We start from the raw sequence: 144,179 nt of genomic DNA, 5'->3' as shown, positions 1-144,179 counted from the left end.
GCGTCTCGTTCACTTGCTATATACCAAAATTGGCATGGAAGTGTACGAATGTATGACTAACATGACTGATAAGGTCATGGCATCAATCACATGACATGCTCGTCAGTTACGTCACGATTAACGACAATAAAATCACGTGTGGCGCATACCCGCATTGGATATGCAGGTGTGAGCTCGGGACAAGAAAGAAAGAAATCATGTGTGGTTCATACCCACGTTCGATATGTGGGTATGAGCCGCCGAGAGCAGGAGTGGGAGAGATCTCATCGGCGTCACGCCAACGCCTCGGCAGAAGATCGAGCCCGCAATGCAGAGCGCGAGAGGCAATGTCGGGCCGATCCGGCGACTCGTGCGGCCAAGCTAAACAAAGACGTAACCAATTACTGAGAAAGACTTTAATGAACCATTGAGATTAACCCAGTGATAAACACTGGGGCCGCACATTTCAGCTTCGCTGGTTTACCATCTGTACAGGGTGCATGGGAGGTGTAATTTTTTTCCCACTTATCATCCCTACGATGGCCCCCATTTCTATGGAATATGTAAACTCGGTGTCACGTACAGTTTTCTAATGACTCTGGGAACATGGCGAATAACAGTCGCACAACGCTTTTGAGCGCTTCCTCAAGGAACTTGTTGTAAAGCCAGTAAATAATGGACGCTCTTGAAACTTTGCCCACACATCATGCATAAGATGCATCATCCATCATCCATCTGTTGCCTCGAAATGTCAACTTTGTGGCACGTTGAGATCTTTCAGGACACTGGGAGAACTACCTGCGCGGTCCCTAAAATACGCTTATTGAGCTTTGGAACGCTTGTGTAGGTAATTTTCTACAAAGTCTGTTCAACCTACAAACTTGAAACTTTCGTTGCACATCGAGCATAACATGGCCCCATTCTCTGCTAATATAGAATTGCTTTCATTTAAGGTTCTCTTAGTGCAGCCGGTAAATTTTGTAAGCGTTTCACATAACACCTCTAAACAGGTGAAAACGGAGGGTTTATCACTTTTTACTTAACCTTTAGTGAACCCGCACGCTTTAAAATTAATTCTGCACATCATCCTCTAACATGCCTCATAACCTCTACATTCCCTTTAAACAGAAACTGCGTGTTTTATTTAGTTCACACAGGATGCAGTCGAAAAAGGCATATAACGTGTTCGAGCGCTTCTATAGTCGCACTAACGACTTCGCTATGAAAGAGAAGATGCAATAATGAGTAAATCAAATGAACGTCCACTTTGCTGCCCTCACGGTTGTATAACAAACATTTTGTCACGCAATTTGCGTAACATGTGCATAACTCAGTGGGCAAATACGCTTTTTTTTTTTTACTGGAAAGCTCAGGAAGAAGGGATAAAAAGGTGAGGGGGGAAATGCACCACAATTTCGTTCAGGCATGCGTCAACACTAGTTCTCTTGTCCGGACTTCTAGCAAACCGCCAATTATTGGCAACTGACCTGCTCCGGTTCAACATTTGCGGCTTATGTTCTTGAGTATTGTTGAATTTACGATAATTAAGTGAATCCTTTAAGGCTAATTTTAACAGTTCATTTTTGTTATTTAACTAAATGTCATGTCCTGATTTCTCGTGCAAGTAGTGTCCAACTTTTTAGGCAATTCACCGAAGAGGCGAAATAAAGCTACCTCTATAGGAGACATTAAAAAAATAGTGTTCCAATTTTTTAAAAATGAAACAAATAAAACAGATGCGACATTCTTATCATAGCATATCGACGATGAAAAAGTCCATAATCCTAAAATAGCTTATCGTTATCAGCAATACATTGTTATGTTGTGCAGTATGGCGTGTGTGTTATGTGCGATTTGTTTTTATTTGCATTTTACCGACAATACGATGCTTACTTTATTAAACCAACACCTGATAGGGTTACATGGGGCATCATAAAGAGTGGTCTATAATTTGTACTGATGTGAAATTACTCTACGCACACCGAGAATTGTGTTACGCTGTCCTTGATATCTTGTGGGAAACACCAAGTTGACCTAATGTAAGCAGACGCACAAAATCTCAACTTAGCAAACTCTCCGTTTCTCATCATCCATACTCCTAGGTCCTAAATGCTCTTTTTTGTATTTCAAACTAGTGAACATCTCTCACGCCATTTCCATCAGTGTGCTAAGAGCCCATCAATATAAGCACGAGCTCACAGTGGAATCATTTCGGTAACGACTGCAATCAGGCGAATAGCTGATGCTATGCGTTTGTTCTTTTGTGCCCAAAATATTGCCCACCACTCCAGAAATGATGTTCCCTAATGTAAACGTTTCAGCCGCCATCTTTTTTCTGCCTCTTGACGGAGGTTTAGGCATAAACTTCAGGCTTCCGCAACAAAATGTTCTTCTGGCCTTTGCGGTGCCATTATTCACGGTCTAATATATATTGTTGAAATAATCGCCTTCCCATGCCCATGTAGTCTGTACCTCAGCACAGCATGCAGGGGAAGTTCCCACCATTTTAAACTGCGATGCACTGTGATTACTTGTGACTGAAAGTGCTGCAAAACAAACTTTAGCATCTTTGGCAAAGCTTTGTTTGAGATTAGTGTGGCACGAAACTGGAAGGTGCATACAACTGACGTCAGCAGTCTGGTAAGGGAGCCATCTGCTCAATATCTAGGGCATTCTCAAACGTTACAGTTCATGCATCGTAAATTGCACTCCAGTCTCACTTTATTTTCAAAATTAGCACTCCAAGGCGGTTCTCTTCATTTTTTTTAACTGAAAACCGGCTGTCTTTTCCCGACTACGAGAATAGCATCAAGCATAAAATTGCATAGCTGGATCCTACAACGTTCATAATATTTCATAGACTGTCGCTTCCTAACGATCGCAGTTTCATTTTAAAAAAATCCTTTATGAATGGGTTGCTCAGAAATGGTTTTATCCATTCGTTTCTCATTGATTAAGGGATCTTACGTAAATGGCGTCTGAATTTATAGCTTGTCTCGTTACCAAGCTGATCGCTATCATGACTGGCCAGTCAATAAACAACCTTACGCAACGTAAGTTTTGTGAGTGCGGGCCCTGGTTTTCTGAATGCAGTCATCACCTAAATTTTCTTCACGAGTGCCATTTAATCCAGCGAATAGCTCAGTGCCAGTCTGTATGATGGCCCCTACAACGCCTTTTAAACATATTAAGCTTGCGTAGTCGCTATGAAATGCGGTCATGAACAACTGTGTCAAATATTATTTCTGTACAAGCAAACTGGAAGGCCACAATTTTGCGCGAGCATCTGGCTACCCTCTCCTTCAACTTTTCGAACATTTCGCTACACACGATGGCTACTCAGCAAATCTTGTTGAATGTCACAACACTTCTGAGCACTGTAATGGCTCTTCAGCTTCACCACTGTGATGCTGAACAACAAATCACAGGAACCTTCGAGTTCTTCAAGTGAAACGATTGATACACTGTTCTCATAAGGGTCAAAAATGGCTATGCATTCGGTGTTCTCTTTGATACCCTACAGAGTTTTGTTCTTCTTTTTCCCTTGGAATACTTTTAGAACCAAGTTTCATATGAAAAGTGACATTTTATCAAATAATTTGAACCTTTTCCTTCGTGGCTACAATATTTAATAATCCCATTATAATTTCGTACAAAGGGCGTCTAGCTGGGCAGCCGCAAGAGTGTTTTTATTTTTCAATTCGAAATTTTGCCCTGCAGCGTAAATCTGCTGAAGCACCTGATATGTAGTTCCTTGAGCAAAAGTATACGGACTACAGATTCCGCGATAAATGCGATTTTCTCCTGTTACTGTGAATTTGACTAGAAATTGAGCAGTAAGTGTCCACCTAGTGGACATGTCTATTTCGTCTGCTGCGGAAGTGCTGATTGGCTGGGGGCGCCTGTTTCCTTCTCACGCGTACCCCAGCCCCACCAATCAGAACTTCTGAAGCTGACGAAATGAACATGTCCACTACCTCCCCCCCCCTCTCTCTCTCTCTCTCTCTTAGTGCCTACTTTGTGGAACTGTGGTTCGGAGTTAACTTTCAGTTTTAGTGCTTTTAAGTCATTTCTTTTTTATATCCGTGGGCTTCATTATTTGCGCATCTCCATGTCAAGAGGAGTAGCCGGCGCCAATTAAAGGCGGCAACATCTCTTAAGCAACATATAAAAAAAAAGCTGCACTCCAAACTTGGCATTGCGAACTTTCCGTGCATTCGTCAGTTTCAATTTATGAGGGTTGAATTACGAAGAAATTCGGTTTTCTTTTTTTTTTTTGGTTAGCCTGTGGTCCATGTACTTTTGCTCACGGGTGTACATACTGGGTGCTTCTGCGAAGACTTTTACCTATTTTTAAATATCACTTATGTCAGGAGGCACAATTCCAATCCCTAAGGTAAATTTCACTAGGAGGCGGGCATTATTTGCACGAGAAATTGAAATGCGGTTTGGACGTAGCCCACATTCTACAGGCAATGGCGTATTGATGAACGAAGTGCGGAACAATTGCACAGGAGGTGCGTAAGGGCAGAAGGGACAAGTCGCGCCGAAGGCTCGCTAACGGAAGAGAGCCCTACGTGGACGGTGTAGTTAAAGAACCCGAAAACTACCGCTCACACGAATAAATTTTCGCGTTCGGCTATGCGGTTCCTCGCATTCAATCTAAACTCCGCTGAGCGAGAATTTGCAGCCGCGTAGACGCTTTTCCTGTGTTCGAAAAGCACAGTAAGTTCTCTGAAGCGCTGTTATTTGCTTGTCTTTGTGCAACGTCATAGGAGAAGTAAAGGTGCAGTCGCCTCAGACGGTCTCGGAAAGCCAGCAGACACGCCACCTTCGTGCACGAAAGTTATGATTTTCGTCTCGTACGCGCCACCGCGGCGTGCGGAGGAGATTAATCTCAACGGTCAGCGGCCGCCGCATTTGGCCAGCTCGAAACACGTCGGACCACGCGCTGCACTCCGAAAACAGTTTTCACTCGCCATATTCCTGGAAGTTTACTGAGAACCGGACCACCTGTTTTGAGGCCCGGCACGCCAAGGTTCGACTTTTCCACTGGCGTGCCGCTGACTCGCAGGCTTAGTTTAGGCCGGCCGCCTCGCTATCCTCCAGAGTTCCACCAGAAAATCGAGTTCAACTCGACTGAAACTTATTTCCTCAAATTCGCGGTGACACTGATTCACGTCAGGATTCTCGTCTTGAATATGTGCGCGTGTACAGCGGACAACGTGGTTACGCGATGTAGTGCTTCCTCCTGAGCAGAATTGCCACCGACTTATCATTATATGTTTTCTGTGGGCAGCGTTTCGAAGTTCGCGCTTAGGTATAGCTAAGTTATGTATGTGCATGGAGCGACGAAATCATGATGAATTGTTCTGGGGCCGAATTCATAGATCTTGTCGTTCGTAAGACCTGTTTGCCATTGGCCAGTTGCCTTCGCTGATAATATGTCCAACACCGCCATTGGCTGACAAATGCTGATACTAGCAGTTACAGCCTAATAGATGTTTTTTGCGAATGTGGACAAAGTTGATGTGCACCATCGAATGAACACAAGAGATTCTCTTCGGGTGGGCTGTTTATACTTAAGCATCTTTCTTTCGTTTTTAATACAATGATCGCTGATACGAGCACTTTCCGGCTACATTCGCGGCGTCACCGTAATCTTAGTAGTTAGTGTTTACAACATAAACATCTTTCAATTAACTGATCACTGATCGCAGCATAAACGTGCCCATTACGAGTTACGTTTGCACTCGCGCCGTATGTGGCTATGGTCTCCTGGTCAGCTTGGCCCTACCCGACTGGCCGATTGTTCAGAACTTGATCCCAGGACTAAAGGACAGAGCCTTTCTTATCTACGAAACAGCCTCCGTTTCCAGGAAACCATATGCGTTTTCTTTGAAACGTTATGCCGTAATCGAACGCTCGTAAAAATTTCCTTTCATACATGTCTGCATCAGAAAATGAAGCGTGATAGTGAGGAAAACTGCGGAAACATTTTCATTATTTATGATATTGTTAATCTTATTAATGGAGTTTAGTGGCGCAAAAGTGACTTAGGCTATGCTGCGCCAAACACAAGATGAAGGTGGTTTTGTAGTTGTGAAAAAATAAAAAAAGGGATAAACAGTTTCTACAGAATGTTCCTGTGAAATAACGGAAAAACATGAACTGATTATTTTCTTAAAACTGCGGAATAAGCGAGAAACAGACGACATAAGAAAACCGAATAAAATATGTCCCTAAAATTGTCATACTTCTCTTGCTTTTCTTTTTTTTTTTACAAACTTCCTCTTTTTACAGTGTAGCACTTGCACCGCGTCATTGGGGACAATAGGAAATGAAGGAAATTTTTAAACTGCCGCGAGAGCAATAGACACTAGAATGCAAGCGCTGGCTGAAAGGTAGGAAAAATGAAGAAACACCATGCCAGTCTCAGTTTTCAGCTGCGTCAGCGAGGAGTACAGTTTCAGATGACCACACTAGTGCCGCAATGAAATTCGCCCGAGGTGGTGTTGCTTTGAAAACTTTTTCTTCATTGTTCGGTTCCACGTACGGAGAGCCTATACAGTATTAATCAGAAAGTTCTTCCCTGCTGACAGCTTCTGAGAGGCGGAGGAAACCGCGGAATGATTTGCGGTCTTCCTTTTATATATATATATATATATATATATATATATATATATATATATATATATATATAGTACCTCGACATGAACACCAAGATCCCATTGAAACGTTACCTTCGATCGATCCCACAAAAATCCATGGCGATTCGAACAAACTTGTCCTTATTTCTTGTTTTATTTTGTTTCTGCAGTGTATCGACAAAAATAGATATCTTGGCTTTATTGGTTAGCGGAAGACTTTACTTATTAGTTTTGGAATTAGAACAGCTCTTTATTTCAGGTGAACTCAAACGACGTTCCATAATGCTAAAATAGGTTTCTGTCTTTCTTTTTTCTCTCTCTCTCTCTCTCTCTCTCTCTCTCTCTCTCAATTTAATAGGGAAAAAAGTAACGGGGAAACAAATAAACCAGCCTGTTTTATGGTTTGGTGTGCTCCTGTCTCTTCGTAGTTATATGCCTTTTTCACCTCTCTTTGATCAGTAACAGATATTTTTAACCAACACTAGATGTCCTTCGTCCAGTCCGGCTATTTAAAAACTATGCACAATCGATTAACATTGAAGCGTGTGCATAATTTGATTATTCACGCCTTTTGCAGTTACGCTGCCACAAACGCGAACGTAGTTCTTCGATGCTCTTTTTTCACATTCTTCCGCGTTTTCTTGCGCTGTTAACGCGTGACCATAGATAACATTCAACCATAGATAACATTTCACTTTCACCTTTATCTTCACGCAGCGAGCAGCTCCAAGACATTGCGCTCATTCTAGCCAATGTGTTTACTCCCACCCCTCATTAAGGCACCTCATTGAGCCGGACTCTTCTGACGATACATTAGGGCCGGCAATCTGTGCGTATTCGTGGAGGACATCTTTAGCTTCCTGCAAATATCGCCATGGCGTATTCAGCTGTCTGGGGAGTGGACCACAATGCTGCATCGTCCGCATCGATCAGAAAACGGATAGTAGGGAATACTCTGCTCGGCAGGGAAGCGATATGAAACAGCAAACGCGCCAATGTCCCTGTGGCATCCCACGATCAGACATAGATGAGCCGATTTGTTAAACCCTCTAACCCTATACACACATTGAGGACGTTCGCCGCAGCAGAGGAATGAATGTCACTTCAGATGGCCGGCCGATGTTCCCCGTGTTACAAAGAATTGTCTCGTGGTTTACATTGTCTATATGCCTTGACTACATATGTAAGTACGTAGCAACCACTGTCTGCATTAGGTGTGGCTGAAAGTCCCACAATCCTCAGCGCCTAAGTTTTCCCTAAATCCAATTAGAGCCAAGTGAGTGAGTGAGTGAGTGAGTGAGTGAGTGAGTGAGTGAGTGAGTGAGTGAGTGAGTGAGTGAGTGAGTGAGTGAGTGAGTGAGTGAGTGAGTGAGTGAGTGAGTGAGTGAGTGAGTGAGTGAGTGAGTGAGTGAGTGAGTGAGTGAGTGAGTGAGTGAGTGAGTGAGTGAGTGAGTGAGTGAGTGAGTGAGTGAGTGAGTGAGTGAGTGAGTGAGTGAGTGAGTGAGTGAGTGAGTGAGTGAACTTTATTTCGGTCCAGAGAAGACGCAGGGGAGACCCCGCGCCTCCCGGCTATAGTCCCACGTAGGGACCGCCAAGCGGAGCTTGACAGCCCGATCGAGGGCACTCTGGCCGACCAGAGTTTGGTCGTTGAGTTCGGGGATGCCCAAGAGCGCGGTCCACCTATCCTCGCTGAAGGTGGAGCCTACGGCTTCACACTCCCACAACACATGGTCCGATGTTGCCGTTAGTCCACAGGCAGGGCAGTCCGCACTGGGATACCTTTCAGGGTATATAACATGAAGAACCGCAAGGTTAGGGTACGGACGGGAATCTAAAGTGGAAGGGTCACCGCCCGCGCCCTGCATAAGGCAGGGTGCGGGAGGAGGAATACCCGTCTAGTAGCGTTTGGTGATCTCATTGAAAGTGAGCAAGGGTTCCCCGCGGGGCAGGGGGACTGCGGAGGAGGCGCGGTCAGTGAGTCCTCGCGCGCCTTCGTGCGTGCCCTCGTTAGGGTTAGTGGGAGAGCCCTCAGTCGACCCCACGTGAGCGGAAAACCAAGTGAGAGAATGGGAGAAATAGTTTTGACGCTTTGGAGAATGCGGAGGGCCTGAGGGGAGACCATTCCGATTTGGTAGGCGTTAATGGCCGCCTTGGAATCGCTATATATATATATATATATATATATATATATATATATATATATATATATATATATATTGCCTCTCTGCGACCATTGAGCATAGCCAGCGCGATTGCAACCTATTCGGCAACCACAGGCTTCGAAGTGCGTACCGTAGCGCATCAAGTGATCCTGGAATTAGAATCTACGATGGAGACGGCAAATGCCTCTTGTTGGACATATGGCGCAGCATCCACGAAGCTTGCCTCAATGTGGTTGTTACGGACATGCTCGAGTAGAGCTCTACCCCTGTCCCGACGTCTGCCGACGTTGTGTTCGGGGTGCATATTGCGGGGAATGGGTGCGATGTGCCGTTGAGACCTGATGTCGCTGGAAATCCGCACGGAATCGTGGCACTGGTCGACAGGTGTAAGGCCCATCTCGTCGAGTATCTTTCGGCCCGCCGGGATACCGGATAGCCTGAGCAGCTGTGAGCGCTCTTGCGCCTCGATTATTTCTTCGAGCATGTTGTGCACTCCAAGCTTGAACAGGGTTTCGGCGTGAGTGCTTATACGTAAGCCGAGGGCGAGCTTGAAGACCTTTCTGATGAGGAAATTGAGCTTGTTCCTCTCTGCAACATGCCAATTATACATGGCCGCCGAGAATGAAAGGTGGCAGAGCACAAAAGCAAGTATAATGCGGATTAGATTGTCTTCCTTGATTTCCCGGTGCCTGTTGGCAATCCTCTGGATGAGGCCGAGAACACTCTCCGTCTTGGCGATGATCTGTCTGAGTGCGGTGCAATTGGCACCGTTAGACTCGATATACATCCCCAATATTCGGAGCGAGTCCACTCTGGAAATTTGGACCCGTCACCAGTGAAAAGCCGTATTTCGCTTTCGGACGCCGGTTTCCAATCACGATGGCCACCGCCTCTGGGTCTTTTCTTGTAGACTTGAATGGAGAACATCTGAACCCAGTGGGGCGAAAGAAGCGCTCGGTCGCATCGATGGCGCTCGGCATGGCGTCCTCAACTTGGCAGTCGCTCCCGCTGGCGCACCAGATGGTGATGTCATCTGAGTAGATAGTATGGTTGATTCCTTGAATCTTGGCGAGTTCCTTGGAAAGCCTGATCATTGCGATGTTGAATAATGTTGGTGAGATGACTGAGCCCTGAGGCGTGCCACGTGTACCGAGGGTGATCTCTTGCGAGAGGTATCCTTCGATGTTGAGCTTGACAGTTCACTGGCTAAGGAAGGATCGGACGAAGTCGTAGGCCTTCTTCCCAAGCCCGAGGCCGGCAACAGACTGAAGAATGAATTCGTGTGAGATATTGTCGAAGGCCTTCTCCAGGTGTAATCCAAGAATGACTCTGGTATCTCCCGTGCTCCGGACGATGATCTGATGCTTTATAAGCTTCATGACGTCCTGTGTCAAGAAGCTGGCTCTGAAACCAATAATATTGTGGGTGTATATGTCATTGGTCTCGAGGTGCACCATGAGCCGGCTGAGCAGCGCATGCTCTGCAACCTTACCGACACAGGACGTCAAGGAAATTGGTCTTCGATTGCCGATTCCTGGTGCTTTACCCGGTTTCGGGATGAGTACCGTGCAGGCGGCCTTCCACTGTGTGGGGACCTGTCCACTGCGCCAGACTTCATTAATCCTTTCGGTGAGGAAGTCGATCGACTCGTCATCGAGATTCTTGAGCCTCCTGTTAGTGACGCCATCCGGGCCAGGGGCGGATTTGCTGTTGAGGGAGAAGAGTACCTGTCGGATCTCGGCCGCAGTAAAGTCCTGGTCCAACTCCGGCACCTCACACCTCACGTAGTTCGGGAATTGGGTGAGGGCAGAGCTATCCGTGACTGGCAGGTACTTTTCTATGAGCCTGTCGACAATCAACTCGTCCAAGGTGGAGTCGGAAACGAGGTGGATGGCTCGCGCGAGGGACCGTCTCAGGCTGGACCTGGTGCTGCCCTCATCAAAAAGGTGGTTGAGCAGACCCCAGCTTTTGCCAGATCTGAGCTGGCCCTCGACGGATTTGCGGAGCTCCTCCCATTGTTGTTTACACAGGTTCTTGCAGTGCTCTTCGATCTCCCTGTTAACCTCGGAAACCTTCTTGCGGAGCCTCCTGTTATGCTTCTGTCCCTTCCATATCGTGAGGAGGGCTTCCTTGGCTTCCAGCACGTGGGCCAACATGCTATCCATCTTGTCAACGTCGAGGTCAGTGACAACCTCCTTGGTCGCCGCCGCGGCGTCATCCCTGATCCCTTTGCAACAACCTTCAAAATCTGTATCGGCCGTCGGTGCGCGCTCGGCTCTGATCTTGCGGAAAACGGCCCAGCCGATCGCCTTGAATTTCCTCGTCCTACAGGGGCAATCGCGAGGGAGGCCTCGATGACCTAGTGGTCACTTCCGATGTCTAGAGTTGTGTTGACCCTCTTGACCTCCCCAACGTTCTTGACAAAAGAGAGGTCCGGGGTAGTGTCCCGGCATGTGGAGTTGCCTCTCCTAGTGGGGAAATCCTTATCGGTGATAAGGGTCAAGTCCACTTCCATCACAGTCCGCCACCACTCGCATCTCTTAGACGGGTACCTTTAGAGCCGGGTACTTTGGATAATGTTCTATCCATCATAAAGGACAAGTGACCAACATTCACTCAAATACCTTGCAGATCATAGGCATTATAGAAAAGGCCCGGAGGGCCTGAAAACTCCTAAGAGGCTTACCAGCTTTCGGAACTACCATTGCTACGGAATGTTCCCACACATGTTGGATGGTACGTTCGCTTCATATATTTCTTTCATAGATTGCAGCAGTGCGACAACTGCGCCTCCTTTCACATTGTCGAAGAGCTCATACGTAAGGCAACTAGACGTCGTGATTTACACGCTTTTACCGCCGCGGTCCCTCTGTGCCACAGCTTACATGTGGGACGATGTTTTCCCCCGATTTGATATATACGATACCCCTAGTTGTCCCGAAATTCCTGCCCTGTAATGCCGAATCGGCTGTTCATTTTCTCGAGTGTACCCGCCATGATGGCGCAGTGAGTTTGGTGTTGTGCTGCTACGCCCGATGTTGGGGGATGGAATCCCGGTCGCGGCAGCCGCATTTCTATATGCATGGGGAGAAATGCAGCAACACCTGTGTACCGTACATTGGGTGCACGTTAAAGAACCCCACTTGGACAAAAGCAACCCGGAGTCCCTCCCCTACGGCGTGCCTCATAATCATATCGTGGTTTTGGCACGTATTACCCCAGAATTTCATTAACTTAACTTTCTAGGTTGTGATGGCGCCACATTCAAAAAGGCTCCAGAGGCAAGCGGCTAAGCGAAACACTGCCGGAAGTGAGACAGCAGCATCCGTGGTTCGATCTTATGGCTGTTCGGAAAGCGAAGCATTCGCTTGCCCTTACGTGACTGGTCAGAATGGAGTATTTGCAGACAGAAGCGCGATTTTGATCAATCCATTTTGAACACACGACCACCTACGACTCGTAATTCAAAATAACTTCTTCTTGGGCGAGTTGGTGTTTACTGAACATGATACTTAGTAGCGCAAAACTCGAAATAAAAGACAACAGTGAAAGACGAGATGAAAGGGAAGACGAGCGCTACACTCGAAATAAAAGACAACAGTGAAAGCGCTCGTCTTTCCTTTCCTCTCGTCTTTCACTGTTGTCTTTTATTTCGAGTTTTGCGCTACTGAGTATCATGTTCAGTACGACTCGTAAGTTTTCTCGATCAAGCTACAATGTACTACTAATGCGTTCGCTAACGAGCGAGCCGTAACCAAGCCAAAACACATTGTCCCCACCGTTTTCAAGTGATCTTATTTGTAACACGTGTGTTGTTGGAAGCACGTGGAATAACGGCGAAACGGAAGTGGAAATTTACTGAAGAGCTGGGGAAATATAGTTCCCCTTCCCATAAACATAACTTGGAATAAATTTTGAATGTCAATTCTATTTTGTTTTCCACCAATATTTTGTAAACGTTTGAAAAACAAACATGATGATGATGATGATCGATGACGATGACGATCTAGATAAACCAGATAAGTACGGAGAGCGGAAAGGGGCGATGTCGTCGAGCAGGGAAAAATCAACGCGCTCATCTGCACGGCTCATTGTAACCATAACACTGTGGTTGCTAATGAATGCCGTCAACTTCTCAGTGAACGATAATCGCGGTTGTAAACGGCACTCGAAATCAGCTTTTTTACATGCCATAGTTCAACGTACGTTTGGCGCCTTGCCAAGCGAATACAACGCTCTTCGAGTTGGACACAATGTGGGCGTTGGGCACATGTGCGTGCTTTTCACTTTTTTGTCCGCCCTCATCCAGCGCAAGACTCCACGCCACGTACAGATGCGTAAGAAAGATCGACGCAAGGTTCAGCACTAACCGTCGATGTTCATTGTTCAGAAGCATCAAAATCCTCATCTGCTTCTAAAAAAGCATCAAACTGAGCAAAAAGTCGAATGCTCGCTTCTTTCTTTGCTACAGACTGCTAAGTTTAGAGTTGTAATTATTTAATCAGTACAATGTGCATTCGCACTGTCTTCAACACCACAGGTATGATTCCACAGTTCGCTCACCAGCAGTGTAGTAGCTAATACTTCAAGTAAAAAGAAAATTGAGTGACTTTGCTTCTGTTCATGTAACTACTGTAACGCTGCTAACCACACCTAACGCCAACTCAGGGAATCTCACTAATTGCCTCTGTATTTGATATGTACATGAAGATTCCCCCTTATTTGTGTAATTCATTTGTAAAATACCCGTCAAAACAAAGAACACCTTCGCTTAAGGGTGCCTCAACTGCTGTATATTGTTTGATTTTTGAAAAAGTCATTGCTAAAATTTCGGAGACGGCCGCAACGCGAAAACTTTATCCAAGCGGGTCGCGTCGTTCTGAATTCGCCCAATTGTATAGAGAAAAGAAGACCCAGAACGGAACCGCGTGGCTGCCGTTCGCGTTGTCGGAATCACAACGGCCGGATTTACACTGTATCATCGAAGTCACTGCAACCTACTCTCACTCTCCCCCTTCCAACCCCCCCCCCTCCCCCACACATACACTTATACCAGCTTGACGTAAGCCAATGTATAGCTCCTGCAGCGTCGTCCTGAAGCCATCGCAGCACCGGCAACGTAAGTAGCCGCTGCTCAATCTAGACTTCCCCTCCCTGTTTCTCCTGTGCTTTTCGTTTTCCTCTTAAAACTGCGCCAACTCTTCGCGCCTCCGCGGCAGGATGCACTGCGTATGGAAGGAAAGACAGAAGAAGCCTTGCTGCGGAGCGCGAAGCATTGGAGCCATGCGTGTGGCGTATGGCAGTGTAAGCTTTCGCTTTCACCCTTGTGTCAGCAGCGTCGTGAGAAGCGACGGAGATCGACGCCGAGTTTGCTTGGTTCAGCTACGGTTACTGCTCAGCGCTCGGTCAACCCTTCCTTCCCTTCTATCATTTCTCTGCAACACGCGTGCTGTTTGAACCAATCGCCCGGCACTGTTGCTTTCATCTCCGGGTCTCGACAGTGCGCTTATACCGTACTGTGTGGCTACGCTTGCGGCAATTTGAATCATGATTGCTACACGTGTTCCCGTTCTTCGAGAACAGTGAGGTGAGCCGGACATTCAGCAGTTCATCCGGTACATCGTAGTTAGGTTGGGCATGCTACTTCAGGCTTTTTCATGCAGAATTCATGACACGTACCGACGGATCCGCGTCACCAAAGGCATCGACAGCAGCTGTGGTGATACCCGCTCAGCAGATGACTCGAGGTTTCATTCTAGGTCATTATTCTACATCACCCGCTGCATAGCTTGTGGCTATTCGGGAAGCGATTCGCCACATCTGCCTGGAACGACCTCAAGAGTGGTGATTTTCACGGACTCATAACCCCAGCTGCAAATTTTGGGATGCTTCCTGCGCCACGCCGCACATCAGGTTCTGGCACTGCAGATCGCCGAGCTACTTTCATGCGCTCAAGAAAAGCACCACCGAGTAGTGTTCCAATGAATCCCGGGACACTGTGGGCTCAATGGTAATTAGATGGCCGATGCTGAAGCAAGGCGCGCCCTCACCAATGGCCTGCGAACTGTAGTGCCGTTTTCTAGACCAGACATCACATGCCTCCTGTCGGAATTAATGAGGAGTGCAACGAGAAGATACTGGGCCCAGCCAGAAGTTCGTCACATCCGCCTTAAAAGGCTGGATCCCGATATGTAATTTCCTGTTCTGCGTGGAATTCCACGCACTCATACCTGCCTGATACGCAGACTGCGATTAGGCGTCGCTTTCACGCGCAAATACTTGCACCTCATTGAACGGGCAGACTCCCCGGACTGTTCAGTGTGTGGCGTTGTAGAGAGTATAGACCATGTGCTCGTGGTGTGCCCTGTGTATGCGCGCGAAAGATTGACACTGGCAGCTACCTTGAAGCATTTAGACAATAGACCACTGTCGGAGGACCTCTTGCTAGGTACATTGGCCACAGATTTGGCACACGATAGAAACAATGCGTGCTCTCTCACGTTTTTTAGGTGACACGGGCCTGGACTCAGGCTTGTGATAACATTAATGAAATGTGTTCTTTCACCTCGTTTCTCCCATTATCATCCCTCCTTTGTGACCATCTTTCTTCCCCTCTTCCCCTTCCCTTACGTATAGAGTAGCAGGCCAGATACTCCCTTTTCCGGCCGACCTCTCTACATTTTCCAATCAATAAACAACTTCTTCAGGTGTCATCTTATTTCGCTTAAGATGCAATCATGGCGAGTATGGCTTACAGCGTCGGCAATAAATTCGTCAAGTCCAGTGAACTGCTACTATTTCAATGGATGTTCCTTTTTTTTTTTTTTTCGTCACTTTTGGGGTCTTTTGAGATAATTTTTTTTCTAAGGTACGTCAAGCTGTGCACTCAATGATCGCGTTGCATGCTCATTATATGCTCTTTTTCTTAATTACGAATGTGTGGACATTGCGAAACATGGAAAATAAGGTGCTTAATTGTAGTTCGAGTCTAGTTTGCGTCATACTGCTTCCGAGATTGTCGCCTATCATCCCTGGTGCATGTGTTATACTGCTTTAGACTTAAAAATGTTTTTAATTATATATATTCAAGGCATTCTTTCATGCCTTGAATATACAAATTTTAATGTGCCATTTGCGAAGAAAAACCTTTATGGTAATTCGGTTGTGACCATGCAATTTTTCATTTATAAATACCAAAATACGCACGCTTATAGGTCTTATAAGGCTATTTTACACGTACTCTGTAAGAATTACGATAAACCCAAACGCGGGAAGTAAGGAACGCAAGGATGGGCTCGTCGAGGCACCACATTGCACGAGGTCTGTTAGAAAAGTATCCTACCTTTGGCCGAAGAAAAAAAAAACTGGCATAACTGGAGCGTTGGAAACCTAATCACCCTCAAAGTAGTCTCCTTGGGATTCCACACACGTCTCCCAGTGGTGCTGCCACTGTTGGAAGCATTCCGAGAAGGCCTCTTTCGGAATAGAGTTTAGCTCAGCTGTCGTTGCAGCCATAATGTCCTCTCTTGTCTGAAATCGCGCTCCTTTTGATGGCCTCTTCATTTTGGGAGACATCCAGAAGTCGCAGGGGGCCAAATCAGGAGAGTAAGGAGCCTGTTGAATTACAGAAGTCTGGTTTTTCGCCAAAAAAGTCTGAATCAAGTGCGAGGAATGTGCAGGAGCATTGTCGTGACGAATGCGCCAATTTCCTGTTGACCACAACTCCGGTCTCTTGCGCCGCACAACATCACGTAGGCGACGGAGGACATCCCTGTAGTAGTCTTTGGTGATTGTTTGACCCTGTGGTGCGTACTCGTGGTGTACCACACCAGCGGGAGTCAATGAAAGCAGTCAGCATCACTTTGACGTTGCTGCGCACTTGGCGGGCCTTCTTTGGTCTTGGTGACGTGGAATGCTTCCACTGGGACGACTGGGATTTGGTTTCCGGGTCTGCCCGTACACCCAAGTACTCGTCACCAGTGATTATAGTGTTCATGAAGTCGGGGTAACTGTTTGTGGAATCCAGCATGTGCTGTAAGACTTCAACACGAAATTGCTTTTGCTCCACCGTGAGCAGCTTCGGCACGAATTTCGCCACAACTTTCTTCATGGCCACATCTTCGGTCATAATTGAATGTGCAGATAACGTGCTGATGCCCACCTCTTCCGCAATTTCTCGGTTAGTTACACGACGGTCTCGCATACCACAGCGTTCACTTCGGCAATGACCTGGCCATTTCGGCATGTTGATGGCCGACCGGAGCGTGGCTCACTCTCCACCGATGTGCGGCCGTCTTTAAACCGGTTGTACCACTCCTTCTGTGTACTGCTCATATCATCGTCACCGAAAGCCGTCTGAATCTTCCGAATGGTTTCCACTTGGCTGTCGCCCAGTTTCTGGCAAAATTTGATGCAGTAGCGCTGCTCCAGTCGCTCCGTCATATTCCTTGCAATAAGAAAACGACGAGAGCTAGCACTGCGCCCTACCTCCCTCAAACGCTGCGTCCCAGCGATTGCTGCTATCGGCAGGCGGGAAAAAATTCGTGCATGCTCACGAAGGTTCAAGGTCAGCTGATGCAACCACGCTTGTTTCATATCCATCAGGTGTTCGCAAAAAAAAAATAATAAGATCGGATACTTTTCTAACAGACCTCGTATGCCGCATACTCTATAGCGACGCCTATGCCTATAAGATGGCTTCCTTTATATGTATGTCTGATGCAGCTGTATAACATTAAAGTTAATTTCAATAATAGATATTCATGTGAAAACATCAGTTGCTCTCTAACACTGCCAGGGAGTCCACTTCTGCCTCCTCTTGATGAAACTTGCGCATGCGCCATGCGGACAAGCCGATAACACTGCCGCATAGCATGGGACAGGATAAAATGGACTGCGCCGAACCGGTTCAGTGCCGCGAACCGGTTCGCGAACCGTTATAAATTTTAATTTTTCCAAACCGGAACTTAACCGCAACCAAATCGGAGCTCTTGAACCTGAGCCCTAATCTAAACTGTATTATCTTTTTTTCGGTTCAGCAGCCTGGTTATAACACTAATCACCTGACCGTATGTGGCCATGTGAAAGGGAGGCCTTTTTTAGGCAGAGGAAATGCTATATATCATTGACAAAAAAAATTATGTTTTAACATTGCCAGCAGATGTGACGGCCGGTATAGGAAGGCCAAGACAGATCTGTTCTCTATTCAATTTTGTGTCATGACTAATTGATAAAAGCATACGCGTATAAGGTATTGGTACTCAGTATCCCCCTTGCATGAAGGTCACTTACAACGTAAAGCGAAAACGCATGTTTTGGAAGGGGTTAGCGATGGCGCCCTAACGGTCGCACTTCGAAGACACGTTCTTCCCGCAGAATTGTGGAGTGCAAATTGCGCCACCTCGGCAGAATACATACGTGGCTGACTCTTCCGCCGCGAGTCTTTAAGCCTCGCATCAAATTTCACCGCTGTCGAATTTGTCTTTAAAATATACATCGAGAGAAAAACGAGTAAATGACTCGCTTCCAACTTCACTTGTTCTGTTTTTCTTTTTCTTTTCTCTCTCTCCCAAATGATGCGTGTCGGAAAGGCTAAAAAAGAAAATGGCAATAAAGTGCAGAAATCGAAAAGATATGGAAAGAGAGTAAAAGGGGAAAGGGCGGATTTTCTGTTTTCGCCCATGATTACATTGAGAGAGAGCGAGAGATATGCGATTGAGTCCGCGCTGCGCACGCTTCGTTGCAGTTTAGCGGGGGGAATCTGCGAGTGATTAATATCGCCGAGGGCTCTCCCATCTGGTAAACCACCCGAGCCTCGCGGAAAATTACTTGCCAGTCGCGCGGTCGCGGTCGTGGAAGTCTTCTTCCGAGGATCAAAGCAGGAACCACGACGGTAAAAGTGAGGAAACGCAACGGAAACGAAGCGACACTGGCTCTCTTTGCTTAGTCCCTGCATTTTCGTGTTATTATTTATAATCATCATTACTACCATTCGCGCTGACACAGTCGTGCAATCGCAAAGCGGGCGCACTCGCGCCCAATTACACCGCGACGTGTGATTGGTGCGTTCGAGGTGTGACTGCGCAATTACGAGATGAAGTATAAAAGCCAAAGTAGAAAAAATAATAGAGAAGGAGAAGAGTGGAGCGGATAAGAAGCCGCTTGGATTGCAAAATCAGTATCGTGACGGCGGAAGAAATCGAGACAATGCTGTTTTATGGTTTTTTCTTTTTTTTTTTGCGTTTCAAAGATGGTAAAGGGATGCTTGAAGCGAAAGGTTAGATGCCGCCGGTAAAAAATGAGAAGCAGTCGATCGAGAGCACGTGCCCGGAAATCGTTCCCTAGATTACGAAGAAATTTATAATAATGCCGCTTTCAAGTATTAATATTTTTAGTGTACGTGATAGAAGCGACCGCATCACACAGGAAACCAAATGTAAGGTGGCAAAGGCACGTGTATCCGAAAGTTTGTCCGTTACAGCCATATCTTAGACGCGATGGCACAACTAATCACTATGCCACATCATATTAAAGTAAGACATAGCATACAAAAGAAGCTTTCGTCGTGTCCATTCTACTTCCTCGAAGCTGCCCTTAGCCAGACTGGTATTGGTACGGCAAACACAATGATTAACGTGGTATACTTTTGCTATTGTTTTCTTTTTATCCACCTCTATCACTGTTAGTTTCATTTTATTTCCTTATACTTCCCGATTTCAATACTGTGGCCCCTTATATCATATTTTTATTACGTCTTTGATAGCTTAGATTGCGTTAGTCCGGTTTTGTTATGAACTGTTCTTGCTTTTTGTATTTTTTAATTCGGCGTATTCCTTTTCCTTGTCCTTAGAGTATAACCGCTATCTTGTCTTTCCTCCTGCCGTCCGATTCCTGGTTTACCCGCCATATTGGGTACATGCCATAGTTTGCGATAATGCTCGTTGTCATCATCATCGTCGTCGTCGTCGTCATCTTTTCTATTAACTACTAATCCGATTTTTTGGCACTGCTGGTATCCCTTGAGTTGAGCAACGCTCCGCAAGTTACCATCATTTCGTTCACAGAAGATCTAAAAGCAGGCTCCCTGATTGCCATGCGCGGAAGATGGTGCGCTTCCTTCGAACCACTGCTTCCGAGAAAGGATAAGGAGGACAGGCTTCAAGCCGCGGCGGACATCGTTAACAACTACGCAAACGGGCGCGGGCTGGCCTGTGCCCCTCAGAAGTCGGAACTGCTAGTGGCCATTCCCGGCAAAAAGCCCAAACCAGATTCAACAACCATACGCATCCACCTGAAAGGACACGTAATCTCCCCCTCCCCTAGCATCAAGGTGCTCGGGATGCACTTACAGCAAAAGAGAACCAACACCATCGTTATAAACAGACTAAAGTATGTTTAAACGGTCGAGTAGGTCACGCACTTGCTCCGAAGAATAATATCGAAAACAAAGGGCACGGGGAAGAGGACGCGCTGCGCGTCGTACAAGCCTTCGATGTCTCCAGAGTCACTCCGTACCGCACGCACTCTTGACTTCCACCGACATGAATAAAATCGACACACTCTTGCGCAAAGCCTACAAGCGGGCTCTGGGCTTACCAATCAGTACGTCTACCGACAAGCTGCTGAAGCTGTAGGGGCTCCACAACACCACCGTAGAACTCGTAGAGGCTCACCTGACCAATCAACGGGTACGACTTTCCACCACGACAACGGGATGAACTACTCTCATCAGACTGGCCGAACTAAGGCGCTGCAGCATCAACCCCAAGCGACGCCCTTACCACTCAAGTGCGTACGGAGCCAGATCCTGGTTCAGCCGCTACCAAGAAACATGCGACCTATCCACAACGCAGGAAGAAGGGATTCAAGGGCTAAAGCCATCACCAAACAGTACGGCAACCATCCACTACTCGCTTACACCGACGCGGCCCTGTACCCCGGCAGGAGAGACTCCACATCCACCGCCATCGTAGGCCAAGCGCGCCTGACAAGTGTCTCCATCCGCAATGACAACCCCATCGTCGCCGAGGAAGTGGCCATCGCCTTGGCGATCGCACAGACGACCGCAGACACCGTCATAACAGACTCCCAACAAGCATGCCGCAATTTCTCTTTCGGCAGAATTCTCCGAACCTCCTGGCAAATACTCCAGAGGGTCCATGGTCTAGTGTTTAGAGCAAGTCGCTGCTGTGATGCTCTTTTCTCTCAACGTTTAGCCTAAATTATATCACTCCATCGCTCGTTCTTTTTGCGCGGTTTCTTGCTCCTTCCCAAGGCTCCTCTGTTATCATCAAAGTTTCTTCTTCTTCTTCTTTCTGTGGTTTTACGTGCCAAAACGAGTTCTGATTATGAGGCACGCCGTAGTGGAGGGCTCTGGATAAATTTTGACCACCTGGGGTTCTTTAACGTGCATTACAACACAAGCACACGGGCGTTTTTGCATTTGGTCTCTATCTAATTGCGGCCGCCGCGGCCGGGATTCGATCCCGCGACCTCGTGCTCAGCAGCGCAACGCCTTAGCTAACTGACCGGCCAATATGACCAGTACCTTTTCCCTGGTGAAAAAAAAAACGAAGGCACAGAATGAAGCTATATATATATATATATATATATATATATATATAGCTTCATTCATTCATATATATATATATATCATTCATATATTCATATATATATATATATATATATATATATATATATATATATATATATGTCAGATTCGTCCATCTGTATGGCGACTAGACCTCGCTCTTTTTAGTGGACCCGGACTGGGATCTGTTTTAAATCAAGTTGTTCTCTCTCTCTCTCTATCTATCTATCTATCTATCTATCTATCTATCTATCTATCTATCTATCTATCTATCTATCTGTCCATCTGCGCACTGGTCCTGTTTCATCCGCCTTGCCATCGCGGCCCGCTCAGCTCAGATCTATCGACATGGAAAGAGCTCTCCAAATACCGAGTCCCAAGATGTGCGCTTCCGCCTTACGATGCGCTTAAATTTTAACCCACTCAAGTTCGTCACTGACGAAAAAGAACAACCGCGTTTCATTTCGACGATATAGCTGCGCATCACACGCGAACCGTTCAGTGCATACGCGAGCCTATTAACGGCGCGGGCGCTGGTGTCAAGAAAATGCACAATGCCTGCAGGGGCATCTTTATCAGTTGATGAGAAGGAAGTAGCGGGAAGGAAGGGAGTGCGGCACGTTAAAACACTCGTTAGCAAGTGTCGCTTGCCGTGGTGGGCTCCCTGATCGCGGGCTCGGATAGCGCGCTAGCAAACGGTAGTAATTAGCAGGCGAGCGGCAGCACTCGGCCGCGGTGTATAAGCGCCTGTCGAGGACTGATTTTTCTCGGCGACGCTACCTGAGCCGGTTAATGCTGATGGCTAAACGCGTTGCGCGGCGCGCCTAACGACTCGCCGCCGCAACCGCTAGCGCCTCTAGTCGTTGGGCGCAGGCGCTTTAATCGGCACCAACGGTGGCTGCACCTGATCGCGCTTTGCGCATGCGTCGTCGCCGGCCAGCAGCAGCGCGCAACAGGTCGCACGCACACAAACACACGCGTATACACAACAGCGGCGGAACCAATTTTAGCGGACGAGCCTGTTGCTGAAGCGCTGCCGGCTCTTCCTTCATCCATGCATGCCGTGTTCGGCGGTGGGCTAATGGGGTGAAACTGAAGCCTCCTCTCCGGCATCACACACCCCAACCACTCCTTGATTGTGCTTTTAGCACGTGGCAAGGCAGCGTCGTCTGTGCATGCAGCCTATCCCTGTATACCCCTGATTTCAAGGCTGCTTAGTTTGTGCGCGTCAGAGGATATATTAGTAAAACCAAAGGATGCCTTGGTGCGCGAGTGCGTTCGGCGTGTGCGCCTGGCGAGGGATCACTCGGAGTTTCACGCGCCTTCCGTGATTACAGTGCCGTATGCGCGGCTGCGAAACGAACTTTGAGGGGAAAACGCAGTCCTAACGGGTTATAGTTCACAGGCAGACGGCAACGCGTTACGATCGTGATTGCAGGAGATTAAAATAGGAAACGCTGCTCGTTTGAACTTCCGACCTGCGATTACTGTTTTTCATAAGCGAAAGCTAACTGCACTTTCTCTTACGATTTAGCCCCCTCTTCTTCATTTAACACTCTCTTTGATTTAATACCTATAACCGTGGGATATTTCGGGCCCCCGTGGTGCTGCGCGAGGCTGTTACACGAAGCGCTCGAACCGTTGGTTCTACATCCCGAAGTCATAATCTCGATACTAGAGACGCCGTAGGAGAGTCTGCGGTTTCATTTTGACCACGCGGGTTTGTTTTTCTTTTACCTGCACCTAAAGCTCAGCATACAAGCATTTTTTTTTTTCTATCGGAATGCGGCGGCCACAGGCTGAACTTGCACCCGCTAACCTCACCCTAAAAGACCGCCAGCCACTGAGTCACAGTGCATGGATCAAGTTTCCATTGTAGTTTCGTGCTCTACTTGAGGCGAAAGACAGCTCTGCCTTTTATGAAGCCTTGCACATGGCGGGTTTCCGAGAAGAGACCTTCTGCATACGTGCCTGCAACAATGGTGTTTCTAAAGTGAAGGTAACCCGCCGTGGTGGCGTAGTGGCTTCGGCGTCGCACATGCTAAGCTCGAGGGCGCGGGATCGAATCCCGGCCACGGTGGCCGCATTTCCATACAGTCGAAATGCAAGAACGTCCGTGCACCGTGCATTGGGTGCGCGTTAGAGAACCTCAGGTGGTCAAAATTAATCCGGAGTCCCCTACTATACGGCGTGCCTCATAATGATATCGTCGTTTTGGCACGTAAAACCCAACAATTTAATTTAAGTCTTTTTTTTTTACAGAGGGATCCGATTAGGCCCGCAAGGGAGCTTCGTGTATTTTTATTGCCTCCATAAGAGACACTGGTTTGTTGGACATGTGGAAACATACCCCAGTGGCATTGCAAGAGGCGCTCAGGTGGAGCAGTTATTGACGGCTTCAATCGCCTGCCTGTCGTGCAATCCACCGCCGCCATCACCACAGAAATTTATTTCATAACGCATTCGCTTTAATACGTTTGTATTAAATGTGATTGTATGTCACAGTGAGTTACACACTCACGTGACGTAACTCTCAGCCAAGAAACTAGATTGCGCGACGATAGAGTATCCTGTTCCCTAAATTTGGCTGAAATAATGAAAGACGGCTAAAACGTGAGCGAAAACCCGAGGTCCATCCGGCAAGCGAACGCTGCCAATATATGCGGCCGCAATTACCAAGCCGCGAAAGACTTGCCCAGGGTAATTCGTGGGGCCGCGCGCGGACGGGAAGACCTAGCGCCAAAGCTAGAGGAAATGAGACGTTTGCCATTCTGAGCCTCTTGACTTTTGCCACAATAATTGAGAGAGGAGGAAAGGGAGGTCAGGGGAAAGAAGGGCGCAAGGACCGCATAATTTCAAGTGAGGGAAGTGGGGGGAAGGGCAGTCTGGTAGCGGGTATTTTGAATATTAAATGACCCCCAAGGTAGCTAGCCCACGATTTAGAATCACTTCTCGGCCTTGCTTTTTCCTATCTTTATTTCTAGTCGCTCATGTAACGTAGTTCCGCATATGGTTGCGTGGAGAAAGCAAAAACCGAGAAAGCCAGACACCTGTCACAGCGAGAAGAAAAGAAGTTAATCTGAAATGTACGCCTTTTCGCGCGACAAGCTTCGAAGCGCCCCGGGGGCGGCTCGGCGTAATCGTATCGGAAGAACGGTGCACGAAGGGAGTAAAAAAAAAAATGGAGTTAAACAAAAACTCTTAAGGAAGCCGGAGAACGGCAGGAAGCGGCCCAATGCCTCGGGCGGGTTCCGAGAGATTAAAATGTCGGCGCGTGCTTTCCCTAGAGAGAAGAGCGGCGGCGGATAGAAAAGACCGTCGCGCGGCTCCCGCCACCAACAGTTGACGCCGCGGGCCGCCCACACGCGCGTCCACGCGCCCGTGGACCCGACGGGTCCCGGCTGTCAGGACGACCGTCTTTCGTTGCCTTTCATTCCGAACGAAACGCGCGGAAAACACATTCGACAGACAACGAACGACGATGCACGCTGTGAGCTTGTTCGTTCCCTTACTGTTCTCACTTTCTATACTTTAATTTGATTCGTCTTGCTAAACGCAGTCACGGCAGCGCTGCCGCGCCAGTATAGGAAATGTCTACAGGGGCGCCGCAGTGGTTTCATTTGACTGACGAAGCGAGTTACCCGAATACCAAACGACATCGTCTCTGTATAGCGATGGTTAAACCAGCAGAGACTCGCGTAAGCGAACAGCGCAATACACGGAGCAAATAGCGAGATGACATGACTGAAAGGCGGTTTCACATTTGTGCTTTCTGTCTACGTTTTGTTTCTTCTTTCGTATGCCACTCTATAGGAATAATAAAGAGGAACGCTAAACCGTAACTAATCATAAGTACTTGTTCTTGGGCTAGTTATTTGATACTTGATGAAACCATTATACCGCAAATAAAACGAACGCAAGAACCCAAAAAACACCCGTGGTGTCCGGTCTTGCGTTTTTTGTATTGGTTTTTACTTGCGCTACACTGACTTCGTCGAGCAACTAAACAGCTGAGGCTTTTTGCTCCTCAACTCTTATTTTCTACATTTGGCTTGGCGAGGAAACATTGGTGTTTTCAAATTGGTGCTTTCAAATTCCACTACGTCGCGGCGAGCTTAGTGCGGGAACTCAGAACCCACCGGGCGTATGCCACGGAAAGTAGCAACAGTGAGCGGCAAGCTGAGTCCGCTTGTCCAGTTTCCGCAGAGCGACGAATTCGCGCGTCTGGTCGACGCTGCAAAGAGAGGCACATCGGCGTTCATGCAAAACGCAGAACACCTATATATACATGTATATCGCCGTACAGGGCTCGCATCATCCTGCAAAATTGCAATGCACTGATCTACCATCATGTTAAATGGACACAGAAGAGGAGTATTAGGTTAAACTGCATGGTACATTCATTATTTTATAGTATAGCAAAACGGCCGCTCTTGCTACATGGTGAGGCTTGGAAAGCAAAATCAGATACAAAATTGAAGTATTTACGAGTAGTTCCCGAGCAAGATCGGGAACAAGACCGCCATGAAGTTCCCGAACAAGGTCGCTGTGACGCCATGGATTGCGATACCAATTAATTGCTTATCGGTAAACAAGGACAATATGCATTGCATCCAAGAGAGACCAAGACTCAACCAAGCAAGTTTCGAGAACCATTCCTGCGTCGAAACGGCCTTGGAATGCGAGAAAAATACTTTGAAACCCCTGACGTCACACTGAAAAGTACCCTCCCCGCGTTGAGGTTTGCGCGCGAATTCAAGAGGGTATAAGTCTGCCCTTCGCTTTCCCGAGTGACAATCACCCTACTTTAGTCGAATGAATGGGAATCTGGTTTTGAAGGAGTGCTTTACCGCTGTAAACTGATTTAGCTTTGCTCTTTGATGTCATTTTAAGCATTCACAGAGGGATGAGCGTGCAAGCAGTGGCGCACTGCGGCTGCGACACACGCTTTGGGTTGCGATTGCCGAGTAGCGAACGCCTGCGACTCGCTGCTTTTTCCCGATAACCCGGGCAATATTAACAAGGACTGACCTCATAAACTTTGCGCTCGCAAAACAAGAAGCGCTGCACTTATACAGAGAGCAAGTAAGGTCGAAGCAAGCGCGGGCTTTAATTTTTTTTTTTTTTTCAGCACTTCCTTCCTGGGCTTGCCGTGAGCGCGCGGATCCAATATTCCTGGCGAGCTTATCGGGAATGTTGCCCAGGAGCTAGGCTTGGCGTTTCAGGAATTTCTTTCCCGTAATCATTTTTTTTTTCTCTTATTCCCGCTTCCCTATGCACTTTTTTTCCTGCACTTGCGTCTTGTTTGAAAATTGTTCGCGTATTTGGCACTTACCGGACCTGTTTCTGCCGAGTAATTCAGTCAATAAAGCAAAGCAGAATTTAGTTCTGCCTGCGCTTTCGTAAACGCTTAAAAACCTGAACAGGAACTAGTGAAAAAGGATGAGGGTCGGTGAGCCATAGAATTTCAAAAAGGGCAAGCTTCTTTCTCTCTCTCTCTCTCTCTCTCTCTCTTTCCCGTAAAGTTAACTCAGCGATTGTGCAGTGCCGATAGCCAGAAAGATAACGTATATACACATACGCGTTTTTCATTCCAGTTTCAGCCGCTTAGCGACCGACGTCCTTCTGATTCCGAGTATGGAAAAAGACGAATTCTCAAAGCAACTGTGAACGAACCGACACCTGTCTTGTTTTTAGTTTTATTCTTTTCCGATTATTGGGAGTAGCACTGAGAGAGCGAACATGGCACAGGCGAAAAAAATGTAAAAAAAAAAAAGCGGCAATTTCGCACTGAGCAGTGACCATGGTAGATGGTGCATTACTACGCAGAATTATTCACAATACTTCGCGCAGTATCAGCTGCGGAAAACATTCGCAGCGACGCGAGAACAATCTGCTTAGTCCATAGAACTGCCGGGTCGTTTATATTCCCCACCAAGTTTAAAAACACATCTAATAAATTGGTATCTTTAGTAAATTAGGCTTCTACTTCATAACGAAACGGTCGCCCTTATACTCTGAGAGAAGACTAGTAAAGCCAAATAGACGCAAATGATCAATTCTTCTCTGTATATAATACCTAATACTCGACACCTTCGGTAAATTACCCGGCCGTGGTAGGTGCCTTGACGCGCGCCGTTCGCACGTCGAGCGGTACAAGGTTCGGTACAAGGTTCGGTATCTTTCTCGGTACAAGGTTCGACCAAGTCGAGCGGATCGATCGAAACGATGAACACTTCGCAAACAGAGTGAACAACAAAAGCAACGTGCGTGGAAAGCACGTAAGCATGTGTGAAGATTCGAACACGCGCAGCCTTGCTGTGGGCCTCCCGATTTGAGACCTCTTTACCGTCGGCGCCGATGATCGCGCAAAGCGGTGCCGAGTGACGTGATGCGCATTACCCGTTTTGGTTGTCACGCAGATCGGCCTCAACGAGCTGACGATAACACATGTCAAAACCACATGTCATGAATATGGAAAACCCTCCTGCTTTCCGGAAGAAAACTGGAAAGCAATGCTTTCTATACATAGTTTTCACGCGACGTCACAGCGCCGTCTGCTAGCGGTCGTCCGCCATTTTGGAGCACTGCAACCGATGTGCGCTTATGTTTGAGCGCCGTCTGTGCAGTCTTGCGGCTTTGATTTTGCGATTTGCGAACTACCGCGTGTTCAATGACGGCCAGGCGGGAGAAATTCTGCACATCATATTTTGCCGAGCTGGTGGGCCCGACGCCTGCTCGTTACGAAGCAAAATCGATACGCGTATATGTGCGACGGTGTTGATCCGTACACGTTGTGCGGCGGGACCGACACGACGACGGACGTCGACCTGCTACCGGTTACGACGCATGCTGACATTGTAAATTATTTGGTGCTGTCTACGAACCACGTATCGCTTACTGAAATGAAATCATATAAGTCTCTTGAGGCTCACAACTACTTCACAAGTGGCCGGGTAAGCGGCATGACAGCAATGCGGCTCCCTCCATGCAAGCGCGTCATCGTGTTGAGCGAAGTAAGGTTACAAACATTAAAAAATATATTTATAAATCCGTACCGCTGGAATAACGCGGTTAACACGGTATCCATTTGCACGAACTCGTTCGTTAGCTGTCCATTACGGCACCGTGCGCTGCTCACTGCTCCAAATGCTCGACGCTGCTAAGCCTCGTGTACGACGCAACGTACCTTATTTCGCTATTCGCTTACCTAAATACGGCCTTCTGTAACTCTGATTAAATGTAGGCTTAAAAAGAAGGTTTTTTTACATCTTTATCCTGTTTATGCGAGCGAGCCAGAGACGCCGACGCTCCTCCGACAACACTTTCGTGCGCTCGAATTGTCGAGTTATCACTTTCGGCAAGGAGTACAGCCCGGATCCTGGCTCCATGTTCGTTCTCTCTGCGCTAGACTTGCTTCTCGCACTGCAGTCGATCATGGCACACATCGGCATTGCCGACGCTGTACCATATTAGAACACGCACAACGCGAAAGTATCGCACTCGGCACACGCAGGAAAGGCCGGCGCCATGGCAGTAGTTCTCCGTAATGGCGGCCACCTATCCCATACGCCCCGGTTGTGACGTCCGTGAAAACTATGTTAGCAATATAAGATTGCCATTAGGCACATTATGGTCCTCTATTAAAGTGAAAACCCCATTCAGAGGGGGGGAAAGCACTTAATTCTATTTGACAGACATTCCATCGTTCGATAAAATATATTTTCCAGGCCTTCGCATACGAACTGAGTTGTAATAAGTGCTGGCATACTGATTTGGTGTTCCCTTTAATAAGAGAAAACATACTGTACATGTCAATTCATAGGTGGATCGATTCACAAGTTACTGATAGCTAGCAAGATTATTGTTAAGCAATGTGATTAGCCTCCTGAGCATGAGCAGCACTGTTTCTTGCACAATAAAATTCGGAAGCATAAAAGCTTGTGTTAATTTTCTAATATTCTGTGTTCCGTTGGATATTCGTTTTCTTTCTTCCTTTCTTTCTTCCATTTTTTTTTCTTTTTTTTAATGGGAAAGCATTATATGCCCCATGACGCGAAAATCCGGCGGCGGCGGCGTGACCGAGCAATAGTACCAAAAATGGCCGCCAGCGCAAAGTGTAAAACACGTCAAAAAATTTGGAGGACGCTTAAGCTTCGCCTTTAAGAGCGGAACGCGAACCCGCCGTGTTTGCTCAGTGGTTATGGTGTTGGGCTGCTGAGCACGAGGTCGCGGGATCGAATCCCGGCCACGGCGGCCGCATTTCGATGGGGGCGGAAGGCAGAAAACACCCGTGTACTTAGATTTAGGTGCACCTTAAAGAACCCCAGGTGGTCCAAATTAATCCGGAGTCCCCGACTACGGCGTGCCTCATAATCAGAAGGTTGTTTTGGGACGTAAAACCTCATATTTAAGAGTGGAACGCGATAGCAATCAAAGATCCCTGAATGTTTGTCAGGCTTCCCGGCAACTGCAGCTTTCTTTTTATTGCGATAGCAATTATATGGACACTCCAAGCGGATTTCTGCCGTCGGCGTCGCCGTGAGGTTCCGTATGACGCCCAACGGCGATGAAATCGTCGCCGCGCGCCGTGTACTATATGTGCGAGTGAAAGCGCGCGAGGGACGCGCGCTTTCACGGGGAGCGAACGCACGGCGGAGAGCAAACGCTACTTCTTCCAACACCACCTAATCTAGGTGGTGTTGCTTCTTCCGTCGCGCGAAAGGCCATGGGGGGAACGGGAGAAGGGATGGGAGCTGACGTTTAGCTGCGGCACCAAATCCGTATTTATATAATAAAAAACGTTGCGAGGCGGGAATGTGGTAAAGACTTCCGACGCTGCTCGACGAGTGTCCCGTTTTAATCTTGTCGAAAACCTCCGAGCCGCCGCCAGAGGCACCGGCAACAGTCACCAACGCCGCGCGCGTTTGGTGCGAACGTGGGCAAAACGCCGACGGCGTCGACAACAGTTCTGCGCGTTGCTGGTGCTGCTACATGTACAAGTTTATACAGCTGATAAAACTACTATCCTTGCTCTCTACTAATTTGCTATTGCTATTGATGTTTCGCCTTTCAGGTGAAACTACGTCATTTTTTCTCCACATTCGCCTTTGCGCGCCGCTGCCGTTTTACGCTGACGTTAAGGCTTTAACGTCGCCGAGGCGAGCGCCATCTGGATGGTGTTTCTGCAAGTAACCTACCCGGGCGCACTGCTGTATGTATGGTAGAAATGCTGGAAAAGGGGTTTGAGTGTCCTCGTAACAGAATGATGTTTTCTCGTGTATTCAAATTACAATCCGAGGTTGTGGTTGAGTTGTACTTTACGATTTTTCTGACGTGTTTTACTTTGAGAAATTCATTTAGTTCACTAACGCATCTGCGCCATGCGGAGGGCCTGTGTGGTCGGGGTGGTTCAAGATTATTTTCTCCGCAACGGACGCCGGCGCATACGCCGACATCGACGCTGAATTTTCTGCGACACGGGGCCCTTAGCGCTATCGCGTTAAAATGCTCAGATTGACGTCAAATTTCTCAGAGAGGTTCCTGTAAACAAAGTGAATTAATGGCTTTGAAAATAAAATTTGGGATATTTCGGTCTGAGTGGGGGTCGAACGCGGGCCTCCAGGGTAGGGACCGGGAGCGACTAAATCCCCACCAGAACACACCTGTGTTGCCAGATCTGGTCTTGTGCGGTTCCCTAGATTTGCGAGGCGGAGATGTCCCTAGTGAAGTCACGCGACTGCGTGCCGCGCTCACCTTCTTATCGCCTCCCCCTCCTCGTACGTGCGTGCGCCAGATTTCAACGTGTGTGCAGCAGGAGATGAACGTGGGCGCAAGGTTCACACTTGCAGCTTATTCTGAAGAGAAAGTTAATAAATAAATGAAACTATGTTTCATTTATTTATGAGATAATCTAAAATAGCACGTGTTACGACGGGGTAGGTGAGCCTCAGCTCGACTGGCCCCAGCCGTCTGGTGTTGAGCGATTGGGCAGTGACGAGACGCGCTTTCGATTCGTTCTTGACGCGTTCTATGCGCCCCCCCCCCCTCCCCCAATTCTTAAATTTATTTTCTGTTACGTTAGTCACTGTTGCACTCTTCAACATTCACCTGATTTTTGAACGGCGTGGCGGCGCCTAGCATTCCTATATTTGTTTCTGCGTGGACTTCGAGGCCATTCACCTACCTGCCCTCCCGTTTGTTGTGGCAGTTCCTTAGCTTCCCTGGCTATAGTGGCCATTCTAGCCACTGTACCCTGGCCCAGCACACCCGTGATTAACATATCTTGCCGTGCGCAAATCAGCGTTCTGTAGGTCTTTCGATCTTGTCGATGCTCAACACATTTAGCAATTGTAATGCCAAGGTTAGCGTTATAGAAAACACCATGCTGGCAACTCTGGGCTGCTCACCAAAGCTAGCTTTTTTATGTACCCAGAATGGAGCCTGAAATTCCCTAGTCAAGTCGACCAGTTGAATGACAAATCTGTGTTGTGCATGCAACTATCTTTGTCTCTCCTGTCGGCCGGAATGCATAGCTCTATCACGTGGAACGCACTCCCCTTTAATTGTGTTGCGCCAAAACAGTGCATCCGGAACATTTTCCTTCCAAAACAGGGTGTCTGGAGAACTACTTGACTGCCCACTTATTAAACACGTGGGACCCACATAGTTTAGCTGAAAATCAACGCACTTTATTAGGGCCTACCCATTAAAAAAACTCGTTTCTCGTGTTGGTTGTATTTGCGATGACTTATTTGGGAGCAGTTATCAATATTTCAATTTTTACGTTAAAGAATTGAAGAATTTAGACCCATTAGCTTGCTTTCAGTATTGTATAAAATATTCACCAAGATAATTTCCTATAGAATCATGGCAACACTTGACTTCTGCCAACGAAGAGAACAGGCTGGCTTCAGGAAGGGATAATCTACGATGGATCATATCCATGCCATCAATAACGTAATAGAGAAATCTGCGGAGTACAATCAACATCTCTATATGGCTTTCATAGATTATGAAAAAGCATTTGATTCAGTAGAGATACCAGCAGTCATATAGGCATTGCGTAATCAAGGAGTATAGGAGGCATACGTGACTATCTTGGCAAATATCTACAAGGATTGCACGGCAACCTTGGTTCTCCACAAGAAAAGCAGAAAGATACCTATCAAGAAAGGAGTCAGGCAAGGAGACACAATCTCTCCAATGCTATTCACTGCACGCTTAGAAGAAGTATTCAAGCTCTTAGACTGGGAAGGTGTAGGCGTGAGGATTAACGGCGAATATCTCAGCAACCTTCGGTTTGCAGATGACATTGTCCTATTCAGCAACAATGAGTACGAATTACAGCAAATGATTCAGGACCTTAACCGAGAAAGTGTAAGAGTGGGGTTGAAGATTAATATGCAGAAGACAAAGATAATGTTAAATAGCCTGGAAAGGGAACACGAATTCAGGATCGCCAGTCAGCCTCTAGAGTCTGTAAAGGAGTACGCTTATCTAGGTCAATTACTCACAGGGGACCCTGTGAGTAATCTCTGAGAAAGAAATTGACAGAAGAATAAAATTGGGTTGGAGTGCATACGGCAGGCATTGCCAAATCCTGACTGGGAGCTTACCACTGTCGTTGAAAAGAAAAGTGCACAATCATTGCATTCTACCGGTGTTAACATATGGGGCAGAAACTTGGAGGTTAACAAAGAAGCTCGAGAACAAGTTAAGGACCGCAAAAAGAGCGATGGAACGAAAAATGTTAGGCCTAACGTTAAGAGACAGGGAGAGCTGTGTGGATCAGAGAACAAACGGGTATAGCCGATATTCTAGTTGACATTAAGCGGAAAAAATGGAGCTGGGCAGGCCATGTAATGCGTAGGATGGATAAACGGTGGACCATTAGAGTTACAGAATGCACACCAAGAGAAGGGAAGCGCAGTCGAGGACGGCAGAAAACTAGGTGGGGTGACTAAAGTTAAGAAATTTGCAGGCGCACGTTGGAATCAGCTAGCGCAAGGCAGGGGTAATTGGAGATCACAGGGAGAGGCCTTTGTCCTACAGTGGACATATATATATATATATATATATATATATATATATATATATATATATATATAGAGAGAGAGAGAGAGAGAGAGAGAGTCATATGTCTGCCCACCCCCATCATGATGATGATGATGATCAATAGTTCCGAGATGTGGTATGTAGTCCAATCACAAAAACATAACCCTAACTTACAAAGGCAAGTTACTGCATGTTAAACATATTGTTCAAGGTGTACAAGAAAAAAACACAGAAAACAAAAAAAAGGGGGGGGGGGCGTTTCGCAACCGCCCACCCTCCCTCCCCCTAAAAAATTCATGCAGGAAATCCTCTGGGAGTTGTCTAAGTATACGTAAGATTTGTGCCACTTGCTCATCTCCACGCAGCCCGGTGTCATTATCAATGTTATGAAACTTGATCCGACCAGTATAAACCCTTATCAACCCTTATCGGTCGTTATCAACCTTATCAGACTTATTCCGACCCTTATCAACTCTTATCAGTAATAAACCTTATCGGACTCGGTTCGAGCCTTGTCAACACTTATCGCAATAGATTCGATCTTTATCAACCCTCGTATGTCCTTATCAACTCTTATCGGTCCTCATCAAGCCTTATCGGTGCTTATTAACCTTATCAGAATTGCTCCGACCATTATAAGCCCTTATCGCTCTTTTGCACCTTATCCACGTCGAACCATTACAAACCGCGATAACACCCATCTAACCCCTCATCACTCCTTACCATCCTTATGAACTTACTAACTGCTCATTGACCACTAACGTTTTTTCCTTCGAATTTATTTTTTCATACAATAAGTTCTTTGTAGCGATTCGTCTTGCATGACAGACGGGCGGACGGGTTTTCTCGTTGGGTAGGCATAGAAATGCTACGCATTTTAAGAAAGTCAGTTTCACCCGAAAGGCGAAGCATCGATTGCGATAGCAAAACTAAATTAACAAGCGTGGTCTCACGCGTGCACAAGCAAGCATGAACACATATCTCACTCGATGAAACCCTGGAGTGAGGAAGTGCGGCATCAGCAGCGAGCGAATTGGCGACCTTTGTGCTGCCTCTCACTTCAACGGCGCAAATACAGCGCAGATCGCTTTCAAGATAGGGCCCGCGCCCCCCTTCCCTCCCCTCCCCCCGGTGCCTTGCGGGCAACGGAAGACAGCGCGCTTCCTCCCCGCTTTCCTCCCTTGCGTGAGCCATCATCGGTTCACCCTCGCACACTTTCACTCGCACATACAGCATACGGCGTACGGAGACGATGTTATCGCCCTTGAACTTTATACGGAACATCACGGCGACGGCAGGAATGCGCCTGGAGTGTCCATATATATTTGAATAAAAAAAACTGTCAGCCCTTCCACTGGGGTGGAGATGGAAGACCAGCGAAGCTGTACTATGGTGTGAATTATGTATTTCCAATTATGTCTATTAAGATGTGATGGTGTAATTGGTTTTTTGAACTATTAAAGAATGAGAAATATATATGATCCGGTGGTTTTCATTTATTTAGTGACCACAGGGACAATGGCCTTATGGTCGCTACGGTACACCGCCATAGGGTGTACGGCAAAGGTTGGCACGTTCTTCATAAACACGTCACCAACGCCGCGCGCGTTCGTTGCGAACGCGGGGGAGACGCCGCCGCCGTCGACAACAGTGTGCGCGTTGTTTGTGTGACCGCACACAACCGCTGTCAAAACGCTGGCTAGGCGACGAACGGCTGAACGCCGTTGTCGATTAGGGGAGAGGCGGGCGAGAGCCCAGAGAGAGTCGGCGGCAGAGGCCGCCAGGGCTGCGCGCATGCGCCGCAGTGGCAGGGTAGTAGTAGTGGCTTATTACGGAAAATTACGCCTATTTCCACTGCATGCTTAGCAGAAGTATTCAAGCTGTTAGACTGGGAAGGCTTAGGAGTGAGGATCAACTGCGAATATCTCAGCAACCTTCGGTTTGCAGATGACATTGTCCTATTCAGCAACAATGGAGACGAATTACAACAAATGATTGAGGACCTTAATCGAGAAAGTGTAAGAATTGGGTTGAAGATGAATATGCAGAAGACAAAGATAATGTTCAATAGCCTGGCAAGGGAACAAGAATTCAGGATCGCCAGTCAGCCTCTAGAGTCTGTAAAGGAGTACGTTTATCTAGGTCAATTACTCACAGGGGACCCTGATCACGAGAAAGAAATTTACAGAAGAATAAAATTGGGTTGGAGTGCATACGGCAGGCATTACCAAATCCTGACTGGGAGCTTACCACTGTCGTTGAAAAGAAAAGTGTACAATCATTGCATTCTACCGGTGCTAACATATGGGGCAGAAACTTGGAGGTTAACAAAGAAGCTCGAGAACAAGTTAAGGACCGCACAAAGAGCGATGGAACGAAAAATCTTAGGACTAACGTTAAGAGACAGGAAGAGAGCGGTGTGGATCAGAGAACAAACAGGGATAGCCGATATTCTAGTTCACATTAAGCGGAAGAAATGGAGCTGGGCAGGCCATGTAATGCGTAGGATGGATAACCGGTGGACCATTAGGGTTACAGAATGGATACCAAGAGAAGGGAAGCGCAGTCGAGGTCGGCAGAAAACCAGATGGGATGATGAAGTTAGGAAATTTGCAGGCGCAAGTTGGAATACGCTAGCGCAAGACAGGGGTAATTGGAGATCGCAGGGAGAGGCCTTCGTCCTGCAGTGGACATAAAATATAGGCTGATGATGATGATGATGATGACGCCTATTTCTGCTGCCCAATAGGGAGCACGGCGCAGCGTCAGGGAAAGGGGAAGTGGGAGGTAAAGATGTGAGGAAGGGAAGAGAATGAGAAGCAGCAGTAGTATCATCTGATCATGGAGGAGGCCGGTGATGAAGGCGATGGCCTGCTGGGGGCGAGCGCTTAGCGATGGGCGGTGATCCCGTTCGACTCCACAAACTCCAAGAGGTTATGGAGAGCTCGGAGTTGGGGAGGCGACGGGAACAGGAGGTCGCTGGTTGTCGCAGCAGGTGGACCCTGTTGTCTGTAGGCAGTGATGACTTTTGAGCGGTCCTGTGCCAGCGCTGCAGTGGGAGAGCGGGCACGCACACGTACAGTCTAGGGCAACGTTGGTCTATGGTGCCTCGATGCCCTCCTCGCCCACCACTCCCCTTCCACTGGGTAGTCGCGTTTGCTCTCCGCCGTGCGTTCGCTCCCCGTGAAAACGCGCGTCCCTCGCCCTCGCTCGCTTTCACTCGCACATGCAGCATACGGCCATAGCCTCCTCTATAACTTATAGAGGAGGCTATGATACGGCCAATGACAGTTTTTTTTTTTCTATTGCCGGACGCGACGACCGAAAGGTGAGCCCTTAACAGCTTCGCTGTAAAAGAAACGAGAGTGGGCCCGCGCCTCAACGCACTCCGCGCTTATTTCGTTTGATCCGCGGCCGCCATTGCGATTTTGAATTGCCTTTTTCGTCGCTGCGATTTCCGCAAATGCGATCGAGGTTTATTACGGCGAAAGCCTTTAATGGCTCATGCTAGCGGTCGCGTCCGTCCGTGCGCTGGAATCGTGCCAACTGTGGCAGCATTGACTGTGCCTATAAGTGGTTCGTTTGAGAAAGAGAAGGTTGGCGTTATCTTCTGCAGCCCCAACCTGTGGCCTCTCCTCCGCGCAGCGGCGCAACCTCCTCCCCTCCTTAGTAACCGGCGCGCCGGTGGGGCGCAGCTGTGCATAGCAACCGTGACGTCACACAGTAGCGGTACAACGAGCGCGCGCGCATCGGCGGTGGCAGCTGCACCGCCGCTCCTTCGCCAGACGCCTCGTTGCAGTCAAGTGAGACGCATGGCTCCGAAGCGGCCCAGTGATTCCGCGCCAAGCAGTTTGGGGAAGCGGCAGCGGATTGCCCCAACACCAAACGCCAGAAGAACAAGGAGTGAATGCGCATGCGATGACTGAACATGTCATCAGATGCAAAAGCAAGGGAGGCAGAACGGAAACGCCAACAGCGACTGATTAGATCCGCCGGGTACAAAAGGCAGGGAAGCAGAATTAAAGCAGCAGCGACAGGCGATATCGCCTAACACTAAAGCAAATGAATTGGAGCGCAGACGACAGCAGCGACTGGCCATGTCACCGAACAGCAAAGCCAGGGAGGCGGAACGAAAGCGGCTGCAGTGGTTGTCGCAACCAGGCCCATCAAGAAGTGCGTCTAGCACAAGTGGCACACGCCTGCAAGAGGGTACCTATACCATGTACAACATGGTATATGCAGTGGGTTGACCACAAAGCTTTCGCCAAGCACACTTTAGAATTTCCAAAGTGTCTTTGGTAATTGTTTAGTCCGCAGTCAGTGAAAAGAAAGTAAAACAAACTAGAAACTGTTAGTCGTGAAAAGTGTGTTTCGCGTCTTACTGTTGCTTTCCCGTCTATCCCACATGTGCATTTTCGAAGGGAAGTTTAGCATCTTGAAACATTAGAGAAAATAAATTCCTCCGAACAATCAAAATATTGGAGGAACTGAAGGACCGACGTCCCAACTACCCCTCCTTCCCTTCCCCTAAAAAAAAAAACTGGCTACGCCACTGCAGTCAATACCACAAATTTATTACATATGTGCCTTGAAACCAAGCCCTCGCAAGACAAGCGAGGCATCAAGTTATGTGCTCTCTGGCCTACCTCGCAGCACGAGTGGGTCTGTCCTAACATGTGTCCAAAGCACTCCATGTAAGGTTCTTAAATGAACAACGTAGCTCAATGTAGAGTTACTATGAGCTCCATGAACCCACCGGCTCCCCCGGTCAGCACCCAACCTTTAGGACTAAGAATTCGTCTTGCCTAAAGACACTACCAACGCCACTTCGCAGTTCCATCACCTAAAAAAATGTCCTAATCCCCATACTCTGTCTTTTTACAGCCACCAAATCATATATGCACAAAAGTAACATGTTTTCAATTAACCAGCACTAAGGGTTGCCATTGCCAGCATTCCGCTTTCAATTTATGGACAATCAGTTGGAGTACAAGACATAATGACGCATGGCTCAAAATACATATAGGCTTCATAGCCTGTCATGCCATGTCATGTAAGCAAAGTGAGGCATGTTGCAGCACTACTACCAGTATGCAGAATGGCTGACTGGCTTACCTTCAGCGGCAATGTGGAAGGTGCGAGTGCTGCACTGCTACGGCATCCATGATGTCATGTACTGTGCAATTCTTAGTTGTGAATACCACCACACTTTGGTGTCAATAATGTCGTGTGCTGGGGATAAATAAAACATGCGAGTTAGACAAATGACACGCTATGACATATTCATACGCATTTATTTTCTCAGAAGGCTCCATTGCTTTGGACACCATGTCCTGTGGAAATAACACTTCAGTACACGCGCAAGGAGAAACAGCAAAAGACAGAGAACAAAAGGAAAAATACACGCTGCATACAGCACAAGCACACGCTTGGTTCCCGTGCTAGCAATATAACACGCACACCTACATATAATGGGTCTTAATAAATGACACCGAAAGAATGAATTATCTCTTGAGACACACCTTTCGCAAACATATTTCTGCCAATGGAGGCAAGGTGAAAAAAAAAAGAACGACCATAGACACCTAGAGAAAGGTGACATACAAACTGCATCACCCAGTCCACACATAACACACATACACACAAATGCACACATGCGCGCATGAGAAAAGTCGGACTAGCTTTGTTTGTTGGTTTTCTTTTTCTACAGTTCTGCATCATTGATCACTGCTGTGGTAAAAAGGCAGGCAGTCAAAAGACAGCAACTGTGCCAAGAAGCAACAAGCGCAGCCCACACATACTGATCAGCCTGATCAGCATGGCATATGGAAGCGGCAGCGTGCAATGTCACAGCCTCCGAATTTCGATACTTCAGTATACACACTTGATACAGCAGGCCCTGGACAGAAAGAAACCGGCAAATATTCCAAGCAGAAACACTGACGAATTTATCGCCTACGAGATACCGAATGCGTGCCTCAACATTGGAAGCTCTGAAAAGCTTGAGGATGGAAGACGCCACGGAAGCCAACTCTCATTGCAAGCATAGGCTGTTGCGCCATGAAAGAGCAGCTGTGCACTATGTTAGCCTAAACGAAACGTCTCTTGATGCAGCAGCACCTTGCCTTCAATATTTAAATGAGTTTCGCAGATGTTCGCTGAAAAGCCAGAATCGAAGCACCAGATAACATTGCACCACTTAGTGTTTCATGAGCAACTGTATTGTTCATTTGCATCAAAAAGAGCTGAAATTTAGTCTGGAAATACCTTTCCTGCCCTACTTGCGATAAAGCTAGCTGCTTAGTGAATGCAAACACTTCTACTGCATCGCTCAAACAAGAGGCGTTGCCAAGATCAATGTGGCACTATTTATGCCAGCCCCTTACATTTTTATAGGATCGCATTCACAGGATTGCATTGAGTTTATAGAACTGTACTGAATTTCACAGGAGTGAGCTAAATTTCATGGGTGCCAAGCTTGGTGCCTTAGTCCTGCTCAAGCATAGCAAGCATTGCAAGAAATCATTCTGGCCAGGTGTAGCCAAAAGACAACAAAAGAGCGCGAAAGACATGAACCTTGGTGTGTACTTCTGTGTCAAGCACAATGATGCCTATGCCACACAGCGACACCCTGCCGACCGATCTGACCACTGTGCCCATGGGCACAGTTTCTGCGCAGGGCCTGCCGTACCTTCAGGCACACCTGCCTCTCGCAGTCACATGTGCAATCCCTGTAGCAAAGCGAGTGTCAGGTGATGCACAAATTCACGCACTTCGGTGGCCCAAAGAACCAAAATAGCTGGCCACCGTCAGGGCACTTTCGTCTCGACATCTTCTCTGGGAAGTCTGTGCACGCTACAGTTGCATGCAGAGCCAGCCCCTACAGGTCCGACGTTTCCTAACAAGGCATCATGTTTCATCACAAGGAAAGACCACTTCCTGGTAGCCAGCAGAGGAAGCAAGCTGGGCCGATGTTGAGCTTTTCACCAAAGAACACAGGACCAGTGCCAAAGGAAATGTCTAAAGAGCAGGTACGCAACACACCAGTGCTCACCTACCACCAGGAACAAGGAGACCCACCAAAGCAATGACATTTACACGCACAACACTAAAAGTGCCAACAGCGTACCACCCAGGGGAGACCTTGGTGCTCAGAGATGAACCAATAACATAACCATCTACACATAAAGATAACACAATTACGATATGTGATCCACTCTTAGCAGTAGATGGCTTGGGTATACACGCGAAAGGAAGCTTCATAAAAGGCTCTTATAAAGGAAAGACCAGCCTGCCATGTACCCTTCGAAACAGATGCATTCATATTGCTGTGCAAAGGCTGTCACTACAGTGTGGCTGCATGAAGGTGAGCCCACGTGGATACAGGCGCAGTATAAGTGAAACATGTAATCAATGTTTTCACATGATATCAAATGTCTGTCAGCAGTGAATGCACAAAAAGTACTACAGATAGAAAAGGCGCCCTGAATATGCTGCCTTGCTAAAAATGGTGCCAGCTATGTAGTAGCATTACAAAGAAACGTGTCCTTCCTTCTTCCATGTATTTAGCTATAGAGACCCTTTCAATTCATTGAGCATGTTTTACGCATATAAAAGTTCTGCACATTAAACAGAGAAAGGTCATTATCCCTAGAAACAATGACACCAACAAGGAACATAGGAAATAAGCTATCTTAAAATTACAGTACTTTCGACACATCAACACATGTCATTCAATAATGACACTTTTTCCCCTAAATTTACACCGTGTTAAACTGACTGCAACAGTACAGCAATCAAGTGCTTGAAAACTAGTTTTAAACAGTGCCTGCAAGATGAAATCCTAATGAATGAAATAACCTGCTGCGAATTTGAGTTCCTGCGGTGTTAACATCAACCAATTATGCCCACACAGCTGGACAGGGGACATTCAAATTAAACATTAATACACTTAAACATTTCAAATGTTTAGAAGAGCTAAAAGCAGACAGCTCTCTCAGCAGGTTCACATTACAGAACAACTGCAGTCAGTGACCTGCTCAATGCATACACAGAACGACGCTGGATGCAATTAAAGGGACACTAAAGAGATACACTAAATTAGTGTAGACTGATAACCTCTTCTATCAAAGCTGCATTATTCTTAAGTTCGTGGGAAAGACGTTGATTACAACATGAAAAAATGAAGGCCAAACATTCTTTTTTTTTTTTTTTTCCACTAGAACCCCAGCGCTGGTACCATGCGTGATGTCACGGATTTCATTTTTTCCCCCTTGTTTGGACGATTATGGCACAGTAAAGGTGCTCAAAACTTGCTATGTTTAGTCTCCAACCTTTACCGATAAAAAATTAAATGGGCCCAACCAGACGCCATCAATATCTGCGATGTCACAACGAGCAGGTGCCGGAACCGCACCAGCTCTTTTGAAGGCTCTTTTTGGTGTTCTGGAAGGGTAATTTACTAATAAAGCTAAAGTAATTCTTCTCTTTAGTGTTCCTTTAAAAAGGAAACGGCACACAGAAGCATCTTATAAACATTGATGTCCAGACCCAGCGTCTGAATTCCCCTTTGAAATCATTCAGCACAAGAAAAGCTTTTCCAAGAAAGATGCCGCACATCTTGCGAGAAACAGAAACGCGTCTTGCCTTGCTCCAGTTCTTGTGCACACCCACTGAAGACTTCAAAACAGGTGTAACAAAAGTGTCCCAGGAGCAGCCTGCTCCAGGAATCAGCTGCCGCTCATACAGTGCGAACACTAGCACCTATCAACAAGTGCGCCCAACCGCCACATGCCAAGCAAGGAGGCCCCAGAAGCCTCAATGTATATGCGGTGCAGCTGTAAGGGCTGCAGGCACAGCTGTACACCCTGTTGCCGAGGGGGGAGGCCAAGCGAGGCACACAGTGCACTTCCAAGTTTGCCCTGGAGTCACTCCAGGGCAGCACCAGTGTGGAGCCTAGTCCACATACCTATACCTTGACATAACTTCTCGAGACAGTTGGCCAGTGCTGACACACAAACCAAGCACAGTGCTGATAGGCATACTGCAGAATCCCAGAGAAGGGCTTCCCTATGCATCTTTAATAATGAAAGTGAAAGATAGCATCAACCTACATATAGCATGAAGCTACAAAGGGAACTTGTTCAAGTTTCTTGGAAAGAAATCGTCATAGTTGAAAAAAGTTTAATCTTGCACACACTCCCTTTCACAAATCTATCCTCAACTTGCGGGTTTTGATTAATGCAACTCGGATGATCAGGCTCGCACTCAGTGCTGTCAATGCGGCAATCTACTTTCTACTTCATTTCAACATAAAGCACAGGCCTGGCCACCCTGGTCATGTCAACAGACATGTGCGGAAAACACAGCTGTGAAATTTCTGGTAAAGCTTATGGAAATGCATGGCATACTTCCACTGAACTCTTCATGTGTACTTGACTTTGTGGAGCTTTATGCAGACTTGCACAACTAGACTTTGAGCTCTGACACCGCACAGAGGAGATGGAATTTCCAGACAACGCTAAGCGCCTCTTTAGCTACAAGGCACACTTTGGAACACTGCCTAAAATGAGGTGATGTGCAGGGTGTGGTCTAGTCAGTATTATTAAAACACTGGGTTCCGCACCGTAAGCAACACTAGTGGCCTGTCAAGGAACTGTGCGCACAGACTGGTCCACATGAGGAGGCTGGTAACCCCCCTTTTCCAGATTCCCCACACTAAAAAATGTGTAAACATTGCCAAACATATGATGATGTCATCCGGAGCAGTCTGCCCCCAATTTTCTCATGTTAACGTTTCTACATTGTAAAGAGTCAAAGTGTATGAGAGCAGCCAATGCTTAAAAGAAGCCTTCCTTAGCCCATATCAGTGTTATTGCAGCAGGAGTGTATGAAGTTGGACTGGTTGGTTCAAGATTGACATACAAAAAAACAGCCCATACAACAGGACAATGGCAAGATTAATCATTATAGAGCCTGTGTCTTCTGCCTTTAATTCTAACTGTTTGCCTGCCATCTACTTGTTTTTGTAATGCTGACACCAGTTCTACTGAAAGCACTATCATTAAAAAGCCCAGTCTGGTGCAGCGAAACAGCAAAGATAAATAATTTAAAATTTCTACTTAGCATAAAAATTATAAAGTGTATGTCGGAAGCAGTCTTTTTCTTCTTTCCCATATTGTTTTCCGACATGCCTCAGTGTGTACAATGGGTACTAATATAAGTAAAAAACCATCAGCTGGAACACTGACCATGGATTTTTTAACCTTTCCCCCTCCTGATGTGCTCAGCTTGTGAATCTATTTTTGCCAAGATTTCTTAACAAAAGTACCAGTTCAAACCCAGAACATTACTAATTCTCTTTGCTCTCATTGAAAAAAACCTGCACACCTTGTGTCAGAAGGCTCTCTAAGGAGGCTCCTAAATGGCGAAAAGTGACTGCGACGCCAGAAGTTTAGCTGAATAAATACACTCCTGTCACACATGCGCTTAGTACCTTTGAAGATTATGTCGCCTTATGAGAGCACCGTTTCTTTTTATTAGAGCAGCAAAAATGTGAGAATGGAATGCAAACCTCAGAGAAATGTCTTCATTTAGCTAGACAGATCGCATGATGGAAACAGATTCTAATGAAAGTTGGCTGCAATACCTCACCATCAGAAGAAAAAAAGAACTAAAAGTGACACTTTTGTGGACCAATATTTTTTCCATAGGTTTGCATCACCTCATATCTGTTTCTGTTGGTGGCTCCGACGGTAAACAATTATAGCGACTACACGGAGCAATTTTGAGACATGAAACTTCATCACTAGGAGCCCACTTTCAGTGAACTATTAAAACTTGCGACTACCAAATAACAAAGTGCTGCCGAATTAAGACTTCCAAATCTACTTACCCATTGAAAATGTGCATATGAGCCCCAGGAATAAACTAATCAACATTTGTTTCTATGCCTTTCAGGAAGCTTCTGTAAAAGTACTAAGACAATGAAGAGTTTGCTCTTAGCTGCATGAAAATACATCAAATAGAGCACTGAACAAAGGGGGAGAGAAACTGAAAGAAAATTAAAGAAAATTAAAGAGAGAAACTAAGCAATATGCTTTAAATGCTGCACGAAGGTATTAACATGAGAGAATAAAGAAGCACCGCAGCTTTGGTCAGCACATAGCAAGACAGCCCCAAGTGTTGCCTCAAGCAAGTAAATGTGCCAGAATAACAGGGTTGGGTTTCTTGAGATTCTACGGTAATAAAATGCAACAGAAAGAACAACTCAATACAAGAGCACTCAGACTGTACCGAATTGCCAGCAAAGCAAAAATATATCCAAGGATGGTGCCCGAGAATATAGCTGTCATTAACAACACAACCATGCGAATGTGAAACCCACGTAGACATCACTGCAACGTACCTCCAATGTCAGCTGCAGTAATGGTGTTGATATTTCATTGTGAGCCATAGCAAACTATCTAATGCTGTAAGCAACAAGAGATTCTGTATACTGGAAGTGAACACCAGAAAAATCAAGATCGCAGCAGGAACACCAGATCAAGGAATCAGTACAGAAGCAATGAAGAAAACTGGCCAGTTGGTGTGCATTCACGACAGATAGTGCAAGTAAGAATATAAAAAGCACATGTCCCATCTATGTTTCCTGGTCTGTTCTTGCTTGCGATATATATCATGGGCACATACTAACTTGTGCCATTATTGTGGACTCCTTGAGATCAGTAAGCCTATATGGCAATCATTGCACAGAGTGCTATCTTGATGTCAGCAGGAAGTTGACAGCTGCTGACTTCAAAGTGAATGCTTATTTTCAAGAAGCAGCCCCCGACCAGAATTCTCATTTAAAGAAGCAACAGCTGCCAACCGATGTGAGCAGAGGAAAGTTCGCAGCTGGCCTCCTGGGACAGCAATGTGGACAGACTACTTCAAGGCAGAAGCAAAGAAAATCAGAGCAAGGCTGCCAATAGTGCATTTGCTACCCGAGCTTGGGGGCTACCTGTCGTCGTTGCGTCTTGAAAGCCACAAAAGAATTGTTTTCAGCGCTGTCTTCTTTGTTTTCTCACTCCAAACTCCTTTCCCCACATTCACTTCGTCCACTGAGGCGAACCTGACAGAAGAGATATCACTGTAGTATCTGGTTCTAAATGAAATAGAGATAAGAAAATGGGTCACTACATTTCACTGCCTGCATATGTTCGAAAGCCGATGTCATTTCCAGAAGTAGAAAACACTGGTGTGTAGTGATACCAGCCACAAGGTACAGCACTAGCGAATTGCTTCAGAAATTAAAGCAGCAATAGCAGATAGACTAATTATAATGGAACACTTAAGGTCGTCCAATGAAAATGCACTGACTGAACTGTTCGTTTTGAGGAAGCATAGCAGGTATTTTAACTTTCAGAAGCTCAAGCCATTTTTGCTATGCGAGTAAAATCCACAATTGATGCCCTGACTCAGCCTGCGGCTGCTATTCAGACAAAGTTGTGCACCTTGAGTCAAAAGATACTAAGAGAGACGCACACATGTAGAACTCTAATACAGCAGCGGTTCACCGCCTAAGGCGCACAAATGGGCACCACTGGCTTAAACGTCACGCAAGAAGGACACCAAAGAGAATAGAACACCTAGACAAAAAAGAAGTATCAAAACAGTCACACCTCAAATGAATGAAAAAAGACACCAAACAGCAAACGACAGCACAAGCAAATTTTCTAATCTCTCTAAGCCCTAAGCTGTACTTGCAATGTGTTGGTTGCCTCTACCTCACAATGGGCAATACTATGTGTTAGGTGCAACAAAAAGCACAGAACAAGGGTGACAGATGAGAGCAGATACAGCCCACTGAAAATGGTCCAGGGTTGAGTGTGCTCTGCTGTACTTGCCATCCTGTTTCCAGCCCTATTCAGACCTTGCGCTGTAAGCAGATTGTTGCAGTAATCCTCCAAATCCGAGAAGACCAATTCTAGAGGTACTCTGCGTTCAAGTAGGAGATATCTTGTATTAACCAAACAGCCGGCTGCTGTTTGAAGCAGTGATAGGGAAGGAAGCGAAAGCTGAGGGGAACTTCCAGAGATGCAGCCAGCAATACCGCCGCCGGCTGCATTTAGATGTTAAACAGTGGTGATGGCAGCGTGTATGATAATCATTGTCTCTGTCAACAGAGCAAGTGCAACCACGGTAACAGGTGGGGTCACATGACCAAAAATCGGTTAGATTTCTCAGCTGGTCCGACAGTGATACAGGAGGGCCTCTCGATGCTATAATCTGGAGTTGGGCAATCACAAATGACCATCTGAATGTAGCCAGAGCACCCTTTTTCGACCATCCGAACAAGATCAGCCGCTTGGGAGCACTTTAGAGCACTCAAGAATGACAATCCAAGAGTGCCATTAGTGTCATGTCATACAACCAAACGAGTGAACCCACAAGGGAGCTCCGTGCCTAAGTTCCTGTAACTCCTTGTACACCCTGTACGTATTTTTATTCTTTCACTAAGCAAGCATTAAGCTTCAAAGTGCACTACCTATTTGCTTGACTCTAGTGCCTTCCTTAGTTTGAAAATGTTCGAACTTATTTAGTGAGTCGTCAAACAGAATGGAGAAAAGCAGGAGTTAAATGTGCAGATGCTATTTGTAAAGCCCCAAAGTTTTTCTTTTAGACATGAAAAATATCAAATATTCGAATCGATTAAAAAATGTTGCTATTCAAACCCTAAATTATCATGTTCTTCCTCAAAATGCTGTTCCTTCCTTAATCACTGCATATGGGCTCGGCTGTTGCCAGCAACTGTGCCAAGATGCCTCAAAAGGCTGTCAGGAAACCAAATGGCCACACTGGCCAGTGGTCTCCAATCGCAAATCAAACACGGCATATCCCAAAGGTGCACTGTTCCATTTGGTCAAGATGACATAGGCGAAAACACACTCAACTGTGTGATCCCTTCAAAAAAGTGCTTCTCGTAATAAGAAACAGCGCAGGACATACAGAAATAGCATAATACTTCCAAACTTGCCTATAGCCAAGTGTTTAGAGAGAGCATTTCTTGGAAGCGCAAGGCAGTGCACGCAATAACATCGTATCTAACATTGCACAAATGTTGTTGCAGAGCTGCTGCTGCGACGGCAGCGCTCGGTGGTGTGTTGCTAAGTATACTTCTCCTCCTCGCGAATCACTTTTTTGAAGAAATGCCTTTTTGAAAACATTTATGCGTGCCAATTACACTAGCACAGCATGGCGTGCCTCGAATAACAGTAGCAGAGCGCCCACGCATGGCTGCCGGCTTCTGATGTCTGGACACTTCAAGCAGACGTGTGGAGCCGACATAGAAGGTGGCCCCTCCTGCCATTTTCTGAGCTCGACATGCAGAGGGCAGCCGATCCTAGGACAATAGACAGCAGGGGAGTGTGACCTGGCCACTGTGGTCGGCTAAGAGCCGTTCTGCGGCTGCGCCTGCGTGTGGCGCTCACGCACACCTCCATGCCAGCCGTTCTGGAAGCCATTCTCTGGTTTGGCCCCATCACCTTGGCTCAGTGGTCGTAGGACAACAGCTTCGTCAGACCTGCAGAAGTAGTTTTGCATTTTAGTGCCTTTTTTGCTATTGGTGAGTGGTTTTGAAGATTTTGTAGCAACTGAAACCTACTAAAAATACACGTGTTGTTCAATTCTTGAGCTTTCAACAGAATAATGACACTTACACCCCAAAGTTGCACAGCAGGCCACGACAGATGCTGTAACGTATGGCTCCAACGACCGTACTTACTTATACAAGGCTCACGCTTTTTTTTTGCTTCAGATTGTTTGCAGGATGCAGGCTTTACACGAGGTGGGCTTGGGCTTATGGCTACTCATTGAAGCTTCAAACTGCACTCACACCACTGTGCAGAATAGCGGATCTATTAGGGGCCGAATGTGATTGCCCTTATTCACTCATCCGCGTTGCTTCAGCTGCCTTTGGCATTTGACGAGCTCACCTCATTGGAACTTTCCCAAAGCATGTCGTCCCCCGCTTCATCCATTACTGTTTGAGATTCGTGTCAGCTTGAAACACATGACGACAGTCTCAAATGAAACCGCACACCACGCGTTTATAATCCACACACACACACTTTTTGTGACGATGTCTACTTAACTCCTTCGTTAACGCAAGAAATGTGCTCATTTTAGGTGCTTGTATGTTTTAACGTTTTATTTCAAGACTTGATAGTTGCAACATATACCACGATACATAATATAATAGACTGATCACTGGTGTTCTGAGTGGATGTAAAGCAGTAATAATTGCTCAGACAGTATTTCAGAATTCTTATGTGAAACTTCACAGAAGCACCTCAACAAGGAACACGAATGAAAGTAATACAGTGTAGACCACTTATAACTTAAGTCGCCGGAGTCGCGAATATCCACACTATAAGCGGTACCGCACTATAACCAAAGCAACAATTTTCAAGGCCCGCACATACCCAAAACATGTGCACCGAGCCGCCACGCGTATGCGACAGTCGAGGAATGCGGCTAGAACGTTTGCATTCAATGTACAGTCGAATCTCGTTAATTCGAACCAAATCACGCGGTGGCGCCTCCGACCGGCATTGCTCTGGCACCGCCATAGAGTAAAAGCTTAGGAGAGACCCCTCAATGTCGCGCGCGAACAAAACAAAAAAAGAAAGAAAGAAAAACACGGCAAAAATTTCACCCTCTCTCAAATGGCAAGGTCGCCGATTCTGCGTTGCGCCGGAACATGCGTGTACGTGCCGACGTCTCAACCACGCTACCGTAGCCACGCGTAGAAAATGGCAGTGAACCCTTCTTTCTCCTTTATGCTTTCTCTACTTTCTAGTCGCGTGTTGACCTTGTACGCTGCGGCTACGACGAAGCGGGAAGCAGCGGCGCTGTCCCAGGCCGGCCAACGAAACTGCCCACGCCGGCAAACGCCCGCTTCCCGATAACGGCAGAAAACGAAACTTCGGGGAGCTGGCGCCAGGCCGGCCGGCGGGCGCGCACGGTGGCAGTCGAAAGTGAGGGAGCTACGAGGGAGGGCGATGGGAGCCACCGAAGCAGCTGAGTTTCCGAGGCGAAATCCGCTTCCCTGTCGCCCTCCTCCCTCACATTCCATGGTCTACGCGTGCGCCCTTCGCTGTGCTGTGCCGGCGCCGCCCGCTCCCTGAAGTTTCGTTTACTGCCGTTATCGTGAAGCGCGCGTTGGTCGGCGTTGGCAGTTTCGTGGCCCTCGCTCGCTATGCGCGCCGTGATAATTCACGACTCGCACTCAAGATTCTGGTTTCAGCCTCACTGGCTGTTCGTTCGCACCATGTGCCCTTCTCCTCCACTTCGTCTCTATTTCTTCCTCGAGCACTCCTTGGGGCGCCCGTTTGAGGGGAGCGTTCGCTGTCTCCGTTGACTTCCGTACTCCCAGGCAGCCACACTGTAACCGGCATTTCGTTTCCCGCAACTGCACTATAAGCGATACGTGTATACATGGAGTGCTATAGGAAAATTAACGGGAGTCTGAAAAGACCGCACTATATCCAGTCCTGCACTATAAGCGGTTACGTTATAAGTGGTCTATACTGTAATTTGCTGTAAATATACAAAATATGCACCTGGTTCCTAGTTCCCAACTTTTGTAAGTCAGATCATGCAAAACAATTATTATGAAGCTTTACTGGCATCAATACTAGCCACAGTGATGCTCATGCTATGTGGGAAAGCAGTAGTTTCACAAATGTGAAAACGGGTAAGTTTTTATTGTACTGGAAGCACTTATTTTTACTCATCGCAGCAGGCACCTGGTTAGCTTTTACTGCATTCTTTAGGCTCAAAAAGCAATGGTTCTCAAGTCAGGCAGCATGCAGAAGCTTCCTCGTACTTGTTCATTGAGTTCGATCAGCTTTTCTACACAAGTAAGGTGGTCTAGTGTACGTTCAACTGGCGCTGGAGCCTCCACGTGCTTTGTTCAGTTCCTGTACAGTGCTGTACAGTAATGAATAAGGGCACTTGCACAGGTGGTGTTCAATATGTAAGAGATTAGACTGCTAGTCAAGTTTCCGTCAAATGTCAGTCTGAAATCGACTGCATGCACTTGTGTGAGTGAAAACCCCCAAACGACGGGACACATTGCTCGTAATAATTTGTACATACGCTGTCTAAACACTGATCGCTAAAAGCAACCCACGGTGGGAAAAATGAAGTTGCTTTTGATATTAGCCAAACACAATTATCAAAACAAGATGCACTCATGAGCATTTCGTGTTGCTTGAGACATCGTTAAGACAGCCTAGATGTACGATTGGAAAGTTAGGCAACCCGAGAGAAGCTTCTGCATCTTCACTGCTGCTGTCATTTAAAAATTGTATTGCAGAGTTGAACAAAGCGTAAATTTTGTGTCGTTTTATTGAGGAAGTGCTAGGAGCACTGTAGGCTAGCTTATAGGGTACCTCCAGTTGAAATTCTATATTTCAAAACTCCCCATTTTTACATTCCCCAATCTACCAAAAATGGTCAAATCTGACAAATAGTTAAAGTTAAGTCGTCATTTCAGACAGTACATGACGTTGTTAATAGAAGAATTGCAAAGAAAATGTTTATCAGTGTGTAGAAAAATGTTTGCTCGAATTGATCGATTTCAATAGGCACAGGAACAAAAGAGTTATACGCCTGAAAGCACGGTGCTGCCAAACCCACTAAACAACACGCCTCAGCATTGAAGCAAGCTGGATCAATGCCGCGTAATCGCGATCTGGTGGGATATGCCATTGTTGGCAGGACAGTAACTAGTGCCATCTAGTACCGGCTTGTTAAAGTTTGCCATGCATGCAGGCATGCACGTGATGCTTTGTGAATCTTGTTTTCCACATTTTCACGCTCCAAGGTAAGGGTGCGGGCCTTACGAGAGTAAATACAGTAATTTTGACAACCTGTATTTCTTTGAAATGGTGCTGTAAATCTAAGTGCATGAGCCTTATTAGCCGCTGTGTGTTTTGCCTCCATCATAATGTGGCCACCATGGCCAAGAAATGAAAACATGAAACTAGCTTATAGTTAACTGCTGGCACTGCACGCTTTGTCTTCCTGTAGCCCACCGTTTACCCTGTGCCAGCAAGTACACTGGTCTGCTGAACTCTCCAAACTTGCCAGCTCTTTCACCGTACATTCTCCTGCCACTACATTCAACAATGAACTGTTCTATTTAACCAAAGCACGAATGGCAGAGCTCAGAGTTCTTTACGTGTGTCACTCAATTATGCTCCAAATGCTAGAAGATGGCTGTTACTCACGTTCGGTGGTGACCATTGCTGGCAGGTGGTGAAGAGCACAACTTCTCAGCCACATCATACTCGCGTGTGTCATCCAACTCCTGGATGTCGCCCGTCAGCACTCGCACCGTGAACAGCACAATCAGCTGCATCACAGACAACGCAGGAACGTGAGCATCTCAGTGTTGATCACTTCAGGCAGGGCAAATGGGCCTTTTGGAACAAACCTAAAAAAGTCTTGTAACTTGTCCCAAAAATGGCCTAAAACAGGTTAAGCGTTCCAAGTAAAGCATTTGTTTAAAAACCCAATTAGCCTGTGCAAAAATACTAAGCGTTGCATAAATAGAAGCGCCAGATATACATCAGTTTTCCAGCTAAACTGCTAGTTAATTTCAGCTTAAGTTTTGCACAAAAATAGCATTATGCATTGGGTTTCATTTAATGTTATGTGTATGAGCATTACTGGCCTGTTTTGTTCACTCAAACAATGTCACTCAAATAATGGTGCCACCGTCTTGTAGAAAAACTACATTTTTTTGTGCATCGCCAGGACAACACACAACAGCTTTATTGTGAATAAAACAGGCAAGTATTGCTTGTACATGTGGTATGTATTAAACTGAACCCACTGTAAAAATTCTACCTCCGTGCAAATCGGACTGAAAATCAAAGGGTGGTTTAGCTGGAAGAGTCATGTACATCTGGCGATCCTATTTATGAAGCACTTTGCATATGAAGTCAGATGAGAAAAATATACCAGGAAAGAGGTTGTCAAAAAATAAAACCTAAAATAAGTTTTAGTGTTCGAGCAGCTAAATGAAGTCGTGTGTATGGAGTTTAGTAAGCTGAAGCAAGTCTGAAATCTGCACTTTGCTCTGTGGTAAGCAGTACCTGATGATCTTGCTGTGTAAGATCCAGGCGATTTGCACACCTCAATGACAGTTCATCGAAATGCAATAAATTGTATGCCAACAATGGCCATCTGCAACAATGTAAGCGCACATAGGCATTGTTTCCTTAGCAGTACTTTAATATACCACTTTATTAAGGCAAAATTCTAAGAAATATTTGGAGGTAAATAAAACACTTCTTTTATGCAGCAACACGAGGACACTTGGTCACATGATGCAATGAAATGCAGTCTGAGCATTATCACAAGAAGTTTACACTAACCAATGTAACCAATGAAAAAAAAAAAAGCCAAATGGTTTGACTTGATTCTCTTTTCTTTCTTTTTCTACTGCACAAATGGCAAAATAAACAAGCATACTTAGCCTTCTAATGCAAACAAGGATCCAGCTTAACTTAGCCCAATTTACAAAACGATCACCAAAGACAAACATTAGGTGTGTTCCAATTCTGGCCAGCGTTAAAGCCAGTTTACCTTCACGTCTACAAAGATAGCTCTCAGCCGAAGTATTAAAACACATTTGGAACACATCTTCTGCGATTTGACGCCACCTTCATGTCAACAAAAAATATAAGAAAACAAATATTAGCTCTACATTTTAACACTTTGCGCTTGCAAACTCAAGAGAAACATAATGTGGCCTAGTTTTACCCTTTCAATGTCACTGACGTATCGGTACATTCCCGCCTTTCTGTCCCGCCATGTCACTGACGTACCCGGTACGTTTTCCACTTCCTCCACTTGGATTTGCGCAGTAACATGAAGTAGGCGAGCTCCGAGGTAGTTCCACCATCTGCTGCATATTTCTACAAGCATATTTTCTCCTCTCTCTGCGTTCTCTCAGTTTAGGTTTTTGTTAGTGCGCTGCGGAACACGCCCCTTCATGGGTGTGGTTGAGTGCGCATCCGCAGATGCAAGGGCTGGCTCCCAGGCTTTGTACACTGCTACAGCAGTGATTCTCCACTCAAATATTCATCCTGTAGTGCATGGCCACCAACCTTACATGTTTCTGCCATCTGTCGTAGGTTTATACAATTAAACCTCGATACAACGAACTTCAATATAACGAAATTCTCGATTATAACGAAGCATATAATTTTTCTTAACCTCTTGTCCATAGAACACCATGTATTTAGAACCTCAATATAATGAAGTGTGTCTGTATGCGATTTCGATATAACAAAATTTCACTGCCACCGCAAGGGAATGCCAAGAATGGAAACTTCTGCGGATGCAGATGGTCAAATGATTGAATTGCAAGCGGCTGCTTGTGCACACACCTCTCAAATCGCACGACAAGAGCGACCGACAAGAGCGACCACCAAAGTGGAGCCGCGTCATGTTCCGTATAAAGTCCAAGTGCGATAAGATCATATTGTGTGCTTTAGATGTGAGTGAAATCATGTGAGGTTGAGACAAAAATTCACGTAGGAACTCCTCTGGAAGTTGTCTAAGTATGCGTAAGCATTGTGCCACTTGCTCATCTCCAAGCAACCTGGTATCATTATCAAAGTTATGACACTTGATCCGGCCAGTACAAACGACAATGCTGTGGCGACACAAACTGGTGTGTACAGCGGCGCAAGGTGCATTGATAACGCAAGCAAAGTACTGCAGGTGGCGGCACCAGGTGCACTGATGACGTTTCGATTATTATAAGCTGCTGTTACTCTTTAGCACCTTGTCCATCCGTGATGAACCATTATGAGCCGTGATCAAAGGACTCCGGAGGCGGCAAGTACTGATCAAACGTACTCTGACACAGGCGCACGGAGCGTATCTTCAAAGCAATCCGTAAAGCGGACAGAGAGTGGCGACTGCTGATAGCTCCGCACGCTGTGTTTTCGCTGCTCCGCGTTGAAGAGAGACATGCAGGCCCATATCCTGAAAGCGATTGTCTTACAGGAAGGAAGGATGGACCGACAGATGAACTGACAGACAGTTTTTTCATCGGGTAAGCATAGAAATGTTACGCATTTAAAAAGATGGTGGCTTCATGAGTGCCACCTTCCCACATGAGCAAAGGGAAAGAGGAGGAGGGGAGTGAGCTTGCGGTAACGCGATCAAGCGCGCGCGAGGGGCAGAGTAGGGGTAAGTTGGTGCGCGTCTCGGCCGTGGCTGCGCATGGCTGTAAGCGCGGCTGAGCGTCTACGCTGTTGCGCACCCTGCTTTAGAGATAAAATCTGCCAGATGTGCAAAGAGTGGGCATGCCGAGATGCCACGGCATCATGTGTGCTGTCTTCCCACGCATTTAGTATTGGAGGTTGCGTAACCTCAAGTTTCATTGACCTGTTGAAGCGAGAGGCAGACAAAGCATTCGCTCCCCACTGCCGGCGCTTTTCATGATAGCGTCGTCCCAGTGCGGGCGGCGAATCAGCTGCGAGGGCGGAGTGAATACGAAAGCGTGGCTGGCTTCGCTTAATTAGTACCGCCAATGTACAGAAATATCATCAACGTGGCATGAAACCATATCATTCATCGCTAACTCCCAAATTCAACAAAATGAACTGCTTTCTCATTGAAATTAGGTTTTTTTCGGGTTGCCCGATAATTCAGAAAATTTTGTGGCCCCTTTCATGCGAGAAAGATCGATCGGCGACTGTACTTGCATAAAAGGTCGAATTTCAATACAACTAAATTTCGATATAACGAAGCAAATTAAGGATTTTACCGACTTCGTTATATCATAGTCTCTCAATACTTTTTCTAGTCACGAAACTCCGCCGTCACTCTATGGGAGAGCTTGATATGTTGCATGAAGCCGCCAGACTGCGTGCCACCGCAGCTGAGAGGCCACTGCAGATGCGGCCGGCGTGGGCTGAAAGTCTGGACGCGTACTTTATATTTATATTTGTATATGTGTGTGTGTGTGTGTGTGTGTGTGTGTGTGTGTGTGTGTGTGTGTACACGTGCGTGCTTGTGTGTGTGTGCACATGCGTGCGAGCGTGCGCGTGTGTGTGCATATGTGTGCGCGTGTGTGCGAGCGTGCGTGTGTATGTGTGTGCACATGGGCGCGTGTGTATGTGTCTGTGTATGTGTGTGCGCGTGCATGCGTGTGTGTGTGTGTGCGTGATTCTACATTTGCTACATCTGCTTCAAAGAAAGCTCGCTATTCAAATGCTATTATGCGTCGCAGTTCGCCAAGGAGGTATGGTACTGAGTGCAACGGACCGTTAATCCTCGTCACTCTGCTCGTGCAAGTTGGAGATTAATAAGCGCAGTGCTGAGGCAATCGGGCATATTAATCCGTTTGTGTTTTTATAGGGTGTATTGACAACGAAAATTGCGTTTGAAGATTTTGTCACACATTTGGCACAATACGCAGGAAAACTAGCAAAGCTTGCGATACATAACAATGACAATACTTACCTTCAAGCAAGCGTTTTATTTACGGCTACGATCTGCCGATGTACCTGTTCCAAACTAATTCTGGCCTCCTAGAACATTTTATGGTACATGCGATTAGACTCTGTCACCATTGCCTGAACGGCTCGAGTGCAATCGGAATTCGGTAACAGCACACGACCTTGAAGTCAGGTTGTCGTTTACTGGCAACGTCACGCCACTAATGTCTTATTCTTTGTATAGCGCATAAAAGTGGCTTAAAAGTTTTTGATCAAAGCCGGTTAGACCAACTAACGACAGATTTCTCAGTAAGAAAAATTCTAAGCGCGTCGTCTACTGACACACGGAGCCACCAGCTGACTTTTGAGATTGTTTACTTTTTGTACACGCCTCAATTTCAGTTAGAAAACACTCTCAGATGTTCAAGTTTGGATACTGCAACTGCTACGACAAAATAGAATGTAAATAAAATCGAAAAGAAGCTGGGCTTTCGGATGCAACGTGACCAGAGAAGAAAAAATACCGCCGCCACCCGCGACGGCCGCTCGGCTACGTGGCCTTTCTTTTACTATGGTGCCCCCTAGTGGCAGGCTCTGGCTTTATATTAAACTGAGGTGGGAGTTTCAGTGACCAGAAAAAGCTATTAAGGGACTATGGTTATATCAAGGTTTAACTGTATAGCTGCTGCCTTGCTGTCTTCACTACAGCACGCCTCCTTCCCAGCTACAAGGGTGCTTCGTTTCATCAGTATGCTTTTTCCATGGATGGCTCTGCACTCTGTCATATCTCTTTCATCTGTTGCTCTTTGTTTCATCTGTTTCTCACTTTGCATTGTCTGATCGAGTTCCAATAAATGAAGGCACTCCTTTCTTGAGCATGGCCGAGTGACCGCTTTGAGATGGCTGCTTGCGTGGAACCATCAACTGATGATTGCAGTGGTGGCTCTTCCACAACTTGGAATACAAGCCAAACTTGGACTCATACGAGCCAAGCTTGCAATAGGATGAGTCCATGCTCGGACACCGAACTTCGACCGAGTTGAATTCTGACCCTGACACAGCGGCCTCATAGCGGAAGCATGAGCGTCAAAACGAAACTAGGTAGGAGATAGGTAATGAAGCTACAACTGTGAGGACCATACAGAGTGCATTTGCCATTATCTGTGTCCTTCTTTCCTTCCACATAACCAAAAATAAACCATTGTGTTTGTTTTATAATATCCGAGAAAAAGAAACCCGACAGTGGGGCGTCCGTCACCTCTGTAAAAGCCTGACACTGAAAGGGTTAACCCACTGGCGACCAAATATTACTCGTGCCGTGGGGCCCTCCGTACAGATTATTTTTGCCGTTTTCAGGAGCAAGGCAAGCTTCTGCTGAATATAAACACCAAAAATATAAAAAATGTAGCCTGCACTGTCACAGAAAAGCAGTGCCATCTATTGACAACATTTTTAATCAATTATAGCGTATATTGCCCAGAGTGGCATCAACAGATACATTTTTAAAACAACCATACCTCCAGCTCCAGTGAGGCCAGTCACTGGCTTTGGCAATATCGCCCCTGTTGTTGAGCCCAGCGATTGGCCAGCTTTGGTAGCCAATGGGTTAATTGTCTGAAGAGGCATGGCTACATTTTGCTGCATGTATGCAAACTTTCGAACAACCTTCCAGGCATGCTACTCAGCTGCCATTTTGTTTAGGGAGCAAACTAGCCTGCATAGTTTTTCACTTCAATGCTGTCTTCATGAAGCTGTCTATATTGGTGGATTCGTCAGAACTGAAACAAGACCCCCCTCAGGGGTGCGATCTTATAATAGTGCAGAAAGCAAACAGATTGCTTTCCAAACAGTTACAAGATCGCACCATAAATGGCCACTGTTTTGCTGTCTATTTAGCTGTCTACGATGAATACTAGAACAGAGCCACTGAATCAATTGAGAATGTCCAATTACCCATAGAAACCTTGCATGCTTTTTCTATGCCAAGCAATGGCTTAGTTGCAGAGAAATTTGTGACTGAAGGGGCTACACCATTCTTCCACAATTCAAACTGCCCAAGCTGCGCAGGCAATCTCAAAGATTGTGCACTGCCTGGTGCCATTGCCTGTCAAAGGGTGTCACTATCCTGTGAAAGGTGCTGACCGAGTAGTGTGGAGCAGGATCAGTCAAGTCGTCTGGAGCAAAATCCAATTAAGTAGGCCAAGGTGTCCTTTCTTTCATTTAAAATGCAATATAATTAAGCTCACCTCAGATGTACACTGCATCTGACAAAAAGACACGTTCCAGTCCATCTTTGCAACAACTGCAGCGCACAACTAAGATGCAGTACCACCAACTAGTGCTGTTCATTGTTCCATTGTAACAAAATTTTTCGCACTTATGAAAGCTTTCTCCTAGGTCATAGTGATGATTTCAACACCTTGGAGTAGTAGCCCATCACTTTATGTTGACTTACAATCTGCCTTAAGTTTCTCTTTAAGGAAAGTCTACTGTAGAGGAAGCACAAGCAAATAACTAAAGATTCATCACATAAAACTGCAAGTTAAAGGATTAGCGAAAAAGAACATTTTGGGGTTTTATGTGCCAAAACAAGGATATGATTACGAGGCATGTAGTGGGGGCTCCGGATTAATTTTGGCCGTCTGGAGTTCTTTAATGTATGCCTAAATCCAAGTACACGAGGGTTTTTCCATTTTGTCCCAATCAATGCGGTCACCGCAGCCGGGATCGAACCCGCGACCTCGATTTGCGAAAGCAAGCTCACATCTCAATTGCAGAGACGCTACATGCCTGAGTGAAGCCTTTGCATTCGCTGCAGCATGGTAGTGAGGCGCCACTTAGCATGCGCTTAGCAAATGACAGCTCTTGCCTCTGAAATTATTGTGCATGCTTTCGAGTCTTTTTTCCACCTTTGTTCTTTTCTTTTTCTATTTGTGTAAATAAACATGACACACAGGAGGCTCCAGACAAGTTGATACAGACCAGTGCAAACACTAAATACACAAAATAATAAATATCCAGAAGACACACCCCAAACCAGTAGAGGTTCATGACCAGGAGCACCGACAGCAGTCCCAGGAAGAGCAGGTAGTGAGCTGGAAACACCTGCTTGACGAACAGCCCCGTGCTGGCCGCATACATCACCTTGCGTGGGTAGTAGTGCAGTCGCATCAAAAACCTGCGCACCAAGATGAATGTGTTTCTAACTTTTACAGTGGTAATTGTTCTTAAAGGGAAAATGAGACATCCACCCAATCGTAGCAATTGCTATAAAGGAAACCCATACAGGTTCCGCGAAAGAAAAGCCTCGCAGTTGAAGAAAAGAAATATATATACTTCTGCGTTCTTTGACATCTCAATATGTCCGGCAGGCAAAAAACTAGCTGGATACTGCTAGTTTTTTGCATGCCAACTGTCCCAGCCAGGGCACTCAACCACTTGTGATTTTTTTTCTTTTAATTCAAAGCCCTTCAGTATAATACAAAAGGTCACTTCATGAAATATTTCTTGCGAAAAAAAATTTTTGACCAGTGCAAGCAGCACCCGAGCCTTGTCGTAAGGCACAAGACCATGCGTCATAAAGGCAGTGCCAAAAAAAAAAAAATGGTTCTTTTATTTTGAGGGAAAGACTTTCCGAGTTTTCCAAGGAGAATAAACAGAGCTCTTGAACTAAAAATTGCATTCGTGGATTATTAGCCACTCATCCTTATCACAAAATGGTTCTTTTTGGGACTTTTCTTCTTTTTTTTTTCTTTTTAATTACCTTCCAGCAAGAGCCTAAATTTTACATCAGCCAAGCACTTAGAACCTGTACTGTATGAAAAAAATATTATTAGACAGATCTAGCAAAGTTGAGTTGAGTGTGAACTAATGACGACGATGAGAAAAACTCGGTTTGCGGTATGTTTATCTGCCAATTTAACTATGAGGTAGTCCTAGTAAAGATAAGCCAAATAACTTGTCTGATAGCATATTGTATTGTTTCTGCACTGATAAAGTTTTCTCAAAGTAATTTTTGTTTAAAGCGAGAAAAAACATTTTAGTGGTCTTCCACTTTTGTCACAGCATGTATTTCAACAGGAAAAACTCCCGGTAACACAAGCACGTAAAGGTGTCAAACATTTCATTCAAACAAAATTCCCTGTTTGTGCTGGCTTCTTATCATGGAAATCTGATGTCTAAATGTACTATATGTGACACTCCAGAACGTGCTGTTGAATGCTCCTGCATACACGGTAGTGAGTTTTCATCACGCTATACTCAAGCTACTCTGACACACACTGAAGTGCAATTTCCGTGTACCGCATACGGGTCAGTATCACCAGTGCGGTACATGACACTGGTACGTTCCACAGCCATGTCTAGTCGACTCGATTGTAGCTTTACACGATGCTGGTGTTATTCTGATTGTTAAAATCTCAACTTCTCTAAAACTTGCTTGCAATTTCTTACCATTAGTAATGATGTATATTTACTAGCACGCTGCTCCAAACTGCAGTTCACGCTGTGGGTGACTGGGCGATGGCTGCTGTCATGGAGAAGCCTCTCACCTGATCAGCATCATTGATTTGTGCGTTACTAACCGCAGCTGGGACGATCAGTTACATGGTAAGCTCTCAATCATGTTTCCAGAGTAAAAGCCTCTTTCACACACGTCCAACTTGACAAGAGAAAACTATAGTTTGCATTTCCATGCATTGCGCTGCCTTCTTGCTTTAGTTTCCATGCCAAACATTAAATTTTTGAAGGTTGAAATTTGCTGCAAGGCCTCTACTAGCATGCATTCAAGTGCATTTGATGCATTCACTGTGCAATAATTTGCAGAGTTCATTGTAGCTCAATATCAAATATCAGGCAGTGAACACTATAAAGAAATATGTGCCACTGTGACACGAAGAATACCTTGGGGAAGTGCTCTATGTCCCTTCCCACTTTTATTAATGATGCTGTTAATAAACAAACGTCTCTCATAAATTGTAAATGAAGGACTATTTGAAGATGAGTGCATGCTTTTAAATGATTCATAGTGCAAATAGCCAGCAATGCCTACAAACCACTTCGAATTCTCTCCTGGAAATTAATAGCGAAGCATTCATATTTACACAAATTACAAACAAGAAGTTTTCCAAGTTCACGTATATATGTACTATATAGGCTTAATAGCTGTGCTCTGACTGAAGCCAATGAACTGAAGCCAATAAGTACTTAGTTGTCTGAATTCCAGCTAATCTCACATGGCTGGCTGTTCTAGTATAATTTCTAGAATTCTAGAAAATACCAGCCAACATTACATTTCTGGTCTATACCGGGTGTCCAACGTAACTTGAGCCAAACTTAAAAATTTTCAAATGACACGTAGCTGGACAGAACCAAAGTAATGTTGTTTGCCGTCACTTGGAGATACTCAGATTATTCCTTGCATTTTGCCTAACTACATAATTAGTCTTAATTAATTAATCAACTTCTCAAACATTATAATCAGATGGAAAAAAACGTGGGCATCTTGCACTTGTGGTGCAAGGCTGGAGTAAACAGTATTAGCTGGTGATCGACCTAGCTTCTTCCAGTTTTTTCTAGGCTTGGCTAAGTTTTGCTAGGAAATGCTAAGTGCTGCTAGGCACAGTATTCCGAATCGGCTCGCCGCCGATGCGCAGATTCTCGCTTGGCCGCACGACGTGCTTCAAGATGAGTGGCGTCTTCTTCGCGTGTCCGAATCTTCTTTGGTCGTCCCATGTCAAGGCTACATGTACTTGCCACAGAGTCAACGAGAGTTCTGCCGCCATCGCAGCAGCTCCAAGCTTTATCTCCCTGGTGACGTCTCGGCCAAGCTGCACCTCCACACTTGCCCGGGTGTGACTGGTTGAAACCTGCCGAGCCGCCGCCAGAGGCACCTGCTGCAGTTATGGACACCGCGCGTGTTCGGCGCGAACCCGGGAAAACGGGGAAACGCAATGGTGTCGGCAGCAGCTCTGCGCGTTGCCTCGTTGGTGCTGCTAAAATTTATTTCTCTCTCTCTTTCACTCTCATTTTCTCTTTCCCGAGCACACCACGCGCCACACGCATGCTCTGTACATTTGTACAATGTATTGATATGCTCTCCATCCCTCTCTTTAACGTCCCATGTCAAGGCAACATGTGCACGGCAAAGAGAGGAGGCGAAGCAAACACCGCTCCGCGAGGTGGTTGCTAGGCAACGCTCTCGCTCAGCGGGGGGGGGGTTTTTGATTCAGCAGATACATTACGCCTGGCTTAAAAAGCTCCGCTGTTAAAATGTCAATGAGAAAATTATAGAGCAACATGAAAAACTTACAAAGCCTTCTGTCGCTCAATTTGTGCCAAGCATGAGAGAAGCCCGCAAATACACGCAAAATTACTCGAGCGGCGAGTCACGCGGCAATATTGCGTGTATTCGCGGGCTTCTCTCATGCTTGGAAAAACACTTTTATGTAGCACTTATTGAGCAACAGAAAGCTGTATCAGGAGTTTGTTATGTTGCTCTACAATTTCCTCATTGACATTTTTAATCGAATTATAATATTTGAGAAGTTTATTAATTATTTAAGACTATGTAATTAGGTGACATGCAAAACTTCTGATTATCTTCAAGCGATGGCAAACAACATTACCTTGGTTCTGTCCAGCTACATGGCATTTGCCTATTTTTTAAGCTTGGCTCAAGTTACGTGGGACACCCTATATAATGCAATCATCAGATCCCATCCAGAGCATCAATCATAACTTGGGGTCCATTCCATGGAAAGACTTAGTAGTAGTGTGTTATACAGTTAAACCACAATACAATAAATCTCGGTTTAGTGAAATCTGCTATAACACTTATTTTATTTCCCACTCTTACTTGTATGGTTGTGTTCTTTTTCTGCACAAATTAACAAAGTAATTTTGTCTTGCAATTTCAATGTAACAAAGTCAAATAGAAATTTTATGCTGGGCCTGTCAATGCCGAGCATTGACAGACAATAATCATAAAGATGATGTTGGCGATATTAATTGGCATCCCCTTTGAAACGGAATGGGAACCAATGGTCACCTAGCCTGCTTGATTTAATCACGCTTTACTACATCTATAGCTATCTAGCCTTCTTGCCTATCTGACCTCGATCTTAAATTTCGTATTTAAAACCTCTATCACTATGCTGTACCATTACCTACACTTGCAATGACTTCGGTTCTATCAATCTCTCCCCTGCTTTCCTTCCACCATTACTCTAATCGTCTCTTACTTATCTCAACTTCTGACCAGTTAAACCTTCCATCTTCCTTGAATCTCAACACTTCTGGAAGGTGGACACTGCCTACGGGTCTCGCTGGATGAATGTCTTCGCATTCCATTACGATGTGCCGAGTCGTTCCTGGGAATTTTTTGCAGCACACACATGTCCCATTCTGTGGCGCATATTTGCTCCGGTATGTTTTTGTCCTCAGGCAGCCAGCTCGGGCCTCAAATAGCAAGGCACTTCCCATTGCGTTATCACATAAATTTTCCCTCCCGATTTATTTCTTGACATTTTTGTAAATCTTCATGGCATACCTGCCAAGTTCGGAGAAACTAAATCTAGGAGATCTCCCTACCATAGGGGTCAGGCTACCACAGAGGTCACCATAGAGGTCAGGCGCATGCATGCTGACTGGTCAAGTTTGAATTATCTAGTGAAGGTCAACTTTAGGATCGAAATAACGAAAGTTTGGGCCCATAGAAATGCACGTCAGCCAGGCCAGGACCTCCGGCCAGGATCAAATTAACCCAAAAAATCGAAATAACCTATGTCAAATTAACAGAAGTCTACTGCAGCTGGACGGATGGTTCAAGAGAACAAGACACAAAAGCTTCTACACTAAAATGGCTACTAGACACACAAGAAGTGAGGAAAAAGTAAAAGGCAGAAGTACTGACCAGGTGATGGCAAAGCAGGCAAAGGCAATGGTGGCCATGTGGTCATGCACAGCGTGCCTGCGGCCACCCCGCACCTTGAGGTACACATTGAGCTTGGAAAACTCGAGCAGCACGTCCGACAGGTCATGCAGCACCAACACTAGGACACCTATGTTGTGGCACCTGGATGGGTGGGGAGAGAGAGTGAAACCAGTCACTGACACCGCTCAGCAATAGGACACGGCCAGTCACGAGACTTGAGTGAGAAGTCTGACTGCCCTACCACCATACAGAACTGTTACCATTTTGAATAATTATGACACAAGTCTACTACTAACTGCCATATTTTATTTCTGCACAGATACTAACTCACACCCTTCATCTAACCCCATACAAAAATCTTCAAATCTGTGTAAAGAGCAACCAACCACCACTGCTGGTACAATGAGCTCCAGAAAGAGTCTTGTTTTAACACATCCAGTCATCACTGCTTTCATCTTTGCACCCCACTGAAGCTCAGCTAGAGCAGTTTCCCAGCAACGCACTTACCAATACTGCTGTCATGTCACGCCACGAAACATTCGTGGATATCCCACAGACCTACCTTGTTCTTAGATTTCTAAGGGCTTTCAATAAACTTTATAGGTTTAAAAATAGTGGATTTTTCTTATGATGACAATAATAAAGTCTTCATTTATAGGTCAGGATGATAGGGAAAGGTATTTAAGTACAAACACAAGCATCAAACTCAAAAGGCACTTTATTTAGTGCTGTCAGTATTTCTTGATGCTACACCTTGCATACGAGAGATGCCATAGCAGACTTCCATTTATTACACAAAAGCCAGAATCTTAGTACACATGCAGCCGTGAATTCTGTTCTCATCAAATACACAGTCCCTGTAACAAGGGACCGAACACAAAGCCTTGTACTTGTTTGGGATATTGGTCAAAAATGCTGCAAAAAGAGCCATGCAAGGATCCCTAAAAGAACGGCTAGCTACGGACACAGAGCAGACACGACGCACCGGTGCCAGAACCAAAACAAAGATACACCCTCTTTATTGGACAGCCACATATATACTTCTGGCTCATAACAACCCAACACCGAAACTATGTTGCAGCCGTCTCTACATGTCCCCCCCTTAGAGTTAATGAAGACCAGAGAATGCACCGCTACTCAATGTCACAAATTCAAGTAATGCCGCTGAATCGCACGCCAGTTGCTGCAGGTTTTCACACCATCACAGTCACGCTGTGGAGGGTGTGCTGGCATACTCCTTGGCTTAGTCACATCAACTGAATGTTGATTCTGCACTTGATCCTGTGGATCTGCTGGAGTTTCCTGCTGAGGTTCTGGTCAGTGTCCTTGTACGAAGGGCAGGCCCACCCTGTACTCCAGGACTTGGGACTCTCAGTTTTGACCACATAGCACCATGGTCTTGGTACCAAGCTGAGAATTGTTGCTGTCACTCGTTCTGATCATACACAGACACTCCGACTCATTACGAGTAACTGGCAGCTCACTGGTCTTGTGATGTTTGTTGTAGTTGATCTGTTTCTGTCTGTAGACTACATCGCTTCTGGCAACCTTCTTCTTGACCAGCTTGGCTACGGCTGTTCATTCCTCTAGGGAACATGAGCCCTCAGCTGTCTTCCTATCAAGAGCCGAGCTGGACAGAAACTATTCACTCCAGGGTTGTGACGGTAACTGAAAAGGGCCAGGGCAAGAATCGTGGAAAGCTTGACTTAACACAGATTCCCACATATGCATGGGATCCGCAATTCTTTTTCACTTGAGTAATATGTCCTTATGATCTTTATTATGTTGTCTGCTCCATTTTACTAGGATTAGTGCAGGCTTCTAGTGACACGAGTACGCTTCTTGTGACACGAGTGAACCCATACGACGCTGCAAATTATTAAAATTCCCACGGTGAAAAAGGCACGGCATTGTTTGATCTGATCTCTTGAGAAGTCCTACGGTAAGCAAAAGTGCTTTTCACGACACTGATAAACTGTTTGAGCTGTTGAGTTCAGCATGCCTGCCTCCGGAAACCTTGAGTAGCAGCCAACTATCAAGATAAAGGTCTGGCCATTGAGGTTGTAGGACGACTTGACAGCAGCCAGCATGGAGAACCGTTACCCCTGCATTTATTTGAGAAGGCAAAGGCAAAGTAGCAAGCAGAGTGGTATCCAGCCCAAACAAGATCGAGAGCGGATTTTTCTGCACTTGTGACTAGCGAGCCAAGCTACCGAGATTCATGGCAGTATCATGACGCGTGATGGTGATCAGTGTCAATGATGATGATGCTACAAGATTGATTAGGTGTATGCCAAGGAGAACACGAAACATGATGTCTGATGACAGGGCAGACCCGCACACAGACTCCTGAGCAAGCACTTTGTTCCAGATGATGCCTTGATGTGCATCATGCAGCAGTGATGAGGCTATGAACCTTAGCAAGGAAGGAATGACTAGGTGGGTGCCTTTAAGCAAGCCATCACTGCATACAGAGAGCACTTACTACTAGGGCAGGGGTTCTAAGTAAGTTCGTTCCAGGGAACCCTGCTAAGCTCCATGAAGTGCGAAGAAACCCCTGCTCCCCCCCGCCAAATAGAGAAGCTAGGTGTAGCGTAACATATGTGGGGCCAACGGTAGTGTTCGTCAAGCTACTTTGAAGGCGACCTGCAGCGCACGTGGTCCAAACTGAGTGCAATCGTTACGAGCCAAGACAAGACAGCATCGCAACCAAGGCATATGCCAAGAAAGAATGACAGTTTTTAGTGCTTATCGCATGGAGACGTTTATCACATTTCATCACACGAGGTCTTAGAATTAGTGCGGACTCTACTTTGAGTACAGTAAAACCTGGTTAATTAGAATTTCACGGGACCATAAGAAAATTTCCGAATTAACCGAATGTAGAATTATCGAGGGTATCAAAAACACAATAAATAAATGCTTACTACATCAACATGCTTTTATTTACTGAATGAATCAGCAAATCCTGTTTCTATTTTGCACAAGAGCAGTGCGGAAGCTGCAATTCTCATCATCCCGTGACTGATAAGCGCTCGCAGCAGCGAATGCCTCGCGACTTCGCAGCGCGGCCACGGCGCGCGTTTTCATCTGAGACACGCTTTTCACTACTGTGCGCACATCCCGATAATTCACCAGTGAGCTGGTCGCCAGCACATTGTCCATCCATCGCGATGTAGCCGGTGCTCTTCGACAGCTTTGCACTAAGTCAAAGCAAAACTACCACTTGCTGCAACCGCTGCGGACGAAACTGTTGCGACTATCGACGCAATCATGGATGACGGCTGCGCTGCACTTATGAAGGCCCATGCCCAGCCACAAACACGGTGTTATGCATGGCGATAAATGCAAAAATAAAAGCTTTAAGGGCGCAATTACGCACGAAGAGTTCCGGCGTTGCTGTCAGTCACATCTCATGTACGATTTCCGCTTCATTTCAGTTGGATGCTAGCGCTCTTCTTGCTGTTTTGCGTCGTGCAATTGCGGTGTTCCGCGCATTTTTATTATATGGACACTCCAAGTGGATTTCTGCCGTCGCCGTCGCCGTGAGGTTCCGTATGACGTCCAACGGCGATGAAATCGTCGCCGCACGCCGTATGCTGTATGTGCGAGTGAAAGCACGCGAGGGACGCGCGCTTTCACGGGGAACGAACGCAGAGCAAACGCAACTTTTTCTGCTGCGCGAAAGGCCGTGGGGGGACGGGAGGGAGGGAGGGGAGGCGACGTTTAGCTACAACACCAAATGCGTATTTATATACAGTGTAGACTGCTTATAACGTAAGTCGCCAGAGTCGTGAATATCTGCACTATAAGCGGTACCGCACTATAGCCAAAACAACGATTTTTCAAGCCCTGTATGTATGCAAAACATGTAGACCAAGCAGCCGCACGTATCCGAGAATCGAAGTGTGCGATTGGGAGTTTTGCATCCGTCTAAGTTTACGAACGTTGAAAGGTTAATGTCCAAGTACCCACGGTCTCCGCATGAAGCAGACAAAGTAATTTTTAAAGAATGCCTCAGTTTCGCCCGCAAGGCGGAGCATCAATTGCGATAGCAAATTAGTAGAGAGCTATAAGGAGTAGGGATAGTAGTTTTATCGGCTGCATAAACTTGACACATTCGCTTACTAACTGAATTAACAAGCGTGGTGTCAACGCGCACAAGCAAACATGAATAGACTCGATGACCGGAGACAACCACTGTCAAAACGCGGGCATGGGGAAACGCGGCCGCCGCAGCGAGCGAGGGTTCGTGCGGTCTATCGCTTCAACGGAAACTGAGCGGCGTAAGCACAGCGCATACAAAGGTCAGAGCCGTGTGGAGATCGCTTTCAAGATACGGTGCACGCGACAACACCGACAGCCGGCACAGGCGCGAACGCATTTGTTGGCAGAGTAGAAGCCCCCCCATCCGTCCCATGCTGCCTTCCCGCTTTGCTCCTTTCGCGTGGGAGATTGTGTCGCCAGTTCTCCCTGCGCCCGGTTGCAAGATATGCATTTGGCACCGCAGCACAGACTCGCCCCTCCTCCCTCCCTCCCATACCCCCACGGCCTTTCGCGCGATGGAAGTCGCGTTTGCTCTCCGCTGTGCGTTCACTCCCCGTGCAGGCGCGCGTCCCCTGCGCGCTTTCACTCGCACATACGGCGTGCGGCGACAATTTTATCGCCCTTGGACTCATGCTCCTCCTCCGCATCGCCCTCATCGATCTCCTCTCCCATCGGTGGGTGCACCTCATTGAGAAGCGTGCTCGCTACCACCCTTGTCAGCGAGATTTTCCCGCGGAAACCACATTATAACCGGTATTTCATCTCACGTGGCTGCACTGTAAGCAGTATGCGCATACATGGAGTGCTATGGGAAAATTAACGGGAGTCTGAAAAGACCGTACTATATCCGGTCCTGCACTATAAGCGGTTACGTTATAAGTGGTCTATACTGTAAAAACGTTGCGAGGCGAGAAGGTGGTAAAGACTTCGGACGCTGCGCGACGAGTGTCCCGTTCTGATTTCGTCGAAAACCTCCGAGCCACTCTTAGAGGCACCGGCAACAGTCCCCAAAGCCGTGCGTGTTCGGTGCGAACGTGGGCAAAACGCCGATGGCGTCGACAACAGTTCTGCGCATTGCTGGTGCTGCTGATTGTCCAAGTTTATACAGCTGATAAAACTACTATCCTTACTCTGTATAGCTCTCTACTAATTTGCTATCGCAATTGATGCTTCGCCTTTCGGGTGAAACTGCGACAAATTTTTTAATCCTCCGACATATAAGTCAGCGTGCACGCTATCGGCACCTACCCTATCTACAAACGGGAGAAATACGCATGGTGGTAAGTTACGGCCTCCGAGATCCAAGTGCAAAAGCTTAGGCACGCTGCTCGTTTTCGGAGGCTGGGTAGCTACAAGCTGCTGGTGGATTTATTACACAGTTCGCACATTTTTGTTACGCACTGTGATGTGATGTGCTTTTTGACACTCAGGCATGAGTAATGGAGGTTCTTTGGATCGAGCATATCTCGTGTTCGCCGTCATAGCCACTTGGTGAGTGCGGAACCAGGGAAATTTTAACAATGGCTCGTGGACCCCCCAGGAGGGGCCTGCGGAACCCCTTGGTTCCGCGGAACCCACTTTGAGAACCCATGTACTAGGGCATTTACTTGGAAACGTGCATTGGCAGCTGGGACTTCTGTGGCCAGCCCCGCTGTCAGAAAAACATGAGCACATTGCACTCACTGTTGCAGCTGTTTGCCTGATACACATTCTCCAGTATGAACAACAAGACTTCAGTTGTGGAGCTCACTACATCACTTGTTAAGTTTTCTACAACATCCAAACTCGGAGTGATGCGTGATAGCGTCTGCGAAGGTGAGAACCTTTCCAGGTATATGCACCATTACCATCTAGAACTGGTATAGCATTGTCTTCATTCAGACCCACTGTATTCAGGATACAAGATGTCTAGTTCCATCTCACTAAAGAGGAAGACAAGAGGGAAGTTGTCTGCCAGAATGACAAACTGTCAAATCGCAGGCAAACTCATCGAACTGCTCAACACCCCAAGCCAGTAGCGCACCCAGGATCTCTGCTAGGGGGGGGTTGACAGTTTGCCAATACCATCTAAACAGCACTAATTTCGATTTCTTCACGGGAAATTTTTTTTAAATGCGCTTTTTGCGAGTGTACAGACGATTGCGCGTCTTACATCTTAGTTGCAGTACTCAAATTCGTAAGGAAAGAAAAGGGGTTAAACAAAGGGGGGGGGGGGATAAGTCGGCTTCAGGGGGGGGTTACAACCCCCGAATCCCCCCCCCGTCGGTGCGCCACTGCCCCAAGCTGTTGCCAGCACTTCTTTTTCTGTCTGACTAAAGGTATTTCCACGGACGATAAGAGCGCTTCCTATCTGGACTGTTGCATGCGAGTACAAAGCGCACATGCTGCCACTTCTGCAGTGCTGTTGAGATAAGGCTACATGGGTTCACAACAGTCCAGGAGGCATTATGGTGACGCCCAGGGGGTGATGATGATGTATGGGGCTTTATGGTGCAAGGGCCAGGGATGGCCAAACAGCACCAAACGCCCACGAGGCTCCCGTTGGAAAGGTCTATAGCACTGCTTTGTTTCACTCATCGACCTTGAAGCAAAGGCACATTCCCTAATGATTGCACTTGCAACTCCCAAGTCCAAAACAGCTTGCCTCAGCCAAGACAGTAGCAGCATATGATAGATGGTACTTCCACTCAGTGCAAAGGAACATAGACAAGAAAGTGAACCGGGCAAGCATTATCCCTGTTCCTCATCGTCCCTGTTCTCTTGCGCTATTCTTGTAAGACAGCATGAACCAAATTGCCCAGCGCTACATCTTAGTGGCACTCACTTTCAGTAAAGCAACGAAAGGCACTTTGGTGCGACTAAAGGGACAAGAAATACAAGCAACTGATGCCAACGGTGTTCCAGGGTCCTTTAATGAGGAGCAAGTCAAAGTACTAGCGTGTTTTGTACCACTATGTGACCCTAGATCAAGGAGACTGAAACTCAAGTCAGGCATCAGGCCACACATAGAAAACGAAAATATTGTCACGTAGTTGTGATGGTGAAGAAAACAGTCCTGGCACTTTGAATGAAGAAACTGATTCCTTATTGGGCGAACCTGTGCCCACAAAAACAAGTTACACTTGAAGCACAATGATAGTGGCAAACACAGTCGGCGATCGCCAAAATCTGATCAGCAGGTCAAGCGTGTCGGCTTTTATAGCATGAGTCATCGAAGGTTCCAGAGTAATCGCTGGTGCCAGCATGTTTTCCAGAAAGTACTACACAAATCGCATTGCGCATACATGCAATCAGATTACACAAGGTTCGGTGACAACGGACAGCGGATAGAACCATCGATAACATTAGAGAAACTTCAGATACATGCAGGCGCGTCCTGCACTGAGCGATAACACTTGTTAGATGGTGAAACACGGTCACCCGAGAAAGATACACAAGTACACATGTCAATATCCATGAAAACGGAAGGCAATGGTGCCCTCAAGAGTGAGAAACACATCACAGTTGCTTATGTGGCAGGTGGTTCGGAACTGAATACTCAAAACAGCCATACCGGCTTCATAAAAACACTTGCCAAGCAATATACAGACAGTGGACAGTGTGTTTCAGACAGATACTTCAGATAAAGATGTGCGTAATGAGCTACGTGTAATTAATTACTTGTAATCAATTAGTCTTTTCGTAGTTTTGTAATTGATCAATTGCAATTTTTACTTTTTAATACTCACTGTAATTTAATTATTTTTTTCAGTAACCACCTTGTCCTGTTGTTTCTATCGTGTACTGTCTATCGTTGCGCTTAAAACGTTTTCAAGATGCAAACCAATAATAAAGTAACCAGTTGCTTTATTAATGAGGCAAGCTGTAACAGACAACACAGCTTTGAACACTCCAATTCGTCGGGAACTACAGCAGAATGCCCAAGGTGAGGCCACAGAGCAATCTCGCGGATGCGCATGTTCGGACAGGCAAACACGGAGCACATTGTTTGTTTCCTTGTCTTATCGGCAAGTTACACAATTCTCTACTGTCACCACATTCTGCATCTCACAGTGATTTCACTAAGCACCCCCACATCAGAATGCTCACATTCAGTGAGTTTAGACTTCAGTTTTGCCATTGTCACTGGATTATTTCCAACCACTGTTCACTAACTTCCCTGTCCAGTGTTCGTATTTTACAAGGTGTTGGTACAAACATCACCGTTCCCTCCAGCACATACACAGAGTGAGTTTTCAGCATTGCTGCTGATGTCCTCACAAAAAAACGAGGGTAGATGGCCAACAAAAATTTTGAAAAGCAAATATTAGTGAAGATGAGCAACCTGGAAGGACTGCTAAGGACTCACTAAAAGAGCCGCTCAGCTCCTTTTCATCACTGTATTTGTGTTATGTTAATAAATGTTGAGAGGAAAAGTAGCATAAAAGTAATCCATTACCTTTGTGTGGCAGTAATTGGTCAGTAATCAATTGCATTTTTGAATGAAATTACCTGTAATTGTAATCAGACACTTTTTTTCTGTAACATGCACAAGTCTGTTCTGATAGTGTCATCCACTAAGTTACACAGATGAAAAGAAACAAGGCCAGTCAGTACCTGAAGGTATAGGACATGCCAAGCAGCACCAATGTTAGGCCATGATGTCCTAGCATGACGGCCGAGTCCTTGCGCCACAGGTCCTGATACAGTACTGCATACATGCCATGCACATAGTAGCTAAACTGCACGGCATAGATCCACCATATGTCTGCAGGAACAACCACCTCCGGGGACCAGCCTGCACAGATTTTCCTTCTGTTAGCAGCAGCAGGATACAAAGTAAGCTGAGCAACTTGGTGCACATTTCAAAAAAGAAAACAGCCATAGCATAATGTGGTCAACTTCAATTTATTTATGATCAACATTCAGCGTTGTGTAACAGCTGCCATCTATTAGCATGAACGTGGTATACACCTTGCTCCAGTGAAATTCTAGACTGCATACATATATCCCAGGAGACTTAGTGACATGAAAAGTGTGTACATCAGCAGATGTAATGAACCAAGAAATTTGGTATTTGTGAGCTAGGCATCGCAAGCTCCTCAACATAGCCGTATCATGACAAAGACAAGAAAAAGTGTCTTGCTTTGTTGTCTTATGGGATGAGAAATAGTCATCAGCAAAACAAATATGGAGCAGCAGAAATAGCTTCCACTGCAATCAGTTCACATGAAATTAAGTGTTGATGCGCATGATTGAGCACCATGTTGAGTAAGATGCTTCCTAGTGAAAATGTGTCCTACCTGCTCATTTTTGGGGTGCAAGAAGGCAGTGCTGAAACTGATACATGAAGCAAAAAGCCTTGGGGGATATCTTTTGAAAGAAGCTTTATATTACCAGCAGCTCGATAGGTAGAATTCATCAGTTGGGCAAGCTTAATGTTACCTGCAGCTCGGTAGGTAGAATTCATCAGTTGGGCAACTGGCAAAAATAGGCCAGTTACAATATAGTTTCAAGATTATACCGAGAAACAGCAAGTGTTGAAGAATGCCTATAAGCTTAAAGGATCGGAAACATCAGTTCAAAGCGATTTTTCGTTGGACACGTGCAGAAAACGGAAGTTTTTGTGGCAGAGTGCAAAAAGCAAAAAAGAACTGGGCAAGAAAATAAGTCTTATCAATGATAAGCTACGAGTGGATGGACAATTGTTCCTGTGAGGCAAAAAAATGAACTCCAGAATAGAAGTAAACACTCGTCGAAGCTCATCCACACCTGAATGACTTAGTTCTACTACAAATAATCTGTGGCTTTTAAAAAAAGTGCTCAGCTTGAGGCCAACCTTTTGTCACGATCCATATGTCGTTCTGATTACTGAAACTTGGCTGCGTGACAACACTGATAGCATGAGCGTTTTCCCACCTTCTTATCAAGTATTTCAATGTGACAGGCCTTCCAAAGGAGACGATGTAGCTGTACTAGTCAAACAAAGCACACCTGTTTTTCTACTTCAGCAGATTGAAAATCAAGAAAGTATCGTCCTAAACCTTCACTGATGGGGGCATCTCTAATTATTCGCCATTTATCAGGCACCTGAGTCACCTCATCCGTTCTTCAATGATCTTTACGAGCATACGTCAGCTTTTTGTCAGGATAAAATACTTCTCACTATACTTCAATCTGCCTGGTGTTAACTAGGATTATGCTGCTTACAGTTACGATTAGAATGTCAATTAGTACTTGACTGATATTACGCTAACTAATAACTTTCAAAAAATTGTGACATGATTGACACGCTTACAAGGAGATAGTGAAACCATGCTTCATCTTATTTTTATTAGCCGCTCTATTGAAAATTTTGCATTTCTCTAAAAAAAGCGTACTTTGGATCATGAACTTGTTTACTTATGTCCCATGAAATTTTGCAACACTGGCCTAGATAAAACAGTGATTGTAAAGGAGTTTTCCCGTACCAGAGGTGAAAGCATTTTGGGCTACTTAGACCACTGCCTGAGCAAATTTGATAATGTTGTCACGGTGCTCCGGAATAAGTTCAAGGCACATTTCTGTCTCACTAATCTTATTCCAAACAATGTTAAAAAGAAGTCCATACGTAATCTTTGGTTTACGAAACAAGTACTGCAACTTAAACAAGAACTAAAAAAGGCTAAAGCAACAGCAAGCTCTTCGCACCGAAATCCAGAGAATTCAAGAGGCCCTGAATCAGGCTGCGTGCAAGGCTAAACAATGGTATTTTTAATATACCCTGCCTGGATTTGTGTGCAGTGCACCAAAAATATTCTGGAACTACCTAGGCAGCATGAAGAAACCCATTGATTGCATTGTGCACAACCGCATCACTGTCTCTGAGAAGTGATCAATTTTTTCACACCATATTTTCAAGTGTATCGAACCATGCACCCTTCAGCCATACCCCTTGTTATGTCGACCCTGCTGTTGTAGCAATGCCTCATGTGGTTTCCATATTGCTAAATTTAAATACGAAATGATCACCAGGACCGGATAACATCCCAAATGCCTTCTTGCGCCGTTATGCAGAGATGACTGCACATTTTCTAGTGATCATTTTCGAATGCAAAGTTTTCGAATGCGAAACAACACTTTCATTATAGTGAACTGCACTTTTACAAGCGATAAGCAGTTCAGCGTGTTGCCGTGCAAAAGTATGCCGTCTCTTCAAAACCTTAACAAGCTGGAACAAAGTATGTTAGCTTGAATGCCCAATGTTCTCTTCCATCCATATGAACAAGAGTGCAAAACAGTGTAACACCACGGCTCTGCCGTTGCACCCGCTGTCACATAGGCAGCGCATGTGAACTTTCCTTAGATCGCAATACATGTGACATAAAGAGCAAACACCTTTCAGATGCGAAGATGTGATTTTAAATAATATGTATAGTGCATTTAATAACAGCAGGCTTATGTGCAGTAATATGCGATCACAAGGTAATAATCCAGCCCTAGTACCACAGTTTCACCACAAAGCATCATGACATACTGTCTTTCAGGACTTTCTGTGCCAATTTAGAATTATGAATTCAAACTGAAATCTATTGACAGCGCGAAACAACACAAACAACACAGAAAATATACACATACAAGCGCTAGTTCGTGTATCTTTTCCGCGTCATTCGTGTTGTTTCGTGCTGTCAATAGTTTTCAGTATGGATAACCAACATGCCCAATGTACCGTCCTTATGAATACAACTTAAACTGTGAACAGCGTGTTCAATTCTATCACTATAAATTATGATCATTTCATTTCCACCAAAATTTATGACACATTCTGGGTGGTTGTCAGTCCCTTTAAGACACTGTCCTTTCTGCACTTAAATCTTTCATAATTAAATCATCACAAGTCTTTGTTTACCAGTAATACATCTTTCATTATAGCTTGCTCATATTTAATATAACAAGTAAGCAAAGGAAACAGAAACATGATATCCCGGACCAGGAGGAATATTTCTTCAACTGCGAGGCTTTCTTTCTGAAGAAACTCGTATGCGTTTCCATTGTAGCTTCATGCTGCAATTTGGTTGGATTTCAATTTTTCCCTACCATGATAGAGAACACATGCACAGTGAGCTTTGGTGGCCTATCAGAAGCATTGGCATTTGATACAATCATTCGACACAGGGTGAGTTCTCATGTTTAATAAAACATCTCTCCACATATTATTACAGAAAAATAATACACTTTACATGCACTTTTAGTACAGAATGAACCATCGTCACAGATGGAAAGCTCTTAGCCAGACATGTCTTCAAAGTGTCTGAGCCTTCCGAGAAACATGCCGATCCAAGTCACCTCTTATGAGCGATTCTCATGTATATATATCCCCGCCAGTGCCTGTTTTCTCTCTAGGTAGCATAACTACTTCCGTAATTTCTTTTTCGATTTGGGGCTTCACAGATGAGGCATGCAAATTGTTGTTGGGGCTTTTGCGAGCACGTCTCCGATGACATGTCTACAACGGTCAAAATATGCAATATGCACAGAAAAAGGAAACAATTATAACCCAACCAAAACGCCAATATTTTACAAAGCAACTACTTCGTCTAGTTGGAGTTGGACCCAGAGTCATCAAACATGCCAGATTCTGAGCCATTGCCGTCGTTATTGATTGTCCCAAACAATGTCGCCCTCAGTTCCGTCGAAAACATATGAGATTCTGATTTTCTTTAAACTCGACTCCATGATTTTGGGAGGTCATATTCCACAATAGAAGAATTTACATACCAACTCTGCCACACGAGCCGCACTGGTAGGCTGGCACAGAGTGGTGCATGCAGCACAGAACACAGGATTAAAGTTATTTTATTTATAAACCTGGGTAATAAAATTGGGGCGTGCAAATTACATGAGTAAAACGCGGTAAATATAAAAAACTCTATTGCCAGGGTACAAGGCAAGTGCAAACTGTCTGGCCAAGCAGGAGATGTGGCTTACCATCCCAAACAGAGAAGGGCTGCTGGAAGAAGCGGTACTTCCCCTGGAGCACCACAATGTACACGGTAAGCAGCCAGACGCATCCATAGTAGAGCAGCTTCCAGGCACTCTCGGGCAGCTTGGCAACATTGGATGGCTCTAGGGAGAGCCACCGGCCCCAGGGCTGCACACAAACAAATGCACAGTGCTGAATAACTCGTCTAATAGACCCTTTTCACGATTTGCAAGTGCGCTTCTCTGCGCTTCGCTTCAGTGCGCCTCGCTGCACATTTGTCCAAACTAACGGCAGAACCGGTCATGGTTCAAATGAAGACGAAACACTAGCTGCACAAGCTGGGGCTTGTCTCTTGCACATAGTTTCATCACAAGAGGCATGTCTATATTTTCCATGTCATAAGTTTTTAAAAGATGTGCTAGCTTGCACTGACTGCAAAAGTGACCATGGAGCCATTACCTTGGCAAACTACCGTGCAGGAAAGCTAGCTTTGCAATTATGAAAAGGGTCCACAGCCACGCAAGCACTTACTTCTCACTAATGATTTATTTGCAAATGTTAATCCATTCCTCTCAATAAAGCGAAACTAACGAAGCTAAACAATGTACCTATATGACACACACACATAGCAAAAAAAAAAGAAAGAACTGCACTGACTTTTATGTTTAAAGCAAGCACTGACTATACAGGGTGTTTCATTCAGCTAACCTGTGCCAAGCCTTAAAGGGCCCCTCACCAGGCCACATCGGAAATTTTGGTTATGCACTGGAATGTTGTTACATGCCCTCTAAAGAGTGTTCTACCGCAAGAATTTTTCAAATTAGTTCATCAATAGCAGAGATGGAAATATTTGAAGTGCTGCGAACTGGAGAGAGTGTATGTTGGCGGTGAGTGTCACCGCCAACATACACTCTCTCCACTTGTCCCATCTAGTCTCCACAAGCGAAATTCCTTCCCTGCGTTCTCCCATACCAGATTCGGAGCATAGCGTGACAAATACGTCACGGGCCCTGCCTTGTTTTCTTGTTTAACTCTCTCTCTCTCGGTTTTGCTGAATGGCGCACTTCCAGTGATGGTCTCGCACACAGAGCTATTGCATTTGTCTCGTTCCGCGCAGCGGACGATGTAGCGCGCTCTGCGCGAGAACACCTGATGGCGGTATAAGTCAGCGCCACAGTCACGAACACTGAGCCAGACGCGAGAGGATGAAACAGCATGATCATGGCACTGAACATGGTCGAAAATTACACAGTTTCGTTATCCGCACGCATGACGTGGGAACAAGCAGACGAAACGGAAGTACATATCTCTTGCTATGGTACGAAGTGAAATAAAAACATGCAGACATTCAGCTTGTATGTTTTATTATTTCTCTAAACTTTAATGCATCTACTAAGGCAGCAGATTACACAAATAACTGATTTTACCTTGAATAATTCTCGAAGTCACGTGTCACTGTGAGTGACATCACAGCACTGCCATGTACATAGCCGCACTTGTGCAATTGACGTCAACTCTCTGGCTAGGAGTGCAGCGTCCGTGGCAAATGGCATTTGGTTTGAACTTTAAGCTCTTTCTGCGGCACATATCGTTAGAGACACTATCGCAGACACTATCGTTAGAGCGCATTGCAGACACTATCGTTAGAGCGCATTGTATGCACTGCACTTGTCAGCTTAAAATGGCCAGACCTGGTGAGGGGACCATGCACACTACGCAAATGCAACCAACTCAATGTTGTTGACTGTCGTCTTGAGTAACTCAAGGTATTTTTTTATTGTGAGCATAAGTCGTTGATTAACAAAAATTAATTACCAACCTTTAAAGTATTGATTTAAACACAAAGCTTTCATACAAACATTGTAGAGCATATTGGCAAATATCTAACTCAAGTCTTTCCATGATGACAACTGCTATGCTTTTATTTTATTTTTATTTTGAGAGGGGGGCTCTAAAGGAAGTGCCAAATTTTGAAAATGTGCAATGTGACTAAATGAGTGCACACAGTGACCTTTCATGCCCTCAAACATGCTTCATACACATGATCAATGCTGAATGCAGAGCAAACATAATGAATAGGCTGCAAGTGAAAATGATGGTAGGCTGCAAGCGAAAGTGTATAGGCTGCAAGCAAAAACCCAGACATAAAACGAAGAAGACTTCCACCGACGTACAGTGCAGAGAACGAGTGATGCAGAAACACAGCATCACGAAAGCTACCTTTTGAAGAACACATTTTCAAAGAAACAACGTAATGGATGTGTCACTAACACAAGCTGATTCTTTCTTGCTGATGTGAAATGCTTCCAATAATGTTATTAATGTTATCCAATAATATTAATAATAAATATTGTGTTCCCTTGCTTCATGTCTTTCTACTTTGCGCCAAGAACAACATGTATAGTAAGCCTAAACACCAACTTGCCCAAGTACAAGTTCTTTTGGAATAAAGGGGTCCAAGGGGCTTGATTTTTTGTTAGTCACAACCATACAAAGAAATGTTCAGACAACTAAGCCAGAGAAAGCACAGGGGAAATTAAATGTTATGTTTAAATGAAACGGCATGATTACTTTTTCAGGTTTCATGCACTTCCTTTTGAGCCCCCAAAAAATAAAGCCAGGACAGCTGCCTTCACGGACAGAATTCGTCTGGATATTTTTGAATATGCTCTACAACTTCTCAATGTAAAACATACTTTTCAGTTGCTCAGGAGGGCAGTCCACAATGCTGCGGTGACTGAATTTGCGTAGCACACGTCTGTTTTCTTTAACGCTTGGCACAAGTTAGCTGAAGCACCCTGCAAAGCATGCTCTATTTCCAGAACAAGTGTTATTGAAAGTCGTTGCTTGTGTTGTCTACTTCCATTCCCTGCCAATCTGTCATCTGCCCTGAACAAAAATAGTACCGATGTCTTTGTTTACCGACATGAGCATGCCTTCGAAAAAAGTACTGCCGCAACAGGTCGGGCCATTGAGGTGGAAAAGAAAAGAAAATAACACACCACACAAAAAAAAGCTATACGGCCCAAAAAATAAGCCAAGCAAGGATTAAGAACAAGGCATGCATGACTTATCCAAGCATCTGCTACCGATTGCTAAGACTATTTGCTTAGGTGATCTCCGTCCATTGTCCAGCAAATATTTGTTTCAAGCATGTGATATCTGTATCAGTAGCCATCGTTTCAGCAATTGTTCGGGCGCAATACTTGTCCCAGCTGTTCCAACTCAACTGCAAGCTTACCTGCATAATGAATAGGCAGCCATATGCACGCTGCGTATATATATATATATATCTGTGCGGAATGGAAGTGCTCATATTTTGCCACCTGTTATAAATGTAAGCACAAGCGTATGTAGACTGCGGCTATGCGCAACGCACTTGCTGATTACTTTATTCTAAATATTGTAAGCTCAGCTGGCTGGGTGAGTCAGCAAAACATAAGGGCATGAAAAACAAGATGAGCTCTCTAAGAAAAATTCTGAATGCGCAGGAATTCAGATTTTTTTTTTACAAATGCATGTGAAATGCAGAAATGGTTTCTGACCAACAGTGAACTGATGTGAATAAAGTTTGTCGCATTTAAGAGATGAAGTTCAATTACGCTGGCTACTAAAAGCAGAATATTTATTCAGAGCCTGAAATATTTTACAAGAATTTCTAAAATACAGCAAATTAAAAAGATTTTTTTTTTTAAGCACTAGATTTACAACTCTGTGACTTAGCACCATAACATCGTTCTGTAAATTGTACCTATTCAGGCATCTAATAAGCCAGACAAGTATGGTATTATAGTTCACCGTTTATGCACAGTTGTTAACACTCTTTAAGTCAGTTTCACAGTACTACTAAGTGCAAATCAGTGGTATGTTTCAGAGTGGTGCATATTATATAAATTTTTTCTGCTTTGGATGTCCTAATTGATGCACTTCACAACATCTGAGAGACCACTGTAGCCTTTATGTGTTGTATTGAATAAATGAATATAGTGGCTTCAAGGAATACCCTAACTGTCTCAACTGATGATGTGCTTTCAAATTATTTTCTTTAGTGTACCTTCGAGCCATTTATTAGGTGAAAAAAAGCACAGCTCATAAGTCATACCCAGGTAATCTACGCATTTTTAAAATATCAGCTTAATTGAATGATTGTTGCTATTATACAAATAAGACAGTATATTCACATGAAGCTACTGAACTGCAGTTTAACCTTAAAAAAAAGCACTTTCGTAGGTAAGGCAACAATCACTGTCCGATTCCTGGCAGATCTACAACATATATATGACAAAAACTTGGAGGACGCTTAAGCTTCGTCGTTAAGAGTGGAACATGATAGCGGCTATCGGGTGTCGTTAACGCCGACACTGGATTTTCTGCGACACGGGACCTGACAAAAAGCAATGGTGGGTCAATCCCGGCAGCAGTGCACAGGGCAGAGAAAGGGCTCATACCCCCATAAGAGGCTACAAGCAGAGACTCATCAATGGTTCATACGCCCGTAAGCAAGGAAAAAGGGGTTTGTGTTTGAGTTTCCGCCGTAACAGAATTATGTTTTCTCGTATATTCAAATTACAATCCGATGCTATCATCTTCGCAGGTTGTGTGTAAATCGGACTTTACGAATTTTCTTAGGCATTTTACTTTGAGAAATTCAATTAGTTCAGTAACGCCTCTGCGCCACGCAGAGGGCCTGCCTGGTAGTGGTTCGAGTTTTTTTCTGATGGAACACGCCGCTGCCAGCGGACGCCAACACAGGATTTTCTGTGAAACGGGGCCCTTAACGCTATCACGGCAAAAAATTTGCTCATGATTTCTCTTCCATGCTTGCAACTAACCTGCGGTGTTTCCAGCACACAAGGACCATCATCAGCTAATTTTCACTGCAGGACAAAGGCCTCTCCCAGCTGTATAATGTGCATCAGTCAACTCCATTTTACGACGGCAAACTTCATAATCTCACCACACCACCTAATCCTCTGTCATTCTGAATTATGTTTGTCCTCCCTTCCAGCCCATTTTGTAACACTCTAATACGGCACTGGTTATTTTCTCTAAACACTGTCATAATATGAAAAAAAAAAAAAAAAATGCGAGTAGCTTTCTTGCTCATGATGTGTCTATCATGCTCACAACTAACCTGTGCCGTTTTCAGCACACAAGGACCATCATCAGCAAATTTTCACTGCAGGACAAAGGCCTCTCCCAGCAGTCTAATTACCTGTCTTGCATCAGTAGACTCCATCCTACGACTGCACATTTCCTTATCTCACCGCACCACTTAATCCTCTGCCATTCCGAACTACACTTGCCCTCCCTTCATACCCATTCTGTCACTCCCTAATACGCCACCGGTTACCTTCTCTACATACTGTATGGCCTGCACAGCTTCACTTTAACTACTCAAGTTTGTTCCCTAATCCCTACTGACGTCTTCCCGTTTCTTAACGTTAAGCCTATCGTTTTCCATTCCATTACTCGTTACAGAGTCTCAGCTTTTCTAGTTTATTTTTAAAGCAAACAGCTTTCTTTACCTCTTTCACTCGTTTTCGTGGTTGGTCGGTGGTCAAACTCAGCAAGGAAGACATTCGTTTGTTCACTCGTTTGTTCATTCACTCGCTCAGGCTATTCACTCACATTGGCAATCATCGTCGATAGCTTCCGCACAATTTTCTATTGTTCTAGTTCCCATCCTGTACTTAGTACTAGCTAGCAGATTGCACTGACTGTATACCATTTAAGTACATTGGTAAGCTGGCATTCTCATGACTTGACGAGTCAATGCTAAATGTGCTCCAACCTACACAATGCTTCAACCAATTTCCCATAATCAGCACACAGTAAACCCGAACAATTGTCCTAAAGTAAAAATTGAAAATGAGGATGGCAATATTATCAATGGCTCACATTAAAAAAATTAAATTCTGGGATTTTAGGTGCCAAAACAACGCTTTAATTATGAGGTATGCCATAGTGGGAAACTCTGGATTAATTTTGACCACCTGGGGTTCTTTAACGTGCACCTAAATCAAAGTACACGAGCGTTTGTTTGCATTTGCCCCCATTAAAATGTTGACACGACAGCCGGGTTCAAACCCCCAACCTTGAGCTCAGCAGTGCAACTCCATAGCCACTGGGATACCACATGGCTCAGCATGTATATAGATAATAAGCAATGCCGCCTAATCTTTCTTTGCCAACCAACACATCAGATCTTTTTGCTCAACATCAGAATGCCATAGCCACTGAAGCAATGTTTTGAGTGCTAAAGAAAAAAAAAAGTTGGATAATTCTCACCATCTAGAAGACCTAACACATGACTGCTGGCATTCTCATTTACTATCCAATCAATTACTATTCATTCACAAACTTTTATCACCGTCCACGCTATCACCACAAAATGCATCCACTTCCATCTTCCAAATCCGTTCTGCAAGCGCCTGCAAGGTGGATGAAAGTTCATGAAAGGCTAAATTGTCATCCACCCAACTGTAGCATAAAACTACGAAGGAAACCCAATAGTGGTTTCTTTGCAGGTTTGTGCTACAAGTGGTTGGACGATGATTTCCCCTCTCACGATTTCTTGGTAACTTATTCATGCTACAGTGAGTGGGTGACAATTTTCCCTTTCACACCACCTTCCTCCATCTTACAAATCAGTTCGGCGGAACTGATTTGTCGCTCTGTGATCTGATAGCGTCCTGGTTAGCTCAGATGGTAGAGTGACCATCCCAGAAAGGCAATGGTCCCGGGTTCGATCCTTGGACCAGGACAAATGTTTCTTAAAATGTGAAGTTTACTTTCTTAGCAGTTATCCTTTTTTTAGAAACCCACATTGGGTTTCCTTTGTAGCCTTGTGCTACAGTCGGGTGGATGACATTTTCCTTTTCTTTTACACCTTCCAACAAATTTTTCATACGAAACGTGATGCATAGCATTTTGCTCAGATGATTATGCCACCTGGAGGAGGGTATTCTGTAAGTGTACACCTAGTGGGACTGTTCATTTCGGCCACCGCTGATTGGTTGGAGCTGCACCAGCGAAAAGGAGACTGTCTAGGGGCACCTGCCTCTTCTCATTGGTACCCCAATCAGCACCTCAGCAGCAGCCGAAATGGACAGACCACTATATGGATACTTACAGAATACCCGCCCCCCCTCCCCATGCTTAACGCAAATGTTTAATCCTGCATGCAATTAATCACATGGCATTAATATCCTGCCACTGCTACTGAGGACGACCTAACAAAGCTCGGGCTACATTAAGAAATCCACGAAGACCAGGGTTAGTCTCATTTTTTTTTTTTTTGCCTCAACTACAGTGCTGGCCCGAATAGGAATTCAAAATAATGTTAGAAATCTTTTTTTTTTTTTTTCTGTTGAAGACACATGCTGCTATTTTCTCTTTGTTCTTGCTAGGCTTGAGGTATTTATGTTTTTTTTTTCACACAAGCTTTGAGTTAAATAGTCCACCTTCAATTAAATTATCATTCTGCCCAACAGTGAATCGAACTTAATGATCACTCAAGTGCAGAGGCGGAAAGTTTTCATTTTTTCGGGGGGGGGGGGGGGGGCTGGGGCCCGACCAGCTTTCCGAACATACATTATATATATATATACCCTCTGCTAACAATTTTCTATTTCTAGCTTTCTGGCGAATGCAATTTATAACACTTCAGGCAAATTGTCGCGGTTGTCATCGCCGTGATGTTCCGCATTGAATCCAAAAGCCATATACATGAGCGACCCATACCCTGTGGGTGCGGGAAAAAGCACGTAACAGTGAGCCGAAAACGATGGCGGCTTGATGGGCATTATGTCCCACGCGCTCAATATTCGAGTTAGTTGTTGGTCACGTAATCAAACGCGAATGGGAAGGAGAGCACGCGTCTTCTCCTCTAGCCCTGCCGTAGCTGTGAATGACTGTGTGCGGCTGACGCTTATGGGGCTCGCGTGCCATATCTAATTGTTGGTAATCATTGGCAGGGGGTGCAATGATAAAGGACGACCAGGGATGGCTGCTAACTTCATGCGCGCTGTCTTCCTTGCCGGGCTGTCTTTCTGCGCCTCTAGTGTTGCAGAGTTAAGAGACAGAGGTCATCGCAGATCACTCACAGAGGCCGTCAGTAGTGGACATAAAAATAGGCAGATAATGATGATGAATCGAATTTTCAGAGTTGCGGTGAATCGCGCGGCTGTACGAACCATTTGCCTCCGCTGCTGGCATTCTTCACAATGCTTGCGTTGTGAAAGCTCGAGGTCATCCAGTGAGGTATTTACAGGTTTACATGGTCCGTGCTTACTATGTCCACTATGTCCACTATGCTTACTATTTTAATTTTATGTGAATGTTTATTACATTTTATATGGCCACTATAACTAATGTCTACTCGTGTAAAAGCCACACTTATCTGTTGCGATTTTGACGAGCCTTTCATGGGACCGGACCATTTGACCTCATTTTTCCAACTTCGAGTATGAAATCTGCCATAAACCTCCACGATCGCCTCCTCTCGACATCCAGTAGCGACGCGCGAAAGTACACTGCGTGCGATAATTCGCTGTTGAGCCCGATCAGAATCAGCGTACGGAGCGCGATTGCTTCTCAGTTGGATGTCCTTTTTTTAATATTGGCTCTCAAGTTATGGGTGCAGCCCTTACACGGGTGCCATCCTTACACGGGTGCCATCCTTACACGGATTTACACGGTAAGGATCTTCCTTCGTGTAATTGTCTTCTACTTCGCTATCACTAATACTGCTTCGCCTTCCCGGCCAAACTGCACTCTTTTTTATTTTTTAGTACTTTGAGTCCGAGTATAAGCGCTGCTTATATTTATTTGATTTTGAGTGAATCTGGCTTGGCATCATTTCGGTTACCGAGTGAATTCTATATACAAGGTGTTTCAGCGAACAGTTTCCAAAATTTTTAAAGGTGGCCTATAGCAGATAGTACAATTCTAGTTCATGAGCTCGTCTACTCGAAGAGGCGGGCATTACTTGCACACAAAATTGAAATGCATAATCAATTTATTAATAAAATTAACCAATTAAGTTTTTTGCTTATGGCCAATGGCCTTATGCCATTCCATGTTGGCCCACCTTATGGCCCATGTTGCGATTTACAAATTTTAGCCGTGGAGTGCGGAGCCACTTTTAACTAAATCTCAGGCTGACACCAGTGTCCAGATGTTAATTCTCTAACTTTGCGGAGAAATACATTGGCGTGCCAGTCACTTTCTCAACAAAACGTCGTTTTATGCATCAAAGCACAAAAGTATGAAAAGAACAAATTATGGGATTTTACGTGCCAAAACCACGATCTGATTATGAGGCACGCCGTAGTGGAGGACTCTGGAATAATTTACACCATCTTGGGTACTTTAACGTGCACCTAAATCTAAGTATACGGGTGTTCTAGCATTTCGCCCCATCGAAATGCAGCCGCTGCGGCCGTGATTTGATCCCGCGACCTCATGCTTAGCAGTCCAACACCATAGCCACTAAACAACCACGGCGGGTAAGCGCAAAAGTAACTGGAATGCCAATGCATTTCTCCGCAATGTTCGGAAATTAATATCTCGAAACTGGTGCCATCCTGAGAATTAGTTCATAGTGCATCCACCTAGCGAATTCCACGGCTAGAATTTGTAAATTGCAACACGGGCCATAAGTTAATATGTTAAATACCTAATTGGTGATTTTTTTTTATTTGTCGATTATACATTTCAATTTTTTGTGCAAGTAATGTCCACCTCTTCGAGTAGACCCCAGCTCATGAACTAGAATTGCGCTATCTGCCACAGGCGACCTTTAAAAAATTTTGTGAAAGTGTTTGCTGAAACAGCACACAGTAATGGGATGGCCTCTGCATGCAAGATGCGATGTTTCCATCCCTAATGCGTAAATGTTGTAAATAATTAGAAGACCTTTTTTTTTTAATTTTATTTTGTCGCCAGTCGTTAGCCTTGCCTACTGGAAAGAGAATCAATATTGAGACACATATCACTCACGTGCTTTTCACACTGCAGACTCTGCCGAAGGGGTCACTGAAGTCTACAGGTTTTTTTCAGGGTCAAAAAAGCACGCAAAGTAATTTGAAGTGAGGTGAACATACATCAACATATTCATTCTCTTGGTATAGGCTATCCATTTAGTTGGCTACCTCCTTCTCTTTAAAAAATATAATAAACTTTGTCCTTTGTATATATTTAAATATATTGTGTCTTTGCGTGGTGTTCTCAGCGGAAATTTTTAAAAAATGTTAAAGTCAGGAAACACGGATGAGGTAGCCACCGCTGGTGCTTCTAATGCGCTTGTCCTCCTATTGTCTGGATTTGCCGAAATAAAGCGAAAGTATAAATTAAAAGCCGTGCACGTCCGCGCCAACAATGGTGCCGTAAGCTTTTAGTCAAAACAAAAGTGAAAATGTGGAGGCAACGCAAGAGAATCCTCAAATTATGTGTGTAACAGAACTCCGGTAATGACAATTTAGAAGCGGGGGGGGGGGGGGGGGCTACGGATCTCCAGGGGGGGCCCGGGAAAATTCCGGAGGGGGCTCGAGCCCCAGAGCCCCCCCCCCGTAGTCGGCGCCTATGCTCAAGTGCACAGAATGCACTTGACAGTCTTCAATACATTCCTGAAACATTATTTCCATTTCTATGGTCTGATGTGGACACAATTATTGTAATATCTACAACGTGCCTTTATTTTCCTGTCAGTTGATATCTTAATTCATTTGTGTGAAGCATTTCTTTATTACCCTATGGCATGTTGGATGCTTGTAAAATAGCACTCTTGCTGTGTGTCAGTTTTGTGCAACCCCATACACCTCCTCATGATTACATGTAACCATGTAGTCCAGCAATCTTAGTTGGGTTATACCTTATTATGGTGGAAGAGGACAGATTCATGATGGTGGCGACATTCATTATCTGAAATTGTGTCCCAAAGCTGTACAGTGGACTATGGTGGACATTGTACTGAAGGGCTCTGAACTAATTTTGACAATTTACACAAATTTAGGCACATAAGTGTTCCTGTAATCCACACCCATTGGAATGGCACGGTGGACTGGAGTTGAGACACACTGCGTTCAACTGCAGAATGCCACAACCATAGAGAATTATCAGAAATCAATGCCGATTCTTCATTTATGTTGTATTTGTGGGTGTTTACATGTTCCTACTGAGTTCTTGCACCTCTCCACTGATGGTATATACTGCACCATACACCTCCTCATTAGTTCTTGATTCGCTGAGCCCTGCAAAGACGAAATAGCCCTGAATAGGACATCGAAATATATATATATACCTTTCCTTTCACTTCAAGGCTGATGAGGAAATAATCGTGCACAACTTGGCATTCAATTACTTAAAACAAACATGAAATAAGCGAAGAAACGTGGCTCTATGGGCCGATCGTACGCAAGAATGGATTCTGAAGAGTGACGGGCGCAAACCAATCGTGACAGCGGAAACTTGGACAGGCGCTGCCCAGTGTCAAAAGAAGGAAAGGCTCTGTGAAGCCTGCACCTGATGCTTGAAAATCGACCGTCGGCAAACGGCAGGCAGTAAAGGCGAGCGTTCGCAACAGTCGAATCAGGTTTCGTTTTTCGCAAGAAACAACCTGTATGTAAACAGCGGCTCTGGAAGCACTTGACACACGGACGAAAACAAAGCACGAACTGACGCGCAGACATGGGCGGTGTGCGCCACGTTATCGGACCGCCGGCCACTTTTCGCTACCTCACGGACTATAACGACTCGCGGCTATAAATTTGGTCACGCCATTGCAAATTCCGCCGCGTCCGCGTTGCTACCTCGATCGAGTGCAACGTGCGTGCGATCAGCACTGCGCCGGGCCACGCAATCGACGGTGCGCATCGCTGAGAGGCCCGGTGAAAGGCACCCCTGCAGAGGCAGCCGCGAGGGGCGAGCGTGTGCCCCGTGCGCCGGCCGTGGGTGGCTGGGGGGGTACCCGATCCAAGGGGTGGGCGCGTCCGCTCGCCCTGTGACAAGTCGGCCGACGACGCGCGCACAGCAATGGGAGGGGAGCGCGCGGCTTCCCGCTGCGGGGATGGAGCGCGGCGACCAAAGCACGCCGTGAGAGGCTATTGCGACAGCAACAGGCGAAGTGCGAAGGCGCGCGGTCGCGACTCAGGGTTACCTTGAAGACACGATCGGTGAGCAGCCGCCTGATCACAGTCCAAAGGACGGCCAGCACGAGGACCACGAACACATCTTCGAGCGGTATGACGGGCCAGAAGCGCCGATGAGGCCCAGCGGCACTGGCGGTAACGGGCTCGGAGCCGTTAGTCACGTAGAGTCCGTAGTGGCACACGTTGTACACTCCCCGCAGCACATCGAGGTACGACGGCAGGACCTCCCACTGGCCGTCGTTGCCGGACATGGCTTGACAGCACCACCACCACCGCACCCCCACAAACCCCGAAGTTGCGTGCGGAACTCGCTCCAACCCCTACGCCGACGACCCAACGAATGCGCTGCTGCACCTTCGGGCTGCCCGCGAGAGAGGGCGCGGTCTGGTCGTCTGGGGAACGCGCGTCCCTGCGCGGCCGCCGCCGCCACTCCTGGCATCAACTACTGCGCGGTCGTTATGTTAGCGGTGCCGACGAAGTGATGCGCGGTTAGTGAGTCACCATGCAATTTGAACGCACGGGAAACGCTTGATATCACACGCGGCGACGCTCCGTTTCGTTTGTTGTTGTGCCAAAAAACTAGAGCTCAGGAACTATGCACGACTTCACACGTCCTTCACATTCCGCTCACAAGGACGCGTGGAAACGAAAGAAATGAGATACTCTTAATTTATAAAGGACCAGCGTGCGTGGTGGGTCCTGTGATAGGCGTGATGTGTTATATATCGTCCTGTCGGGCCATAAGAATGTAGAGTGATATATGTCTGAATAAGCGAACGGTGTGGTATTGCAGTATACGTATACGTATAATGCACGTTCGACTTAGTCAGCCGCGTTGGTTATAATGTTCGAATATATCAGTCGCACCACACACGCGTCTTGTGTAAGTTCTCGCATTTCCTTTCGGCGCCTGGACGTTAAAGTTCCGCTGCTCGTGACCGAGGAAGAACGAGCGACTGAGTAGAAGTACGGGGCCCCTCGGCGCCCGAGTCACGCAGGCGCTCGCTCAATGACCCCGGAGAGCGCTCGGCCACAAGTTCAGCGCCGCGCGGCGCTGTGAACTTTCGGCCCGTTACGGCAGCAAAAACCCGTACCCCCGCAAGCGCCTTGCGCGGAGCGTGAGCGCACGCACACACCGGGAAAACAGCCTCGCATCGCTGATAACGAACCGCGTCCTTGTGACGCGCGCGCACTTCACAAGTAGCAAACGAAACCCTGACACACGCTAATCGCACGTAAAAGGATGACGCATAGCAGTATGAAGGCTGGAGACTTGACAAAGTTGTTCTCAAGATTCCAGACATGACGTCATCGACACGTTGTGTAGCATGACCATGGAGTTGCGTAGCCAGAGCGAAGGGGGGACGTGCCGTGTGCGCCCCTGCTCATAACAACACCCCCTAGGGGTGTTGCTCTTGATGGCGTTGCTCGGGAAACAAACAAGACTTTCTAGTACACTCGAGGGCTGCGTGCGTTTCTTTTGGATGTGCTTGCGTGGGGAAGCCGCAGCAATCGCAGGAACGGAGCAAGCTAGCAGTACATCTTGACGTCCTTACAAATTTTCACCTCCGGTAGCTGTTTTGAAGAAACAAATAGAGTATAAACCTTTGTTTAGAGCGTTCTGACGCTTGACAGCGGTTTTTTTTTTTTTTTTTTCTTATGTTCAGAGGTTTTGGACTATAATTTACTGCAATAATAAGAAAGCCAGAGAACGTCGCAAAGTTATTATGGTATATGCCATTGAGAACGGTAACGACGTAATCACATAAATTTAGGCTAAGCTCTGCACAAAACTAGGTGTAGTGTTCGTCGAACGAAAGAACCGGCGAGCAAACGCACGTTTTCCTTGCCGAACGCTGCACAAAGCTCACGCGAGACAGTTCTTCCCCCTCCCTCCTGCCCCTCCCCGCAACAATTCGTTGCGCAAGAGCACGCACCCTTTCTCTCGATGCCTTTGCATCGCAAGTCCTTTGACACGCATGCACTGGGGCTTGTGAATGACCTCGTCACAGCTGTGCAGGGAATAAAACTAGAGTGATTTACGCAATCGTGTCCACGTGACTACACGTATAACTATATAGACTCTAGCGCGAGATTTACCCCCTTTGTAAGACATGTAAAAAGGCATTATAGAGAGCAAGACTGAGTCAGTCAAATACAAGTAAAGCATTCTTTCAAAACATTATTTTTATTCATTTGGCAGAAGAGGTCTAGGCATTACATGAGGAAATGAGTGCGCAAAACCTCCGGCGCCGGTGCACACATCTTTCATTTCGGCATCTTTTCTGGCATATACGGAGTGATAATTTCCAAGTTCTGCGGAATTTTAAAAAATCGCCTATTGCAGATAACTTAATTCTAGTCCTTGATCTGGATTTTTCAGAGGCGGACATTACTTGCACGTGAAATCGAAAAACCTTATTCTACTAGTAAAAAAAAATACTTTTTAATTAATTCCTTTTTAATTATTTACTTTACGAAATTCAGCCTATGTGTTTGCAAGGCGTTTGTACTTAGAATTAATTTCCAGAACGACGCCAGTTTGGACATATGCGTCATTAAACTCGCCGTATAAATTCACTGTTGTTCATAGTTTTTTAACAAATCGATCTGTTATGCATTGAAGCACAAAAGTAACTAGAACGCCCATCTATTTCGCCCCACACTTTGGGAAATATTATTTCGAAACTGGTGTTTTCCTGGAGATTCATTTCAAGTGAATACGCCTTGCAAACTCACCGGCTACAATTCGTAAATTGCAATATGAGCCGTAAAGCAATTAATAATTAAGTTAATTAGTGATTTTTTGTTACTTAGTTGAATATGTGTTTATAATGCTAGTAATGTTCGCTTCTTCGAACAATCCAGCTTAAGGAGGAAGAATTATGGTATCTGCCACAGGCGTTTTTTTTTTTTTTTTTTTAATTCTGGTGAACTTAAATAAAAATTATCACTCCGTATGCTGTCTCATCCCACTATGCCGGATGTACTATTGCGAATGTTTAATTTACTAATAGAGCTTAATATTCCCTTCTACATTCCCTTTACCCGCCGTAGTGACTTAGTGGCTTTGGCTTTGTGCTGCTAAGCCCGAGGACGCGGGATCTAATCCCAACCGCGGCGGCCGCATTTCGATGGAGGGAAAGGCAAAAACGTGTACCATGTTAAAGAACGCCAGATGGTCCAAATAATTGTGGAGTCAACTACTACGGCGTGCCTCATAATCAGATCTCGGTTAGGATACGTTGAACCCCACAATTTTTTTCTTTAATTAGCGTCCCTTTATAATAAGGACCGCTGTGCCGGCGCATGCAGGGTTAGCGGACACGGCACTCGCGATCCCCACTTTTGACTTTGAAAGCGTGCTTTATGACATGCATATTCGTATACATATACGCAGCTGCTGCTGCGCTCATATCTGCTTGTGAAGATTCAAAAGGCAGCTGTTCACTTGTGTATATCGGACTGCACACGTCATTCTATATGAAACTTTTGGGAGCCTGCTGTAGTGATGGCTTTCATTTTACAAGGGGTATTACATAAGTGGTGGGGCAAAAGAAAATTGAACATTTTGTCACATCGCGAGGTAATTACTTCCATGAAGGCGGATGAGCTGGTCATGTCAGCGATATGTGCGCAGCGTCGTTCCAGTCTTTGGATATCCGAGTTTTTGGGCATTATTATATTGCCTTCGTTTGTATCATGCGGGAAGGGAAGTAATTATTTTGCAGCGAAGTTTTCAATGTGGCTAGAAGCGCTCGAAAACATTATGTGCGTGTTTGACGATGCCCTGATCGAAAGACCTAGATAGTTCACTGAGTTTATATTACAGGGAAGCTAGCTGTTATTTATTGAATTATAGTGATCATCGAGCCTATAGAAGGCACTCGAAAACTTTTTATGCGCGCTTTCACGGTGTCCCTGGAAGAATTAAATACCTCACGGAGCTTACACTTAAAATAAATGTGGGGAATGTTATAGGGTAATGCGCAGGAAAATGTTGAAATGTGTGGACAAATTATAGGGACTAAATGAAAATGGCTAAACCGTCTTTTTCTCGTTTTTTTTTTTTCCCTTCTGTTTAGAGGCGTTTATATGAATAGCTTAACTAAAGTTTCCCAGCTGAGGACAGAGAGGCCATGTTATGGATGACGCGTACTAAAGATTTAGGCGTGTAGGTTAACTACAACTCTTGTACAAACCTACCTATCCAAGTGTTCTTGGAGCTTTACAGGCGTATTTTACGAACCGCGAAGAAAGTTTACCCAATGTCCTGAAAGAACTCAAAAGGCTTAACGTAGAAATTTTGAGGAACTTAGGGGGTGTTTTATGAGCGATATATACATAGTATTGTGACTTCGGGGTGGAGGACGAGAGACAGACTCTTGGAGCAGACGAAGAGGAAACGAAAATCTTTATACAATATTGTATGTACAGGTATAACAGAAAATAGCGTATACATATAGCGGTGCCGTTGTCAGATGGGAAGTTGACTTGGCACGCGTAGGTACCGCGTCGCAGAACTTACGTGTACTCATCAACCCAACATCATTCGGTACATTGACCCGGCACCCCCCCTCGGTAAGAGCGCACCAGACGGATGGGGCGGCTGGTGGCGACTCTCTCATCTCACAATGGGCCGGTTGTGCCTTTAATCCCTTTGGCGACCCATTGTCGGCAGGAACGAGGCGGGCGGGTGCTGACGACACCCGCGTCGCATTCCTCTTTCGTCGCGGGGAAGTCTTGGTGCTGCGGGTCACCGGACTCCCCAGTTGGACCCACGGGAAGGGGTCGGCAGTTCCGTGTAACTTTGAAGGTTGTCAGGTTTGAAGTGTAGCACAAGGGCAACCACCTCAGAAAAACGCGCGGGGGGGGTATCGCTCGTCGCCTCGATGATATACCGGGTGCTCATTTTGAAGTGTTACGAAATTTTTAGAAATCGCCTATGGCAGTTAGCATAATTCTTATAATTGAGCTGGGTTATTCGAAGCGGCGGACATTAGCAGCACGACAAATCGGAACACATATTCAACTAATTCACAAAAAATCACTAATTAACTTCTTAGTTAATTACTTCACGACACATATTGCAATTTACGAATTGCAGCCAGTGAGCTTGTCAGGCGTATCCACTTGGAATGAATTTCCAGAATGACACTAGTTTGGAGATATGCGCCATCAAACTCGCCGTAACAATGCACTGTTGTTCCACTTTTTTACCAATTAAAATGCTCTTTTATAGATTCAAGCACAAAAGCAACTGGAATGCCCATGTATTTCGTCCCACACTTTGGGAAATCATATCTCGAAACTGGTGTCATCCTGGAAATTCATTTGAAGTGGATGCGTCTTGCAAACTCACCGGCTACAATTCGTACATTGCAATATGTGTCGTAAAGTAATGAACTACATTAACTACACACACGTAATATTCATTAGTCAATTTTGTCTTAATTAGTTGAATATGTGTTTCGATTTCTTGTCCTGCTAATGTCCGCCTCTTTGAGTAACCCAGCTCAACGAGAAGAATTATGCTACCTGCCACAGGTGATTTTTTAACAATTCCGTAAAACTTAAAAGTGAACACCCTGTATAGGCATGCGGTGTGGCACAACAATAAGAAAATTTTCATTGGCGTTAGTTAATTGCAGCCTTTACAAAAAAAAAAAAAGAAAGAAAACAAAAGTTTAAGCAAGTGCTTGAAAGTGTTATACGGAAGTTATGAGCTATGTTTGCCACATTGTCCCGAGATAACTGTACGTCGTACCGAGTTTTAAGGCGATATATCATTCTTACGATACTCCGCGCACTTTTCGGTGTCTGTGTCACTAACTGTTTTCTCGCCAACTTGGGTCACTGGGTAGTTCATGGTATAGTGGGTAGAGCCTGCTGTGCTGAGCGAACCGGGTTGGAAACCAACCGTCGAACCAACTATATATGAGGCGCTCTTCATTTACCTCGTCAACTTAGGACACTGTTCTTGCGTCCGCAAGCATGCCGCCGCTGTCATGCATGCCATCGCGTCGTCATCGCGTCGTTGTTATATGCAGTTGTCGTCGCATTCGTTGTTATATACAACCGTGATCGTTCCATCGTCGTCATTCCAAGATTCGTCCTTCGATTCTAGTCATACAGATAGAGAGAGAGAGAGAGGTACAAGCTTTAATTATATGTGCTAAAGGTGTTAGCCTGGCTGTTCGCCTGAGATGTTACTCCAGGTGCTGGATGATGATTATGATATAAACAGTGATAAACATGTAACACCACATACAGTCACACACACACACACACACACACACACACACACACACACACACACACACACACACACACACACACACACACATATATATATATATATATATATATATATATATATATATATATAACTGAATAGATATACAGTATAGTCGTTGTAACGTCGTATCCAGTCGTCGCCGTATCATCGTCACGCCATCCCCGTCACATACTCGTCGCCATCCCTTTGTCCTCATGCCGTCATGCCCTTATCCCGTTGTCGTCGTTATACCATCGCCATCGTTTCAGAATTGTCATCCTATTGTCGTCATGCCGTCCTCGTCATACTGCCTTCATCGTTCAATCAACGTCATTGCTTCGTCATCACTGCGTCGTCGTCATGCCATCAGGCATCATGGCCGAGTCCGACCCATGGCGATATAGTGTGCCACAAAAATTCACGCCGAAACTTCTCCTGGGAGTTGTCTAAGTATGCGTAAGCATTGTGCCACTTATTGCTCATCTCCACGCAGCCGGGTGTCGTTATCAGTGTTTTGACACTCGATCCGGCCAGTACAAACAACAGCGCTGCGGCGACACGAACTGGTGCGGATGGCGGCGCAATTAAGGTGCATTGATAACGCAAGCTAAGTACTGCAGGTGGCGGCGACAGGTGCACTGATGGCGTTCCGATCATCATAAGCCGTTATAGCCCTTTATATAGCGCCTTGTCCATCCGTGTCAAACCATTTTATGAACCGTGATCAAAGGACTCCGGTGGCGGTGCGGACCGATCAAACGTATACTCTGGCACGGCCGCGCGGACCGTATCTTCGAAGCGATCCGCGAAACGGACAGAGAGTTTTCTCGTTGGGTAAACATAAAAATGCTTACGCATTGAACAAAGTGCGCCGATCCTGGAGACAGTGCATGTCGCATACAGCCGAAGCAATGGAAATCTCAGAATGACCATGGCTACAGATTCTAAATGAAGTTGTCTTCAGCAATACAGGCCACGGTGTGTCGCTGTACGTTGCTTGAATACTAAACGCATTAACGCGTCGACAGTCATCGTGAGATGGGTTCTGCGGGAGTATTTCTAATTTGGTCAAAATCGGGCGCATTTTAAGTCTACAGCGCGGCAAAACATTAACGTTTCTGCTTTAATTATGAGCTTTGCAAATAATTACTGCACGTTCCTCTGCTCCCTAATTTCATGCGATATATATACGAGGCTCCTAGAAGGTTTCCACTGTACGTGTTATCGATGAACTAACCAATTGACACCTCGTTTATATTTTGTCGAAATAAGGGGAATCTTATGGGTACGTGTGTAGGCACCAAGTATAAAGTGTGTGTTAATTAGAGCCTTTGCAGTAAATTACGTATTCAAGAGCTCCAGATCTAGAGCAGGTGTGTTTTACCAACGGCCAAGGAGCATGCAAAGTTAAAAATATGTGGATAAATTACATCCCTTGTAAAAAATTCATTCTGCAAGTGCTTGAGAGCGAATGCGGTCGTCATCAGCGAAGCTTCCCAGTGTCCTATGGTGGTAATTAGTGCATGACACCAAGTCCAAATTTAGTGGGAATGGGGACCATATTAGGGATAATGTGTGGGGAATTAAAGTTTAACTTTTCTGGCTTAAATATGATCGTTGCAACTATTCTTTGAATTCTCGTTTTCTGCCTATTTACATTAGTTTCATGAGGCATGAGCATCTATAGGTTTCCCCCGATGTCCTCGGTGAACTAAACTAGGCATTTGGTTTGTATTTGGATAATATAAGGGGCAAAATATGGGTAATGTATAGGCAAAGTTCAGAGAGTGCTGGTCAATTGCGGCCTTTGCAGCGTTGTTAGTGTTTTATGAGCGGCGCATAATTATAGCCCACTGTTCTGGGAGAAATACAACTATAGAGGAATATGATAACTGCCATGGAGATCAAATTGAGTAAATGAGGGCAGCATTGAGGGCTGATGTGCTTGTGAAGTTAAAGTTGTGTGCAATTGAAGTACGGCTTTGGTAAAAAAAAAATATATCAATCGCTTGAAAGTGCTGGCAACGTTTTAAAATGTGTGGTTTAATTAAAGCAACTGAAATTATTAATACAACTGCTAGAAAAAAAAAACAGCTTCGCTGGAAATTCAGCAGTAATTCTCCAAGTTTGCGCATGTCGTTCTTTTCTTTAGAAGTAAGTGGGGTAATCATAGATGTGATGTGGAGGCAATTAAAGTGTGAAGGTCAATTAGGGGCTAAATAAAAATTGCTAATAACTGGCTTTCTGCTTGCTTAGAGACTTTATATGAAACGCTTACCGTTTTCCCACTTCCCTGGAAGAACGAAAGCTTGTAACAATATTATATTTGTAGAGAAGGTGGGCCACGCTCTGGCGACGTTCTAACGAAGTTTTGAAGCATGTAGATGAATTATGTGGTTTGAGAACGTTTACTGAATATTCGGTTTCTCCTTGTGTTCATGCATGGCGGGGCACGTAGCTGGTTTTGTCACAATCCTCGGCGAACGTTGTTCATATTTCGTTGAAATAGAAAGCAAATAATGTGGCTGATCTACGAAAAAAAAGTTTAAACTGTGAGGTTAACTATACCTGATGCAGAAAATGACTTATACAAGCGTCCTAGAGCTTCACAAACGTATTTTACGATCCACGCAGGAAGTTTGGCCAATTCCTTGAAAGAACTCAACGAGCCAAAAAGTTGGCATTTCAAGGAAACAGGGGGCATCTTATTAATGATGTGTGGGCAAAGGTTCAAGAGCATCACTCATTTACTGGCTTTGCAAGAAGTTCCTTTAAGGAAGTGCTCGAAAGCGTTAATTATACGGCCGTATCCGAAATGTCTCCTGAGTCATCAGAGAACTGTTTGCGACCCCGAGCTCACATATTCGGTGGAAATCGGGTCATGTTAGGGACAGTATGTGGAAAAAAGTATAACGTATATGGCTTTATTAAGGCCATTACAAATAATTACTGAATACTTGTTTTCCGCCTCTATTCAGGCGTGTACGAGGTACGTATAGGTTTTCCGGGTGTCCTCGTGTTGAAGTAAACTAGTAACCTTGTTTATGTTTAGTGAATATAAGAGGGAGCTTCGGGGTAATATGTGGACAAAGTTCAAGTGTGTGCAAATAATTACTATCTTTGCGATAAATTGCGTATACAAGCGCTCGGGTGCGTTTTAAATGTGTTCTACGAGCCACACAGAATTTAGACTGCTGTCCTGTGAAAATTACAGCTGCTGAGATCAAATTTAGTAAAATTGGGGAAAGGATGGAGGAGGGTAGGGCATTATCCGATGCGCATATGCAAAGTTAATATGAGTGTGAATGAATTACATTTCTTGGAAATAAAAAAGTTCCTTCAGCAAGTGCTTGAAAGCATCATATGGCCTTAATCCGCCATGTTTCCCAGTGTCCCGGGATAACTCTAAAAAGGGGGCATCTGAAGTGCATTGGGGGGCGAAATTTAACCCTTTCCGATGTTATATATGTCCACAATTGTGTACACCAAGATAGTGCATCAACCGCAAAAACATTGATTATAGTAAGGATATTTAAAATGTGTCCCGTACATCTTGAAACGCTTCTCATAGAAATAGTGCTGCAAGTTTGAATTACACGGGTAAATTGTTTTAGTTTTAAGCGAGAATGAAGGCAGATGGTTGGGTATTTTGCTTGGTGTGAACTCTATGTAGCTGATTCGCTTCTTTCATTGTATTTCACAATGTGTTGCGTAAGTCACTTCAACAGCACCGACGACGACGGGGTCAACGTGTGTCCTCGCGCCCGGCGCTGACTACTGACCGGCAATGAAAGAAGCTCCCTTCGAGGTGATAGCAACCGGCGCATTCTGTGGAAGCGGTAACGACCGTCAAGCCCACGCTTCTCAAATCGCTACAAGCTGACCGTCACGGAGAGCCAGAAGTCATCGTCCAATGACTTCCGTGGAACGACGTTGACTCCTGCTTCCCGATAACCTCGGGATTGCATCGGAGGCGCGCGCATCACAGGCGGAGTACAGTGAGATGGTGTGACATTGTGGGCGGGGCGCTGCGAACAGTTCGACCATTCAGATCGACCGGGATAAGGACATTAAATTTCCTCTTCTAGCGACCTAGAGAAAACGAGCTGACATGCATTTTGGGTGCTGTGTGCGGTGATCGGACATATGTAAAGTGTCCCGACATGTTGCGCTTCGATTTAGTCATGTAGACTGCTGAGATATATAGTGTGCTCCCATGAACGATGGCGTCCGTTGTGAATATATAGAGTAAACCCGTTTCTCGTTTCCTTTAGCCTCCCGACCTCATCCCCTCATCCAACAAGCAACTATATCGGCGATATATAGAGACGGACGACGACGTGGGTCCGCTTAGTCAACTTAGTGCGACGACACGGTGTATATACAGTGCAGGCGAGAGGGACTCCGGCGGCTTAGGCAAGCGACACCCGACTCCGAACCCCCTAACCAGGATTTTAACAGCTTTAAGAAAGACACAGAATTTAGCCAGTTGTACTGAGATGACTATAGAACAGCCGATGTCATCAAATTCTGCGAAAATTGGGGAAATATTGTATGACTGATGCGGATACCTTTGCTAAAATTTTCTTAAAGGTGTTCTCACCATGTTTGGGCTTTGCAAACAGACAAGCGCGGTGTCTTGACTACGCGCTGGCAATCGTGTATGCAAAACATCAAACCACTTTAGTAGCTAAAACAGTTGAAATTTTAAACGAAAGCCGGCGCCATTCCTATCGAGGGATTCGCACTTACTGCCTCAGAATGAAGGTCACAACCACAAGGGCCTCCACGTAAGACGTACTGCATATACAGGGTGTCCCAACTATGGTGCACCTAGATTTAAAAATATGCAAATGCCACGTAGCTGGACAGAACTAAGGTAATGCTGTTTGCCGTCGCTTGCGGATACTCAGATTTCTTGCATTCCGCCTAATTACATAATTAGTCTTAATTAATCAGCCTCTCAAGTATTATAATTAGATGAAAAGTGTCAATGAGAAAACTGTAGAGCAACATGAAGAACTCCCGATACAGCCTTCTGTTGCTTAAATCGTACTACATAAAAGTGTTTTTCCGAGCGGGAAAGAAACCCTCGAATACATGCAAAGGGCCTCGAGTGGACATTCGCAGCGGACCATTAATCTTGCGTGTATTCGCGGGCTTCTTTCATGCTCGGGAAGTCCCCTTTTATGTAGCACGTATTGAGCAACAGAAAGCTGTATCGGGATTTTTTCATGTTGCTCCACAAATTTCTCGTTGACACTTAAAAGATTCAGATGGGTTAGTTGGTTGCTGGCTTGATGGAACATGTTAGCCTGTATTGACATATGTTAGTTGTCATTGTTAGAACATGTTAGTTCACAGTGCCACTTCTCATGTAATTATAATATTTGAGAAGTTCATGAATTAATAAAGACTAATTATGTAATTGGGCGAATGCAAAAATAATCTGATTATCTCCAAGCGACGGCAAACAACATTACCTTGGTTCAGTCCAGCTACGTGGCATTTGCATATTTTTAAATATTTGTATATGACTTTCGTAGATTATGAAAAGGCATTTGATTCAGTAGAGATGCCGAGCAGTCATAGAGGTATTGCGTAATCAAGGAGTACAGGAGGCATACGGAAATATCTTGAAAAATATCTACAAAGATTCCACAGCAACCTCGGTTCTCCACAAGAAAAGTAGAAAGATACCTATCAAGAAAGGGTTCAGGCAAGGAGACACAATCTCCAATGCTATTCACTGCATTCTTAAGAGAAGTTTTCAAGCTCTTAGACTGGGAAAGCTTAGGCGTGAGGATCAACGGCGAATATCTCAGCAACCTTCGGTTTGCAGATGGCATTGTCCTATTTAGCAACAATGGGGACGAATTACAGCAAATGATTGAGGACCTTAACCGAGAAAGTGTAAGAGTGGGGTTGAAGATTAATATGCAGAAGACTAAGATAATGTTCAATAGCCTGGCAAGTGAACAAGAATTCAGGATCGCCAGTCAGCTTTTAGAGATCTGTAAAGGAGCCCGTTTATCTAGGTCAATTACTCACAGGGGACCCTGATCATGAGAAGGAAATTTGCAGAAGAATAAAATTGGGTTGGAATTAACACAGCAGGCATTGCCAAATCCTGACTAGGCGCTTACCGGCCACTGTTGTTGAAAAGAAAAGTGTACAATCATTGCATTCTAACGGTGCTAACATATGGGGCAGAGACTTGGAGGTTAACAAAGAAGCTCGAGAACAAGTTAAGGGACCGCACAAAGAGCGATAGAACGGAAACTGTTAGGCCTAGCGTTAAGAGACGGGAACAGAGTGGTGTGGCTCAGAGAGCAAACGGGGATAGCCGATATTCTATAGATATAGTTGACCTTAAGAGGAAAAAATGGAGCTGGGCAGGCCATGTAATGCGTAGGATGGATAACCGGTGGACCATATTAGAGTTACAGAAGGGGTTCCAAGAGAAGGGAAGCGCAGTCGAGGACGGCAGAAAACTATAGGTGGGGTGATGAATTCAGGAAATTTGCAGGCGCAAGTTGGAATCAGCTAGTGTAAGAAAGGGGTAATTGGAAATCGCAGGGAAAGGTCTTCGTCCTGCAGTGGACATAAATATAGGCTGATGATGATGATAATGAAATCTTGGTGCATGATATTTGGCGCACTCTGTACTACCTGTACACTAAACGTCTTAACACCCTTGAGGGTGTAAATTTGTTGACGGACGAGTCCCCTTAGGATGTTAACACCAGCACACTTATAAGTAAAAAATACCGTTAAATAACGGTGTTTCGAGGAGCGAGATGAAAGAAAAATGGCGGCATTAGCTCGTCGTAGACTTCATTGTTTGTGAGTTGTTTATTAGCATTACTACATAAACAGAATCAATGGAACAAGCGCAATTCACCCATAGCTGTATGTTACGCAAGAAATTCACGGAGATGGATTTGAACTAAGGAATTTCACGTAGAAGCCAGACACGCTATCCACTGCGCAACACGGGAGCCACGTTGCAGCTCTTCATATATATATATATATATATATATATATATATATATATATATATATATATGCGTAATTCAGAACTCAAACTCTAGCTGCAGTTCATCAGAAAAGCAAAGTGCCGGCTCATCAAATAAAGTTTATTTCTTCTTCATCAGAAATGTTGCATCATGTCACATCTTGCATCGCAGAAAATGCGTTCTTTAGGCTTGAAACCTCACATCCTCATTGTTACAGGGACAGATGTCAGCAATATAGTAACAGAAATTTCTTGGAGGGCACGTGCCCGGTGTGTCATCCCTTGGCTTCGCCACTGAAGCCGACCCGATATAAGTGTGCTGCTCTGTTTTGAGCCAGGTCGGGCGATAACATTGTTTCCGTGAAACGGAAGTCTTCGGAACACCACGAGAAATACCGCTCCGATGATTAAAAAATAAATATTTATGCGAAGCACGTGGCAGGTAACTGGCTGACCAGCATCGTCTGGTGAAGCGTGCACCAGATGGACCAACACAACAGCAAAACGACAACTGTGGTGGTTAATTGACTAAAACACCATTTTCTATGGGCTAGGAGGGTAGTTACAGACACAAGAAAACACAATTTGCAAATTTTTTTAGTGTGCACGTACTGAGTGGAATCGATTGTACGCGAAGCGCTTTGCAGGTAACTGGATGGCCAGCATCGTTTACCAGCGTTCTTCAAATCGTAAAATCTCAAGGTAAGCGCCGGCGCGTCTTGCTCTTACTGAGTATACGGCTACATTGCCTGTAACGATGATGACGATGATGACTGATACGATATGATGACGATGCTAAATGTACTCGGGCTCGCCGTCAAACGCAGGCAAAACCAACTTTATTGCATATGTAGGTAGTTACGGAGCAAGAAACTAAAGTATATTGAATAGTACGTACGCCGAACGTACGCTGCGAATTTTCGCGAGGCGCTGGTGTGGCCCATATGGTGGGTGTGTCTGCATGCATGGTGCAAATTCAGCCTTAGTGCTGAAGTGCCATCGGTGATTACCTGCGAGTCAGGATGTTTTATTATACGTGTTTTTTTTTTCCTCTTAACGAAAAATCGAAGAGTAATCTGCACGTACGCACCATGCAACTAAGGCTCAAGAGCGAAAGGCATATTTTAGAAAAAAAATTTGATGTTTTTGAGCTGAGATTGTAAACTTACTTTGACGGTGAACTTCCACTGTGTTTGTATTGTACGTAACAAAACGAATTCGAGGCCACACAATGATGCGAGTAGTATTGTTTTGAATTATATGCTAGCAGAGGTTCATCTCTAGAAGGCGTGAGTGAATGTCATTACAGTATAGGAAAGGGGTCATGTTTACCTACTTTCGGGGTATACAAGCTTGGCTTGACAGAGTATCCGTACTGGCTGAGGTATACTTTGTGTCACGATTACTAAGTCACACCTGCTGTGTTTAGCGACATTTGTATCCGTTTCTTTCTGCATGGGAAAGACGATAAAGGAAGAACAAATAAATTTCATGGGAACTCTGGAAATTCAATGCAAAATCGATGAAATACGGAGCGTTGAATAACAAGTTTATATCGGCTGTACAACAACCTAAAATTATGCTAGCTGGGGACACAAGTGGGAAGCTTTAGGGCAGATCAATAAACTGAAGGTTCTTGAAAGGAACAATATTTAGAGAGACGCAGAAAAAGTCGCAGTTACACCCGAAAGGGGAAGCATTGAAAGTGATAGCAAAGTATTAGACAACTACACCAAGTAAGGTTCGTAGTTTCAACGGTCACATAAATTACAGTAAACATTCGCTTACTAAATTAACAAGCATGGTGTCACGTGCGCACGGGCGTCAACAGTTCCTGCTGACTATCGCTTGAACGCGTCTCTGAAGAGATTACGCGACCTCCAACACTCTAGGCGCGCGGACACAGAGCGCGCAAAGCCATTAGCGATTTGCCTCGCCCAACAAAGCCGCAGGCTACTTCCAAAATACGGCGCATGGCAGCGTACACGCTGAGCCGCGTGGACAACCACGGCCGGGCTAGAGAAGGAGACGCGCACTTACCTGCACCCCCCCCCCCTCCCCGCCCTCCTAGCACGCGCTGCATAACGTGCCCTCCAAGGGTTTATCCAGAATTTCAAATTTAAGGGGGCGGGGGTGTTACCGAAACGCGGTGGAGGGAGGGGGGTGGATACGACGTCATATGTCACACTTGTTTTTTTTTTTTTTTTTTTTTTTTTTGAGCGAAAGGCCGGGGAGGGGGGGAGGTTCAAGAAGCTAGCGCTCTTTTTACCACGTTGGCTGAATGCTTTTTTTTCAGCAAATGGTGACGGAAAAGCTGCTAATTAGCAGATGTACACTAATTAACCATTTAAGCAAGTATATTAAACCACATGGTACAAGGAAGTGCGTCCTTGTTGGTGCATGTCGAGCTGATGTTGCGCAAAAAAATACTACAGCGAAGGTGGAGACATGTGGGCACAGACAGGCGGGCATGAACAAACCCTGTAGAGAAGGCCAAAATGTGTGCATCGTTTTGCGGGATTATCAATTCAATACTATATTTAAACACCCATGGCATTATGTCACCACGTTTGAAAATTGCAAGAACGTAAAGGACAGCGTTTAGAGTTTTCATTTGACTGCAAAAAGTTTATTCTTTTTTTTTTTCTATGTAGAACAAAGTGAAGCAAGTTCTGAATCTACAAGTCTTGATAGAACAAAGTGCAGACGTTTTCAAAACTAAGTGCAGTATCACTTTGCACGAGAAAAAAAGAATACCAGGCACAATAGGCACGGAGAAGCCTATTAACCTTAAACAATACAAATAAAATATAACTAAGAACAAAAAAGGGGGAGTTGCTCGACTGTGACAGTTTATGAAGGTACACTGTCATGCGGCACCATTGGCCTAAACGACGGCCGTGTATAAGAGAGCTATAGTAAGTATATCGCTGAAGGCGCGCGTGAATTCGGCGTTTCTGCATACATGACATCGCCACTGCGCCTGCGCCGGACGTAAGAAGACGCTTTCACGTGCAATGTAGAGAGCGCCCTCACGGCTGCGGTGGCATCGCCCTTTCCAAAGTTGTTTCCAGCGAGCGCAACCGAGTAGGTTAGTTTTATAACTTCAACGCGTCTTTCTTTCTTGGCCATCAAGCACGTACGATATTCAGCGGTGTCAAGATTGTCGTCAAAAGTCGTGCCACTCGAATGGTTGTTACAAGTTACAGGTTCTGCGTCTAAAGTTTCCGCTGAATTACATTTTTTTGTTGTTCAACGTCCGTTAAGAAAGAGTACCGGAAACAGGACGTTGACACTGCTGGCGGCCGTTTTTGAGGCGCGTATATATAGACGAACGCGTGTTTACAAACAGTCGCTTCCTCGACGAAAGATTATGGTGGGCAGTGGGTAGACGTATGTTGAGAGTACTCAAGGTTACGTTCGGCCACATGAGCGAGGTCACGTAGCCGGTGACGTAACACGCTCAAATAAGTAAGCAAACTTCCTTTCGATTTCGAAGTATTATATATATTTTTTCTTATGTTCAACGCACACATTTGTTACCTCAGCATTTTTCCTGAGCTCCTATATAAAGCCATTGCTTGAGTCATGTCTGCGCAAGCGAAAAGCCAGGCTTCACTCAAGGGTAGATGAAAAAACCGCTAACGGTATAACATTTCAACCTTATCCGCGTTTTCTTGGCTTATATATATATATATATATATATATATATATATATATATATATATATATATATATATATATACTGGCATAAATGACTTGCTTCAACAGCAGCACCGATGAGAGCTTGCTGACGTTGCACATTTACGGCAGTTTCACCTGTCCGAGGCCCGATTATTTGTAATTGTTCGTTTGTTTGTTTTTGTTTGTTTGTTTGTTTGTTTAATTGTTTCTAATTCGCAATTATTCTTAGCCTGATTTCTTGTTTCAGTTACAATTAAAACTATGCCGATCGGATCTATGTAAAGCAAAGCTTTAGAGAGGCGGCTATTAATTCATCGCTATAAAGCTGTTCAATTTGTGCACCGAGTTTTGCAGCATAGTGATTACGTGCCTGTCCGTCAAGACGGCACGACGCGGAGACCCCCCAACACACGACCCACATGAGCCACACGACCGCGGATTACAGCTGCCTCCGGGATCAGCCGAGATTTTATTGCACCATGCATTTCAGGGATTGGTCCAGTTTAGTATCTCGCCATGAAACAGAACGAGCAGACGCACAAACCCGGGCGAAGATGGTATAGAAAGCTTCATTTTATTAAATGAATTATGCGCTGGAAGGCGTATATGGGTTTCAGTGAGGACGTCTGTGTACCGTTTGTTGTTTCATTGCCTAATTCCATGGAGAACAGAGCGGTTAATTCACCGGCACAAATAACTGGTAGGGGCAGTGTGGATGGCTATATACAAGCCACTTCGTTATATACCGTATGTCCCGCCACTGTGGCTTAGCTAAGGCTATGGTGTGGCGCTGCACGAGGTCGCGGTATAAATTCCCGGCCGCGGCAGCTGCATTTTCATGGGGGCGAAATGCAAAAACACCCGTGTCCCGTGCATTGGGGGCACGTGGTCAGAATTAATCCGGTGTGTCTCATAATATGGCGTGCCTCATAAACAGATCATGGCACGTTTGGCACGTAAAACCCCAGAATTTTTAAATATACGGTGTCTCCCAGCTAACGTTATAGCCAAGCTGTTCAACGAAAAAGACGATTAAAAAAAAAAAAAAGACGGATGCAAGATATGAAAAGATAAAACATGCGGTGTTCGGTCGATAGCTGTGGTGACCGAACACCGTAGGTCTTACGATCTTATCTTGCACCATGTGTTTTCAATCTTTCTCTCTTTTTGAACCGCTTGGTTAACGTTAGCTGGGACACCCTACAAGTCTTGTCGTGTGCGTGAACTAATCGGCAAGGCAGCAGCATCAGCCGCGGTCAGCAATGTATGTCCGGGAGGGTTTGCACAAACCACTTTGCTTTAAAAATGTAACCCTTTTTTTCATTTATCGATATTAACAAGCTGCCTTAGAACTGGAACAATCGATGCCGCTATACAGGGTGTTTCGCTTAACTTGGGACAAACATTAGAAATATGCAAATGCCACTAGCTGGACAGAACCATGCAAGGTAATGTTGTTTGCCATCGCTTGAAGATATTCAGGTTAGTTATTGCATTCCGCCTAATTAGATAATTAGTCTTAATTACTTAATCAGCTTGTCATATAATTAGATGAAAAGTATAGGAACCGGGGTTAGGTCCACTACAACAATGCGTGAGTCACCGAGCGAAAGAACAAGGAACCGTTCAGCGCTCGTGCCAGTGGAGCCCTGGATAAGGGGCCCCAAGCAGCGTGCCTTCTTTTATGTATTTATTTTCAATAAAGTTTTTACTCACCCACTCACTCACTCAGGCCGATGGCAGGGCAGGATCAGAAGAAGCTGTATTTTATTCTTGTTCTATTTTTCTAACCTCGCAACATGCAGCACGAGGAACGAGGCACATGCGCATGCACATGCACCTGAGCACGCCATTGAAATAAAAGGCGGCCGATGAAGATTCCCCCCCTTTTAGGAGAAACGCAGCGATGCACGGGCGCCCAAGAAACGGCCTTTGGTGTCGGGCGGTCGGCTAAATCCTCTGTTTCCGCGAGGGTAAAGTGGTTGAAAGCGCATAATGCTGGCGATGTCGCCAGGTAGGCGGGTTTGACTCTGTCGATAGCCACGACTTCTTCACGTCCGTTGAGCTCGATGGTGACAGTTTTTTCTGTCCGGCTGAGCACCTTGAAAGGGCCGTCGTAGGGAGGCGTAAGAGATGGTCGGATGCCTTCACGCCGAACGAAAACGTGGCTCGCTGTAGTCATGTCCTTGCTGACATGTACTTGCTGACGCAGGCGGGAAAAGAGGAAGCGGATCTGTTGAACGTAACATCTGTTGAACGTAACGGGCGTGGCGACAGTAGCTGGCGCGAAAAATTCACCAGGCATACGCAACGTTGTGCCATATAGACCAACTCCCCAGTTGTGCAGCCGAGGTCCTCCTTGAAAAACGAGCGCACGCCAAGCAGGACAAGAGGAAGATCTTCAGCCCAAGAAGCGCGAGCCTGGCGAACCATCAAGGCGGCTTTAAGTTGACGATGAATGCGTTCGACCATTCCATTGGCCGATGGGTAGTACGCGGTAGTATCGGACATGGCGGACGCCAAGCAGGCACGTACGTGAGTTCGCGGAAGAGATCGCATTCAAACTGTAGGCCGCGATCGGTGGTAGCAATACTGGGGCATCCGAAGCGTGAGATCCAGCCACTGACAAACGCTGAAGCCACGGTAAGTGCCGTTACGTCGGTGAGAGGAAACGCCTCAGGCCAGCGGGTATAACGGACCACACAAGTGAGGATGTAGCGAGCACTTCTGGATGGTGGGAGTGGGCTAACGATATCGATGTGAACGTGATCGAACCGAGCGTCGGGTGGGCGAAAGGAGTGAATTGGCGATTTCGTGTGTCGTGTCATCTTGGAGCGTTGACAGTGAAGGCATTCACGCGCCCAGCGGCGCACGTCAGAGTTCACACTCGGCCACACAAAGCGAGTCGTAATGAGACGCTGCGTAGCACGAACTCCGGGATTACTTGCGCCGTGAAGCTTGTCGAATATTTGACGGCGGAGCCGGAGTGGGACAAACGGACGTATTCGACCCCGTGAGACGTCGCAAGCGATGGTGACCGAAGAAAAAGGAAGGGAACCGTCGGACAACGCAGTGACGCGGTGGATGAGCGGATGTCCCGAAGTTCGACGTCTGTTGCGCCGCGGCTATTTCTTCGAAGTCAAGTGTGGGCGTTGATCTTGCGTCGATACGGGAGAGGGCATCTACGGCCGCGTTGACTGGGCCTTCAATGTACAGAACTTCCACGGTGAATTCGGAGGTAAAGTTGAGGTGCCGTATTTCTCGTGCGGTATAAGTGTTGTGGTTACCGCGAAAAGCGAATGTCAAAGGCTTGTGGTCCGTGAGGACGTGAAAGCTTGAGCCTTCCAGCAGGTGTCAGGAAATGTCGAATGCCTAAGTATACTGCCAGCAGCTCACAACCGAACGTGTTGTATCGCGTTTCTGCAGGTTTCAGTTTCTGCGAGAAAAACCCGAGTGGGTACCAGGAGTTGCGCTGGAACTGCTGTAACACTGCGCCGACAGCCGCACTAGATGCATCGGTGATGAGACGCATTTGTGCAACGTGCAGAGGATGCACCAGCAGTGTGGCATCCGCCAATGCGTTTTTGGCAGCTTGGAAGGATGCTTCGGCGTCAGACGTCGGCGGGGAGGACGGAGCTTTCGTGGTCTTGAGTAGATCGGTGAGTGGTATATGATAATGCGGGCGATATTGGGAAGAAATCGGCGGTGGAAGTTAAGCAGCCCAAGGAACTCGCGGAGCTTTCGGGTTGATGTTGGGCGAGGAAAGTCGCGCAAGCCTTGAACCTTCTTTTCCAACGGTCTGATTCCCTCGCGAGTCACGCGGTGTCCGAGGAACTCTGTGTCGTCGACACTGAAGACGTACTTTGCAGGGTTCATGAGAAGGCCGTGTTCCAGGAGCCTAGAAAATAGCAGGCGCAAATGGTCGCAATGCTGTTCGGGAATATGGTCGTGAATATAGGGGAGGGGATAGCGATCAGGGATGGTGCGCGCGTTGAGGGCACGGTAGTCACCGCGCGGGCGCCAGTCCCCAAGGTCACGCCTGTGAACCATGTGGAGAGCTGACGACCAACTGGACGAAGGACGGACGATGCCCAGTTGGAGCATGTGGTCGAATTCTCTTTTGGCGATGGCAAGGCGGTCCCCAGCGAGGCGTCTGGGTCGGTAAAACACTGGAGAGCCAGTAGTTACAACGTGATTGACGTACTGGCAGCTCAAGCTTGGAAGGTTTCGTGATGGCTGGGAAGTCTGACGAAATTGAGGCGTACACATATAGTATCTGAGGCGCCGTTCCAGTGGTTAATGTTGTAGGAGCGGGGATGCCTTGTATAGACATACTGGTCGCCGTGTCGACGAGTCGAGGACCGCGGAGATCAACACTGATGGCGAAGTAGGTCAGAAAACCAGCACCCAATATGGCCATGCGTAGGTCTGCAACGACGAATACCCAACTGGAAAGTGCGTCGGAGACCCAAATCGATGGTAAGAGAGCGCTGACAATGTGTGTTGATAGCAGAGCTGTTGGCTGCTTGAACGGGCGCAGCTTTCTGAGAGCGCTGCCGATCTAGTCGCACGGCAGGAACGATACTGACCTCTGCACCTGTGTCCACGAGAAATCGATGTCCAGCAATCCTGTCAGCGACGAAGAACAGGCGGCTTGTCGTACGGCAAGAGACACTGACCGCCATCAGTGGCTCTGCGGTTTGTTTCCCTGCCAGCCGCAAGGGGAACGGCACTGACGTGCGCTGTCACAGAAGTTGCTGTGGTACCAGCAGTATACGCGGCGACGAGGGCTTGAACGGGAGCTAGACCTAGGAGACAATCTGGAACGGGAATCGCGGTCTCCTCGGCGAGGGTGGGACGGGGGCCGTAGTGCATCAACAGTCTCGGCAAGGTCGTCGATCAGTTGCTCAAGGCGAGACTGCCGGTCTTCGAGTTGCGACAGCGGAATGGTAGATGCCGTCACCACAGTACTTCTTGCTGAATAGTCAACGACGCGATCGGCCAGCTCCGCCAGCTTGTCGAGGGACAGGTCGTCTGGGGCGGTAGCCAAGGCAATAACCACATTCTGCGGCATGTGCTGAAGGAGCAGTTCTCGCAGCAGCGGGCTGTTTGCGTCCAGCCTACTACTGTCACTGAGAAGCCGCTGCATGCGACGTAGAAGTTCCGACGGTCGCAGTTGCCGAGCTCCTCTTCGTTGAGAAGCTGCTGAAGACGCCTGCATGCGCACAGACACAGACGTGCGGTGCAGCACCGTCGTTTTAAAGTGTTCATAGGGGGTGGTTTCGTGGGGCGCGTCTACAACGTCGTAGAACTCCGCAACCACCTCCGTTGAGAGTGCGGAGACAGCGTGGTAAAACTTCGCTTGTTGCGAAGTAATGCGCCGAAAGGTGAAGATGGCCGCCACGTGTGTAAACCAGGCTGCAGGATTCTGTGGCCAAAACGATGACAGGTGAATCTGCACCGTGACGATGCCCTCTGCGCCGATCGCTGGTCTGTCGTTCATGGTCCCTTCCATGACGTGGTGCTCGCCTTGCGATCACGTCCGAGTCACCACGTTATATGGACCGAGGTTATGTCCACTATAACAATGCGTGAGTCGGCGAACGAAAGAACAAGGAACCGTTCAGGCCAATGGCAGGACCAGAAGAAGATATATTTTATTATTATTCTATTTTTCTAATCTCGCAGCACGAGGAACGAGGCACATGTACATGCACATCCACCTGAGCGCGCCATAAATAAAAGGCGGCCGATGAAGATGACGATGGCCGCTAGAAAAAGTGCCAATGAGAAAATTGTAGAGCACCATGAAAAACTCCCGATACATCTTTCTGTTGCTCAATACGTCCTACACAAAAATGCTTTTCCAAGCGTGAAAGAAGCCCGCGAATACACGCAAAACATCCGCCGCGGATGTTTTGCGTGTATTCGCGGGCTTCTTGATCCGCGCGACTGGCCGCTCGAGACACTTATTTGCACTTTGGTTCCTCGCCTGACCGCGAAACGACAGTAACAACTCAGCGGAATCTTAAGAACTACTTCGCTTGTGCACTTGACTTTCATGTAAACAGGGCAAATGCTTTTTTGACAAAACCATGTTTTTAATATGGGTGCACGATAAACTCGAACGCGGGATAATATATTAGCATATTTCAACAAACTTAGAAGGAAACGGATCTATCATGCAGGCACAGCATCGCTATCACTGATGGAAAAGGAGGGTCGATTTTTTGGTGGGGTATTGTAATCTTCTAATACTGTGGTTCGCACACATATAAATGATGTTTCAAATGAACAAACGTCCAGTTGTAAGTCAGATCTGGTCGTGTTTTGATGTGTGTTCCAGTGCTCTTCTTTTCTTGCGCTGCAAACCTTCGTTCATAATGAAGCAACTATAGCCTACCCCAAGGCTCTTCTGGATTAACTGAAATTCGCAAATTATCTTAGACAGATGAACATATATACCGAGGAAACGAATTGAGCATTGCAAAACATTTTGTAAAGATCTTTTGCTCTGAGTCTAACTCCCGCCAGTTGCACAAAGGGAGACTTCAAGCTTCGGTTTGCCCAGTGGCTGTTCATGTACCCCACAGTGCTCTGTCCAAATGGAACATCTCCAGCAGACCGTATGCTCAGTGATCCTATCAATGCAAGGCTCGACCTTGTCATTCCCAGTAAGAGGGGTGAAAAAGAGGCCTTTATACACTATACAGACCACGTTTCAAGAAGGGCGATAATGTCGTTCGCAATTTTAGCAGAGAACCAGATTGTGGGCTTGGTGACATTTACGACATTAGCGGGTCAACCATGGTAGCAGTGTCAATTCCACAAGGTCACGTACGCCGCCGTTAGGACTAGATGAAGAGATGGTCGACAACGGCTCCAAACCAAGTGGAACAACCCCCTGCAGTCACAACATCCCATGACCACGCACTCAACGACACGCTCCGTAGTGGAGACTGGAAGGTAGGTACAAGTCGCAAGACATCCAACTCGAACTACCCGAAAACCTCGGATTTCATTAATAATGGAGGAGGGATGTGTATGGTTACCGCCGCAGATTTAGGATGGCGCCATACCAGTGCGACAGATCGTGGTCGGGGCTCAACTGTACGCGCACACGGGCAAGACGCATTTATTAATCACGGAAGCCGGCGCGCGGCCGATCGTGATTTCTGTGCCCCTCTGTTGATTAATAGTTCTTGTCAAAGTATAAAAATTGCAGCATTCTGTATTAACCATAATTCTCAAATGTTCTTATGCAGAGGAATGTGTATATTATGGCGTCGCTGTTGGCACGACGTTTATTCGGCCCGAGTACTCGGCAGCGAACCAGCAAAAGCACACACCCGATGATGATGATGATCACACATAACTGAAGATGAGGATCGCGCAACGTAGGATGATGATGATAATATACAGATGAAGAAGACGTGCGTAATAAACGCCCACACTAATTCCCCCCCACGTGGAAGCGGCCATCCTGGCCGCAAGTCAAGGCGACGAAGACCGCCGCGTGAACGGTTTCATGCGGGAGACATGAACGACCTCGGTGCTGCGACAACGGCGGTCTGTGGCGGCGACAACAGGAGTCACGCGATAATTGACGGGTGATGTCTGCTCCAGGACGATGTAGGGCCCGATGAAACGCGGCTGGAACTTGTCGCACAAACCAGGCGTGCGAAGGGGCGTCAATAGAAGTATTTCGTCACCAGGTCGGAAGGACACAACGCGATGGAGGGTGTCATAAATGATCTTCCGGTCGTGTTGCCTGGCCGCCGTGTTGACGCGAGCACGCTGGCGACACTGGGCGAGTCGTGAAAGGAATTCTTCGCTAGACGATGCAGATGGATTGACAGGAGCATCGAAGAAAGAAACGTCTAGAAGGGAAGTAGGCGACCGTCCGTAAACTGAGTAAAATGGCGAGTAGCCGGTGGTACGCTGAACGGCCGTGTTGTAGGCGAAAGTGACGAAAGGTAGAATTTTGTCCCAATTCTTGTGATCAGGCTGAATATATACGGCGATCATGTCGGCAAGCGTGCGATGAAATCGCTCTGTCAAGCCGTTAGTCTGTGGATGGTAACTCGACGCTGTTTTGTGGGTGGTACCAGAGGCGCGCAGGACTTCGTTTAAAAGTTGCGAGAGAAAGACCTTTCCACGGTCGCTGAGCAGTACTCGAGGAGAACCATGGCGCAGAATTATAGCTTGAAGGACGAAGTCGGCAACCTCCGAAGCTGAGCCAGTGATCACTGATGTTGTCTCAGCGTAGCGCGTCAGGTGGTCGATGGCGGTCACTATCCACCGATTTCCAGCTGCAGTAACAGGAAGGGGCCCGTAAGGTCGATACCAACAACCTCAAATGGTGCGTCAGGACACGGAATAGGCAGTAATTCGCCGGCAGGAGCAGAGGTTGGGAGTTTGCGACGCTGACACGGATAACAGGAACCGACGTATCTCGCCACACTAGTAGAAAGGCCAGGCCAATAGTAACGGCTTCGAATGCGATCGTAGGTTTTGTGGAAACCGAGATGGCCAGCAGTCATGTCATCGTGGAATGCTCTGAGGACATGGGCTCGAAGAGAGCGAGGTAGAACGGGCACCCAGCGTTGACCGTCAAGGTGGTAAATGCGCCGATACAGCACGTGATTGTTCAGCTTGAATTGTGCGAGTTGACAGATGACAGATGATATACAGATGAAGAAGACGTGCGTAATAAACGCCCACAATATACAAAGGATAAGAGTTGACCATTCCAAAACAGTCGCTGGCACAACGGCAACAAGGCGCAGAGAATACAAAACCAGTGATGTTCTTTCGACTCTCGCTTGTCTCCATGGGTATCACCATCCGCACCCCAAGAGAGAGAGAGAGAGAGAGAGAGAGAGAGAGAGAGAGAGAGTGTGTGTGTGTGTGTGTGTGTGTGTGTGTGTGTGTGTGTGTGTGTGTGTGTGTGTGTGTGTGTGTGTGTGTGTGTGTGTGTGTGTGTGTGTGTGTGTGTGTGTGTGTGTTGTCTACGCCGCGCACGTCGCCCTTGGCGACGCGATCTGAATGGGACAGCCCAGCCAACGTCAACGCGAGACACTGCCGAAAATGCTCCTCCCTGGTGAAGGAGCGTCATATAATCGTGGTGCTCTAACTCCTCTCGTTTCAGTTTTACTTTGTCGCATACAAAAATTAATCGATTTAATCTTAGGGAAACCCCCGCATCGCGTTGTCGCACAATTTCGGAGCACCTGCTGAGGTGGCTCAGACGACTGGTGTTCAACTGCTGAGGTCTATAAACTCGCGAGTTCGATTTCTGCATGGCAGCCGGATTCCGATGAGGCACGCCGCAAGCGAAAGCGCTTCGCGTACCGCGCCTTGGGTTCACGTTAAAACTCAGAGGGGTCAAATTAATCCGGAGCCCTCTACCACGGTGCCCTCTATATACTATACGGCATTTCTAGTAACCCCTGTGTCACAAACCACATGATTCAAATAGTCAATTCCCGAATTGAGAGTACATGCAGTACGTGGTGGCATTAGAGATATGTGACCAGTATACGCATAACAGAAAGCGCGCGTGTACTTCGGCTGCTGTCGATCCCATTATGCGTGCATGCAGTTTCTGATGTTGTTGTTGTTGTTGTTGTTGTTGTTGTTGTTGTTGTTGTTGTTGTTGTTGTTGTTGTTGTTGTTGTTGTTGTTGTTGTTGTTGTTGTTGTTGTTGTTGTTGTTGTTGTTGTTGTTGTTGTTGTTGTTGTTGTTGTTGTTGTAGCCTATCAGTTTCTGAATCCGGTGTTAAAATTAGAAGAAGACGACAATATGGCGACCAGCGCGGCGATCGAATACCGGCGGCCTAGAGGCGATGACCTCGACCCTGAGTCGTCCCTCGCGTCCGACAACCAACGGGTAAGAAACCGCACATACGCGTGTAAAGCACCCTGCGAATCCTTTTCCTTTCGGGCGTCAATGGTTTTCAGTCTCATGCAGCCCACAGTGGATGCCTACAGCCCTCAGTGGACACAGCAAACAGCCCACAGGGCTATTTGGTGTATCCTGTCTGTAATAGCTATTGTGCATTCTGCTGGCTTAGTCGGTATGCCTACTAAGCCAGATACCGGATTGTGCCGCGATGCGCAACGGCGCAATTAGCAGTCGAGAGGCCCAAGTTAATTGAAGAGTAAGATGTTATGTGAGGGTTCTTGCAATATGCACCGTTTACTGCGCTGTTTGTGGCACTGGAAGCAGGCATACGTCCAGGTAAATCGGTCGCCCTCGAACATTTTTTTTTCGGGGGGGGGGGGGGGGGGGAGGAAGGTTATTTTACTCGGCTCTTGCACTGACTGGAATTTTTGGATCAATACTTTATTCCTACCTAGATTTCCTTTTATTGCGGTAGCAGTTATATGGACACTCCAGACGAATTTTCGTAGTCGGCGTCGCCGTGAGGTTCCGCACCAAGTCCATGTGCGATAACATCACAGCCGCGCGCCGTATGGTGTAGGTGAGAGGGAAATCATGTGAGTATGAGCCGAGGATGGTGGATTGGTATTGCGGTGTCTCCTCGCACGCGCAAGGGAGGAAGGCGGGGAGGGTGCGCGCCGACTTTTCGCGTGGGAAAGAGGGCGGGGGGAGGGGGGGGGGGGTCGTGGAGATGTGCGCGCGCGCTACTAGGGGTTGGGGTAGCGCGTCTCCGCTTACTCCGGCCGCGGCTGCGCATGGCGCGGCTGAGCGCAACCGCGCGCGCCAGGTAATCTGTGGTGAATTCGAAGGCTAGCCGTCCCGAAATAGTTGACGGTTTCGTGTGCTGTATTCTCGAGCGCCTGGTTCGCGTTGACTCGAGAGGCACCCACGAAAGGGAATTCGCTCGCCGCTGATGCCGTTCATCACGCCAGCCTTCTGACAGTGAGTGTCCGCGGTCATCGAGTGAAATGTGTTCGGCGCTTGCTTGTGCGCGCGTGACACCATGCTTCTTATTTAGTCAGTAAGCGAATATGTACAGCATTTATACAACAAATACAAACTAGTAATTTTACTGCGTATAGCTATCTAATAATTGGTTATCGCAATCAATGCTTCGCCTTTCGGTCGGTACTGCGACTTCTTAAATACGTGATTTAAATTCTTGGGATAGATACAGCTTGGAGCATCGACTGTTGATGGCTTAATTGTCTACTGTGAAATTGTTCGGCTTTAGGTGTCCGTTTTAGCGCAACCAATGTGCCCTGCCATGGATACCGTGGGAATGGCTCACGCAGTCTCAACTGTTCGGGCCAGGTCCTGTGGTGGGTGCTGGTTCGCCGAGGCCAGAGCGCCAAGCGGTTCCTATGGGCTTGCTGCGGATGCTGCACTATGGTAGTGGCGGCTGTCTTCGTGGGCGCCGCTACTGTCGCTTTGGGGCACGGTTCGGCAAAAGCGCCGCGACTCAACTGGCTATCCGCGCTGGATCCCACGCACTGCACGTCAACCGCCTGCAGGCGCTACGCCCGCGAGCTTAACGACTCACTCGACTGGCGCCAGCAGCCCTGCGACGACCTGTACGGCTTCGTGTGCGGCCGCTGGCCACGGCACGCCGGCTCAGTGCGCTCCAGAGCCGAGCTCGGCGCTCAAGCTCAGGCGCTCGCCTCGGCGCTCTCTGCCCGTGAAAGCGGCCACGTCGGTGCGCTTGTGCGCGCTTGCTTGCGCCGCGACCCTGGTGCTGACGGCGACCTCGAGCTCTTGCGCCAGTTTCTGGAGGCGCGCGGCCTGCCTTGGCCGCGGGACCCGACGCTCCCTCTGCTGGACGTGCTTGCGGACCTGTCGGCGAACTGGAACCTGCACCTGTGGTTCCAGCTGGACGTCATTGTAGGCGAGAAGCCCGCTGTCGAGTTGCGACAGAGTCCGAGCCTCGTCGGGTGGATCAAAGCGCGACGGGCTAGGCGAGGGTCCGGCTACGAGCTATGGGTGACGAGGGCTCTGACGTTGTTCGGCGGAGCACCAGGTGGCAACGTGAGCTTGAGCGTGACCACCATGATCAATGCGATGGACAACTTGGTCACCACTCTCATGGGCGCCGCGGTGGACCTCCAGTCGCAAAAGCTCATAAAGACGTCGGTGACAAACCTGTCTCTCCTTGTGCCGCTGGGAAATACGACGGACGCTTGGCTCAAACTGTTCAACAGAATTCTGGTCCTCCCACCTGGAATTGCTCTGGGAAGGCACGACGCTGTTAGACTGCGCGACCGCGACGTGATCAATACCAGTGTGTACCTCGCTGGGCTGGATACGGAGACGGAGACTCGTTTGGCGCTCAGCGTGGGTCTCCGTGTTGTCGAATTGCTCGGCTGGATGGTGGACCCTCGGTTAGAGGCACCGCCTGACCCTCCTGAGGGCCAGCGGACGCGTCGCTGCTTGTCGCAAGTACGTGTACTTAAACCGATATGCAACGCAAATTTAGGCACCATATGTGCTCGTACGAAATATTTATTCATAGACGGAAATGCATACATGTGTATAGCTACACACATGACTGAATTTCGATTCGATTCGGAGAGGCGAAAGCAAAACGACGTGTGATCACGGTATTTTTCTTACACCGTGGGTGTGATAAAGTATACAGTGAAACATTTAAGGTGTTACATGACCGGGTGTTGTGAATATTTGCACTTACACTCTAAAAAAAAAAAAAAGTTTACACCCTTCTGGGAACATCTTGTCCCCAAAACAATAATTGTCATTTGTCTTGCTTTGCGTTTCTTTTCTTGAAAACTCTGCGCTCGTTACTTTCCTGTCAAGAATGCTATGTCATGCTGATAACGCGTATGCCGTTAGTGATCAGGAAGTCCCGGGCGCGCAGCGTTAAAGAAAGGAAATACACTCAAGATAGGTGACGGTTATTGTTTGGAGCGAGAGAATCCCGAAGTAGTGCACATTCTTTAAAGAATGTATTGTAACACTTCAAGCACCCAATACAAGATGTTTTATTGCATCTATATATAAGACGGGTATCTTTAAACTCGTAAATGGCGTTAAGGAAAGGTTTCAACAGGATGACAATTAACCACACCGTTCTGATATGTGTGAAGTATACTGCATGGTATAGTAGGCTGTTGTAAGCTTTCTTACAAGATAAAGTAGCCTTGATGCGACATAACAATTTACTTTAAACCTACAATAATATACGTTTCGCACGCAATAAATAATTCAACGCAATCAAAGTTAAAAAATGAATACAAAGGTTGCCGTATGATGAAATATATAAACGAACATTTTAAAAGATAACATATACACCCCTATCATTGCGAGTACAGTACGCAGGACTTAGCAGATAGAGACAGCATGGATGGTAGCCAACAAAAATTCACACATTATTTTGAGGCATACCTGTTGTTTTCATAATTCCACAAAAATTTCAATATTTTTGGATTAGAATGATATAATTTACGATTGTATACATATAAGCAATTCCATCCATTAATAGGAGCACATGCAATATATAAAACATATATAATCATTGTATAATTAGACCTAAACTTCAATATGCATGAGTGGTTTGGGACCCCTTTACTAAACACAATATTTCCCGCCTCGAAAAGGTACAGAGGAAGGCTGTACGGTTTATTTACTCGAAATTTTCCCCGTATGACTCACCCTCTGAAATAATTCAGGCTAATGGAATTCAATGTCTCGAACAAAGAAGGAAAGCTTTACGTTTACAATTTCTTTTCTTGCTGTGGAATCGGCACCTAGCAATCAATCCATCACCCTATCGATCATCTTCTACATCAAGGCACACTCGCCACCATCATCCTACTTCGCTGACGCCCTATTTTGCACGAACAGATTTATTCAAGTTTTCATTTTTTCCTTGCACTGTAACTGATTGGAATGATTCTTTATTGCCTTTCGCCTCAATTTGATGTTTTTGAAACGTTATTAACTCTGTTGTATTTGCCTTGTTTACGTTTTTACTCACCCTGCTTGGACCTGTACAAGGTTTGCAGTATTAAATAAATAAATAAATAAATAAATAAATAAATAAATAAATAAATAAATAAATAAATAAATAAATAAATAAATAAATAAATAAATAAATAAATAAATAAATAAATAATAACCTGAGGCTCTTATTTTCCCACGGAGCAAGATATAGTGCGCTATCTATATTCATGTGACTCACAGACAGGCAGAAAGGAAACTTCAGTCTCCCCGTTTTCAGCGTTGGGCTAAGGCAGGTAATTCCAGCAGTTGTAGCATTTTGGTACAACTGAACCGAATGAAACAGATAGCATAGATTTTGCTAACATACGTCGGGTTTCCATTTTCAGGTTAAACAAATAGTTAATCGCTTAATTCGACCGGAGATGAGACTGTAGAATCAATGCCGGTATTGCAGTACAAAAAAATACGAGGGATGCTTAGAACTTTATAAGAATGTGAAGGCGAAAACCTAGTTGGACCTATAGCGATGTGGAATGAAGCTCTGAGCCCACGCAGCGGTGTACACAAGGCGCGCGAGTACGCTGCGAGCGTACTGCCGCTTTCTGCCGCCGTTTCCAGAACGTCCTACGGGCGCCGCCGTTGACATTTCCTTCCTCCTCCCCAGCGCCGCAGTTGACCTTTCCCTCTACGCCCTCCGGCGTTGAGCGCGAGGGGCAGTATGGGAACGCTAGCACAGAATTGTATTTGCAAACTTTAGCGCTGGCCCCATTACTCATTTCCATATTCCACACACCGCCTCATATTTACTGTAGCCCCGAAGTCGTCTATGTTGCATTATTGCTGCATTCCGCTTCCCCTTTATTTTATGATGCGCGGCGTCAGAGCCAGATGTGGAAGAAGACGACGAACGCGCGAGCAGTGGCACGAGCGCGAGCCAAGCGCGAGGCGAGCTCGCTCACTTATTCTGTACCTCACAGCGACCTTGAAACATAGAGATCTAAGGCTTTTGCGTTAAAAAAAAAAGTCGGCAGATCCCACGCCCTGTGGGAATCGATGTTATGCGAAGCAGTGTGCGGATAGCCTACCAAGTTAACGAAACGACCACGAGAGCACCAAGATGTAGGCGGTTGTTTCATGACCTACATGACACGCATGTCATGACATTCATCTCATGAGTCCTCAGGAGTCCCTTTAGTTACACCTAAGAGACCTTACGGCAAAAGCCTTAATCATGGTCATGCCTATGCCTTCGACCATCAACCTTTAGCCTTTTCCTTCAGTACCACATCCGAGCCCATTCCATTGTTTTTGTGTTAATCTTTTTTCGTTGAGTCATTGTCACTTTTTCCGAGTCATGGTCATGACTATGGCTTCTACCACCATCCTTTAGTGTTTCCATCACTTAATTAGTACCCACGTCAGAACCCTGAGTGTTAATCTTTTTTTTTTGCTGATTCATTGTCATTTTTGCTGAGTCATGCTCATGACTATGACTTCTACGATCATCCTTTAGGGTTTCCTTCCCTTAGTACCCACTTGCGAATCCATTTCAGTGGTTTTTGAGTGTTAATGTATTTTCGCTGGGTCAATGTCATTTTTGGCGGCTGTTTCATGACCTACATGACACGCATGTCATGACTTATCGCTTATGTGCTTCATGCGCTGTTGTCATACTATGCCAATTTTGATACCCACCAAGTAAACGAAACGACCATGAGAGCACCGAGACGTAGCCAGCTGTTTCATGACCTACATGACACACATGTCATGATATTCTTGTCATGACCTATCATTTATGTTCGCCATACACTCTTGTGATACTATGCCAATTTTGGTAAATACCAAGTTAACGAAACGACCATGAGAGCACCAAGACGTAGGCGTCTAGATAGATAGATAGATAGATAGATAGATAGATAGATAGATAGATAGATAGATAGATAGATAGATAGATAGATAGATAGATAGATAGATAGATAGATAGATAGATACTGTCAAACTAACAAATGTTCGCCAAGAAATGCTTCGCATTTAATATATCGTTGGTCTTTACTGTTAGTCAGAGGGACAACTACTTCCTCCTCCACCGAATTTTGTCTTTCACGCATTATACCAGGTGCAGCACTTGGTAGGTGCCGCCTGGCGCGACCTCCTGATCATGCCGCACCACGACGGCGGAGTCATCGACGCCGTGAGGAGCGTACTGCAGCGCGCCAGGCCTGCGCTACCTGGTCCAGCGGTGCTCTTCAATAACGCGTCGACCGACTCTCCCGCGCTGCTTCAGGTGGCCCAAGGAACCACCGCCTTCTCCAGCTGGATAGCTCTGAGCGAGGCCCACGCTCAAGAACGACGAGACTCAACGGCAGCGCTGATGCTCGAGCCCTACTCGTGGCTCTTTCCGTTCTTTCACGAAGACCTGCCGGTGGCCGTGAACTTTGCCGGCCTCGGAGAGCTGGCCGCACGGCGACTGCTGGACGAGTATCACTCCTCCCCAACCTCTCGGCGAGACCGCTATGCGCTCATCGTAGCGCTGTCGGCCCTGCGCTTGCTGGGCGCGTCCACTCCCGACGACCAGCGCCTCTTCTTCGTAGCAATGTGCCACACACACTGTACGAGTACAGGCGAAGAGGCTTCCGAGAAGAGGGTCCGTGCCGCGCGCCGCTGTAATGACGTCGCCATGCCGTTGCTCGCCTTCAAGGACGCATTCCGGTGCCTGCCCTCTGCTCGAGGAAAGAAGGCTTAGATATTAGGTAGACCTATTTATGTACTTAACATTTTTAACTTGTTCATTTGTGCTTATTTAACATTGCTAATCCCAATTAACTTTCATCGCCCTAAGCATACTTTCGTCGAGTGGTTTTGAGAGAGCGTTCATGTGTGTTGAACTGCGCATTGATTATCGCACAAACGGTTTGAATAAATAGGTTACTATAGGAGTTGCAACACCGTGTATTGTGGATTCCCGAGCCACTTATTTCCACCGACAGCTGCCGAAGCCAGCAAGTTAACTAAATTATAATTAGAGAAACCTCGCAGAAACCTGGCGCGTTTCAACGCAGCTCGCCAACAGGACGCCGCGCGAGAAGCAAACATGTACGCGTAACATGGTTGCCGTCCCGCAAGTCGTGCGAATTTCGCTGCAGCGTACTGTGAGTTCATGAAGCAAACATGCAACGGCTTCTGTGAAGACACGTTTCACTTTCGTATTGCAGTAGAGTAGCAGTCTGGGTCAGTTGGTACATACTGAATAGTAAAAACCAGTCAAAAGACGAAGGACAGAGAAGAGACGTGGCACACACGACGGCTGGCGTGTGTCCACGCCAGTCGGCGGGTGTCCAGTGGCGTGTGTCCAGTCGTCGTGTGCCGCGTCTCTTCTCTGTCCTTCGTCTTTTGACTGGTTTTTACTATTCACTTTCGTGTTCTACCAATTCCTATGAAAGAGGGATCAACCATAATTTTTATTATTTCTTTTTTTAATTATTACAACCTTTTTATTTATTTCAGTACCCTCAGGGCCCGAGGGCATTACAGAGGGTAGTGGGTTACATTCGAAGAAGTGGAAAACAAGAAACAGCAGTAAATTTATATAAAACTTAGCATAATTGAGGTTCATGGGGGAAAAGGAAAAAAAAATAAAGTTACATCAATACAATATAGCAGATTAACAATAATATAGCGCACAGTGAGAAAACCAGCTGAACAAACAAAGCATAAATAAAGTCATTCATTCATTTCATTCATTTATTAATACTGACATTATGAATATTTATTAAATATTTTGCAACAAAGAAATAAAACGAAATACATGACGCTCGAAGTAGTAATACGTGCCTACAAAACACAGAACACCCGTTTTAAAAAGATTGGTGTGGTAAAAAAAAATTGCTAAGAAAAAATAAAAAAAGCTGACAATGCTACAATTATGTTTATGACAACAGAATGTTTCTTAAGGTGGTGGTTACAACATCTTTATTGCAAATCACCAAATTCTTTGGGGATGTAGGGGTTTTCCTCCCCCAAATACGCTCTTGCCAGCCCCCTCCAAATAACTTACCTGGGAGACCTTACTTAGGACTGCCGCCGATCTCAGGGAACAACTGAAAATCGTCACTTGGGCCGAGGGAGTCGCCCCCAACAGGGGCCACCCTGAGACCCCACCATGATTTGCAAGAAGGTTTGTTAAAGCAGCTTTGAACTCAGCGTTATCAGATATTTCGACGACGGATCGGGGAAGAGGATTCCAACTTGCTGACGTGCTGGGGATGAATTGGGGACCATTTAAATGGTTGGTGTGGCATGAAGGAATACCAACCTTATGACGATGGTCGATGTGGGCTGAAACGTAACACGAGGGGGTTATCAATTTATTCTTAAATATGGGGTTGTCATGATATATCTTATGGAATAGGCAAAGACGGAATATTTTCCTGCGTTGTGATAGCAGTGGTAACGATAAGCTTGTTTTCGTAGTAGTGACGCTGGAGTCACGGTGGTAATTGGAAAGAATGAAGCGAGCCGGCCCGGTTCCGGACAGATTCAAGTTGATAGATGAGCGTCTCTTGACTGGGGTCCCAGACAGATTCAGCATATTCCAGTTTAGTACGAACTAACGATTTGTAAAGAAGTAATTTTACAGAGCTAACGTCTAACAGAGACGTTAGAGCATGCCAGATGCAAATGCAAGTCACTCAAAGTGGTCTCTGCCATTTATCTGTGGAGATAAGTGGTTTATGCGCACCACTTTGAAGATTTGTCGAGAAACGTTAGCCACAAGTCGCTTGCCATCAGTTTCGGTTTTACAAAAGTGAAACCGAAACTGTGTTTTAACTCATTGCGAGACATTTGTATTTAGGCTAGCTTAGGCGGCTCAGGCTAGCGAGGTCCGTGAACACCCGTTAAGATTTTTCTTGCTTTAAATGGGCCTAGCGTGCCCTTGCTATTCGTTGGAATTTTGAAATGAAACGGTGTTCGGAAAAAAGAAAAGAAAACGCATCGAGCTCGCTTATCGCGATTTGCCGCTTGACATCTTGTGATTGGCCGGTGGTTGCACGTGAGGGCGCGTGGTACGTGAGTACGTGAGCGCGAGTGTCTCGGGCCTCTCGAGCGCGAGCCAGTGCGCGAGCCTCGTTCGACATTCGCATTTGGAACCCGGTTGTCTTGTGGAATAGTCTGGAAGCTTCCATTCTTCCTTCAGAGACCGAAGAAGCTGAGGTGAGCCATTTCTCCATTCATTCAGGGGCTACAGCTACTCGCCCCGGGCACTCGTTCGCCTTTCGACACGTCATGAAACGTTGCTTCAACCGCGGCGCATTCAAAAACTAAAAAAAAAGTCTTCGCTGTATTGCCTGTAACTGACTGCTCTGGGCTCGGCCCTGTGATTTAACGTTGCTTTGTTTGTTGCTAAGGGGAGCCTTTAATGCGAACATTTGCTAGATAACTGCCTCAGACGAGAAAATGTGATTTTCGCTTATTGTTTCGTTATGCTGAGTTGACGGTATGGTTGACAGCATCCATGGTTGAGTCTGTGCTACAATGGCGGATGCAGGACGTCATGTCAACTGTCGCTGCAAAGCGTGAAAGGAGGAAGAAACTCAAGCCCAAGCTTTCGTTTGGCTCCTCAAGCGGTGCTTCCGGCAACCTGCCTTCGTGAGTATATAGCGGCGGGGCCTTCGAAGGCGTGTAGTTTTTCTCGTAACGTATGATTGTGTTAGGGCAGCCAATGCGACGTACTACCATCTGCTGCCGGCCGGACATGATTGTGTGAGCGCGAGTGATTGGTCTTGCATTCGATAAACCTTTTTCCAGTCTTTCACATTTCATCTCTATTAACTATCGCCAGGGGCGGCGCCAGTATTTTTTTTTTTTTTATTATTGGGGGCGTTGGCCTTCGTGAGTATAGCGGACAGCTTATGCGTTGTGTTTTCACTATGTTTAACTCCCTTCCACTTTCCTCTTATTTTATAAATGTTCAAATCAATCAATCGGAAGTCCGAGATAAATCTTGTTACATGGCACCTACGCTTCCTTCATTCGCTCAAGACTCGAATAAACATAGTGTTCTTCTAAGTTCAACGTAATAGATATCCAGGCTGTGCGTGTTCAAAAGATGTCAATCATTGCTCAGCCCAACGCTTCTGTGCATTACAATTTCTCCCACTATTTCTAAACGTGTTTCTTATTTTCTTATATTTAAAAAAAATTGAACTATTTGAACTTTGTACTTCTTCGGCGTGCTTTCTGTGCGTCATTTAATAATGAAAGCACGTGAAAAAAAGCGAACATTTATTTATGTATGTTCAACACACTCGTCCGAGAGCACAACAGGGTTGCGATACGGATACAAATTTCTCGATGCCTAAAATCATTTAACAACAGCTTGAATGGGCTGAAGGCGTTCTAAATACATCAGTCTGAATAAGCTATTCCAGCAACGGAGTAAGATATAAATTAAAAATTGGGCACATTTGCACAGCAGTGCTCTTGCTAAGAAAATGAAAATTTATATAGTACATTGTACAGCATACACATAAAAAAACAGTATTAAGTAATGAAAAAAACAGGTACCCAGCAGCAACAAAATAACATCCGTTAACTAGATCACAATACAGCTTCAAAAGAGCAATTTCACAGCAGGAGAGAGAACACCACTAAGCAATGTGCATATCAATTCCAACTTTGGTAAAGACGCGCTAGAACACACAAAAAAAAATTAGGCACCCTTGTGGCGCCGGCTGGGGATTCTAAACACCGGAAATAAGAAAATAATAACAAGGAGATATACGGGAAATAAATGACAAAAGCAACTAGAAGAGAGGAGAGAACTGCAAAAATAGAGGACGTAGTAAGCATGTCAGTCAGTCTGTCAGTTTTGGCCATACACTACAGCAGGTTTCACAAACGCAAATAATGCTGTTCACTACACTAGCTAGGGCACAGACGTCACCTTGGACAGTACTCTATGGAGTGTCTTTCAAAGCGATGATAGGGACAGATGAAATGCTCGAAGGTTTTGGCACAACCACAGATGTCGGTGCCTGCGCTGTGACAGTATAAGACAAAACATAGCCGGGATTTATTCGATGGTGAAGCGGGTGTTCTGATACCGGTATAGGTTTGGGTCCTACGCCCGTGCCCGCACAATTTTCCTGCGAAATCAGCCCCAGAGATACGATGGGGTATCATTATAGAGGCATACTAGTGCAGTTGATTAGTGTGCGCAGTATCAAACATGTAGAGAACATGTTGAATATATATCTTATTAGCAAGAGATAGTTCGACCGCAAAACGTGCGCTCGCAAGATGATGGCGATTCCGGTATCGTCACGGCGAAAACACCTAGCTTGTGCAGTTCATGGAACGCTAGTTTATGCACTTAGCGATGTGACTGGGATCTGCCCAGTAGCCGAGCAGTGTCTATATGTGAGCATCTATGATTTCGAGCCGACGCTGTTTGCTGTGCTTGTATTCTGCCGCTTATGTGCCGCGTAAAGACGACACGTATATCCCGCGTGGTATACGTGCGCTGCCTTAGGTTACACAGCACTCGCGGTTGTGCGACCTCAGTAGGGCGAAGCTTATCTGCCGAAGAGGCCTCTGAGCGGAAGGCACCTGAAAAAGAGCGTATTACATCCGAGGCACAAACTTGCCGGTTCACGCAAGCAGACCGAACAACGACGAAGGGTAGCCTATTTTTAAATCTATTTAGAACCATTGGAACCATTTTTATCTTATTGCGGCAGTTCACGCTGTATTTCAAGAGCCTATTCATCACAAGCGAGAGGGTAATTGCTTGTGATCAGAAATTTTCTATAATAAATTGTTATGCTTAAACACGGCCGTCCTTTGTGAGCAGCGCTGCTCTCTTGAATCTGTCTCCAAGTTGTAAGACATCAAAAGTGACATTTTGTCTTGTACCGCCTATCTTGGGTCAGCTTTTCGGTGCTCTTGGGGATGCAGGTGAAAATTCTGGGGGTGCTGCTGGGGGGCCCCCTCGTGCCCCCCGCTGGCGCCGTCCCTGACTATCGCACTGCGTATAGAGCTCACTGAAATACACTAGTGAATGCAGCGGAGAATACACCGCAGGACTTGTTCTTTGTCCGAATGCATTTTGAAATGCAAACTCCAATACGGCTTGGCCCGTTCCTTTCGAGAGTCATTGACCGCCCATTATCCATTGCTGCCTGAGCCCCGCCCCCGCTACATGGCCCGTACACTTGCACACCTTTTCATATTGCCCTCTGTAGATCAATTCTTGCAGGAAAGGGCCAATTATATTTAATTGAAATTACTTCATGTTTTGGTGCGTATTATGTGGAAAACAGGAGGAGCCTCACTCTGGTTGCTGCGTCTCCTGCTGTTCTCCTGTGCCATAGTTCCTTGGAAAACGCATTTCGAGAGAGAATATATTTAAAATAATTGTGCCTAAGGCCATACTCTTCATAGATCACTTTTGCGATAACTTTCCACATTCACTGCATCACGTCATTTGAAGGAATGGTTGTTCTGTCAGTATGTGCTCAAAAGCTATGCATCACAAAAATAACCGATAAGACAGATTACGTAGCACGTCGCACAAGAAAAAGAGGCAAATAATACACACATTGCGTTAACTCGCAGTTTTATTTTTGAAAACCCATGACCATTTTTTATTCATGGCAAAGCATGTACTGTGCAAGTGATGTTTTGCTTTCTACCTTTTTACATGTGCAGTACTTGCTTTCTTTCCCATGTACAATAATTAGTTTGTGAAATAAAATTAAGTCAGCACATCTGTGTATTGTTTCTCCCTTTGTCATCCTGTCCGTGATCCGTCAGTGCAGCTAGACAGGGACGAAAAATAGATGAACACAAATGTGGAGATAGCAGAAGAGCAGCAAATGCGCGAGATAGTCAAGGCTTTTCACATCTATAAGCTTATGAACGAATGCGTAAGTCACTTTATCACTCTAACACAGGATGAATTTTAACTTTTTAAAGCAAATGTGATCACACATGAACTCTCTGGTGCTGTTGCACAAGATGTTGGTATTAGTTTTTGTTTTTCCCGCTTTTGGGGGGGGGGTGCTTCTGTGTTGTATATACAGGGTGTTTCATTTTAGCTACATTATTATGCTAATTAACTTTTTAATTATTTACTTTACGGCACATCTTTCAATCTACGAAATATAGCCGCTGAGTTCGCAAAGCGTATCCACTTGAAACGAATTCTCAGGACTGTGCCAGTTTCGAGATATTGATTTTTTAAGTGTCCCACAAAATACATGGGCGTTCCAGTTAACTTTGTGCTTCAATGCATAAAACAGCGTTTTCCTCAAAAAGTTAACTGGAACGCCTATACATTTCGTCGGACACTTTAAAAATTAATATATTAATTAATTAACTGGTTCAGTCCTGAGAATTCGTTCCAAGTGCATATGCCTTGCGAACTCAGCGGCTATAACACGTAGATTGCGTAAAATAATTAATTAAAAAGTTAACAATATCATTAATTAAAAAGTTAACTAGCATAATTATGTTAATTACTCAATTAGCCGTTTTGATTTCTCGTGGACGTAATGGCCGCCTCATCGATTAGTTTAGATCAAGGATTATAACTGTGCCATCTGCCACAGGCAATGTTTAAAAATTTGGTGCAGCTAAAATGAAACGCCCTGTATTGTCTGCGTGTGTGCATTAAAGCTTCAGTTGATATACAGTGCCTGTGATCGTCTATTCTTTTTTGTCCATGTCTAGTTGTTGTGCTGACATATCATGAACACATTCCAGCTCGCCCAGTTCTCACTACTCGACCCTGTCCCTAATGTAATACGTAATCTTTGCTAATGACACAAGCCCAAATAGCGACCATAGTGAGATGCAGATTCGTTGCATCACATCTGCTGTTATTAGCCGATAAACGCACCGAAACTGGTAACCCTGAATGCGACAGATAGGAAAGACAGCTGCTGCTTTTGCTTGAACTTTTCAACTTCGCAAACTTTGCGCATGATCATACATGCTTGCAGTCTGAATAACATCTCATAGGCTTCCTCTGCTGCACTTAAAGGGCAGCTGAATCACTTTTCGAAAAAAGTGAGCTTTGAACGAATTATTATAGGTTTTCACCCCCTGAATACGAAAATGAGTTTAAGAGGCCAGAAGTCGCCGCAAGTTGCTATAGTTTAGCAAAAACAAGCCGCAGCGTATGCGGGAGACGCCGCGGGCCGTTTAACGGGCTCCGATGGCGAACACGATCGTGGTGTCATCTTAAATATGCGCGAGGAGCGCGATTCGAATAGAGCGCGCACGTGACCCCTGTATTGACGTCATCCTCGCGCCCGGTCTTTCGTCGCTATGCTCGGCGGCGTGCGAAGGGGGCAGAGCTTCAAGGAAAATTTAAAGCTCGATTGCGGCGCTGCTACGCGCATAATGGAGATAGTAACTGCAGGAGTTGAGTTATACTGTGTCAGTCTTCCAAACCTCCGTAAATCTTCGAATTCTAAAACTTCTTCAGCTTCCCTTTAACCAAGATTACTGACACAGCAGCAATAGGTTGTGTATTCTATTATATGAATGCTTTTCCCCATTCTTTTGAAAGGGGAACCTGGGTATTAGATGAAAAACTAAAAAAAATTTTATATATATATATATATATATATATATTGTGACGTCTCGGTTGGAACGACGTTTATTAGGCCCGGTTTATTAGGCCCGGGAGCTCGTCAGCGAACCAGCGCAGCACACAGGCGATGATGATGAACACATATACAGGCGAAGAAGAGGATAGGTAAAAGTGCGAGGATGATGATGATAACATACAGATGAGGAAGATGTGCGTAATAAACGCCCACAATATATATATATTATATATATGAGTTATGGTGCTGAAAGCTTCAGATGTATACCTTGTACTAATTTCTAAATGTCATGCCCATTTATATCTGTTCAAGAATCAGTTTTGCAAATGTTGCTTAAATGAGTATCAACAACTTCAGTATGATTCAACAAATCCAATAAGACCAACCTAGCTAGAAGCAATTGATATTGGTACTAACCTGATGCAACTTTTTTTTCTAAAATTTTAAGGAAATTATGGAACAGCTTGCTTAACATAAAAACCAAATGAAATAAACAGAAATACACATCTTTGAAATAAAGCACATAAAATTCTGCATATATACAACTTTTCAGCACTATAACTCAAAGAATAGATTCAATTCAAAAGCTTTGGTCTGAGACCCAACTTGCCCCTCCTAAAAAAAAAAAAAAATTCTGGAGTTCTAAGCAGTTTACGCAGTGGACATTTTCCTTCGGTTATCATCAGATGTAATGCTCAATGCAAGCGTTGTTATGAGTTGGAAATGTTGATACTTGACAATTTATGCCTGATCATTATGCTCCATTAGCATCCGTTAGTGCACTTGGCAATGGCCTCTATTCTTTTGTATAAGGAAACTGGCCAATAATAACTCACCTTAGTCATGGCATTGAAAAGAAAATCTTATTTACACATAGCCACTGTAACTCTGGAAATAATTTCTAATTTAATTTTTTTTCTTAATGCATGACTGCAGCTAGTCACACAACACATAAAAAGTTAGTAAATAAATAGGTTATTTTGACAATTTTTACCCTTCTAAAAATACCAGGGTGTTTGTTTGCTGCTTATTAGCCTACCATAATCTTTTAAACGAGATATTTGGGTTACTCTTTCAGCAAAGCATTATTTGCTATATTTTGTGATACAGCATGCAGTTTTGGGTTGCTTTGTGGAGGAGAGCAAAGGGTGGTATTGTGCAAGTGTCCACCTAGTGGACATGTCCACTAGATTTAGACTTACACAATACCCCCCAGATATGTTTCCTCACGAGAAAACAAATTAGATAGCAAAATGTTTTTATAGGCTGTACCGTTTCTTAGCACCATTGTCATGAATGTCAGAAAATAAAATGCTAGAAGCATTACAATAAGCAGTGTGAGGTCTGCTGAATTCCAAGAGCTAATGACAACGGCAGCACCAAAGGACGCTCGGTGAAAGAGGAAGGCATTCTTCTGGCTATGCAAAGCAAAAATTTATATAGGAGGAATCGCTTTAAAGGTTCCATTATGGCTACCAATTAGGTAGTCAAAGATTAACTTGGGCTAGATGGAACTGAGATACTCTTTTTTGCACCAAAGTTTCTCAAGTTTGTTTTATGACAATTTTTTGCAGGCTTTCTGTAATTTGGATGCCTTTCTGTATGGTCGCAAAATATACCCGTAACTGCATGGTATATCATATATGACATTTTTTGCTTATAAAATCGCAACTATGCATATCATTAGAGAATTTGTTTTGGCATGCCCAATCTAAACAAAGGCTTGTGTAATTTTTTGCAAGAAAATTAAAATTAATGCAGTAAGGGATTAAGTGTTGGGACACCAGAGTGGGGAAAATTGTGCTAGGTTCTGTTAAGCTGAACCTCTTGTAAGTGGAAACATGTCTTCATCAGTCTCGCCGGAACAGTCAGCATCAAAAGTTAGGGGGCTGTGGGATCTAAGGAAGACTTGACTATTTCTGCAGCCTGGCATTTGTATTTCCAGCCTGTTTAGCATATGTGAACAATATACTACTCTAAGGTTTTACTGGGTTTTCAAGCAAATTCAGTGTTTTGCAAGATCCCGCGGTTTCTAAAATTTTAATGCCAACTGTATGTATGTCCAATATTTGTGGTTGATATTTAAACTGCATGCCTTGCCTGTTCACTTGCTGCCCTACCATTGCCCTGTTCAGCATGCTTTTGCACTTTCTCCAAATAAATCCCTTGCCTTCCTTGCATTGCTTTGAAATTTGCATTACTCTTGTATTACAGCAATATGCAAGCAAACCTGCCAGAATTGTTTGCGCTTCTTAAGACCCAGTAAGTATACAAGGCTTGGCTCTCCTTTATTTTTCATATGCATGGCAAGATTACTGCACAGATGATCGAGGACTTTCAGTAGTGTATAGATAATAAAGACAAGTGCTAATGCTTTCAGGTGTATAGCAGATGCTGGATGTAAATGTACGGTGAACACTCATTAGCAGGGTAACTTGGGCTAGTTGGTAAAGGTTTAAGCTTAAAAAAACAGCGCTAAAGAGACGAGGACAAAGAAAGGTAGGTACTCGCACACCTGTGTGCACTTACCTTACTTTTTACTCGCGTTTCTGGCGCCATTTTTTCAAGTGTGAGCACTAATGTTGCTGTGGCCCAGAAGCGCAGCCTGGTTGGCTGACAGGCGCAAAGGTATAGTAGGCCCACAGTGCCTACATCACCTTCCTTCCACTGACATTAAACAGTTTTCGTTTTCTTTTGCATTGTTGCAGAAGTGCGGAGTGTAGCCTGTTAACCAATATCTTGGAAGTCTCAGAATATTTCACTGAGCTTGGTGGTTGGTGTGTCAATGCTTGTTAAAACAGTGCGTAAATGCATTGCTGCTGTAACAGATTCTGGTTTTGCCACTTCAATGCTGCTTGGAGGCATGGAGGAAGGAAGAGCGAGTGCCACATGACAACTATGAACCTTAGTTGTAAAAGATAGCTCGTGGGGAAAAGAGCCCTTGCCATACAATGCACAAGCAGCAACTTCTAGCCTCCTAGCAAGATGACTAGGCTGTGTTCCAGTAGTCGCTGTAGACAGCTAAATGTTCAGCGGCCTCACTGTTCAAATCCTGAAAAAGCCGGCAAAAAAAAGACATCATTGTCTAAAAAATTATGCAGGCTACGTTGCTGTCGAAGCAAAGTGGCAACCGAGCAGAATGCTTAGAAACATGCGGGCTTTCCTGCAGTGTGCAAGCAAAATCTTTCTAGAAATCGGAGTATAAATTTCTGTATGATTTCACACATCGTGCAGCAATATCTCTGCACCATGAGGAAGCTTCTAAGGAGCGCAGCTCCCCGTGACTCACCAATGGGTCACAACTTGGCCCAGTTTTTAAGTTGAATTTGCTAGGAGCAAGAACTTTTTCTTAACTTTACCCTTGATTTCTAAATATGATGTCTGAACATCTTAGCATTTGCTTTTGATGATTTATTTTGATGGCCTGTAATGCCTCTTTCTGTTAATCTTGCAAACACATATGCAAAAAATATTTGAATTAAAGCACTGCATGCATTTGCTGGCCACTTTAAATTGACCTGCCCCTGTGAATGTCACCGATGCATTACCTGCACAGAACAAGCAACTTAGCGCAATAAAAAAGACACAAGAAAGGCAGACAAAAACAAAGATGCCTTGTGTCTGATTTTTATTGCGCCAAGTTACTTGTTCAGTTATGGAAAACCAACTAGCCCAACAATTAACTATTCTAGAATACATTACCAGTAGCTCTGTGCATAGCTTTATTACTCATACACTCTGAAGCTTCTTTTTTTCTGCATTGAAGGAGAGTATAGGAACCTATACAGGGTAATCAAAGTTAAGTCGACAGGTTTTTAAAAAATTTTGTGCTTAGATGTACGTGACGACCACCTCTACAGTAAGGTTATGCGCCCAAGGGGACACAGAATGAGGTGGTAATTATTGATGTCAGTGGCTTAGTTAACTAAAATTGAATAATTAACTTTTTAATGGCTGCAGTAAGCAGGCATGCTTGTATTGAAAAGTTGGACGCAATCATTTTTCTGCAGTTTCATTTGTCAGAATTCTTCTAGCGCATCCGTGCTCCGAGATATCGAACTGTGAAGTTTAATTGCCGTTTGCACCATTACGCATGCAAGACAGTGAGGACTGGCGTAAAGTTCCTCCTTTTTGTGACGTGCCTGCCTGTACGGTGTTTAGTTTGATAACGAGGTGGAGGCATAGGCAAAATTGATAACTGCTGCCCCTCTCTGACTCTCTGCTGGCGAAATCGAGGAACAACAGCGTGGCAGTGATGTATGCAGTACTTTATCTTGTTACAGCCAATCGCGGAAGATAATTTTACGGCACATTTTCTGTACGATTTGAGATTGCACTGGGACATTATCTTGTCTACATGTTAGCTTCATTGCCGTAGACTGCTCTTGCAATAGCTCTACCCGTCGAACGACAATCAAGAAAAGCGTTGGAACCCACTGTGCTGCTGTGGCTGCTTCCACCGGCACAAGGTATAAAACAGAAAAAAAATTGACGTGGTACTTGCAATGGCCAGGACGAATGGAAGCGCCCTATTAGCGATGCGGCTGTATGTGGCTCACCATCCACACCATCCACGTTCATCTAGGGCAACGTTCATAACCACGTTACTGCTATTTTGCACAATGGGCTCTGTCCACCGTGAGACAGTTGTCAATGAAGACTTCGAAATTGACGTTCTCGCGTGTGTGATGTCGATGCCAGAAATCAACATCCGGCAGATTGCCAACGAGTCAGGACACAGCTTTGGAACAGCCGCAAGAGTGCTTAAAGAGCATAGGTTCCATCCGTACCATGTTTGCGTTCACCAGGACCTAAGCGAGGCAGAATTCGAAAAACGGCTGGACTTCTGCAGTTGGGGCCTCATCAAGATTGATGAAGACAATGACTTCCTACAACGAGTAATGTGGACAGATAAAGCTCTGAACGACCTGCACGAAGTATGGTTTCAGCATGATGGAGCCCCACCACATTTCTCCACCTCTGCAAAGAGCTGGTTGGACAATCATTTTCCAGGACAGTGGATTGGGTGCACAGGAGCGATGTTCTGGCCACCAAGATCTCCTCACCCTTCTCCGCTCAACTTTTTAAGCGAAGCTTTATTGACCCTTTTCGCGGAGCAGTTCGTTCTACAGAAACGAGATGGCGCTTATGCGGCGCGCCATACGTCTCCTCAGCGACCACGCACGAGTACGAAACCATTGCCGCTTTTACCTTGCTTCTGTGCGATCAGCTGTTGGAAATGCAACTGAGTTTTCCCTAACACACTGTGCTGCAATCACGCTGGATTGAATCATGTGGATTGAAGACGTGTGCAGTAGTGCACTATTTAGGCTCACAAGTGCCGGCTGCAAAAATAGTGACTGGCATATTAAGGAATGTAATGAATATGTGGGGCCAAGTTTGCGGACCGCTGCTGCAACTGTCCATACATGTTTCCGGCACTTGAGATGTACGGCTTTCCCCGCGGATACAAATTTGCTCATCCGCCTTCAAAGAAAGGGCTTCAGCCCCGGTACATCGGCAAGAGTGAGTAACGGTCGTTAAACATTGATAACGGGAGTAGCACCGTTTCCTGTCATGATAGGTTTCGCGCACAGTATCTACACACATCTATCCCAACCAGTGCGGAAACTTGCGCCCACTCTTCCGCCAACATGTCAAGAATAAGTGATTGGTGCACACTTGAATACATGCGCACTATATGCGCACAATAAGTGAAGGCACTACACCGATAGCGCACGAATGGTCGAAGCTGAATGTTTCGATCGTGACAGTCCACAAGAGTAAGCGAGTTACTAGTGATAATGCGCATTTGCTACAAGGTATTACAATGTGCAGAACAGCTACGTTTCAAGCCTTGTGCGCAGCAAGAACAAATCTAACGAAACCGCGCACACTCACGAGCGATTAGGCAGAAAATGATCAGATAGTGACCGCACCGAGGAACCTTACTGATTCAGAAACGTGACAAGCCGCTGCTTCAATATACTTGCCAGATAAAGAACGAAGGCCAAAACACCATAATCCTGATTCAGCTAATGAGCGGAATGTTTGGATAGCTTCGAATAGATATTTATCCCCGCTTTTAGAGCAAGCACCATATACGCTGCTCACGCCGTTTGGATCATAGCTTAATCAGCTCCGAAAGTGCTTTTGCATCTTCTCTGAAACTGCAGCCAAGGCGTGTCGTCCACCCAGTCACTGTCTACGATATCTCCGGAAACAGAGGTTTGCTAAGCGTCATACACATTCATTGTAAACACTGAGGCAATGGAGGCAGTTGAGGCAAGCAATGGACATGTCATCGCGTTAACATGGCAGCGCCCACGGGATCGCCGCGAAATGGGTTAATAGGCTCACAAGTGTCGGCGGTGGTGGTGGTGTCATGCTGAAAAGGGGGCCGATCCTGGTGGTAGTGCAGAAAGGGTCCAAGCTCAAATGCACATATCAGGGACAAAGAGAAAGCAAGAGGGGAAGCAAGGGAGAGAGAGAAAATAACCAGGGAAGGTCAGATACACACACGACAAGCTTCGCTTACCCCCATTTTCTCGACAGGGGAAGGGCTGGTATTTTTTTTTTCTTTGGGGCTACGTGAAAGATCAAGTGTTTGCAACAGAGCTGACTGACATTAATAATATGAGCAGGATAAAATCTGCCTGTACAAGCATCAGACCAGAAGTACTGTGCAGAGTGCGAGAGCGGTTTGTTTTGCATTGCTGTGGAAGGAAAGCACTTTAAACTTTTTTTAAAGCACTGATATCTTTTAATGGGTTTCCATAAAGACTTGAAATTTATGAATGAGCACGATGACTTTGAAATAGTGCCACATCGATATTAGCTGGTCGCTTGAACGATGCGCGCAGTCGCCTGACGAAGACCAAGTGATTTTGGCTGGGAATGTGAGCTTGCTGAACTGATTAGCGCTGCAACCGCTACTGTAAATACATCCTATATATAGTTTAATGTGTATCTGCCTCGTCATTCATGTAACAATGTTGTAGCAAAAAATTTGTTAGCATGGGTAATACCTTTGTCGATTTCAATAAAATTGACAATTATTGAGAATTGAACACAATTTATTTTTGGTATCCCTGGTTAGCATAATGCCCGCTCGTCTAGACACCATCACACATGCGCATAGCCCCTCTCCCCCTGGCTTCAGCGCTGGCTACCGTATCTCGGCATCGCAGTTGCTACCATCATTACAGGGGCTCGTTTCCATGTTTCAATAGCGGTTCCGAGTACTGCAGTTTGCAATTACGCAAGCAAAGACTGAAAGGGTGCCAGTTGTCACTTTTGCATATGCCTTCACCCCATTGTCAAACTAAACACTGTACACAGCAAGCACTGTCATAAAAGGGAGGAGCTTTGCGCTGGTCCTCACTCTCTTGCGTGCGTAATCTTGCGAACCGCAATTAAACTTCACAGTTCAATATCTGAGTACGGATGCGCTAGAAGAATTCTGCCAAATGAAACTGTGTAGAAACACGATTCAATTTTAGTTAATTAAGCCACCGACATCAATAATTACCACCTCATTCTGTGTCCCCCTGGGCCTTACCCTTACTATAGAGGTGGTCTTCACGTACATCTAAGCGCCTAATTTTGAAAAAACCTGTCGACTTAACTTTGATCACCCTCTATACTGATATGGAATCATTGCGGCTGCTATAATGCTATACAGCTAGCAGTTTCTTTCGTTGGCTTATAACCAGTGGCAACATGAAAATCGAGATTAGAGTAACAAAATGTTTATGATGTCCTGTGAATACTCCTTGCTTTGTATATTTAACACAGCTGTCTTGTCAGCATCATTGAAAAGTAATGCTTGGATGATGACTAATGTTTGTCACATGTTTCACCATTGATGTGGCCACTTACATTAGCAAGCTTATTTTATTAGTATCCTTAAGCATTCATTTGTAATATTCACCTTTAACTTTTCTGCATATTGTACTGCCACACATGCATTTTATTACTCTTGCAGCGACTGATTTCAGCAAATTATTACTGTTATCATGTTGTCGTTTTTGTACAATATGTACCTTGTATCAGAAACTCCTTGAACATAATATAGCTTTAATTCCAAAACTGGTTCAACTGACATAGCACTGCCGAGTGCTCTGGAATGTACGACATTGGAAAATAGCAATTAGACTTGGAGCACAATGGTACAATTTGACAATTGCCGACAGGGCTCACAACTATCCTTGTTGCTCAAGTGTTGGTTTGCTATAGACTCTTAATTTTTGCTCTGCCTGTGTTGTCACTTCCTTTTGACAACTTGAAAAAAATGTAGGAATTAGAAACAAATGTATTTAAGGGCTAGTTGGTTTGGCATAGTGCTCTTTTCCTGTGTGAGAATGGGTAACCAAATAGACAAGACATGCTGATGCAAGAGATGGAAGGCTATAAAATTTGCAAGAATAGGTGATCCATGTGTCAGTGTTGCGCTTAGTTCCCTGTCGCAAAAGGAACAAATGGAATTGCATGTGCTATATATGCTGTATTGCTTAGATGTAAAAAAGAAGTTGCAGTTTCGCCCGAAAGGCGAAGCATCGATTGCAATATCAAATTAGTAGACAGGTATACAAAGTAAGGATAGTAGTTTTATCGGCCTTGTAATATTGCAAACACATACAACATACAGCATATGGCGCGCAGTGACGGTGCTATCGCCCTTGGGTATTATACGGAACATCACTACAACACCGACGGTGATGGCAAAAATGCTCCTGGAATGTCCATATAATTGCTATCATAATAAAAGGTCTTCATGTCTCTCCCTTTCCAATTATGGCTTATATATTCTGCAGAGTCAAACACTTAATATCAATTGATGGCCAGCACTGTGTCTTGCCTATTTGGTTGTACCGCTTTTGTGCTAGAAAGTAGCACAAGGAATAAAGAGCATGCTGTGTGACAGATTGACGTCGGCTCTTAACCTTTCTAGCACATACCAAATAGGTTTTACTGCCACGAAACCATTAAATATGAACTTGTCCAGTAATGCTTTAGGTGGTTCTGTTTTTCGTGTAAGGTGCTGTGTCCCCTTCTGCTATTGTGTTGAATTAAGGATGTCACATTTTCCTGGTGCCCTTAAAAAAGTCTAGTTTTGTTCCCTCTTATTGACTTGAACTGTGCAGACAACAAGCGCAAGATGATGAGCCTCCATGTGAGGTTAACGGCAACGTGACGGGGTGGTCTGCTCACAAGCGCTCGCTGTAAGTCTCCCAGATCAAACGCACTGCATTATGATTTCTAGACATTATTCGTGCAAATTCAGGTTTGCGACACTGGTGTGCAAGTTCGTCTATGAAATTCATAGTGATTACCCGCCTGAGGCTGATCGTGTGAATCAATTATTGTAACTATTCAGGCATTGCATGCAATCTGTTTTTGTACTTTGTATCTTGAGCTTGTCTAGTGTGACTGTAGGAGCCTCTGTTGTACTGCATCTATTCTAACCACTTCAGTCAGAATGTCCACATTCATTAACGTGTTGCCAATTGTGTTCAGTAGTGGTGAGGAAAAAGCCATGGGAACTGAGCTGTGGGTCAGTTAATCTTTCTGCTTGCCAAATGTTACTCCAGTTCACTTCAGATAGCAGAGTTTTGCTACACGTGACCACTTTATCAAAGGCACTGCAGTGTTTGGCAGGATGTTCGAAGTCCCACGTTCAGTCGGAAATGCTAAAGTACTGTAGTTACTCGAATACATATAGCTTTAACACTGTATATTGAAAGAGGAAGGTAGAGTTTGAAGGGTAAAGGGTGGTTTTCTGTTTTCTGGTGTTTGTCTACAGGAACAATGAGCTCCTGATGTATTCTGGGCCGGTGCCAAATGTGCCCAACTGTGCTCGGTCATCACCGGACAGCACCACAGCTTCGGACGGGTGAGCCCCTTGTTGCTTCTCTTGCAGCTGCTTTCAAGGGACATGCCGACTTCTTGTGGATCAGGATGGCTAACTGCAATGTACTTTAGTACCACTGAGGCTCAAGTGTTAGTATCTTGAAACTAAGCAGAGCCACAGACTAATGCAAGCAGAACACCTGCAGCTGCAGCGCAGTACTCTTCTAATGTAGTAATAGAACTAAGTAGTTTCTACAAGACATAACAGTGGAATAGAGGGAGGTCACGTGGAGGTTCATCTTGGTGTGGGCGGTTCAAATTGAGCAGCAGCAGCAGCGGGCGGGACTTTCGGTGGTAATTTTCTACGTAACAATGATACATTGGCTTACAAAAGAAACGGTGATAGACTTCTAGACTTCTTTCGATTTAGCTTGGTATATTTTTTTAATTGTCTCTTTAAAGAAGGGCTGAGCACTTTGCTGTGAAGACAGCAGTTGGGCAAAGTAGAAATCTGCCACTGCTGTATTCAAGCCAGGGAAATAATTGAGCATACTTGAATACGATATGACCTTCCAGGTCCAAATAGACAAGGCACTTGTGCATGTCCGGGAGCACTGGTACTTAAATGCAGTCAAGGGGAAATTATAGGGAAAAGACAAGATGCTGGAGGATTGGTCATAGGTTGGTATGAGCCCAATTATAACCCATTGGCTACCGAAGCTGGCGAACCTCTCTGTGCAAGGAGGGCCATATTGCAAAAGCCAGCGATTCACCGGTGGGAGGTATTATTGGTTTAAGAAGCTATTCACCCGGTGTAGTTGCTTAGTGGCTATGGTGTTGGGCTACTAAGCATGAGGTCGCGGGATCGAATTCCGGTCACGGTGGCCGCATTTCGATGGGGGCGAAGTACAAAAACACCCGTGTACTTAGATTTAGGTGCACGTTAAAGAACCAGGTGGTCCAAATTATTCCGGAGTCCCCCACTACGGCGTGCTTCATAAGATCGTGGTTTTGGCACGTAAAACCCCACAATTGAATTATTTTTTTTTAAAGCTATTCATAGATGACATTACAGGCAATATCTGCTATACTTGTTTAAAAACGTTGGTCAATAGACCGCACTGCTTGTAAACTACTGCAGAAGTTAGAGGTTTATTTTTAGTGTTTATTATTTAGCAGAAACTTTTGTAGCACCTAAATGGGGCAAAAATAAGTTCTGCCAAAAATTTTATTCTGCCTTTTTTTTTTTTTTTAATCTTAAGGATGTATGCATCCTGACCACAGCATTATCATCCATTCAAATATAGTAGCATACTGAATATATGTAGTTCCAAAAACCATTCACAAAATAATAATCGCAGTTGTACTAGTGTTGTTTGTGAATAGAAACTGCTCATTTTGACACCATATTTGCACAAAAGGTTCCTTAGATTTAGCTGACCATTCTGTAATTTCCTTGTGGTGGTTTTTCCTGTTCCATGTGTTCAGACACCCTTGTAAATAAGTAGAAAATGGCATGAATAAGTGGACCTTAGAAAGAGCTAATATGTGTATCGGGACAGCCACGAAAGGAAACATTTTTCTCTGGCCAGAACTTTCTCTGCTGAATGCTTTAAAAAAGGCATCTGTTTAAATTTCATGTCAACGAATGTCGGCTGACCCAGAATATAAGTGAAGCTGTGTTTTTACCATTTCTGTCCTGGCATCTGTGCATTCTAGGAAGGAATTCGAACTGGACATCCTTGGAACTGGCGAGAACGGAACCACTTCTATTTGGTGAGCATTCTCCTCTGTCACAGCTGTAGATGCAAATCAACACTGCATTTTATTTTGTGTTCTGCAAGCTGCCAACTTCCTGACATGTTTGAATTTAGTTTCATGTTTTCAGGTTGCAGTTTAGCTTGTACAAGAAAATGAGCATGATTTCAAGCATCTTCTTTGTAAGCTTGTTGATGACATGGGAGGGTTTTCTTTCTTCCACTTGGCCCAGGCTGTGCTGGCTGAATGGCAATGGTGTCAACTTGTGCCGTTGAGCACAAGTTTGTGGCTTCGTTTCAGTGCCGCGGCAGTTGCATTGCGATGGGGGCAGAATGCTAAAGTGCTTTTATACTTAAACTTAGGTGCACTCTAAAGAACCTCAGATGATAAAAATTAATCTGGAGGCCTCCACAATGGCGTCTATCACAACCTACTGCTCAGTTTCCGGATGTACACTGTTTAGTATCAATTCGATTAGCATTCTAATCTACTTTACAACTTTGTGTCTATCTATATAGCCTCATTACACTGCTCTTACCATTTACCCAAGTTTTCTACTAGCTTGGGCCACTGGGTATGTGCCCAAATAGACATCTAGCTGCTGGCTACTGTGTGGACCTAGTAAAGAGAACATGACAGCTTATTCCATCGACAGGGGAACAGCGCAAAAAAACGCGAGACACACACCAGCGCTGACTGACTGAATTCTTTTTTTCAGAAAGGAACAAACAAAAGATTTCCCATGCACAAGCGTGCACGGGAAATCTTTGACGCTGCTGCTATCGCAAGGAATCGTATCTTGCGTTGGCACTCCGTCTTTGGCCTTGTCTGGGGCAGAACTAACATATCTTACCAACCGTAATAATTCGGGGGAAATCTAATCTCACTTTTTTTTTGGCCATGCGCAGTGATCTACCCTTTTCTTTTTTCTTTAGGTATATATTTGTTCCTTTCTGAATAAAGAATTCAGTAGTCGGTCAGCGTTGGTGTGTGTCTCCCTTGTCTGTCGTGTTTTTTGCGCTGTTCCCCTGTCGAGTATGTACTGACTAGCCCAACCAAGCCTCTACGGTGTTGCAACTTACTCCATAATTACATAACATAAACATAACCATTAATTAGTCTGTACCAGTGATTAATTTTCCATCACCAGATTGCATGTGCCCCACCACTTCAATGCTATAATTGCACATAATCACCCCAAAGGGGATGTGTTTACCCGATCTTCTCCACATAAGCTCAATTTATGGAGAGAACGCCTTTGACTGAGTTTACTTGAAAATGGCTTCAGTAAGGAAGTGAGAGGTTCAGAAAAAAAAAAATCTTAACCACAGGCATCAGTAGTATACGATGAAACACAGCAATTAGTGCAGCATTGTTTGCTTTGTTAGTTCAGTTTTTCTCACTTCTACTTCCTTTTTTGCATTTCATGCACAGAGCCTAGTTGCACTGTTCTCTTAGCCTCTGCATGTACACCAGCTAAAGGAACTTTGGCTTCTTGATGGAGAGGGCAGTGGTTTTCTGTGTAGGGAAGGTAATGTAATTTTTGGTGACATGAACAAATGGAATTCTCATTCATAATCTTCATCAATTGCATACTGTCATCTGTGCTATGTACTCCCTCGAGCAGCATGACACTGAACACCAGTACAGTATTGCTTTAAAGGGGCTGCAGTAGTCAAATGAGACTAAAACGTTCAAAAGACAAACTAATCGTTACATATGTCAGATTCGAATGCATTTATTGCTAGTATACATTATTCAAAAATGAATTTGGTGGTCTCTCTCATATTGTTTAGTAGTGCTACTCCAAACCAGGGTGTTGAACTGAACCCGAACTGATATTCTTAGGGCGTGCCTGAACCTGAACCAAAAAAAAAAAAAAAAAATTCAGTGGTGATGTAGCGGTAAATGCAAGAGAAAGACGTTACCATTACGTTGCACTGATCCATAACTTAAACTGCGTTCACCACATGACAAAGTGCTGTTCGGAGCTGACTTTACACACGTGCATTCGCATCAACGCATCTTCTTTATATGCTCTTTATTCCTGG

General features: G+C 45.5%; 4 protein-coding genes across 10 annotated transcripts in view; 2 read left to right on the top strand and 2 right to left on the bottom strand.

Annotated features, from left to right (window-relative positions):
- Positions 1–38,712: 38,712 nt before the first annotated feature.
- LOC119456326 (ceramide synthase 1) lies at positions 38,713–89,398 on the bottom strand. The gene is made up of 7 exons (XM_037718030.2): positions 89,030–89,398; positions 76,875–77,037; positions 72,525–72,705; positions 63,861–64,022; positions 58,979–59,126; positions 51,716–51,840; positions 38,713–48,000 (listed from the first exon to the last, which is right to left on the bottom strand). Exons 1-7 carry the CDS (start codon positions 89,270–89,272, stop codon positions 47,868–47,870), a joined length of 1,155 nt encoding a protein of 384 aa, XP_037573958.1. The 5' UTR covers positions 89,273–89,398; the 3' UTR covers positions 38,713–47,867.
- A 21,286-nt stretch (positions 89,399–110,684) lies between these two features.
- LOC119457008 (uncharacterized) lies at positions 110,685–111,503 on the bottom strand. Its single transcript, XM_037718830.1, has one exon. The coding sequence runs from the start codon at positions 111,501–111,503 to the stop codon at positions 110,685–110,687; it is 819 nt and encodes a 272-aa protein (XP_037574758.1).
- A 6,505-nt stretch (positions 111,504–118,008) lies between these two features.
- LOC125946157 (uncharacterized) lies at positions 118,009–122,784 on the top strand. Its single transcript, XM_049668655.1, has 2 exons — positions 118,009–118,381; positions 122,019–122,784. Exons 1-2 carry the CDS (start codon positions 118,028–118,030, stop codon positions 122,643–122,645), a joined length of 981 nt encoding a protein of 326 aa, XP_049524612.1. The 5' UTR covers positions 118,009–118,027; the 3' UTR covers positions 122,646–122,784.
- A 1,986-nt stretch (positions 122,785–124,770) lies between these two features.
- Positions 124,771–144,179, top strand: part of LOC119456324 (uncharacterized) — an 87,095-nt gene continuing 67,686 nt past the window's right edge. For 2 of the 7 annotated variants that reach the window (XM_049669738.1, XM_049669737.1), the window contains exons 1-6: positions 124,771–125,113; positions 125,410–125,548; positions 132,733–132,780; positions 139,650–139,742; positions 140,324–140,413; positions 142,090–142,146. In XM_049669738.1, the coding sequence (XP_049525695.1) occupies positions 125,415–125,548; positions 132,733–132,780; positions 139,650–139,742; positions 140,324–140,413; positions 142,090–142,146 (422 nt within the window). In that variant the 5' untranslated portion in view covers positions 124,771–125,113; positions 125,410–125,414. The remainder of the gene's footprint in view (positions 125,114–125,409; positions 125,549–132,732; positions 132,781–139,649; positions 139,743–140,323; positions 140,414–142,089; positions 142,147–144,179) is intronic. The other 5 variants (XM_049669741.1, XM_049669740.1, XM_049669739.1 and 2 more) reach the window with 5 other exon arrangements.

The sequence above is a fragment of the Dermacentor silvarum genome, chromosome 6, assembly GCF_013339745.2.
Source record: "Dermacentor silvarum isolate Dsil-2018 chromosome 6, BIME_Dsil_1.4, whole genome shotgun sequence".
In the NCBI taxonomy this organism is placed as follows: Eukaryota; Metazoa; Arthropoda; class Arachnida; order Ixodida; family Ixodidae; genus Dermacentor; species Dermacentor silvarum.
This window is presented reverse-complemented; position numbering and strand designations above follow the sequence as displayed.

Bases quoted from the DNA above. Each gene is read 5' to 3' on its own strand.
- LOC125946157 (XM_049668655.1), top strand. From the start codon at position 118,028: ATGGGCGCCGCGGTGGACCTCCAGTCGCAAAAGCTCATAAAGACGTCG. The intron at 118,382-122,018 runs GTACGTGTACTT...GCATTATACCAG, and splicing joins CGCGTCGCTGCTTGTCGCAA to GTGCAGCACTTGGTAGGTGC.
- LOC119457008 (XM_037718830.1), bottom strand. From the start codon at position 111,503: ATGAACGACAGACCAGCGATCGGCGCAGAGGGCATCGTCACGGTGCAG.
- LOC119456326 (XM_037718030.2), bottom strand. From the start codon at position 89,272: ATGTCCGGCAACGACGGCCAGTGGGAGGTCCTGCCGTCGTACCTCGAT. The intron at 72,706-76,874 runs GTAAGCCACATC...AAATCTGTGCAG, and splicing joins GCCCTTCTCTGTTTGGGATG to GCTGGTCCCCGGAGGTGGTT. The intron at 64,023-72,524 runs GTACTGACTGGC...CCACCCATCCAG, and splicing joins GGCATGTCCTATACCTTCAG to GTGCCACAACATAGGTGTCC.